At 37.1% G+C, this 102,497-nt stretch overlaps 5 protein-coding genes across 5 annotated transcripts; 1 reads left to right on the top strand and 4 right to left on the bottom strand.

Moving 5' to 3' along the window:
* Positions 1–334: 334 nt before the first annotated feature.
* On the bottom strand, positions 335–11,375 carry LOC126367038 (protein SPT2 homolog). The gene is made up of 8 exons (XM_050010417.1): positions 11,165–11,375; positions 8,553–8,690; positions 6,227–6,408; positions 4,957–5,161; positions 3,627–3,728; positions 2,213–2,388; positions 1,203–1,748; positions 335–792 (listed from the first exon to the last, which is right to left on the bottom strand). The coding sequence occupies exons 1-8, from the start codon at positions 11,290–11,292 to the stop codon at positions 455–457; spliced, it is 1,815 nt and encodes a 604-aa protein (XP_049866374.1). The 5' UTR covers positions 11,293–11,375; the 3' UTR covers positions 335–454.
* Positions 11,376–33,383: 22,008 nt separating this feature from the next.
* On the bottom strand, positions 33,384–75,025 carry LOC126367108 (general odorant-binding protein 70). The gene is made up of 6 exons (XM_050010516.1): positions 74,795–75,025; positions 55,649–55,742; positions 42,110–42,210; positions 39,876–39,911; positions 36,051–36,201; positions 33,384–35,313 (listed from the first exon to the last, which is right to left on the bottom strand). Exons 1-6 carry the CDS (start codon positions 74,876–74,878, stop codon positions 35,225–35,227), a joined length of 555 nt encoding a protein of 184 aa, XP_049866473.1. The 5' UTR covers positions 74,879–75,025; the 3' UTR covers positions 33,384–35,224.
* A 1,829-nt stretch (positions 75,026–76,854) lies between these two features.
* LOC126367057 (aminoacylase-1-like) lies at positions 76,855–90,828 on the top strand. Its single transcript, XM_050010449.1, has 9 exons — positions 76,855–77,077; positions 80,124–80,293; positions 82,782–82,953; positions 83,921–84,070; positions 85,701–85,771; positions 86,534–86,650; positions 87,468–87,563; positions 88,809–88,939; positions 89,417–90,828. Exons 1-9 carry the CDS (start codon positions 76,993–76,995, stop codon positions 89,676–89,678), a joined length of 1,254 nt encoding a protein of 417 aa, XP_049866406.1. The 5' UTR covers positions 76,855–76,992; the 3' UTR covers positions 89,679–90,828.
* Positions 90,829–95,276: 4,448 nt separating this feature from the next.
* Positions 95,277–98,764, bottom strand: LOC126366973 (solute carrier family 2, facilitated glucose transporter member 8-like). The gene is made up of 5 exons (XM_050010317.1): positions 98,566–98,764; positions 98,106–98,264; positions 97,353–97,492; positions 96,601–96,829; positions 95,277–95,407 (listed from the first exon to the last, which is right to left on the bottom strand). The coding sequence occupies exons 1-5, from the start codon at positions 98,762–98,764 to the stop codon at positions 95,277–95,279; spliced, it is 858 nt and encodes a 285-aa protein (XP_049866274.1).
* An 815-nt stretch (positions 98,765–99,579) lies between these two features.
* Positions 99,580–101,741, bottom strand: LOC126367126 (uncharacterized). The gene is made up of 3 exons (XM_050010538.1): positions 101,637–101,741; positions 100,872–100,968; positions 99,580–99,713 (listed from the first exon to the last, which is right to left on the bottom strand). Exons 1-3 carry the CDS (start codon positions 101,719–101,721, stop codon positions 99,587–99,589), a joined length of 309 nt encoding a protein of 102 aa, XP_049866495.1. The 5' UTR covers positions 101,722–101,741; the 3' UTR covers positions 99,580–99,586.
* Positions 101,742–102,497: the final 756 nt, after the last annotated feature.

Below are 102,497 nucleotides of genomic sequence, written 5' to 3' on the forward strand. Positions count from 1 at the left end.
TGTTACTTTGTCAGGCGGTACTTTGCCAAAATTTACCCTTCCATTTAACTTTTCTTGTTAACCTAACTTTGTTACACCCTTTTTCAATATTTATTATTATATAATCGTTATGGGGTGGCTGAGGAGTGAGGCATGGAGCGACGTCACAAGCACACAAAACAACACCCTGACTCCTTTTAAACAGTTACTGTGTATTTTGCATTTTGTTAACAGTCGTGTTGTTCGAATAAAATTTTTCAGAAAATTGTGAATTTCGTGTTTTAATGTCGTCTGTTTCCGTTCGACTTTCCAATGTTAATTATGCAACCAGATATCATTGTAAATTAAACACTAATTAGTTACTTACAATTTTATTCGTTAAATAAGTTAGCTTGTCTATACAGTGTAAAAACTATGTTAATTACAAAATCGTTTATATGTGGAAATAAAACTTCTATAGCGACAAGTTGGGACATTACGTCTTGTCTTTTTCAATCGCTTCGGATGGCGATATGGGTTTGGAATCAAAGGGATATAAATCGATACTTTGTACGTGGGCTCTGACGGATACTCCTGGTGGCACCCCGAAGTAATCCTGCCCTATATTTCTAATTATCGTTGTGCCTGGTTTATATATAGTAGTAACGCCAGGTTTCTTTTGTATATCGAAGCCTATTCCGAACTGTGGTGTGTTTTTATCGTCTGATTCGTCGTATTCATCCTCTTTACTATGCGTGGTCTGGAAAGGTTTTAGTGGTACGTAAGGTTTCTTCGTCGGTCTATAAGGCTTGCTTGGATGTCTCCCGGGCTTGCCTGCAACGTTTAATGATGGCTAAGTATTCTGTGCTTGTGCTGGACGTGTGGTGCCGCAAGGTGTGGTGTAATAAAAACCAGTTTGAATGTGAATATTATTTTATTGCGTTCAAGCAATCTTTGTATAAAAAGTTAAGTTTTGTGCATCTTCAACCGTTAGGTGAGCAAGGGGATTGAGTGTGATCTTGCCTTTTCTGCAATAAAATTGCCTGATAGCTCATAAATACTTCAATATTCATTATCAAAATTGCTTTTTAGTGCCATGTGCTCATTGGTTAGTCTAATATCTTCTACTTTGCACTTTGTACATTGGCATTGCCGTGGAGTTAGTTTGAACCTTTTGAATAGTATATTCCAAGGTAAAGATCACGTGAGTCAATCATCTTGCCTGCCAAGTTACTCATTATCACCTGGTCCTTTTGTTGGTTTGTTGTCTCCGAAACTTGACGCGTCCTCGTCAACATAGCTTGAGTCATCTGCACCTGCGCCTCCCGGTCCGAAACTAGAACTGCCCGACCCAGATCCAAAATTAGACCCCCCAGATCCCGTCGGTCTAGAACCTGCTCCGAAAGGAGGCCTGCTAGCACCGGGCCCACTAGTTCCCGTTCCAAAAGTGGAGCCAGAACCTGAACCGCCAGATCCACTTCCGAAATTGGAACCGCTGGATCCAGACCCGAAATTGGACCCACTAGATCCAGAGCCAGAACCTGGTCTAGATCCAAATTCGGGTCTGGAGCTACCAGATCCACTCCCGAAACCGGAACTGGGTCCAGATCCGAAACTGGGGCTGCCAGAATCGGATTCAAAACTTGAGCCTCCGGGTCCCGAGCCATATCCGTCTCCGGAGTCATCTTCATTGATGCCGGTGGGAGGTGTCGGTTTCTTTCCAGGCCTGTCTTTGTCTGTGGGGAATGGAGGCGGTTTTACGTGGCCGGACGCTGCTGTGGCTTCTGGCCCTGGAAGTAACATATAGTTCTTAAGGCTAAGGTTTTGTGGAAATGTCTTATTAACAGCTCATTCCAAACAACTAAGGCTAAGACCTGTCGTACATGTAATTCTCTAAATACAGGTATTTTACCATGGATTTTCACAAATCAGAGTTTTTTTGTTATGTTTCAAAATACCACCTACACACGTTTATTTAACAAGTTCATTTTGTAACTGAAAATTAGATATCAACCCCTCACGTTCAATGTTATTTTTCGATAAACACATTGGAATTTATGTACATAGACACACTATAGCAAGAAAAAATGTGCTCGAACCATGAGACATGCTCGTTTCAAATTGATTGCCTCATATGTGGTTCATGCATAGTGAATGTGTTAATTATGGATAATTTCGTACAGACTTCCGCTTCTCGGCCGAAATGTTTCCGATACCGGCTCTGTGTGCTGTAAATCATTTACAAATATCTTACGTTTAAAGACGTCGTCACTGCCGCTGTCGTCAGGAGAGAATGCGGTAGACCCTGCACTGACGAAGTCGGGGTCATACTTGCTAGGGATGGTAGGGAAGTAGGCGGGGATGTAGGGGTCCTTGCCGCCCTTCACGATGCGGTAGCCTATGCCCGGGCCCGCGATGTAGTGGACCGTTCTGGAAGAATGGAAGATGACAGGGTATATAATGCTCTAAGAAGACCGAACCCGCCGAACTCATATGTATAGCCGATGAAGAGAGTGATGTAATGGATCCTGTAACTCAAACCGCGGTGGCCCGCTTAAAAAAAACGTCTTGAGAATGGCTTTAGAACCTTTTGAAAGTGTTACAAAGTCAACTTTTATTGTGAATAATTCTAAAGTGGATTATAGTTACATATACCTATAGAAATATCACCTCTTGATCAAGCTCAACGTAGCGTAGAATGATCATGAGGAACTGAGTAGCAGAAAAAGACACGAAACATACATCACATTACATTATTTGTGTCTCGCTTTATATTTGAAATAGGTGCAACTTTAACATCTTAATTAAATAGTTGCGATTGTTCGGTACGAGTGCACTAAACTTGTGCTTATTGTTCTGTGGCACTATAGTGAGCCCACTAATGAACTACTGTAATGACACGCACTGATTTTTAGTGTTAATTTAAATGGAGGAGCACACACGGTCGTTAGTACCTATAGTTCGTAGCAGATAGAGCAAAAAATTGCCATTGTAAAATATTACATAAACTGCCTATATACGTCCCACTGCTGGGCATAGGGCCTCCCCTCAATCAACCGGAGGGGGTATGGAGCATACTCCACCACGCTGCTCCACTGCGGGTTGGTGGAGGTGTTTTTACGGCTAATAGCCGGGACCAACGGCTTAACGTGCCTTCCGAAGCACGGAATCATCTTACTTTTTCGGACAATCAGGTGATTCAAGCCTGAAAAGTCCTTACCAAACAAAGGACAGTCTCACAAAGTGATTTCGACAATATCCCCATCGGGAATCGAACCCGGACCTCCAGATCTTGAGCCTAACGCTCTAACCACTAGACCACGGAGGCTGTTACTAAAATGTAAAATATTACTAAAAATAAATTTGCTGGGTTGCCTACAGCGATTTTTATTATTTGTTGTTTAGAATAGGGTAATTTCCAACTAGTCAAATCAGTACTTTTTACTAAACGTCAAAACACGAAATGACTGTGGAATCTGTATGAAAAAGCACACTGTGCCTCATAGAAAATCTCATGAAATGTCGGACTTATTACCTATTACGTTTTTCTTCATTAAAATTCATAAATTAGTTGAATAGAAAAAAGAAAATATTTTTCCTTGGTTTTGGATCTGTCTTTATTTATTACCTAATCAGAATTAAGAAGTATAAAAATGTAAATGACTTACCTCTGCACACCTTTGTCATCCAAAAACGTGTATGACCCTCTAACATTACCGTGTGAATCGCTGCTTTCTGTTCGCCTTTGGTCAGGGCCGGCTGATATGAATCTGTGTGCAGGATTTTAGAAAACATACATCAATGCAAAGATGATAAATGTTATTTTTTGTGCCTGTTTGTTACTATTTGACGCCAAAAACGCTCGAATATAATCGAAACCACTCTGCATTTTAGGCACACCCCGGTCACTTCATACAAACTACCTCGTTTTACACAGACACTACACATTGACATTATCGTACACGCGCATCTGTGTGTGTGACGTCTTACACCATACGGTTCAAGTCTAAACTATGCTCGAGGGGAGTGAGGTAAACCTAGCTCAGACGCTGGTGCGGAGCGGAGAGTTGCCGTTCTATACGGAGTATTATTCTTTACTTATTCTATTTTTTAGGGAAGGAAGGACTAAAGGCCTGTGCCCACTACACCGTATTATACTAGTACCGTGTCAGGCACGGACCGGCACGTGCCGGACGCTACTATGCCCACTGCAACGGAGAAACCCCGCTTTATCCCCTTATGCACCAGGAATTCAGGCCGGTGCACGGCACGCTATGGTGTTGGTCGCTGACAGAACGGTCTAGTGGGCGTTGCGTCATAGGAATTCATACAAATACATTTTTTTTGCCTATGCTGGTACGGATACGGTCCTGGTATGATACGGTATAGTGAGCACAGACCTTTAGGACCCTATCACACAAGAACAACATTGTGACTCCATGGTGGGGCTGCGGTAACCACAATCGTCACGCGATATGTAAACGCTGGTTTCTTGTTCTTCTATCGTGTGGGTTGTGAGGTGGATTACCAACCTCATCAACCGTGGTGTCAGGGTTACTATTGAGTCGCCAAAGGCCTAGGGGCTTTAGGGGCCACCCCTGGTAGTTACTTGTTGGTAACGTATCTTACTGTTAACCTTGTTAGTGGCTTTACTGTGGTAGCGCTCAAAATATTTCGTATCGCTGTGTACAGTCGTGAATCGTGTACGTGTACCTACCCGCTTTAGAACCATGTCGCATTAACATAAATATTACAATTAGTGTCTTTCTTACACTTAAATTTTTCATAAAAGTTAATGTGACGTGGTACCATATATTAAAGAATAATAAGGTACTACGTATAGAACGACAACTCTCTGCCCCGCAGCAATTTCATCATGTCTCGTTCGCACTTACGCGTTAGGCGGCAGAATTTTAGAGTGAGATAGAATGTTGAGGGTGTGGTGGTACTAAACTGTGGACATATGATAGTTGTGACATAAAATACGATATGGGATACCTGTAGGACCCATCCAGCCCTCTCTGCACGGCGGTACGCCCTCGCGGTCTGGTCTCTCCTCTGACCAGAGGAGCTCTATGGAAGGGGGATCCGATGACGTTGGGGCTGTCGGGGTGGGCAGAGGACACGTGGAAGCCTGTATCCCTTCCAGCAATGTAGGAAACCTCGTGCCGCTCTCCTACATCATCCACGAATGAGTAGTGGCCTGCAAGAATGGTGTATTAGGTAAAAGAACATATTGTACGGTCACGAGCATTAATATGTATACACTTTGGTACCATGTCACATTAACTTTTTTGACAAATTGAACTGTAAGGCTCACTAAATGTCAAATATGTTGGAGCGACAGAGTCCTAAAGTGGGTACATTATATTGCTCATGACTGTACTATACAGGGTATTAGTGACACCGTAACGAATACTGATGGAGATGATTCAGCTCATGATTCTCGAGTTTTTTTTACGATTATCATATCATCATCATAAACAAGAATGCAATAGCTCCCCAATTAAAAGTGGCAGAACAAAGTGTAAGGTATCAAGCGGTCAGATTATTTAATTGCCTCCCAAAAGAATTTGAAACTACTGATGACGCTAATTTATTTAGTAAAAATCTTAAACTCTTTTTGCTGGAGAATTGTTTTTACAGCGTTGAGGAATATAAGCAACATCGACATTGTTTTTAGTGTAAGTTTAAAGTGTAAGTAAGATATTTTTTATTTTTTTTGATATTGTATGTGTTTGTCGTAATAGTTTGTTAGGTATATTGTAAGTAAGTTATAGTCCCACTGTTGTTTTAGATTGTAATGTAGTTTAAGCTTGTTTTTATTTATTTTTTATTTCCAATTTCCAACACAATGTAAAGTTGTTACAAGGAATAAATGAATATGAATATGAACAGCCTATAAGTATACGTCCCATTACTGGGCACATGCCACCGCTCTCTGAGTAGTTAAATAGTTCTTCTATATAAAGCCACTGTGGTCCTATGATACATCGGCTTGCTTCTCAAATGGGGAGCGCCGATTCGATCCCCCCTACCGAATAATTAGAAAGAAGTAATTTATCTTAAGTGCAGTTTTCACAAACACAGTTGCCTCGACTATAATAGACGGCGATACGGCTCCTATTACGTTGGTCTAACAGAAAGCTCGCTTGCACACCTCTGACGACCCCGATTGGGATAATTGGGATTGGGATTGGCGATTGGGGTTTATGGGGTGATTGGGATTGGGAGTCGTAAGCTCATGTTATTACGTCACTTCGCTTACCCTTAACATCCCCTCTGCTGTCAGCGTTTTCGTTCTTGGAGTAGGTTCTGGTGTCGAACTTGAAGGAGTAGCTGGGGTCCTCATTGGGGTCGAAGTAAGGGTCGTCCTTGTTGCCAATGGGCCCCCGAGGCCGCTGGTCCAGGTCCATCTTTCTGTGGACATTTGGGCCCTTCGCGCGGAACCTGGTGGGATAAAAACAGTTTTATTTATTTATTTTATTTACAAGGTTGGAACTTTTTTTGGGCTACTTTTTTACAATGCAGGGAATTTTTAATAGATATAGAAAAATATCTTAATAATAATTTTATCTTTTTTCTTTTTTTATCTTAATTATATCTTTATCTTATTAATATCTTAAATATCTTATCTTTATATCTTCTTCTAGTTTTTTTATTAAATCTGAATTGGGTAGTTTCCATTTAGTCAAATCAATTACTTTTTACTGAACGTCAAATCAAGAAATTACTATGAAACACCGTGACGTCATAGAAAAAAGTGTACATAAAATTTATGAAGTCTGGCAACTTCGTATGATGGGACGTAGGTGGGAAGAAGCTTTACGAAGTAAGTATGTATTATTAAATAAAAGTCTACTTCAGTACAATTAGTGATTATATTTAAATGTAAGTAGATAATGTTTTACTATAACCGAAGCTATTATGCGCAGTACGAGTTAGACCTGTCAAAGTATAGAAGCTGACACTGGCTTCTGTACGGTCACGAGCATTAATATGTAAGTATACACTTTGGTACCATGTCACATTAACTTCTTTGACAAATTGAACTGTAAGTCTCACTAAATGTCAAATATGTTAGTGCGACAGAGTTCTAAAGTTGGTACACTATATTGCTCATGACTGTACTTGGGACGTTCATTAGCATCACTAATACGTAATGAACGACTGATACGAGGGGAGGTCAAAAAGTTCGCGGAATGGAGGGGTTGGAGGGGGTTGGTTTGCTCGTACAGGTAGCCGCTAGTTGCACACCTCATTAACAGTATATGAACCAAGTTTGAAGCAAATCGGGTCATTAACGTTTGAACTATCGACCAGCAAACAAGTGAATCGGGAAGAACTCAGCGAATATGGAGAAAATTGAACACCGCGCCGTCATTAAGTTCCTCACCAAGCAAGGAAAATCCGCTCAGACGATTTTTCAAGAGCTGTTAGCAGTTTACGCGGACTCTGCCCCTGGTAAAACCATGGTTTACAAGTGGCATAGTCTTTTCAAGCAAGGAAGAGAGTCGATTGAAGATGACCCCCGCTCCGGACGGCCCATTGAGGCCACCACACCGGAAATCATTGAAAAAGTAGAGAAACTTGTATTAGAAGATACCCGCTTGAAGAAGAAGCAGCTTGCAGCAATGGTCGGTGTATCCGAAACAAGTATTTTAAATATCCTACATCAACATCTTGGGATGACTAAGGTCAGCGCAAGATGGGTTCCAAGAATGCTCACGCCACTTCAAAAAAGCGAGCGTGTCGAGTGTTCTCGCCAGTTTTTAGAGCTCTGTGGAGAGAATAAGGAAGAAGTTATGGCCCGGATTGTTACTGGAGATGAAACCTGGGTTCACCACTATGAACCTGAGTCGAAGCAAGAGTCGATGCAGTGGCATAAAAAAGGCACACCTCCTCCAAAGAAGTTTAAGGTGTCACAATCGGCCGGAAAGATCATGGCCACTATTTTTTGGGATACAGAACGTATTTTGCTGATTGATTATAAAGATCGTGGTGTGACTATAACGGGACATTACTACGCTTCTTTACAGGATAGATTGAAAGAGGCTATCAAGGAAAAAAGAAGAGGAAAGCTGTCAAGAGGTGTGCTCCTTTTGCACGACAACGCACCCGTCCACACGTGCCATGTTGCGACGGCTGCCATTCACCGATGCGGGTTCGAAAAATTAAACCACCCGCCTTACAGTCCAGACTTGGCCCCCAGCGATTATTATTTGTTCCCAAAAATGAAAAAGGAACTGCGTGGACGAAAATTTGGCGATGATGAAGAAGTCAAGTCTGCAATTTCGGCCTATTTTGACAGCAAAGAGAAATCTTTTTTTTTATGATGGAATAAACAAATTATTTGATAGATCCGGAAAATGTGTTAAGGTTAAGGGAGAATATATTGAAAAGGAAAAATAGTTTCGTGTTTAATTTCGACCCCCTTCCCCCTCATTCCGCGAACTTTTTGACCTCCCCTCGTACATCACTATGTGTCGAGATTAAGCGGATCGGTTTTGTTCTACCTAACAGTACGTTCCCCATTCTCTAATAAATCTAGATATAGGATATTAGTGCGACCCACCTATTGCATCTGTACTCACCCTCTAGGTCCAGCAGTGTAGACTGTCTCCTTGACAGTGTTAGTGGCAGGGTCCTTCGCGCCGAACCTGCCCCCGACCACGCCCGCTGCGTTGCTGTGCGCCAGGTGGTAGCTCTGCCCGTTGTCTTTGTTCGCATATCTGGATGAGTAATTGTATCCATGGTACATATTGAAATCCAGGATTTTAAAAGTTAAAAAAAGAAAATAAACACTGTAAACTGTGTGTGTGCGTGCGTGTGTGTACAGTGTGTATGTGTGTGAAATGTGTGTATGTGTGTGATAAGTGTGTATGTGTGTGTAAAGTGTGAATGTGTGTGAAAAGTGTGTTTGTGTGTGTAAAGTGTGTATGTGTGTGAAAAGTGTGTGCGCGTGTGTGAAAAATGTGTAAGTATGTGTGAAAAAATATGAAGTGTGCTAGTAAATTATCGTGACATATAGTGGGAATTAGACGTATTTTATGAGACAATCTGACCAGTAGGACTCTGATAGAATTCAAAAGATTCATCAGATTAGGGTCTCTATTTGCTTACTAAAAGTATTGAATACTTTTTATATCTAATCTTCCTTACTTTGTTACTTCTTAAAGTCGGGAATAAAGGCTATTTTTATTTATTTATTTTACAAATAGATATTAGCCCCGATTCCTGCAGACACCTTCTAATTTTACTTTAAGTTATACCTGTCATTTTCTTATTCGCCGAAAAGGAAAGGGACGGATGAGTGACAGCTCTTAATTTTAGGAAGAATGAGTAATTGAATGAATAACCCGGGCGAATCAAAAGGTATCTCGCTGGTATGCAAACCGTATGACGTGGGCTGTCAACATAACTCTGTCGGGTTATTGGCCGATGTAAACTTTTTAGACGGTTTAAAATAGACGTGTGTGTGAATTTTATGCCTGTCGATTACCCGTCCCTTTTTTTTTCAACGAAATAAGAAAATGACAGGTATAACTTAAATTAAAATTAGATGGCGTCTGCAGGAATTAGCACCAATACCTACCCCTTCTCCAGCAAAATTATCTGCATATAACGTGTATTGTGTGTTAAAATTATAATTGACATATTAAAAGTGCCGTCAACAGCATTGTCCAGCTTAGCTATCCTGTACCAACACATTGTGAGAAGCATCGCCACCACCTAGATGCCCACATAAATTGAAAATAGGTATAAAATGGAATGTTACCATTCTTCTTCTATTGCGTGGGTTGTGAGGTTACCAACCTCATCAACCCTGGTTATTATTGAGCCGCTACAGGCCCCTGACATGGCGCATGTAACGACTACTTACTTACGTCAGTAAGTACCCGACCAACGGCTTAACACGTGTCTTCAAAAGCACGGATCATCTTACTTTCGGACAATCAGGTGATCAGCCTGTAACGTCCTAACCGAACTAGCGATCACCCGGTGGTCCCCACCGGGATTCGAACCCGGGACCTTCGGATCGTGAGCCCAACGCTCAACCACTGGACCACGGAAGTCGTTAGGTACCATTTATTTTTAAAGTTTAAAAATGTTACAAATGTTCCTTTTTTAATATCAGCGATTATTAATAAAAGAGAATGAAGAATCTATTATCAAGAGTGTTAAAGACTGAAATGAACATAAACCGGTATGCAAAGTATTTAAATTTATTATGTAGTTATAAAAATAAAATATTCAAAAGCTGAAAAGCTTTTTCGTTTTGTATATTATGTCACTTATTGTGGATTTTCGGCGTAAATATATAAATCTTTATACTAGAAATGTAGCTCGAGAGACTAGTTTTTAATTAGCTTGTGATCAATCGAAAATAGGCTACATTTTACGAAACGAAAATTTTCTTTGGACTTTGTATGGAAATACTGTCCTGTGACGTCATCAATAAAAGCGTCAAACGTCGTACCTACTCATTGTTACTTTTAATTCGTAAATAGAATTCGAAAATAACTCGAAAAGTAAAATGAGATTGATTTTTGATCATCTAAGGCTGGCTTCTATTTCTAGATTAGCATTTTATAATTTGTCTTTGACCAGTCAATTATTTATTTATGGATAATCGCTTATTAGGTTTTTTCTTTTTAAGAATTAGCTTAGGAAATCTGATCTGATTGTACGACAATTTTCTTTTATCAAGCTATAAATTCCTCAAAAAGGACAGAATATAAGTAGGTTCTTTTAACAACCACAAATTCCTTAATAAGTAGGTATGTGACTAGAGTTTTTTTTATCTTTTTTATATCAATAAAGAAAAATCTTGATGGTAAAAGGCTCGCCTCCTATAATGTAGGATTTAAATAGAACTGGTGATCGGTACGTGACATTTTTTTGTCTTTTTTAATATTAATTTTTAATGGCAACAGGCTCGCCTCCTTTATCGTGGGATTTAAACACAGCTGACGAGGAGTGGATCTTTTTAGTCGTAAGACCGAAGGTCCTTTGAAAACCTAACCTAACCAAACCTCATTGATTGGTGTCTGAAAATTTCGGTCTTATTTTTCGGTCGATGTATTTTACACCTCTAGTTACCCCTTCGATAATACACGTAAGATGATATTGCTGTTGTATTTTTCTTAAAACAGTTACTACTCAATACTAGTAGTTCGTTTAGAGTCAATACTTGTAAACCTACCCGAAATCGAAGGATCCATCAGTGTTCACGAAGTTGAAGTCCCCATCGTTCGTCCTAGACTTTCCTGGGATGACTTGAGTCCTTACAAACGCACACGCACACAACACTAAGCACACATTCCGGTACATTGTAGCACTATGTTCCCCTTCTCATTTCACTGTGGATCTGCTCCTATCAAGTTTGGGGTACGACTATGGTGTAAAAAACAATGGCTCTCCTTATATATGGCGCTAAAATTGACCGACCACTGGAGGCATAGCGCGTGAAAACGGCCGGACGTCATTGTTATTAAAGTTGCGCAGGAGTTCCACTAAAAGATATAATATCGTATTATAGTATGTACGAAGCTATTTTTATGTTTTTACTGAAATATACCGTTTTTAGTACTGTATTGAAATTGTTAAATCTAATGTATAAATAGAATAAATTTGAGTCATTTGATAATATTCAAGCTTTAAAAGATGGCCGCTTTTTAGTAGGTAGGTAAGTACTCTGAAAAAATATATTTCTTAAATGGTATAAGAAGGCACAGCGATTCATGTAAAACGCAATGTTGCAATTTGACATTTGCGTATATAAAAGGAAATGCGCAATGTCAACAAATGTCATATAATTAGCAATACTTATTGTTTTTTTTTAATTCAATTAATTTTTAATGATGCTTTTCAGTGCATCATAATTTTAGTATAATTTTGGACACTAATACTAAGATAAAAAACCTTTCTTTTCCGACGACTTGCACTAAATGATTCATATCTTCTAGGTAAATACTAGGAAGAACCTTTGTGAGTACTTTTTTTTGACTTGACTTATTGTACCTAGATTTGCCGCAGGTGGCATTAACTACTTGGCTGGATAAATGGGGAGCGCTTAAGGCTCTCACCCGGTTATAGTTAGTGTAGCTAATAATAGCTTGATATAGCTAGCAGTGTGCGCAAGCGCAGCTACCGTCTGAGATGCGAGGGCCGCCACATCCTCTGTTCCGTCTTCACCAGGAACAAATAACACACACTCATCTAATTATACATATTATACATACACCTCTGCTGTATCACACAGCATATAGTGTTGGTATCTAACAGTCAGCACCCTGCTCTTGCGCATGCGATTAGTTGTGACTAAACGTAGCGAGAATGAACTTAAAGGTTGTATGTTAGAAATAAAGAAAGAAAGTGGCTTGAAGAATTTTCTCACACGGTATATAGTTGTAAGACCGAATTTTCTTTTAAAATCCAAACTTCATTAATAATAATAATAATTTATTTATTTCACGAAACATGTCTCATATGTGTTAGTAAACTTATTCTAGATGTTAGTAGCTTTATCTAATATTAGATGCTATGACATGCAAGTCACAGCATCTACGCAGATACGGGCAGTCGAGTCGCGCACCTATCATCGAGAGGAGAGAGAGGAGGAGAGGAGTTCATTGTTTAACTGTTGTGTCTGGAAAACTTGCCTGCAAGAGGATATATTGAAGAGTGGAATTCTCTGCCGTCTTCTGTATTTCCGAATGTATTTAACCCGAGTGCTTTCAAGGCCAGAGTGAACAGGCACATTCTGGACGAGCTCGCTCCATCTTAGGCCTCATCAATGTCTTCGGGCAAGTCTGGGGCCAAGAGCAAACCCATCAAAGGTAAAAAAAAAATACTTATATATGTACTAGTTTGCCATACGAAATAGCGACGCGCAGCCCAAAGTGACGCAAAGGCGCGCATCCTGAAATTTGCTGAAGGAGGATACGGTGTTTATGTTGAGTAGATTTTGTGTAAATATTTTTACAATTATTAATTATTAAGCTTCTTGCTGATATTGTTTTAATACATTCTGATCATGACACTTGCAACAGTGTCGAAATATCGGGAGTCTCATACCCCTGCTTTGAACGCGGTGAGAACCCGTTATTATGTGTTTTAATTGTTTTTAATAATGTTACTATTTAGTAACATTACGTCATATCATATCCTGAGTTGTTATTAGAGTGCACGGGTAGCCAAGTTTCAAACGATTTCGAAAAGCAGGTAAGATTTAGAAAAAATTACGTGACAATCTAATATAGATATTTTTTTATTACTGTCACTGTCATTTTTAGTAATGGTTTGCTACTTGGCCCCAGGACTTCATAACCTTTTCAAAACGATGTTAATTGCGAATTGATTTATCAAATCAATCGAACTATTGTCAATCAATCCAATCCAAAAGGTCAGTCATATAAAATAACGATTTATGAATATTAATAATTAGCAAAATTAAAATTTGATGTCATCGCCAGAATATTGTAGTAATAAATTTAAATGAGACCATTTTAATTGCGAATTAGCTTACTTATTATTTTACATATTAACTTTTTGTACACGAAGGCGGATTCTCAGTTGGACTACCAAAGTCATTTTTTTTTAGCTTCTTTTGGAGCAGTAAGCAGATAATTCTCGTGACTATATAGCAAAAATAATGGACGTACTTCTTGATATTGCACACTTACTTTTATATGCAATAAAAAATGATCTAAAAATAACAATAATAACAATACGAGCTTATTATAAACGTACGTAAACGTGCGTAAACTTATTATGGACGTATTGACTTCTGAAAGAAATTGACGTACGACAATTTCTGTGACATAAGGTCCCTCTTCTCCCATCATTTTTTACACTCCATTTCTATTATAGTCTTACACTTACTTATTAGTCTTATACTTACGCTTTAAAACTTTTTACAAAATCTCATTCTACATGGTAAGAATCGTGCGCGACATTCTACGCGATTTGCCTCTTACTTCTTAACGCTTTACGGCCATTTAAAACTAAAGTAAGACCCAGAGGGGGTGAGATCGACACACGGTGCAAACTAGTGCGGGGCTGAGAGTTACCGGTCTATACGTAGTTTTATTCTTTATTCTATGCCTATGTTCTACGACGAACAATCCATACATACATACATAACCTCACGCCTATTTCCCACCGTGGTAAGCAGAGACTATATAATTCCATTTGCTTCGATCCTGACACATTTCGCTTGCTTCCTTTCACATTTATCAATCGCTTCATATACGCACGCCGGTTCAGAATACATCGTACTAAACCTTTTCTAAGGACGTCACCAATTTGTTCAATGTAAGTCCTTTTAGGTTTTCCTCTACCAGCCCTACCATCAACTTTCGCTTTACCGCTTACGCTCAATCCCCTTCAGATACAACTTCAAGGCAATTTCTCAGAAGAACGGATGATCCATTAGGATACTAACACCACAATTACAAACCTATCAATCAAAACAATACATCGTAAACATCTTACCCCGAAGGATGCAACCGTGAAGGACTACAAGAGCAATATGGCCATTACAAAGTATTCATTAAACGTAATTAATATCTACGTCCGCCGTTTGTTTCGCTTCCTTGTCCGTCTGTCTGTCCGAGCTTCACACAATGCTGTAATAAATGTCTAAATCTGATGAGAGACCTTTGGTGAGCGCGGGCACATTATCTTTTATTGGTGGTTAGGATTAGAGAGAGGTAAAGTTATTTAGATAAATTCTCGAAAATTAAATTTTTAAATTTAAATTTTTAAAGAGTACTTATTTTAAACTAGCTTTTGCCCGCGACTTCGTCCGCGTGGCGTGTTATATAAGAGAGAGATCTTTGTGTGTGTGGGAGTGCATATCAAATTTCAAGCATCTAACTTATGCAGTTTAGATTTTTTCATACAATTTTTTTCCCAATAACTCCCATTTTTCAAAATACAGCCAAAAATAAACTTTATATTTACTAAGGTATGCATGCATGCTAGATTGAATCAATTGATTGAATTGTTTTTTTTTTTTAATTGATTGTTCATTGAGTTTTAATTTTAATACACACTTCCTCTCTTCCCTTCAACGTTGCTGTGCCCTACAGGGTCCATGTTTTAGTTCCTATGCCTATGTAACACCCCATTGTACTACATGGAATGCAATAAATAATTTAATTGAATTGAATTGAAAACATCTATCTTACGCGGTTTCGATTTTTTCATACAAATGTTTTTTTCCCGCTAACTCCCGTTTCCGTGGGAATTTTGCAATATCCTGTTGCAACTAAGGTTTAAGTTAACTAAGGTACCTGCATGCCAAATTTCAAGCGTCTAACTTAAGCGGTTTAGATTTTTCATACAAAAGGATTTTCCCGCTAATTTCCGTTTCCGTGGGAATTCCGGGAATTCCTTTCTTAGTGCACCTCTACGGTACCTAAGCTATGTCCCTTCCAAATTTCAAATGCCTACATTTAGCCGTTCAGGCTATGCGTTGATATGTCAGTCACTGAGTCAGTCAGTTTCTCCTTTTATTTAGATTTGATTTTTTCATACAAATGTTTTTTCCCGCTAACTACCGTTCCCGTGGGAATTTTGTAATATCCTGTTGCAACTAAGCTTTAAGTTTACTAAAGTACCTGCATGCCAAATTTCAAACGTCTAACTTGAGTGGTTTAGATTTTTCATACAAAAGGATTTTCCCGCTAATTCCCGTTCCCGTAGGAATTTCGGGAATTCCTTTCTTAGTACACCTCTACGGTGTCTAAGGTACCTGCGTGCCAAATTTTAAACATCTTACTTGAATGGTTTAGATTTTTCATACAAAAGGATTTTCCCGTTAATTCCCGTTCCCGTGGGAATTTCGGGAATTCCTTTCTTAGTGCACCTCCACGGTACCTAAGGTACCTGCATGACAAATTTCAAACGTCTAACTTGAATGGTTTAGATTTTTCATACAAAAGGATTTTCCCGCTAATTCCCGTTCTCGTGAGAATTTCGGGAATTCCTTTCTTAGTGCACCTCCACGGTACCTAAGGTATCTGCATGCTAAATTTCAAATGTCTAACTTGAGTGGTTTAGATTTTTCATACAAAAGGTATTTCCCGCTAATTCCCGTTCCCGTGAGAATTTTGGGAATTCCTTTCTTAGTGCACCTCTACGGTACCTATGGTACCTGCATGCCAAATTTCAAACGTCTAACTTGAGTGGTTTAGATTTTTCATACAAAAGGATTTTCCCGCTAATTCCCGTTCTCGTGAGAATTTCGGGAATTCCTTTCTTAGTGCACCTCCACGGTACCTAAGGTATCTGCATGCTAAATTTCAAATGTCTAACTTGAGTGGTTTAGATTTTTCATACAAAAGGTATTTCCCGCTAATTCCCGTTCCCGTGGGAATTTCGGAAATTCCTTTCTTAGTGCACCTCTACGTTATCTAAGGTACCTGCATGCCAAATTTCAAAAGTCTAACTTGAGTGGTTTAGATTTTTCATACAAAAGGATTTTCCCGCTAATTCCCGTTCCCGTAGGAATTTCGGGAATTCCTTTCTTAGTGCACCTCTACGGTATCTAAGGTACCTGCATGCCAAATTTCAAACGTCTAACTTGAGTGGTTTGGATTTTTCATACAAAAGGATTTCCCTTCACTACTCTGCTCCTATTGATTGTAGCGTGATGAAAAGTATACTATGACCTGTCCAGGAGTGTGAAGAATAATTGTACCAAGTTTCATTAAAATCCGTCCAGTAGTTTTTGTTTCTATAAGGAACATACAGACAGACAGACAGACAGACAGACAGACAGACAGACAGACAGACAAAAATTTTACTGATTGCATTTTTGGCATCAGTATCGATCACTTATCACCCCCTGATAGTTATTTTGAAAAAATATTTAATGTACAGAATTGACCTCTCTACAGATTTATTATAAGTATAGATTTTTGCACAATAACGCCTCATGCTCGTTGAGTTATACTGGCATACGGGAAACGCATTTTTTTTTCCTTTTTATTTATTTAATTACCATTTTTTTATACAAAGACTCAGTGAGGCTGTTTTTAATTCTTTCGAGATTATATTGGGTTATCGGTATTCAATGTTTTAAAAACATAACCCTCCTCGTTTGACAGTCGGGTAAAAATCATTAAAACACTTTATCAATTTCAAAACTATCAGTAAAACCTTACTCGCACATCCACACAAACGTATGCTTATAATATTTATAACTTCAAAAAAAAAGTTACACCCCGGACACTTCATACAAAAAATCTCATTCCTAACGTTTGCTGCCTAACGCGTAAGTGCGAGCGAACAAACCGCGGCTTACGGTCATTAACACGTTGACAGTCCAGTGATCCATATACGGGTCATAACGGATTAGCTCCATACGTCCGTGACCCATATGTGGGTCACAAAGAAACGACCGGATACACACTAAGGGCGGGTGCTCCATGTGGATACCCAGTAATTTAGCAAAGATTTGTATTACAGTATGTTTGATGGCCGCTGGGACGGAAAGGTTCTAGAATGGCGACCGCATGTCGGACGACGCTCAGTGGGTAGACCGCTACAAGGTGGACCTACGATCTGGTGAAGGTCGCGGGAAGCCGCTGGATGCGGGCAGCGCAGGACCGATCGTCGTGGAGATCCTTGGGGAGGCCTATGCCCAGCAGTGGGCGTCGTATGGCTGATGATGATGATGTTTGGTGAATACTACTTTCCACCTGTTTAAAGCCTGAAGTAACTGAAAGTTTAGTAAAAATATTCAAATAATCAAACATTGAAGTAATATGCGGGACTTACAAGGAAGTCAAAACATTTTGTGTGGGGACTGTCAATGTGTTGAAGGGTAGAGTAAAACCCAGGAGGGGTAAGGTAGGCGCCCGATACGAATTAGTCCGGGGAGGAGAGTTACCGTTCTATAGATAGTATTATTCTTTAGTCCATACGCTGACGTATGTACGTAAAGTAACGTTGTACAATGGACACGCACCTCCGATGCTCGTTCCGGTGCGATCATCTTGAATTAGGTAATGTGTCGAATTTTACACGCTGACTGGCGTTATTGAAGTTATTGAAATACTATGTAGGTATTTCAATATATGAGTAAATATATACATACAAATCAGAAATTAGAATCATTTATTTAACGTAATTATCATGGATAAACTTGTTGAAGGTCAATGTAACATTTTTAAATTTACGTCATTTCGCAAGGTGTTATGGCTGAGGAGAAGAAATGACAAGAAACTGCAACAGCAACACATCTTTTAAAAACCAATGAGAATATACATTACAAGTTATTTAATAACTAGAGGAACACACTCAATACCAGACATTTTTATCATTTAGGTAGTCATTAATCTTATAATAAGCTTTTTACATAAAGTAAGCTTCACATGAGCTTTAAATTTATTTTCTGACAGATTTAAAATATTATCTGGTATTTTATTGTAAAAACGTATACATAACCCCAAAAAAGATGAATTTAATTTACTTAATCTAGAATTTTGAATAGCAATTTTATTTTTATTTCTTGTATTGTAAGTATGCCTTTCACAGTTTCGAAAATTTTGCACAGGCTGTATTCACAACCCCATTTGTCCGGCCAAGTAGTTAATGCCATCTGCGGCAAATCTACAATAAGTCAGGTCAAAAAAAAATGTATTCAAAATGTTTGAAAACCAAACTGTGGTCTCCTGCATCTATCCTACTCTAGATGGGGGTCGGCACAACAGGTATTCCTCTTCCTTTATTTTCTGCCAGTCGTCATCAGTACTCACACCCTTGACATTATCCTACTTCATACAATCCATCCACACTTTCCTGGGTCGTCCCCTACCCCTATATCCATCTACATTCATACTCACAACTTTCTTCGTTATATGCCTTTCATCCCTCTTCATTACATGCCCATAATATGCTAACATGGTGCTCCTCAGCTTCTCACTAACCAGCGGTACCTTCTGACTACAGACTATGGTATTACTGGAACAGTATATTCATGTACAGTCATGAACAATATCATGTAGCCGCTTTAGAACCCTGTCGCACTAGCATATTTGTCATTTAATAAGACTTCCGGTTTAATTTGTCAAAAAATTAAATGTGACATGGTTACAAAGTGTAAACATATTATTACTCGTGACCGTAGAACCTCCTTACTTTTCGTAACAATTCGCCAATGAGCGTGGAAGCATTTTTGTATTTTGCCGAATACCTAGCGGGCAGCAGGACCCAGTACATAACCAATATTTTATATCTTACATACGCCTACGCCTATACGCCCATTTCCTTTTGGGGTAGGCAGAACTACGGAATTTCACTTACTATGAACCTGACACACCATTTCCGAGTCTCATCAAAGACATGCTTGCATTTTTATTATCTGCATACCAAATAAGAATAAAGTACGTTAAAATTAGGTAGAGCTTTTTTTTGGGCGGAAGGCAAGAGGGAAGCCACTACCCTATTTTTCCCTAAAAATGTATCATGGAAAATGCTGCACCGACAAGAGCGTGGCTCTTAAATTGCTGATGATGAGAGCTTTTATACACAGATATATATATTCTTTACTTCATTAATAAGTAAATAATCAGTATTTGCTCGGTGATCGGTGGTGTGAGTACTTAGTTCATCTTGTGATAGATGTATCTCTGTCCACCCCAAATGGGATATAGTTAGAAACTTATATTGTTATGTTAGTATTATGAATTTCTAATATCTTTGGATATATAATACATAATATATTGACGTCACATCTTATTTATTAAGAGGTAGGAATTTCCAAGATTCCTTGATAAACTGTGATAAGTTACATCCTAGACGAGAACATGAGTTTTGCGTGTTGTAAACATAATGTCAGATGTTATTAAGTTGTTAACACGTGAAAAATTAAACACTAAAAAACCCGATGATAAAAATAGTAATTAACAATAATTTAATAATTCATCAATTGAGGAGCTCGGTGGCGCTGCGGTAAACGCGCTCGGTCTGCGATTGTTGAAGTTAAGCAACTTTCGCAAAGGCCGGTCATAGGATGGGTGACCACAAAAAAAAGTTTTCATCTCGAGCTCCTCCGTGCTTCGGAAGGCACGTTAAGTCGTTGGTCCCGGCTGCATTAGCAGTCGTTAATAAACATCAATCCGCACTGGGCCCGCGTGATGGTTTAAGGCCCGATCTCCCTATCCATCCATAGGGAAGGCCCGTGCCCCAGCAGTGGGGACGTTAATGGGCTGATGATGATGATGATAATAATTCATCACTACTTTAAGAGCCACGCTCTTGTCGGTGTAGCATTCTCCATTCTTGTCTATCACGATGTTCACCTTCTCTTTAATTAATCTGTTCCATGCAAAAAAAGAGTTTGCAAGCTCCACCACCATTCACATTCAGAATCAGGTGATACAAGCCTGCAATGCCCTTGCCAAACAAAAGGCCAGTCTCACAAAGTGACTTCGACAATGGAATCGAACCCGGTCCTCCAGATCGTGAGCCCGACGCTCAAACCGAATTTTATTTAAATAAGGCTGGCGGCAATATTTTAACACTCCATAAAAGCCCAAAACGTTACATCCTAAGTATACAAACTCAAGGGTGAAACATCTCACCACATTTGCCCGTGTCCTCGCATCCGACCATTGTTCTAGCCATATAAACTTTTTGTCTAACTCGATATATAAAGTTTTATCTAGATGCATCGATAAAAATTGGATGTACAAGACAATTGGTTCCTCTTGATTGTGAATAGCCTTGCCTGATGGCTTTATGGCTCACAGTTGAAATATAGTTGGGTCTAGACTGAAATATAGGTCAGACAGATCGAATTTATATCTTTATTTTTATGCCTGTATTGCGACTTGTGTTTTAATCGTTGTTTTATAGGTGTGAGAGTGATTGATTTTTAGTACGTTTGCATCATTTATTTCGAAATGTTCGTTATTGAAAAGAAGCTTTATTGGATTTTGAGTTGCTTGTGAGTTTTATCGTTATAAGATAAAGGTTAATTTTGGAACTTACGTACTACATGACTATGTCATTTAGTTAGTACCTAGTATTAATATTTTATGTTATGAATCTGTATAAGTACCTACATATAAAAGCGAAAGTTCACTCACTCACTGACTGACTCACTTATCAATTGCTAGGAGTCTCAAATTTTGCATGGGAGTTCCTTTTAGGGCGTAAGTGCTCACTAAGACCAAAAGGAATCCCTAAAGGGGTTAAAAGGGGTAACAAAGTTTGTATGAAACCATATTTTTAATGGTAGGGTTTCTTGCGATGGTAGTCACGGGTAACAAGATCGTATTAAGTATATCATGAATTACTTATAAAACGAACGTTTTTGTACAGAATGTCTTACATGTCGATGGTAGCTCTTTCCCCATGGATATTGTGCATATAAGTTTAAAATACTTTTTTAATACTTATCAGAAAGCTTTCAATATACCTATATTCTATTATTATTATTGGCAGATGTTTTTGTACCATATACATATAATATATATACATTCAAATTATTCCTGTCCAGTGACGTGCCGTTTCCGCGAAATTTCCACTTTGGGAACGTTCCTGCCAGTAAAAAGGCACAAAACTTATGACAAAAGAGCTTTATTATCTAACCTTTAGGCAGATAAGACCAGAGTACAAGAAAGAACGATTTAAAAAGAAAAGCAGCCAGTGTCCTTACTATTAAAGAGTTTTTACAACGGGAACATTCCCGGAAACGGCACATCACATTCCTGTCATTAATTTTGATGAAGTCTCAAATTCTCAATCCATACACGGTTACGTCCGTACTTCACACATACAAGTACGGTCACGAGTACTAATATGTTACACTTTGAAACCATGTCACATTAACTTTTTTGACAAATCAAACCGTAAGTCTCATTAAATGTCAAATATGATAGTGCGACAGGGTTCTAAAGTGGGTACATGATATTGCTCATGACTGTACATACAAGTTTTGAATGAAGTCATCAAACACAAATTATGTGTTCTCCGCATTGTTTCACGTAACAAAAGGAGGCGGTTTTTCACAAAAATCCTGCTTCGGGCGTAGCAAGAATGAGGTCGATTGAATTGGTTATCTGGTACATATTATAGTGCAGCCGCCGAACCGTGTAGCAGTTAGTTTAACATTCAATGGGGATGCAAGGATATTGCAAAACGGACTGTGTTCAAATATGATAAGTGCGATTGGAAAATGATAAATGGGCGACTGTCTAGAAAGAGATGGGCTTGGGCTGTCCGCGAGGAACTAGGTAGTTATCTGCTGGACCGGGAGTTAATAAAAAAGCTAGCAGGCTTTCAAGTGCTTATTTCGATCTTTCGAGCTCTCATCGATCATTGGCCTTGTATATGTTCATACACTTTTTTAATCAATGGCCTGTAGAGGCAGTAGAAAAGTGCAGCAACTTAAGTACTTAACCTAAAAAGACAACTTAAAAACTGCACATCGGTACCGTCGTCGGCGGCGCAGGCGCATACAATTCGGAAGATATCGGCATTTTACCATAACGAATCCGAAGTAGGGAGTCGCGAGGCCGGAGGGCCAACAATGGACGAAGGGCATCTCAATCTTTACGCTGGATGCGCACGAGTGCTACTTACTTATTGGATATTTGGTACTCGCATATTAACAATATTCAAATTATTGTACGTTTTGAAGAAAGGCCAGGTCAAGAGTAGGTATCTACTCTACACTGGCGAGCAAGTTTGAAGATTTTGATAAGAGTGAAAGGAACGTAGTTAGTGGATATACGTGGCGGTAGTGTTATCTCGTTTTAACCTGAAGATTTGACAGGTCCGGTTTTTTTATAGAAACGACTGCCAGTCTGACCTTTCAACCCGCGAAAGGGAAACCAGTCCAATACAGGTTAGGTCACATACCTCCGAAACGCATTTCTCGGGAATGTGGGTTTCCTCACGATGTTTTCCTTCACCGATGAACACGTGATAAACATTTAAGATCCAGACATGAATGATAGTACCGTGGTGGTACTGGCACACCCCGGACACAGACACTACATATTGGCGTTATTGTACACGCGCATCTGTGTGTGTGTAACGTCTGACGCCATACGATTGAAGACTGAAGTAAGGCCGAGGGGGGTTGAGGTAAACCTATCTCAGCCGCTGGTGGGGAGGGGAGAGTTGCCATTCTATAAGTACGTAGTAATATTCTTTATTCTATGGTAGATGGTTACTTGGAAATAGGCGAATACTTTAATAAGTTGTTTTGCCCTGACCTGTCATTAAAGGTAAATTTAAGATTTTAGGATGGGATGATTAAATTCGTATTAAAAGCTTGGTTTATAGATGATGATCTGAAGGGGAATTTAGCCAGAAAAATAATTGGTAAAGTAGCTGTTTGCATGTTACAGTATTCTTAAGATAACGACAACAATAGACACGTATTTTCGTTAATTGGACTGGGAACATTGGTCTCTGACAAGTTGTTTCATTGTCAGACTGTATTTGGTAAATAAGAATAAAGACATAACATAACATAACTAGCCTATATACGTCCCACTGCCGGGCACAGGCCTCCCCTCAATCAACCGGAGGGGGTATGGAGCATACTCCACCACGCTGCTCCACTGCGGGTTGGTGGAGGTGTTTTTATGGCTAATAGCCGGGACCAACGGCTTAACGTGCTCTCCGAAGCACGGGATCATCTTACTTTTTTCGGACAATCAGGTCAGGACTTTTCAGGCTTGAAGAATAAAGAATCCATTCAAAATAAATTAATTTATATCTTTGACATCACATCACTAAATTAAGAGCCACGCTCTTGTCGGTGTAGCATTCTCCTAACTCTCCATGCTCCTTTTTTAGGGAAAAATAGGGCAGTGGTTTCTCTTGTGGTTTTTGTTTTTTATGTTTCCTTTGACATATTCAAAATAAATACTAATTCAGGCAACCTCACTCAATTCCACAACATAACACAACATAAGCTCACCACTATATCCCAATTGGGGTAGTCAGAGGTACATCCATCTAAGTAAATAACTGAATTAAAAATGAACTTAAATATTCGTAATATAAAGTCTGAGCACTATTTAATAGTTGTTTACTAGGGACATTATAAAGTGAGATTAAAAAATAAAAAAACTAATTCCTTATTTCAAAATGCACAATATGAACTCATAAAACCTACCATAAATTCAGTTAGAAATATTTATAGGTACACATTTTACAGCCATTATGAAACTTAAATATTCGTAATATAAAGTCTGAGCACTATTTAATAGCGGGAAGCCGCTGGATGCGGGCAGCGCAGGACCGATCGTCGTGGAGATCCTTGGGGGAGGCCTATGCCCAGCAGTGGGCGTCGTACGGCTAGTGATGATTATGAAACTTAAAATATACGTACGCAAAAAATGACCTATAAGATAGATTCTGTTGTATTTAGTTTAGGCACCAGTCTCACAGATTATAATATATGATGAAAAAGTTGTTGTTCTCTTCTTAATATGCACTGTTTGTAGGTATATAAGATTTCTTTGTAAATGTCTGTGAGAAATTAATAAATACTTAATTACGTAAAGAACTTCAATGAGATTTAATAACTCAATTAAAACTTGTCATAGTTCAGCCTAATACTACATTTGCTCCCGGATCCAAGGAATTAGGAAAAACCTAGTCAATTAATGATGCAGAGGTGAACCTTATCGCGTCAATTAGTATACACAATTGAATTTAGTAGGTATGTTGTGAGGTCGTGGGACAAGCAGACAATGTAGATAGCATCGTCAATTTTGTTAGCTCCGTGCTTATGAGTTGTAACGAGGAAATAGGTAAATACTTGACGCTTGCGTCCGAATCTGTAGACCAAAGTTATAGAATAAAGAATAATACAACATATAGAACTAACTCCCCGCCTCGCACCAAATCGTATCCGACGCCGACGTCAAGCCCTCTGGGTCTTAAGCGTTTATTACTCCTTCCTGCCCGATATGTGCGCACCTAGCCTGTGTGTCAAGGTCACGGGTGGTTACCATGGTTACTCCCCTCCAATTCGCTCGAGATCACCGTTACCATGGTTACGATATTTGCTATTAGACTACACGATCGGATCGGGAAACGGGAGTTGATGGGGAGTAACCATGGCAACCACGGTGAACTTGACCTACACTTACCTAGGTGTAATAAGTCCTTTAGTCTTAAATCTTCCAAGTTCCAACCAATTTACTTTCGGACAATCGGGGAATCAGGCAAATATAACAAAGTAATGTTTAATTGAAGACCTTCCAAAAGTCATACAATAGATGTCGCTACTCTCAGAATAAGGCTGCTTTTAAATTTCAATAAATCCGTGTCTCAAATAGTTTTTGCGTCAGGTGAGTGAATATTTCTATCACAGCTGTATTCACGGTTATAATTATAAGTATCTATCAATTAGATACCTAGTTAATTCTTATGTGTTTATAAAACTCCCTCTTCATAATGTAATCACAAATATATTCGCAAATCTTTCAAAGTAGTGAATAATTTATAATATTTGACTACCTCATTCCCATCATATCAACAAACAATATACAATAATAAGGCACCGTGTCAACCAGTGTCCGTGCATGCCGCGATGTCGCGTATACGCCGCGATCTCGCCTCGCCGTGAAATCGCTGAAAAATCGCTGGACAAATCGGTGGACAAATCGCTAGTGTGAACAGGCCCACAGTCATTTAATTTTTCTGTAGTTTATTTCGTAATTTTGACGTTTTTGCTTGCATTGGGCACTTACTTTTATATGCGCAAATGTCAAATTATAATATTGCTAATTAGTTGATTTACTACGATGTGGCGTTTTTGACCGTCCTGAGGTGAAATCAACCCAAAAGAAGAACCCACTGATAGCGCACTCTCAGTACTTACGGAAAAAATTGCTTCGATGCGGCGGCGTTTTTAACCCCCCCATGAAGTGAAATCAACCCAAAAGAAGAACCCACTGATAGCGGAACTTACGAAAAATTTAGCACATTTTTTTACAGTGACTAGGGCTGCGTTACGGAATACGTTTTGAATAAAAATAAAACACAATGACAAGTATAAGGCTAAAGTGCTAAAGTCCACTGTAATTGCTTCTCGCTCTCACTTATACAAAAACATAGATTAAAGTATTAAAATCAGTAACTCTCCGCTCCGCATCAATTGATTCGAGCTAGACTTGCCCCCCCACCCTTTGTGGGTCTTACATTAATCTAAATGGCCGTAAGCCGCTAAGGAGTAAGGGAGAACGTGCGCGTTCTGTATGTCTCGCTCGCACTTACGTGGTACTCGGTATGAAAGAGATTTTTGTTTAGACTCTCCGGGGTGTGACGCAACCCTCCTGAACAATATGAACGTATGAATTTGACAGTCGCGACTACGCAAGCGCATGCACGCGAACGATATTCCGTCTAAGATAACACGTTTCCGAAACGAAGCAGGAAATAAAAAACCCGTGGGAGTTCACTTCAAATGAATGAATTATTGTAATTAGTTTGTTGTGAAACGAGTGTCTAGTTTTGATTAAGTATTATTCGAGGATAATGGATAATTGCTTGTTTCTGTTATTGTGTTTCATTGTCAATTAGCTGGTTTCATGGGTCCCATGTTTAATTCCTCGGTTAGTTCTTACTTATTATTCGGACTATGCTTTCTTTGGTCGACTCTAACGGCCACAATGTGTTGAAATGTGACAACGAACGTTTGAGTGTCCCTGCTGTTAACATTCCTGGGGGGGGTTAAAATGGCCACATCGAAGCAATTAATCTAAAAAACCAATATTGCAATTTGATACTTGCGCATATAAAATTAAATGCGCAATGCAAACAAATGTCAAATAGCAATATTGCTTGCTTAGATGAATTGTTTCGATGTGGCCATTTTAACTCCCCTGTTTATCTTCTAAATGTAAAGCATATTGCTTTCTTGTCATGTGTTGAGGTACCTATGTATGGGCATATAAAAAATATATACCTCTATATATTACGTACGTAAAAGTACAGGTGATATGGTAGCACTACCAAAAAGCCGAACATGCAGTAGGATCACATTCCTAAAACTTATTACTAAAATTTTAGAAATTACGTGTCCACATCACGAATGTGTAAAAAGTTTTTAGACAGGACTATGTAGACCCGTAAGACCTGGTTATACAGGGGGTGACTGAAAAGCAGCAGCAATGCTGAGGCTCCTCTTTTTCGGCCACGACTGAATGTGTTACATGTAATTAGGTTTAAGCAATTTTGTAAAATATTTGTGGTTGAATAAACTTCTTTTATTATTATTATTATTTTTCTTTATATATTTATAATTCTCTCCGAAGAGGTTCAAGTCGCACGGGCCGTAGCCAAGTGCTTTTATTGTTTCAGAGATAAAAACTTCCTGACGATGCGGCATGTATTTAGAATTACTGCTTTTTGAAGAAGTGTGAGTGTGGATGGATGCATGTTGAGAGTTTGGAGACTAGTGTGGAGTGTTTTAGGTATGACGCCTGTGGTGGAAACAACGATGGGTACCGTTTTAACAGTTCTTACTTGCCACTGTGTTTGGATTTCTATAGCAAGGTCGGTGTATTTGGCAATTTTTTCAGCATGTGTAGTAAGTAAGTTGTGAGTATTGCATACGGCTATATCTACAAGCAATACGGTCTGATTGATTTTGTCAAATAAAAGTATATCCGGTCTATTGAAATGAACTGTTTTATCAGTGATGATGGTTCTATCCCAGTATATTCTATATCTATCGTTTTCTAATACAGCTTGTGGTTTATATTTGTAATACGGAACTTTTTCTGTAACAAATTTATATTTAAATGCTAGATTTTGGTGTACTATTGCTGCTACTTGGTCGTGTCTATGCTTATAATCTGTTTGGACTATAGATTTGCATGCGCCAGTGATATGCTGTATTGTTTCAGAACTACTTTGGCAGCGTCTACATGTATCTGTCTGTAAGTTGGGTAGCCGGATGATATGTTTCTGATAGTTGCGGGTGTCAATGATCTGATCTTGAATGGCGATCATGAAAGCTTCAGTCTCTGGGAAGAGCTCCCCCTCCGCAACCAAGTGTTCGACGCAGCTTTGTCGACGTGCGGCTGTTGGAGGTCGTGGCGGTGTCTGCCGTGCAGAGACTTCTGCTCCCATGAGGCTATCTTATCTCTGGGTTCAGTGATCTGTTCGCATCTTTGGGGGTTGTGATCTTGGAGATTTAGGGGTGTAGATCGTTTATCTGCATTCGACACTGTATTGTGCAAAGTGGAATGATGCATACGTTGATGGAAATATTGTCTTAATGTTTTTACCTGTTTATTATGTAAATTACAGATATCTATAATTCCTCGCCCCCCTTCATCTCGTGGCAGCGTCTGTCGTTGAGTACATGCTCTAGGGTGATGTTTGCGATGAACTGTCATTGTGGTATTAATAGTGCGCTGTAGATTTATGAGGTCCGTTTTTGACCAGCTGATGACACCAAACGAATATGTAAGTATGGGGATTGCAAAGGTGTTAACTGCTTTTACTAGGTTACGAGAATTCAATTTCGATCGGAGGATTACATTCAGTCTGTGTTTAAATTTCTTTCTTAGCTCATTTTTTATATATTTTTGGTTGATTTGGCGGGCCTGTTGAAATCCCAGGTACTTGTATGTTTCTTCGGAATTTAGGGATTCTATGCAACTTCCTGATTCTAGTATATAGTCATTTCGCTCAATTTTACCATTTTTAACTGAAAATGTTTTACACTTGTCGATACCAAAATCCATGCGTATGTCGTTTGAGAATGTTTGGGTGATGTCTGCTAGGTGATGTAGTGACTGTGTAGTGTTACTGTATAACTTAATGTCATCCATGTACATGAGGTGTGTCAGCGATGTTTCCTTGTAGTTGGTTTCGTCAGTAATAGTAAATCCTTGGTTTGATCGGTTTAGTAAATTAGAGAGTGGATTTAAAGCGAGACAGAACCACAATGGACTAAGCGCATCCCCTTGGAATATTCCACGTTTAATAGGGATATCTCTGGTTTCGATGTCACTGTCCCCCACGAGTTTCAGTTTGGTTTTCCAGTTCTGCATAGAAATTTTTAGAAATTTAACTATTGTTGGATGGATTCTGTAGTGCTCTAGTACATATATGAGCCAGCTATGAGGTACTGAATCATACGCTTTACGGTAATCAATATACATGGTGTTGATGTCTTTTTTATTATAGTAAGCTTGTTTCATAGCAACTGAATCGATAATCAGTTGCTCCTTACATCCATACATATTTTTACGGCATCCTTTCTGTTCTTCTGCAAGAATATTGTTTTGAGCAGCGTGTTGGTGTATGAGTTCTGCTATGCAAGACGTCAGGATTTTATAGATAGTTTGTAAACAAGTGATGGGGCGGTATTTTGCTGGATTTTGGTGATCTGTGTCTTTCGGGATCATGTATGTTATGCCTTGGGTGACATAGATTGGCATTTTATCCGGTGTTCTGATGAAATCGTTAATGTGGTTATGAAGTATTGGATGGACTGCAGTGAATTTCTTGTACCAGTAATTATGTATATGATCGCTACCTGGTGCTTTCCAGTTATGGGTTTTCATTAAAACTTTATCAAATACCTCTATCGGGACGAACTCAAACTCCATTTCATCTATATTATTAGACTCCATTTGAATCCAGTCTGCGTTATCATTGTGTTGTACTGGGTTTGACCAAATGTTCGACCAAAAATGGTGGAAATCGTCCGAAGATGGTGTCATAGAGGTGTGATGTGGGTTCTGAGTGCGTTGGGTAGCTGCTGAAAGTGTTCTATAAAATTGTTTTTCGTTATTTAAAAATTGAGTATTTTGTACCTTCCTCTGCGTGCAATTGGTGTACCTTCGTAATCTGCTTGCTACTGTATTAAGTTTTTGCTTAAGGGTATCTAAAAACTGTTCATCTGTCAAATTGGGTTCTTCATATTGTGAGTGTATTCTGTATGTATTTTTTATTGATTCTATTTGTGCTATCAATCTATTACTCCTATTGCCTTGTATGTATTGAATGAATCTTCCTATGTCCCTTCTGAATGACTCTACCTTTTTCTGTAATCTTCTTTGCCAAGCTGGGATTTTAATTTTTCGTCTATGTTGCACACTGTCCGTGTTATATATTTTTGTCCCATTACAAATAGCTGTTGTATACGCTGCACAATATATTATTGTCTGAGTGGTCTCAAAATCATCATCAACTGACAAGTAGTTTGGTAATATATCTGTGTTCAAGTAAGTGCAAATCTGAGCTAGTTTCTTAGAAGTTTTCTGTTTTGGTATATATGGTCTTGTCGTTGGGGGTGAATTCTTGAACTTATGTAAAATTTCTGCAAACTTCTCTGTTATGTATTGTTGATCTACAGGGGTGTAAGATGATACACGTCTTCCAGCTCTACGAGGGCTGGGTAACGGTGCTGATTCTGTTTGTGAGTCTTCTTCTAGGTTGTGTGTCCGGTCAGTGTCTGTTGTAAGTGTAATGTCTTGTATATTAGTGTTGTGTTGTAGGTTGCTAAGTTGAACTTCTGCGTCTCTTCGGATTTGCTGCATTTGTTCTTCGGTAAAGTAGTTGTTATTTACTATGGCTCTTCTCTGGTCAGATATTCGTTGCTCAGAAAGATGTGTTAGGTGTGGGCAATATTCTATAAACTTCTCTCGGACTTTTTTCCTGTACGCTGTCATATTAGCTTCTAACTCCGTAGCTTCAAAGTAGGATCTTATTAGAATTTTATTTAAATCGTCGGACCATCTCATTCTCCCTGTCTGTGTTGTTTCGTCGGGTCCAATAGTATGAGTTGGTTGTGTGGTATTTATAGATGTATCAGGATGTGTTCTATTAACTTCTATCTCTACTTCTGCTTTAATCTGCGCTAATGTATCAGGTGTTAATAGTTTATTTCTCAGTATAGCCCTACGTTGGTCACCTACTCGTTGTCTGGATGCTTGCATGGATGGGAATGTCTCAATGAATGTTTGATGAAGTGTGCTAAGGTAATTTTTCATATTTGTAGTTTCAATTTTAGTAGTTTCCAGATAAGTGCGCCAGATGAATCTATTCATTTCATCTGTCCATTTTCTTCGCGCGCGTTTGGTGCCTGTAGTGGATGCAGGATTATCGGCTTCTGCCTCCTGCACAACATCTACCGACATTGGGGTTGCAGTGGATGATCGGGATGTGGGTGGATATTCAAATGAATGAGGTGATGAACTGGGTGAATGGAAGAGGCTATGTGTGGATGATATCGGTGATGACGGTTTTGAAGAAGCTGTATCGCTAAATGATACAGTATTGATTTCGGCTGTAGTCAATTGTTCGGGGGGAACCCGCCTGCTCAGTCCCCCACCGCCAACGGTTCGCATGCTGTCACACCCAGCATTGGCTCCAGGTGCGCCCCGGCGCTCGCCCCCGGGCAGCGGCCCTTTACTTAATACTTTTTTAGATCTGAGCTCCATATTGAATGGGTTACCTTTACCTCGTTGGCCGCGTAAGTTTCGATAGTACGCGTGTCCGCCCCCCACGTGGGTCTGGTGTTCGACCCGGACGTAAGGTAGGATTTTGGGGGGGTTATTATTATTATTATTAATTTCTGGGAGGGGCTGAACTATAATAAGTTATGAAAAAGGCAACTTCCCCACCCCACCCCAGTACCCCAGTTGGTATCCCTAATTGTTAGATGGGTGTTGATGAATAATGGTGAACACAAAAGTGACAGATTACCAACCCATCGCTCACATAATTTATCTGGATGTAAGATTGATGTTTGGGTGGATCTTCGAACACCGGAAGTCAATATAATTACGCAAAAATATCCTAGAATTGTATGTATTTTTGCAAATATCCAGTTAAAACTTATTTACTTATATCGCCAACTTATGTAGGTATCTAAACTATAACTGGATATTTGCAAAAACAAAAAATCAAGATATAATTGCGTTTATGGTAATTATATTGACATCCGGTGTTTGATCAAAGTACGCGTTTACATATTATATTATCATAATACGTGGTAGACGTATCTTACCGCCATCTATCAGATTTATAATAAAGCTTTGGCGCATTGTTCTCATCCTCCGTATACTCATCAAACGCCTTATAGACTTACGTTAACAAATGTTTGATTAAAGTTATTTGCTATATAATTTGTTTAGGCGTTTTTTGATTAAATATACCTATAACAGACGCATTAAAAAAGTCTTAATGTGGGTAAAACTGGAATAGATACTTAAATAGAAAAAAGTGAGTGATTATCATCTTGGATATGTTGCGGAAGTTGATAAAGGGTTACTCAGTGATAAAAAATGTATATTTATTGACATAAGGTGACATGTCCATCTCATAAATACTTGCATAAATACTTTATCGCTGTCACTGTTGATTGTCATAATCGTTTGCAAAATGGCTAACCCTGTGACTGTCACTGTACGGTTCATTATCATCATCTTTAACGACCTCCGTGGTCCAGTGGTTGAGCGTTGGGCTCACGACCTGGAGGCCCCGGGTTCGATTCCACAAATATTAAAAAAAGGGACATATCACAAAAATTACTTTGTGGTCCCTAGTTTTTTTAGGACATTACAGGCTGATTACCTGATTGTTCGAAAAGATGATCCGTGCTTCGGAAGGCACGTTAAGCCGTCGGTCGCGGTTACTACTTACTAATGTAAGTATAGTAGTCGTTACATGAGCCATGTCAGGGGCCTTTGGCGGTTTAATAGTAACCCTGACACCAGGGTTGATGAGGTTGGTACTCCACCTCACAACCCACACGATAGAAGAAGATCATAATGGTGAACACATATCACCACATATTATCTTTTAGAAATTGTTTTCTGATAGTTATTAGTCATCAGGGACATGTCATGACCGAGAATGTTTATGTATATACACTACACCACATGTGTGATATTATGTCACATTAACTTTTTGACAAATTGAATTTTAATTCTCACTAAATATCAAATATTATGTTAGTGTGACAGGATTTAAAAGTGGATAGACACATGTTATTGTTCATGACCGTTTGCAAGGATAACCTTCAACAGGGAAGACGGGTTCAAATTATCGAGCAGTGAAATCCAGTAGTAGGTGTTGTAAAAAGCTTGAAACGGCCTAATATGGTGAAAAAACGTGAGGACACAGTGAGTGCGGTTTGTCGTAGTGAGTTTCGTGCGAGTTCAGATGGTTCCGAACATTCCGATATCAAAAACATAAACAAGCGGCAAAGAAAGAAGGTAGACAGATATGTCTGCCCGTAGAAAATTATGGATCTACCTACTCCACTCCAATCTCATCCCGTGATCATGGCACTTGCAACAGTGTCGAAATATCGGGAGTCTCATATCCCCATTTAAACGCGGTAAGAACCCGTTATTATGTGCTTTAATTAAGGATAACCTGTTTGGAAAAATATAAGAGAAACAACCAAAAACAGGAAGTTATTTACAGAGATTTATTAGAGAAAACTTAAAGCTAATATTATTCTATCAGTTCGTTATAAAGCTTTATTTTCCGCTATTTTTTTAATGACAATATGCCGTGTCTCACAACCAACTATAATTTAATTCGAAAGTGTATTAAGATTGTAACGAGACTCCATAATACCTACCACACTGTACAATTTTATATAGGTGCAAGGGGTCTAAAAAAAGGCCTTATTAAGAATAAGAATAAAATAAATTCATCTTAAAAAGCAATATTGCTATTTGACATTAGTTGACTTCCGCACTTACTTTTATATGCGCAAATGTCAGATTTCAATATTTATTGCTTTTAGGTGAATTGCTTCAATGTAGCCTTTTTAACCCCTAGTTGCACTGGGGAAAATCGTAGGTAGGTACCTACATAATAATTTTGAAGATAAGTACGGAGCATTAATATGTATACACTTTGGTACCATGTCACTTTAACTTTTTTGACAAATTGAACTGTAAGTCTCACTAAATGTCAAATATGTTAGTGCGACAGAGTCCTAAAGTGGATACATTATATTGCTCATGACTGTACCTAGTGAATGTTTACGTGTCACTGACTGAATATTATACAGGCTGTTAGTGACATCGTAACGAATACTAAGGGGGATGATTCACACTATAATTCTGAGTTAATATCAAGTGGAATTTTTCGTCGCAAAAGTATAGAACTGAGGGCAAAGTTATCGTTACAATGTCACTAACACCCTGTCAAAGAACAAATGTCATATGCGCTTATTTTGAATTGAAAATTTGGAAACGTGAAGCAATACGCTTGGGTAAAATCAAAGAGGTGTGACATCTGTCATGTATCGTATCCTTGTATGTCGAGTCAACTGACAATAGGATTGGGTGGTTTTACGATTAAAAAATGGCAACACAAAGTGTCAGTTGAAGGAGAGTTGAATGAAAATTATTGTTTTGAAAAAGAGTCACATGTCTTTGGGATTACCGCGTTTCCATCGGTGTGAATCTTAATGACCATTATTCTTTTCCAAATCACTTTGTTAACAACGAATACACAGCGATTGTATCTGCACGGATCGATGTTTATTTTGAAATCACCGAACCATGAGTGACGATTAAATTATGACGGTAAAATTATTAAAAAAATATGACAGATACAAAATCCACAAGTTTTAGAAAAATAAACTCTTTACATATTGAACACATTTTAGCATTTTAAATTTAACACGTCAAAAATGATTTTTGAATTTACTTTTTTAATCACAGTGCTTTATGAGCTAAAAGTTATTGAGCATCACAATTTAGTAAATTATTTTTTATTTATAACTATATATACATATTTTATTGCTTTTATAAGCATTTATGAGTACTTAGAACTAAATGATTTTATCGGTAAAAGAATTGGTAACTATTTGTCGATAAAACTACATACTAAGTGGTATTTAGCCATAATGATAGGTACTTACTTTTCGTTTCTTAAATTTGAAAAAATAATTCTCTTTTAAACGGTAAATTAGCGTATTTTGAAACAGTAACCAGATGATTATGGTTATCTACATCATTGATAGCTTTACAATCTGACAATTATATCACAAAAAAATGTGATTATAAGTTTTTGGAAAACTGTACAATATAGCAAAAAAATCTGTTTTTGATTTATGATGTTGGCATTAACAGATCGCAAAATACATTTAAGATTTTCATCATTGACGTTTTTCAAAGATTTTTGTTACAAGATCGCATTTTTTGTGTTACATTTCAGTTCCAAAACCTCGGAACCGGGTGAAGAGGCGGATGTGATGACGGAGTGAAGTGAAGAATGGAGTGAAGACTCAAAGGCCGGAGTTGCCACAGTACTCGCCGATGCGGTCCGATATGCACTCGAATATGTCGAACGACACATCGCAGTTGCGTCCGTTGTCTGGAAAAAAAATAATTTAATTATTTTTTATTTATTTATTTTTTCATTATTTTTTTAGGTTTTTTTTTGACGTGATTTATTGTAGATTTGCCGCAGATGGCATTAACTATTTGGCCGGATTTAACTACTTGGCCGGACGTTGTATATGGTAAGGTTACAATTTATTATGATTCGGTATGCAACATAAGGACTGTATCCCCGAAGGGGTAGGCAGAGGTGTATAGAGGTGAAATGAAGTCACACTCATAAACTAGAATACTGTGGTTTGGAGCGTGAGCGGGGATTTGAACCCGCGACACTAATCGCAGTAACTTACATCGGTAGGTAAGTCACGCCCTCTTCGAACAAGCCACGATTTTTTCTGTCTTCTACCTTATAACAAGATTGCGACGGGGTGTTGCATTTTCTATAACTTTAAATAAATTAAAGTAATAAAGTCCACATTAAACTCAAGCATTATTTTCCATTTATATTATCACCACGATGCACAAATAGTAATTGTTGTTTAATCTCGATTATTTTCGGATTTTTACTATTACATTATTTTATTTTTAAAAAAAGGGAAAATAAATAATCAAAATTCATGTAATGTTGCCAAAAAGAGCAAAGTTATCAGATCCCACTCAAAGCTAAGGTTCTAACTCTACACGCCCTAAGTTTACAAACTCTACACGTTAGTTAAAATATGGGGCTTGTCCGTATGTGCTTCGGAGAGGCCACATAATCACAGTACTGACCCATGGGTACGGTCCTGGAGAATTGGTCATGGTTGCGCATGAGACACTCGCGCGACGCCTCGAGCACGGCCATGAAGTATCCTCGCTCGTTGACGCCGTCGGAGTACAAGCCCACCAGACCTTCCAGGGTCGGGAACCCGTAGCCGTCCACCTGGAATACCAACATTAAATAACATGTAGATGACAGGCTGACTGACATAACACTTGGATAGTATCCTAGGTCTAATATACATTGGCCCCGATTCCTGCAGACACCTCCCGTTATACCCGTCCGTTCTTATTCGTCGAAAAGGAAAGGGACGGATGATTGTCAACAAGTTAATTTTAAAACGAATGAATAACCCGGGCGAATAAAATAGGCATCTCGCTGATATGCAATCAGTTTGACGTGCTGTCTTAAACAGTTGTTTTAGATTTTTGCTTAAAATTGACGTGTGTTCCATAAATTTTATGCCTGTCGATTACACGTTCTTTTCTTTTTCAGCGGATAATAGAATGACAGGTATAACTTAAAATAAAATTATATGGCGTCTGCAGGAATTAGCACCATTATTAAACTCTTATTACTAAATAAAGACAGATATAAAACGGACAAATAACATTTTCTTTTTCTAAATAGAAAATTCTTCAATACGAATCTTATTTATGAAAACGTAATAATTAGTCCGACATTTTATCACGGTTTTCTTTGACGTCCCAGTGTGGTTTTTCATACAAGTAAATGTAATACAAATTTCATGTTTTGACTTAGTAGAAAGTAAAGTAACTGTTTTGACTAGTTGGAACTAGCTTATTTAAATGGTTGATTGTTTGAATGGTTGATTGAAATAGAGATTGGGATTGATATAAAGTGACATGTCAGTCCCAATATATTTTTATAACTGGTTTTAAATCAGTATCTACTATATATAGGCAGATTGGCAGACTTACTGGAAACCCTATAAAGACAATACGATCGTAAACTGGAGTTGACTTTTATAAATTATAGTGAAATAAAACACTAACAAAGCTCCAATTTTATGGTAGTTATTATTTATGTCGATTTTTTTCAACTGTAAAATTACATGCGATCATTTTTTCCTTATGTTTTATTATCGTACCTACTCTAAAAAACAGACCCGTATTTAGATCACAGATTTACACAGAATTTAGTTTACAAATTAATAAATATTTTTAATTTCCATCTTATTTTGACGAAGCATGTGGTGGAACACTAGTCTTTATGTTTTTACCTTTATTATTCATTAAATAATATATAATATAATTAATTAGCTAAACAACTGTAACCTTTAACCCGACAGAATTAAGTTGACAGCGCACGTCAAACGATTTGCATACCAGCAAGATACCTATTTGATTTGCCCGGGTTATTCATATATTTACTCATTCTTCCTAAAATTAACAGCTGTCAATCACCCGTCCCTTTCCTTTTCGGCGGATAAGAAAATGACAGGTATAACTTAAAGTAAAATTAGGAGGTGTCTGCAGGAATCGGGGCCAATATCTTACTATGTCAATCGAATGCTAATTCAAGTGCAGAGTATGATATTTCTTAAATAAAGAAACTATTGCGGCTCCTGATTCCCTGTCTGGTGTCTATATTTTTTTAAGCTTCAGCTCTGTAACATGCAGTTTAAGAGCCTACACAGCAATAAACCATAAAAACAGGATTTAAAAATAAATTCGGTGCGTTTTACAGCCATAGCCAGGTAACCTTGATACTAGTGGGTCTAAGGGGCAGTCGTTCTTTAGGTATTTAGGTCTTGTTATGCTCATAAAGTTTATGGCACCATGCTTGTAAATAATTCAAAGTTTTTACTGGATTTGCATCGACTTGCTGCTGTATTTCTTATGAGTTGTTATTAATAAAACAGTGGTTCGCGGTTGGTGATTTGTGCGAAGCTGTAAAGTGTTATAATGGGCATTTGCATTGCATTTGCAATAGGCTAGTTTCCAACTAGTCAAATCAGTTACTTTTTACTAAACGTCAAAACACGAAATTACTATGGAATTTGTATGAAAAAACACACTGTGACGTTATGAAAAAAAGTGCCAAAATGTCGGATTTATTATTACGTTTTTGCATTTTCATGCGGATAAGAAAATGTCAGGTATAACTTAAAATAAAATTAGGATGTGTCTGCAGGAATCGGGGCCACTGGCTCTAAGTTATACTTAAGTAGGTTATATATATACCTGTTATATAGATACTTATCAGCCGAAAAGGAAAGGGCCGGTCACGGAAATTTCATTTTATTCGCGAATTGACTGTTACTATTCCGCACTAGATCTGGAGGTCCGGGTTCGATTCCCGATGGGGACATGGTCGAAATCACTTTGTGAGACTGTCCTTTGTTTGGTAAGGGCTTTTCAGGCTTGAATCACCTGATTGTCCGAAAAAGTAAGATGATTCCGTGCTTCGGAAGGCACGTTAAGCCGTTGGTCCCGGCTATTAGCCGTAAAAACACCTCCACCAACCCGCAGTGGAGCAGCTCCTTACCCCCTCCGGTTGATTGAGGGGAGGCCTGTGCCCAGCAGTGGGACGTATATAGGCAGTTTATGTATGTTTATGTATTCCGCACTAGTTTCGCGACTGCTCTTCATAATTACTACTGTAAAATTGTTTGCCCAAGTAGTGTCACTTGAGACAAAGCTAAAATAAGCCACGTAAAAAAACTACTGTAGAATGTGAGTATAACTAGTCATTACAAAAACTTTCCATCGTAAACCTGATATAATATGCGTTTAATTACTCTATTTTCTAACAAAGGCATTGTTGGGAATCAGTCGACATGGTTCACAATAACGAGAAAATAGTAAACCGGGGCGTTTCTGCTAATTTAGTATAGTAAGCTGCTCTTATGACGTTTTAATACTAGAAAATAATATTATACTTAAAATATTGATTGTTGATACTTATCAAAACCAAACCGGTAAAGAATTAGGTAAGTACTTAAATAAATAGTAAATGGTAAGATTGTATCATAGAACTAAATTTGATTGGCCAAGTACTTAATGCCAGTTGTGACAAATCGGTTTTCCAAAAAAGAAAATGGTAGAACTAAAATATGCTTAAAATTAGTCAAGTTTCAATAAATAGTAATAATGTTTGAAATCATGCACTTAAAAAAAGCGATTAAACTGAAGCAGTGTTATTACAAGAAACGACAATTAAAAGAAAAACTAAGTACTTATGTATAAAATACAGTTTATGTCACGAAAGAAGTCCCTCGGTCTCGGCGCTACTGTCGCAGATTTTTTTTTAATTTGCCCATTCGGGTAGGCAAAGGGAACTTAGCTCATACAGCCTAGTCTTTGGTCATCTTAATCTTTTTTGGACAAGCACCCAGTAAATGCCTTCAGTCTTACTTTTCAAAATTATAGCTCATGTATATTCCGATAAATAATATTGTCTTTATGTCGCAGATTCTGCATATTACGATTTGTCAATTAGTTTCGATAAAATCTGTCGACTATTTTCGTGGCGCGAATGATTATTTTAAACAGTGAGTGCAGTAATTAGCACAGTGTCGTGTTTTATTGTGCAAATTGTTTTTGATAAAGTTTTAAACATAGTTTATCATTAGCCTTAGTTTTTTTCTTTGGATTTGAATTCAGAAACCATGAAGGTCTAAAAACTCATCGGTTTCAAATTTAGTATCGATCGCAATCGAGTCGCAAAGAAGAAGAACTCATCGGTTGGTAAACGAGGATCAAAACCGTGACCTTTGCAAGCGAGTCGGCACTTGTAACAAAGCTGCCATTGTATTACTAATCTAGATTAAGTAAAGTGGCTAGTGTAAAGTGAAGTAAAAGTATACTCACCGCTTTCACTTTCCGGTACACGCATTGCAGTAGACACTGGAATCAGAATTAGAAAGACTATTAGTTTCTGTTTAGTAAAACACATGAGATAAAAAACGTATTTAGGGTGGTATTAATAGAATAATCTCAGCTTCGAGACTGCCCTCAAGATCATGTTAATGTGACAGTTCTCATATAAAAACAGGGACTTGAGCATGATCTTGAGGGCAGTCTCAGCTGAGAATAGATTATTAATACCAACCTTAGTTTTATAATCGCGTCGCAATAGACAAGCTAGTAAAAGGTAAACAAATGTTGTCTAAATTTTACCCGAAATGAAAATTATTTGAATGAAATCGAGGTTTTGTTGAATAAAATCACATCTCAATGTAATTTATGTGTTTTTTATTGGTCAATAAACTTATTTAAGTAGCAAAACTTACAAATATTTTCTTTGTCAAATATCGTGTACTAGAACTAATTAGTGCCTTCTTAACATTCGTGAGGACGGGTCTTTTATTTTCAACACTTGAGGAATGTCATTCAGCGTGTTAAAGCGCATTTTAAGTTGAATGGCAGAAGTGTGAAATGGGATGTTTTAGACATGTTAAAAAATGCATACGTAGAAAGGTATATAGTAATCTCTATAAAGATAGGTAGAGTATTCTGCAAAGGGTGAGATACCTACCTATAAAAACAAGTTGGTATCGGAAGTGTCCCAGGGGCAGGGATTTTTGTAATGTTCATATAGGTTTCAAATTTAGCAGCCTACAAAACTCCCCGCTTCGCGCCGCGGACCATTACCGCCTTTGTGGGTCGAATGTTTAATAGTTCCCATTCGAAATCTATTTTGAAAATTCCGAATCTAAAGTCCTACTTATTTTCTCGGTCACATAAAGAAAAATAAGTACTTATTTTGCGGAAAATCAATAATGCACGTAATCATGATTATGATGCGTGATTGACCGTAATTATAACCCATTACCGATTACGGAAATATTTAGGACATTGCATTTTACATTCATGCATACTTACCGTTCGCTGCGGTAATGTAAGATTTGATTTAGTTTTGTTTGTATGTAGATTTGATTTAGTTTGTAGAATACATTCATCATCATCATCAATTTAAGAGCCACGCTCTTGTCGGTGCAGTATTTTCCATGCTACTTTTTTAGGGAAAAAAGGGCAGTGGTTTCCCTTTTGCCTTCCGCCCCAATACATTAAAAAAATGTTATTAAAAGTGTTAATATGCAATAGTTGTGTACATAGGTAGTTGTACAAAAAGTTGCTAAAGCTGGAGGTCTTCATACAATACAATACAAATACACTTTATTGCACCAAAATAAAAAGAAATAATTACAAAAAGTCTCTTAACTAAGTACATGGCAAATGGCGGCCTTATCGCTTAAAGCGATTTCTCCCAGACAACCATAAGGTGAGGCTAAGGCTAAGGTGGGTAAGGTGTGGCATCATTCGGTAAATGAAGGTCATGCGGACGAACTTCTGCTCAAAGCGTTATCTATATGGAATACGTCAAAAGATGTCGATTAATCGCTGAAAAACGCGACATATTGTAATTTTTTATTTGACGCGTTTGCACTATTTCTGACAAGTGTGCTACGTCAATTCGTACGTAACTCTCATAATGTAATTTCTGCCCTTTTTCTTAAAAATATTAAGTACTTAATTGTAAAGAATTATAAATGTACACGCTTATCTGCCCTCTCCTAATTTGAGTTTGTTTTTTCCCGGTATTTTGGAAGAGATCTCAGAAATAAGCTGAACTATACATTGTTTATGTTTACGCGGTTATTATAATAAAGAAAATACATAATACCGGGTTCTTGCCGCGTTATATTTAGGGAAGGTAATAAGCTGAAATGTTTGTCTGTCTTGTGTGTAATAGATTGACTTTGTCTTTTTCCCGGTCTGCAAAATTGCAATATTGCTTTCTTAGATGAATTGCTTCGATGTGGCCATTTTAACCCCCCTGTTTGTCTGTCTTGTGTGTAAAAATAAATAAGTATTGAGTATACTAACTCCTCTGGACCAAAAAGCTACAGAGTGGGTTTCTGAAAATGCTGTCAGACGTCGGGGAAGGCCACGGAAAAGATGGCGCGACGAGTTAGACCGCTTCTCGAAACGGTGGCGCGAGCAAGCTGGGGTCAGGGAAGAGTGGAAGAAGGGAAGAGAGGCCTTTGCCCTGCAGTGGGACACTGAGGGCTATTAATAATAATAATAATAATAATACTAACTCCAGCGATCCTCTTCTCGTCGTGTGTGAAGGGCACCTCTCTCTTGTTGCGCCGCCTCTCAGCCGGCATGGTGTGCTCCTCTTTGATCACGTCCAACGCCTCTGTAATATACAAATAAAAAAAAATTAAATAAACAAAGTAAACATTAGGAATTGTTTATGGACAGACCGCCTCCGTGGTCTAGTGGTTAGAGCGTTAGGCTCATGATCTGGAGGTCCGGGCTCGATTCCCGATGGGGACATTGTCGAAATGACTTTGTGAGACTATCCTTTGTTTGGTAAGGACTTTTCAGGCTTGAATCACCTGATTGTCCGAAAAAGTAAGATGATTCCGTGCTTCGGAGTGGAGCAGCGTGGTGGAGAATGCTCCATACCCCCTCCGGTTGAAATGATTATGACGTGCTCAGCGGTGAAGGAAACAATCGTGAGGAAACCCACATTCCCGGGAAATCCATTTTCGGAGGTATGTGACGTAACTTGTATTGTATAGGGCTGGTTTTCTGTAAAAAATCGGTGCTGTCAAATCATTAGGTTAGGTAAGCGGACCCTGTCAAAAACGGGATAATGCTAGGGAGATGATGTATTCGAATCTGTTTGAATGAATCGCACGTGTCTTCTTAAATGAGAACTTAGAGACATGTTGCCACCTGTCTGTTAAATATTTCACCTGTCTGAAAAAATTAGATGATTTTGTGCTTCGAAAGGCACGTTAACTTCACCTACCCGCACTCCAGCAGCATGGTGGAACATGCTCCATACTCCATATCCTGTCCGGTTTACAGAGGGGCGATCTGTGCCTAGCAGAGGGACTATTAAGTTATGTAAATATCTGTTCATAATGTGATTCGTGCGACTTTTACGATTTATCGACATGATAAAAATATACTTTATTGCACGGAACTAAATTTTAACAATCAGACATAAAACATGAATACAGTACAATTTGGGCGGCCTTATTGCTCTAGAGCAATTTCTTCCAAGCAACCACCAAAAAGAAACATTTACAAACAACTTCAAAACCGAATCGGAATCGTATATATTGTACAATGTTCCCGCCATTAATTTTTAACTATACTTGGTTTTATAATTTAAGCCAGATTTAAGTAAGAACTAACCGCTGCATTTGCCGCCGTTAAGTAGGCCGCGCTAGTCACGACTCGAGTTTGATTCCAGTTTGCCCAACTAAGTTTACTTTCGATTTCCGATAGTCTCGGCTGTGACTAGTTTTAAGTATAAGTACTTATTGTGCTTTTTGGAAACTGATAAGTCGTTTTGTTTTGGACTACTTAGTAAAAATTTTTGATGAAAGATTTTTGTTACCTTTAGAAAAATGTAGAGTTGTTTTTTAATAAAAAGGTTGTACGGAATTTAGTTAGAAAGTTCTAAAACTAGCTTATTTTTTCTTGCATTTGTATATCGCAAGCGATCATAAGTGAGAGAATGTGAATCTCATTCCATGTTTCCAATTTAAAAATAACCTTAAGTACCTAACCTGAAGGTTTGCCAGTCCGGTGTTTGGTCAAGTTTCCCAAGTAAATGACCATCTTATGTGTATGATACATATTAATTGCAAAATGTAATACATATAAGAAAAATATATATGAAACAGAAAAAGATAAAGGAAAGGAAGAATCCTAACCACTTGCGCTGTCCCCATATATCTGAAAATACCCCAGCTTAAAGAAAAAAGGGAAACACTCAAAGTATATAATTTTATTTTGGGGTCTCACATTGCACTTACAACTTTGTTTTCATAATAAAAGCTTATAAAATATAGTGTTTATGGCGCTCTAAAAAATACGCTGATAGCTTATGAGTATTTTTATATAGGCATATATTTGTAACAATGTTGTTGGCAAATGACACACTCCTGAGTCACTCAATGGGTCATGGAAGTTATATATTAAGTCGAAGGCTTTAAAATAGGTCGATTTATTGATGGCATTACGCAACTATGAATGCGTATACAATGATCCATTGTGGTTAGACCTGGACTAGTAACTAACCCAATTCAGTAGCAAATTTTTTTATAACATAATATAACGCAAGATCACGACTATAATCCGAATTGAGCTAATCAGAGATATATCCATCGAAAATGAACTAGCGAGGTAACGGCCTCCGTGGTCCCGGAGGTCCCGGGTTCGAATCCCGGTGGGGGCATATCACAAAAATCACTTTGTGATCCCTAGTTTGGTTAGGCCATTACAGGCTGATCACCTGATTAATCGAAAGTAAGATCATCTGAGCTTCAGAAGGCATGTTAAGCCGTTGGTCCCGGTTACTACTTACTGATGTACGTTAGTGGTTACATGAGCCATGTCAGAGGTCTTTAGTGGCTGAATAGTAACCCTGACACCAAGGTTGATGGGGTCATACACTTCACTACTAAGTAGATTGTGCCCCACCCAAGATTAATTAACTTTGTTAATTGGATTCAATGAAATCATCATTTGTAACATTATTTATTAATTTCAGGTAAAATATACCCATAGAAATATATACCTTAACCTAAAATACACACAAACAACAATCAAACAATCACACAAAATCGGCACTTTATATACTTACACACGTCTTTATATAACACATCCTTTTTTTAGCCAAATATATCAGTCAGTCTGGAATATTCTGTTCTCAATAATTAAATCAAAAATGTTCAGTTAATTAACCATACGTAATAATTACTAATTAATCAATATCCTGCAATTTAGGGCGAAGGCGAAGGAAGTGTTAGATGTTGCAAGATTCCTTTTCAAGTCGACACTTGCCTCAATGCGCTCTTTAGTCGAGTTACTAAACAGTAATGAATCAGTCTTTCTAGGAATTACTATGATGTATTGTTTCTGTATAAGTAAAAAGGCTTATTACACCTACCTGTCCGACAAGCTAGATGCGTCAAGGTCACTGGTGGTTACCATGGTTACATACATACATAAACAGTCTATATACGTCCCACTGTCGGGCACGGCCTCCCCTCAATCAACCGGAGGGGGTATGGAGCACACTCCACCACGCTGCTCCAATGCGGGTTGGTGCTCCAAACGGCTTACTTTTTCGGACAATCAGGTGATTCAAGCCTGAAAAGTCCTTACCAAACAAAGGACAGTATCACAAAGTGATTTCGACAATGCCCCCATCGGGAATTGAATCCGGACCTCCAGATCGTGAGCCTATCGTTCTAGCCACTAGACCACGGAGGCTGTTACCATGGTTATTTCCCACCAATTCGCTCGAGATCGTGGTTACCATGGTTACGACCCGCCGATTTGCTATTAGACTACACGATCTGATCGGCAAACGGGAGTTGGTAGAGAGTAACCTTGGCAACCACCGTGACCTTGACGCATCTAGCCTGACGGACAGGTAGGTGTAATAAACCCTAAAGTCAGGATTCAACTGAACTAAATAGTTTTGTTTACTTGACGGAGAGAGATGCCTACTGAAAGATAGGAAAAAAATAATAATAAAAGAAAAACAAAATAGAAAGAAAAACTAGTTGTAAGAATTTTGAAGGATAGTATACCAATATACCTGGTAAAATTCTTAAATTGACTTGCTTTTTTGTTATCTAATGATAATTTGTCATTTCGTTACGTATCGTAACGGATAGGGTAATGTCTGATTTCTATTTCATAAGAGCTAGGTATCATGCTCCGTATTAGAACTCACTTATCATGAGTCGTGCGCACTCAATTGGCACTCAATCGGTTTCTTGTTTATGTTCTATATTGAAACCTGTCGTCTGATTTATAAACACCTGTGTTTGAACATCTATTTCCCAAGCCAGGCATCGATGGCAAGACCTTTTGCTCAACAGTCGGGCGAACTGTCTGAGCTTATCAGTAGTATATTATCCTGCAGTGAAAGGAGCACAGGTTGATTTTATAAGGTGCAAGAGTTCAGAAGTTGCTCAATAAAACAGGACTGTTAAAGCACGTCGCATGTTTCATGTCACTGGTAGGCTGTGGTAATGCGGTGTGCTGTTTGGTAGCACACTCGGATCAAAAGATCAAGATTTGTTCCCAGGCTCATAAGTAGGTACCTACTTTTACTTTTCAGACGTGTAGTTCTACACTGCGCTCCAAAACAGGTATTGCTGATGTAGGGAAAAAGTCCGCCAAATTGAAGTGGCACTGGGCCGGACACGTTTGTCGGATGCATCCAGAGCGATTGGCACGGGTAATTACTCACTGGTCGAGGAAGACCGCGTAGAAGATGGTGTGACGACCGTAATGCTTATCGGAGGGATTGGTCTTCCCTCAAACAACCGGAAGGGGAATGGAGTATAACCTACCACGCTGCTCCATTGTGGGTTGGTGGAGGTGTTTTTACAGCTAATAGCCGGGACCAACGGCTTAACATGCCCTCCGTAGCACGGAATCATCTTACTTTTTCGGACACACAGGTGACTCAAGCCTGCAACTCATTACGGGAATCGAACCCGGACCTCCAGTTCGTGAGCCTAGCGCTGTAACCACTAGTCTACAGAGGCTGTTTTACATATTATTAAACTATATTATCGTTAGAATCGACGTTTTCCGATTTCCCTCGGATAGAATTATCTATTCGGCTGGAAACGGTAAAATTAGTCTCAGACATCGAACAGAACATTCAACAAATAAGCGTACATATAATGCAAAATAAAGACGAACACACAAATTTCGCAAAGGCAAGTAACAGTCGAGCGAGCATCGCATGTCCCGACAACTTATGCAAGTGTTACACAACCTGCAGTGTTATATGGGTCACTGGCTATTGCACTAAGCTGCTTAGATTTTACGATAAGTAACTAACTAACGAGACAATTTTTGTTTTTAATTTGGCTTTATTTATTATTATTTATTTAGGTACACATGTAATACTTTTACAGGCAGAAAAAGAATGACTGGCTGAAAAAGAATGACTTTGTATACAGGCTGTTAGTGACATCGTAACAAATACTGAGGGGGATGATTCAGACCATGATTCTGAGTTAATATGAAGTGGAATTTTCCTTCGCAAAAGTGTGGATCGGAAAATAATTAAAAAAAGAACACAAAAATTTTCATTAACTTTTTCACAGAAAATTCCATTTGATATCAACTCAGAATCATGGTCTGAATCATCACCCTCAGTATTCGTTACGGTGTCACTAACACCTATACCTACTTGTATGGCTACCGTATGTACTTGTACGGGGTGTAAGTGACATCGCAACGAATACTGAGAGGGATGATTCAGCTGATTATTCTGAGTTAATATCAAGTGGAATTTTCCATCGCAAAAAGTATAGTATTGAAAATTATTAAAAATAAAAAAAAATATATGTTTTTTTTTTTATTTTATATATACCGACTAACACACACTAACACGGACTTTTGTTGAGCAATAGTTTTACAGGTACAGTTTAATAATTGTTACGCGAGCCGAAAAACAATATAGTTGGCGCTGTAAATATTTTCCTTCGTTTAACCTTTAATTTCATGGATAACATGTATAATTGTATATAGTACATCTTTTATCTTTGTTTTTGGGTGTAAGTGTGTAAATGATGACCCTTTTTATTACACCCTGGCACAATTACATCTTCCGCCCATTATTCTGATCAAAACAAAGCGAAGCATATAGGTAGTAACATAATAATTCTATATAAACTGTGATCCAAATATTATTTTTATATTATGCTACTGCCATTATATATTGTATTTTTGAATAATTATGTACTCGAGTAATGAGAAAATAGGTAATTATCACGTTAAATCTCCACAACGCCATCTACTTATATTATTTTTGGGGAACGTAACCTGGAAAGTAACTCATTGTTGTCACAACTATGTGAATCTTAGTAATTATAAAAAACGTGGGTGCGAAACTGTCTTCGTTGCAGAAGCGTACTGACAAACAATTTTCTATGTTACTTTTGTGAACAAATAAATAAATAAATAATGAAAATGTGACAACCATTATTATTAATTACCAATAATTATAATTTAGTATCATGTTTAATTCCCATCATTTATAAGTATCACTAACAAATTTGGATGTAATAATATTAGAATAAATGACATTTATTATTACTACTTATTATCAGTAAGTAGTTATGTTTAAAATGGTTGTTACATTTTATTTTTTATAATTTAATTAGTACATGGCCTACTTCACCTACTGGTATACAATGTCATAAAAAGCTATGTATGCATTTTACTACCGAATATATTAAATATTTATTATTCATAATTATCATTGGTCATGAATAAGCAATATTTTATAATAAATATCTAATGAAATAATTCATAAATTATTAATAGCTATAACATTTTATAAATATAATCTCAAATGTAACATTAAATTAGAGGTTACCGACTTTATTGATCAATGCATGCAATTATGCATTTAGGTGACCTACCGTAGTTGCGCAAGTCATTCCGAATGAGAAAAAATATCGACACATAGGTACAAACATTCAAACAAACATATTATTTTTATTTACAGCACAAATATATTAGAGCAAAATGAAAAATATTGATCGTATTACGGTATTAGTTACTTCTTTAATATCAAGTAGAGTCCTAGAACTAATCTGCGTCTACCTTTTTAATAGCTTTTTGACCTTAATCTCTCTCTTTGAAAATTCCTAATCGGATTTTCATGAAATTTACAGTAGGTATTCCCTAAGTTAAATGACAGATACTTAACATAACATAACATAACAAATACTTTATTGCACAAACAGGAAAAAACAATATACAAAACAAAAGAGAAATAGAATAAGTACATTAGGCGGCCTTATAAAAAAAAATCAATAAAATATAATTATTTCAATCCTATTTCTAGTTTCTCACAAATACGAGGGTAAACCTACGAATAAAGGGTAAACAAATATTATACACATATAGACGAAAGGCACATTTGTTTAGAAGCCTACATTGACTAACATATACGAATATCGTGTGAAATTATTGCTTCAATATTACATAATACGGGTAAAATTGATAACCTCCTCCTTTTAAAGTTGGTTAACACTTCCAAGGATAGAACATCTACGGACGTTCCGATACCAAGGTGTCATACTACCTATTATGAACCATCGATGACCCATGGTCTACTAACACTGATAAGGTTTTTCTTCATACAAAAGACATTAACGAGATCATTGTTTTTCTTAATCATAACACTTAATAGTTTGTTGAGCATAACTACTAAGCCGATTTTGTTGAAACTTCTGTTCCATAATTAACAAAGAATACGACAAACATACATACACATACCTATGAAATTCGGCGCACGTGTTTAGAAGCCCACGTAAACTAACATGCTTAATACATACGTGTGAAATGGATAACCTCCTTATCCATGCAGTCGGTTAAAATAATAAAAGTAGTACGGCTAACTATCTCTACTACATAACCCATTAGGGATTAAGGGTGAAAGTTTATGTAAATATGTGAACCATACGTAGAAAACAATACACAAGAGAATTATGTTGTGAAAGGCAAAGGTATTTCTAAAATACTTTTTTTAATATTTGTGTTTGGCGACGATTTCACATGAACGATAAGTGAAGACGAGGCATCAAATCAATTTATTTGCGAGAACACATATAACGAAAAGGTGGTATAATAATTCAAATATCAATGTTGCGAATACTGAGGGGGATGATTCAGATCATTACTCTGAGTAAATATCAAGTACTAAATTTTTCATTATAATTTTCACAAGTACTTTGCTGTGTGATAATTATATTTTTAAAGCAACAAAACTAGAAATAGGTCCTTTTCTCTTTACACTTATGGAATTAGTTTGCTCAATTTCACATAAGCTAAGCGGTTGAATGCCGTAAGAGGCAAGTGGCCTCATGCCTTATTGGGTGCAAACCCGAGGGCGTATTCTTGAGTTTGACCTCACGTTCTAAAGAATCGGTTGCTAAAGATGATTAAACATTCAGGCAGTAAATATTATTAGATGTCATCATCATGCTTTTGACATTAATTCTACCTCAAATAGTTTAATTTATTCGCTTTGAAATGTGAAAATTAAACTGTAAATTTATTATAGCAAAGAAAAAACACCTCATGTCGCTTTGAGGTATTAATATTATTGAACTTTTTGACTTTTAATTTCTTTCCAAATGGACTTTAGGTACCTATTTGAAATAGATTAAGACACGCGATGCTACATAGGCGGTTCTGACGTTCAGATTTTCATCTGTACCTATTAAAAATCAACTTTATTTTGATTTCTGCTTAACCCAATTTTTTTATTTATTTATTCAAAAATATACACTGCAGTTTTACAAAAACTATTATTCGCCAAACTGCAAAACAGTTTGATGACGAGCTTAAGCACCCAATACAAATTAAGCAACTCATCTATACTTCTATACCTGGTCTATTTTAATATTTTGACGAAGTAATTTAGATATCCTCAAGCCTATACGAATCGGCAGAATTTTCAGACAAAGCCACTCAACCACGTGTTGTTTTTATGAGTCAGAAGTGATCTCAACGAATACAGTTAAGGACAAGCTTCCATAAGAGTTTGTGTCTAGAACAGGCAATAGTATTGAGGGTGTGACGTAGGTTACTTAAACTGCAAGGAGTTTTTAAGGCGCGTCCTCATTGCTTGTTTTAAAACTGTACCGAAATTGTAAGGGATCAGGTCAGAATTTTGAGGTTCGCGTGCACCAGGAGCTAGTATATTTTTGTAAAAGACACTCAAAAGTGAGTTTAAGGTGGGGTCTCAATTGAGCATGGTAGACGACCACATCTCATAATCCAACTCAAAGGTCTGTCATGGTCATTCAGTGGGCACGCATATTACTTGAGGTGGCTTTGAACTGTTTGAACTGAAACACAAAACTATCTTAGTTACCCATTAAGATATTTTTGTGTTGCCAACTGTCAATTTTTAACTAAGTATATCTTTTGTCGAACGTCTCATCTGCCTAAAACTACTGCAGTTTCCCACAATCTGTATAGCCGGGGAAAAGAAGCTGCAAGAAAACCTCGGTAATTTTGGAAAGGTTTAAAGTCGCGTTCTAGGTAGATCAAGTATTGTGTAAACAAAATCAATTAAGGTATATGCTAAATTGCTTAGCCGTTAAGTGGGTATTCCTATATACATTTGTAACTGATGCGATGAAGCTATGAGGAACTGGTGGCTATATATGTGTTGTTAAAAGCGTTATTATTAGCATGATATGTTGGTAATTAGGCTTTGAAGGACCTTACGTTCACTGTTAAACAATTTGGCATCAAACAAAGATCTATTATTTAAAACGTAATAACGTAATTCATTTGGTCACTTCGAATATGACGGTAGTCGGTAAGTTGGTTATATTACGATTACGAATGAGTTTTGTTTTGCGATCTTTGAGTATTTTTTTAAGCTAGTTTTTCTAACTCTTAAGAAAAAGAAGTAGTTTTACTTACTGTTGAAATCATTTATTAAAATGAGTAGTTACATCATCTATGTAATATATTCCAATTAAATATTGAAAACTGAAGACAACGCTTAGGCCTATTTTGATCGTGAATTCCGAATATTAAATTACTAAAGTCAAGGCTGTATGGTCCTCAGATCTTTGCCTGCCTTATATAAGGCGAAATTAAACAACAACAACATAAAACAAATCTATAAAAAAACACCAGTTGCATTCCGTGACATTTTTTGTTTACTGATACAAAAATAAGCCGCGGTTTGGTATTAATGTTGACCTTAGAGACCTGATAATTTGAAGCAAGGTAATAGTTTGTTCACGCTATACTAAGTTTGAGTAGATACAGCTAGTAAGATCATTGCCGGATCGTGTACAAGATTGCCCATTTCAAAAACTAGTATTCAATATTCCTTACTTGCATACTATTATGGTGTACTATTATGTTGCATACTATTATGGTGTCCTCAGCCATAACACCTTGCGAAATGACGTAAATTCAAAAATGTTACATTGACTTTCAACAAGTTTATCCATGATAATTACGTTGAATAAATGATTCTGATTTCTGATTTCTGATTACAAGTTGGTAAGTTACATATGAGTTTCCTATGACAGACCCTTTCGGGCACAACAAAATAGAAGTTTAAAAGAGAGAAGGAAGCTTTTCAAATAGTAATATCAGTATCATTATGGTATTCACTAGTGCTGTAGTAACATTTATTAAGTAAGAGTATATAACTATATGAGACCGATTGTGTGCTTTTATGTACTTAAACGATCTACTTAGTAGATTTTACTGTAATCACATTTTACAATAATGGTGCAATGAATACTTGTGAATGTGTGTGTTATGTAGTAGAATCCTTCATCACATAACACGTAAACTCGATCAGTCGGACTCAGCTGGCGACATAAATACGTACATATTTATACGTAGTCAAGGTCGTGAAGTGAAAGTTGCTCTACGCGAGTTTTATTGTCTTTGCTACTATTTACTATTACTCTTTGGCAACGCGATAAACTTCAAGATGCAGGTATACGAATCGCTAGGCTTAAATGGAGATGGCCAGGTCACTTGGCAAGATGGGAAGACTACAGATGGACTAAGGCTGTTACTGAATGGTCGCATCGAGGCAGACCACCAGCCCGGTGACCGGATGACATTGTGAGGTATGCCGGAAAGCAATGGATGAGACTTACACAGGGCCGGAAAGGATGACGTGAAAGAAAGGAGGCCTATACCCAGCAGTGGGTGGACACAGGCTGAGTAGATAGATATATAAGGAGATACTTGACATCTATAGTAAAAGGCAGGAACAATACGTAAGTTGCGCGAGTAGAGTTACTTTCACTGGTCGACCTTGACTGCGCACGTCTTAAGTTGTCGCCTGTGATGGATTGTGTTTTGTGTGTGTGTTTCCATTGTTTTGTCTTTTAAATGTCTTTCTCAGTTTTTTTTTTAAAAAAACAACAACTCGTAATGTTTTTCGCTTTCGATATTCTGTATGCACTCTCAACATGTGTTTTTTTTTGCGTTGTGAAAATTTTATTTAATATTTTACTCAGAATGTCATCATCCCCCTTATTATTCGTTACGATGTCACTGTTTCGTTACGACGTTACGATGTAAGTACGTAAAAAAATATTAGTACTTATAGATTATAACACAATCCATCACAGGCGACAACGTAAGACGTGCGCAGTCAAGGTCGACCAGTGAAAGTAACTCTACTCGCGCAACATACGTAATGTTTCTGCCTTTTACTATCTGTTAAGTATACTATTTCCGTTAAATGCATGGTGCGATGACAGCTGTGACAAAAGATTCTGGATACGACTCTTTCACACTTCGTCACGAGTATAGATAATATGTACTTTAAAGTTACTTATAGGTACATATAATGTATTTTTATTAGAAAATTGAACTGTAACTCTTAATAAATGTCAAATATGCCAGAGCGACAGGGTTGTAAAGTGGATAGGTGCATGATATTGTGTCATGATCACACATGCTTTAAAAGAAGTTAAATTATCTGCAAGTAGATATCTCAATATCTAAATAATGAATATTAACTAGGTTACAGTTAAAAGTTGCGAAACGATGGAATTTATATGGACTATTAATTTACCTGCACTTTTATCGTCCAAGCAAATGGGCCTATAAATTAATATTATTTTAATGATTTAAATTTAAAATATGAATAAATAGAATTAATATAAATTATTTATAATTGAAAATGTTATAGAAATAATTAATTAATTCAAAAAGTAAGTTTACAGAAAAGGCGGGAACGGAAGTGAGAATTACGTGGTGAACGAAACAAATGAAGAACGGAGTTGGACTTGTTCCCCTACTTTTCTAGGAGACATTGGTTGTGGAAAGAATTATGATGGAAATTAATAAATACTTAGTCGATAAAGTTACCCAATGACAGTGTTTTTATGAAAATTGCTCATGACTGTCCAACAGGACAGTCATGAGCAATTCAATTAATTATTAATTTGATTAACAAATTACAACAGGACATAAATCATTGATGTATAATAAATTGGCTACTTGACAACCTAGTCAAATGAGATACTTTTTAAGAAACGTCAAAACGAAAGGTTTCTTTGGAGCTTGTATGGAAATACTGTCCTGTGACGTCATCAATAAAGGCGGTCAAATGTCGTATTCATTGTTATTTAATTTATAACTAAAATACGAAAAAACGTCGAAAAGTAAAAGGAGATTGATTTTTGATCATCTTCGACTGGCTTCTATTTCTAGATTAGCATTATATAATTTATATTTGACCAAGTCGAATAAACTATTACTATAGTCAAAAAATAGAGAATAGTCACAACAGAAATTATGACGCAAATCGTGACGCATCATGCTAACAAACACTATAGTACTTAGGTACTTAGTATGTATAAACAAAGTGTCATTACATGATGGTCATTGTTAATGGAGATACTGTAACAGGCGAATTATATAATAAAATAAAAAACAACTAAAAATATACAATTAAATGACACAGTCTAATTGTTACACCGACACGGCTATTTAACGCGCGATTTGTTGTTCTATCTACTTATTGAACCGTACCACAATTCATCTTTAAACCATGAATGCTTGTCTGGTCTATATTAATAAGTATAGAGGGTGTTAGTGACATCGTAACGAACACTCTGAATCATGAGACTTCTATTCTGATTAGTTATTAAGTGGAATTTTCCCTCGCAAAAGTCTGAACCTGAAAATAATAAAAAAAATAAACACTAAAATTGTTATGACTTTTCCGACGGGAAAATCCACTTGATATCAACTCAGAATCATAGTCTGAATCATCCCCCTCAGTATTTGCTACGGTGTCACTAACACTCATACGCACTTGTATGACTACCTGTACATACTTGTACGGGGTGGAAGTGACATCGTAACAAATAAAAAAACACGGAAAATTTCACTTGATATCAACTCAGAATCATGGTCTGAGTCATCTCCCTCAGTATTTCTTACGATGTCACTAACACCCTGTATACCTATTTATAACGCGGTTTAATATAGGGCATATAATTATAAGTTAACGCACGATCACACTATTATTTTAGAATCATGTCGTATTAACCTATTTGACAAATTGAAACAAAAGTCAAACTAAATCTCAATTATGTTTATGTGATAGGGTTCTAAAGTACCTAACACTAATAAAATCAAGTCCCGTCAGATATCAAGCTACTGCCGACTTTTTGGTAAAAATTGACGATTCAAAGTGTACTAGTGTTTTGTAAGTGTACTATTGAATAAAAGATTTTTTGAATTGGCCCTATCTACACTTGACTCTATCGACAGCAAGTGCTGTTTTATAAAATAAAAGACTTATATAGCCGAACAAAGCTCGCGATACTATGACTAACAAATATAACATAGCAATACGTTTGTATCCCCAAAGGGGTAAGCAGAGGTGTATAGTATACAGACCCCTCCTCGCCAGCTATGTTTAAGTTCCATAGAGGGAGAGCCTTTAACCGTGCATAAATCCTGGAAACCTCGATACCGCACCGTCCATAATAATATGAAAGTTTGCATTTATTTAGTTCAGAATTCTGTTAATAAAGTGAATGTAAACTCACCTCTAAGTATTGAGAGTTTGATCTCATCCTGACACAATGTGATCACTCTTTCGATTTTCTGCGGCGCAGTCGGCGGGTTCCGACATCTTTTTTCCTGTAACAATACAAATATAAATATAAGTGTTAAAGTAAAAAACATTCATTTTATAATAAAAGTTTTACTTACAGAAAAAAATATATTATTGAAGTAATGTGAAAATAACCTACTTATACCTATAATGACTGACAATGATGAATGATGACATAGAAATTGTAAACTATTGAATTTAGCAAAACCTTAATTAGAAAAAAAGAAACCACTCAAGAGACAAGAGGGAAACCACTGCCCTATTTTTCCCTAGCATGAAAAAAAAAGTAGCATGGAAAATGCTGCACCGACAAGAGCGTGGCTCTTAAATTGATGATGATGATGATGTTCATTAGAAAAAAAGTGAAGCTTCTAACTTCTTGTATAGGTACAAGGGGTAACCAGAAGTAAAGCATGGATCGCTTCCCACTACGTTCCTAGGTTCAAAGTATTTAAAAAAATATTAGCATCTATATTTTCGGTGTAATCGTCTGATATACTTCCACCTAGAGTTAAGTATAAAATCCCTCAGTCTAGTGCAAATGGGCTATAAAAAATAATTTCCACATCGCATAATGCCGTATTAGGTAAACAAATACTATATTACCTATGTAGGTATATTATATATTTGTCTTTGCCATTATCTAGACAGTTGTGCAATAAAATGTTATACTTTAATTTGCCAAGTCTGTTGTCTAGGCTTACTAACCGACATTAATATACTAGAGGCCCATATTATTTAAATAGTAATTGGTTATTACTTGCAGGATTTTATTTTAAATGCAACAATCAGGAAAACATCTCGCGTTTGCCTTGCAAATAGATGTATATCTACTTACACGACTTAGTATGGAAAACATACTTAAGTCAAATCAGATGCACTGAATAAACGAACAATTTCCCAAATGTGTAATCGACTTAACTAAATACTTACAATACAATGTAATCAGCAGGCTAATTTCCATCTAGTCAAATTACTTAGTTACTTTTTACTAAACGTCAAAACACGAAATGACTATGGCGTTTCGTGACAAACCTTCGCACTTATTACTACATTTTTCTTTATTCAAATTCATAAATAAGTTAAATAGAAAAAAGAAAAGTTTTTTGTCACATTTAGATCTGTGTTTACTTAGTAATCAGAATATCATAATTTATCTTTGATCTAGGAAACTACCCAATTGCTAAACAATGACGTAAGTAGATTAAAAAATGGAAAATTGACCTTTATGTTCACTCCGGCGTGTATGATACGATTGATGAATATGGAGGAAGCTAGAGAAGTGTATCAGGATCGAAGCAAATAGAATTCCATAGTATCTGCTTACTCCGGTGGGAAAAAGGCGTGAATATATGTATATAACAAGTTTATCCATGATAATTACATACATACATACATAAACTCACTTATTTCCCACCGGGGTAAGCATGATAATTATGTTGAACAAATGTTTCTGATTCTAATTAAGACCAAAAAAGCCTTTATGACAAACAAAAATAGTGCCAAATGGCGACACGAAGTCATGGGAGATTGGGCACAGCTCAATGAAACTTAGATAAAAATAGTTAAGGTGGCAACACATCTGTGAATTGCAGCGACGCAACGCAGCGCAGCGTGGGTAACTGCCTGTCATTCTTGCTGCCAATCTAAGGGTCTGTTTCACCGCTTGCTGATAAATTGTCTGGTAAGTTTATCTGTCACTTAAGTGTCTGATGGCCATACTATTTGCCGGATATGTTAGACACTTATCAATAAATAGTGACACATTCCCAGAATGTGACTTTATGCGGTGTAACTTTTTCAACACTTGCGTTGCGTTGCCGCAATGCAAGTGTAATACACAACTGCCTCTGTGGTCCAATGGTTGAGCGTTAGGCTCACGATCCGGAGGTCCTGGGTTCGAATCCCGGTGGGGAAATATCACAAAAATTACTTTGTGATCCTTAGTTTGGTTAGGACATTACAGGCTGATCATTTGATCGTCCGAAAGTAACATGATCCGTGCTTCGAAAGGCACGTTAAGCCGTTGGTCCCTATTACTACTTACTGATGTAAGTAAGCAATAATTACATGAGTCATATCAGGGACTTTTGGCGGCTCTTTAGTAACCCTGACACCAGGATTGATAAGGTTGGTAAATCACCTCTTAACCCACACGAGAGAAGTAGAAGAATACAGTGTATGACCGCCTTAAGACTACACAAAAGATAAAGTGTAGTATTGTTTGGTGGAGGCGATTCGTAATTCTATTCAAAGGCGTTAAGTGTACTGATTAAATCGCATTATTTCGTTTTAGAAATCTTTTCCCGGTTGTATTGTTACTTTAAAATTGTATTCATTTTAAACCATAGGTACATTTTGTATTCCTACTGTTTTGTTTGTTCATGGCGATTGTCTATGTAGGGAGAAGATAACCTACGCTTTGTCAACATCCGTCTACTTCTTTACCAAGATTAACTACAATTTTGTTGGCCTTACGCCCTGGGGAGTTAAAAAGGCCACATCGAAGCAATTCATCTAAAAAGCAATATTGCTATTTTACATTTGTTTGCATTGCGCAATTACTTTTATATGCGCTTTCAAATTTCAATATTGCTTCTTTAGATGAATTGCTTCGATGTGGCCTTGTTAACCCCCCAGTTGACGTATGTAAGTAATATTGTACTTATATTATAATATGTAGCTTTATATAAAATATTCCTTCTATAATGTTTGTTATAAATGAATCGTGTCGTATCAGGTGGCCAATCATATTTCCTCTCCGGTTCTCTATAGTCTTCAATATGGTTCTCTTTTCTTCAACTCTTTCTAGCACTTTTTCATTTGACACCATTTCAGTCCAGCTTATACCCTCCATCCTTCGCCAACACCACATCTCAAACGCTTCCAATCTCTCTCTGTCTATTATAATATTGTACTTGCACGGTCAATATTTAATAATTAGGCACCTTTACACCATATACGGTTAATGGCAAAAGTCTCGTCCACTATTACGTGGGACTTAAACATAGCTGACGAGGAGTGAGTGTATATACTATAAACCTCCTCCTTCTTGAGATGTTATTTACCGATCGGGTAGTAGGCAGAGACCACGGCACCGATCCGATCACCAAATACTATACGCTACAGTGAGACATTAGATGTGGAGCCAGCTTTAGTATCTATACTATGTATGCGCATGGCAGAAGATAGATGACAATCAATGTCACAGTTTCAAGCCCAAAGTACCCGTATCAAGGTCGACTGATAGAATTTATAAACTTGACTAATGTAGTGTTGCTCTCCGTTGAAATGTCAGATAAGTATGAAAATAATATAATTTATGTATGGCAACATGAAACGAGGTGATCTTCTTAATTTAATTTTATGCAATAGGTCAAAACAAGACTGTGAACTATAAAAGTGGAACGAACAGGTTTTTTTATTAAATTGTTTGACCTGAGAAATGATTTTTTAATACAATTTAAATTATGTTCTGTGTCCTCGGCAGGCTTCTTGTCCGGGCAGAATATCATTCGAGATTCATCGCCATACTTTTATTCCAGGTTCGCGGCCGGTTGGGCGTAAGAGGCGTAGGTACAAAAATTAATACAACAGGCCTGAGGGCAAAATAAAAATAAAATAAAATAAATTTTGCATCGGGTGAGAGCCCCCAGCGCTCCCCATTTATTCGGCCAAGTAGTTAATGCCATTTGCGGCAAACCTACAATAAGTCACGTCAAAAAAAAAGAAATAAATCACCCCTATAAGGCAATTGAACTGAAACGATCTAAACACACCCAAAGCAGTTACCTTCTAGGAAACCAGTCTATTCACTGCATTGCATTGGATTATTGCCTGTTATGAAGCGCAATCAACGGTGAAATTTCGGACTACGTATGGAATTGCAAATTGTTATTGGCCAACGAGTCTGGCATGTCGCAAGAGTAAATCAAATAATCGTGGCCTAGACCTCAAGCGGCATTGCTATATGTGATGAAAGGTGGCCAAAGATGGGTTATGGTAGCAGTTTGTAAAGGTTGCGTGGTTGTTCGAACGAGTTTGAATTCGGAATGATAATTTGAATTTTATTTTTTAAATTCATTATCTGAAAAAGAAACTCGACATTTAGTAGTAGGGACTTCTTTTTTCTAGTCATATCTATCCATTTCCCTAGCATTATCCCGTTTTTCCGATTCAGGGTCCGCTTACCTAAACTGAAGATTCGACAGGTCCGGTTTTTTACAAAGGCGACTGCCTGTCTGTTTGTCTGTTTCTCTAGTCATATGCGGTTATTATTATTAAGTATTTGTGTCTGAATGAAATAGGGCAGAACACCTTGATTCTTATTTACATAGTTATACAGCTATGTTACGAAAACCTTATTTTTTATTACTTATATAATTATATCTATTACCAACAACTCTAAAAATAATGATAATACGTATATTATCATTAGTAAAAAATACTTTATCACCCTTGCAAAACGTTGGTTTTATTTTGTTGGTTGGTAACTTTGAACTACTCTCAATGTGAGCAACTTTTTACATATTCAAGTATACGGCTGTTAACAAATATACTTCACTATGTAATAATTAAGTACGTTATGAAATACGAGTATCAGTTTCAAAATGTTGTTTTGTATTAGTTTACATTTTAACAGTTTGTTCTCGTTATTAACCGTCGAGTTTGTGGAGCATACTCTCCCATACTGCGTCATTGAAACAGATATTTTATAATAATATAAAAAAAGAAATAATATATTATATTATTTCTTCATTTCCCTACCGTTATCCTGTTTTCACACAATAAGGGTCCGCTTATTTAAAGTGTCTTCTGAAGCACGGATCGTCTTACTTTCGGACAATCAGGTGAGGTGTGCTCTTAATTTAGTGTGACTTTCCAAAGGTGGACTACTGCGCGATATAACTGAAGTCCACGTAGACATGGCGCTCATGGAACTCACTAAATCGTTTTTGAATCAGTATACCTACGTCAAATATTTCACTTTTATTTGTATATATGAATTTTGTTATGACATATATAATTTCAGCTAATCACAGACGAAAGCTACTTTCACATACAATATTATATGGATATTAAATTCACCTAGGTCGATTATTGATGACATGATTCAAAATAAATTGCCTCTATGTTAGATACAGCATCAAATTGGTGAAAGCGTTGTTAGATTGATGTGTGGATATATTATTTAGTTTGCACTGCAGTGTACTATTTATTTTAAAGCATATTTATTATATTACTTATATAAGCTATATAAAACGCGTCTGATGTTAAAATACATTATCATGTATACAGGGTGTTAGTGACATCGTAACGAAAACTTTGAGGGGTGGTTCAGGCCATGATTCTGAGTTGATATCAAGTAGAAATTTCCGTCGCAAAAGTATGGATTGGAAAATAATTAAAAAGAAAAGAAAAAATTTCATGAATTTTTTGACACGAAATTCCACTTGATATCAACTCAGAATCATGGTCTGAACCATCCCCCTCAGTATTCGTTACGGTGTCACTAACACCCATACCTACTTATATGGCTACCGTATATACTTTTACGGGGTGTAAGTGTCATCGTAACGAATACTGAGAGGGATGATTCATCTGATTATTCTGAGTTAATATCAAGTGGAATTTCCCATCGCAAAAGTATAGAATTGAAAATAATTAAAAAAAACTAAAAAAAAAACATGAATTTTGCGATGGAAAATTCCACTTGATTTTAATTCAGAATCATGGTCTGAATCAACCCCCTCAGTATTCGTTACGATGTCACTAACACCCAGTATACTTATATGGATACATAATATTGATGTACCTATTATTTACAATGTGTTTTAACACTGGATATGTTTTATAAAACAATTCAAGGGATAGTCACTGTCTTAAATGTCGAACGAAGGTATTAAAGGATTAATGAATACTTACGTCATTGCTTTAAAATTAATAAAGATAGGAATAGAGTTGTGTATAATTATGGATTAAATAACAATTATTTAAGTAACAGCATAGGAACTACCTCTATATACGCAACACTAAAGTACGTGCCTAACATTTTTATTTTGGCTAGTCATGGATTTATTATAACTTGTTTATGATAGATTCCATGGTTTCTGCCTACCCTATTGGTTAGATTCAATTTTTATAGTAGTGCAATAGATATATAGATAAGATAAAATAATAAGAAAATTTGTTTTAATATGTATATAATTTTAATATACAAAAGATAAAAAAATATATAAAAATTAACTGTCTAAGAGTAGATAAGTCAAACTTGCAACCGAACAGGACGTTGCAAAAGTTTGGAGGTGGCTTAAATTTTACGTAGACATATCGTTGGCATCGTCAATGGGATTACCTATGGCCTACCATGTATGATAACCTATCCACATGGGCGATGAACTGGTAACGCGATGTTTGAACCTAGTATTAGTGACTCATTGAATGCATGGAACATATTGGCTCGCGGAAGCAATATCTGTACTTCACGATTTGACACTTTGAACTCTTCAAAAGCTTACGAAGGTTGTTTGTTGTCTTACTCGATAATTCAACACTCAAATTGCCGTTCAATGCTTATAAATATGCATACTAATAAACATACCTAATCTCGCGCTGGTAATCACTACAGTTAGAAAGCTAGGACACAAGACAGATTGAATACGTTAGATAGACCCTTTAGACAAAGAAACATAGGTACTGCGTACTTAACATAAACAGCACTATATACGTCCCACTGCTGGGCACAGGCCTCCCCTCAATCAACCGGAGGGGGTATGGAGCATACTCCATCACGCTGCTCCAATGCGGGTTGGTGGAGACTGCTTACTTAAATATACACAAATCAAATCATTTATTCGCATAGGATTCATGGTTTTGTAAACAGTTGGTAGGTTTTATGTTCTAATATGGGAAGTTACACAGTCCAATACAGGCTTAAAAAACCTAGGGATGGCTCTAGTTGTTTGTTGTCTTACTCCAATGACTCTCTCCACTCCGTTAATGTTGTTAATAATTAATTTGTTAGCTGTGGTAAGTTACTTGCTGATAAAATTAAAGCCCATCAACCAAATTGTACAGTACCGTCAGACTCGGCCAATAGCTCCAATTGTCAATCTTTTGGTCTACTGGATACGGATGAGGAGGAAATTGATAGACTTATCACAGCCTTAAAAACTAGCAATACCTAGGTTAGGCTAGGTTGGGACGGTATTTCGTCTGCTTTTTTGAAAACTTACAAAGGTATCTTGATTGAGCGTATAACGCACTTATGTAAACTAAGCTTACAAGCTGGCATCTTTCCAAATGTCTTTAAAATTACTATTGTCTTACCTATTTATGAGGCTGGTGAGTTATTGCTCCATTGGCCATCTGCATCAGATAACTCAAGAATTAGTAAGTATATTCGGTCCCAACCCAGCATAGACGATACGACTTATAAATGAATATTTATGTCCGGCATTGAAGCAATATTTATTAAATAATGCCGGTCAATAACCCAATGAAGTAGAACCCAATTTCTCAATACTGCCAACTCTGTAGATTGTCAACCGGTGCGTTATGTAAGGGCCCTCGCCAACGGATGCCTTTTGCAATTGACTGGCTGCAGTCTGGCAATACTTGGACCCGACTGTCTAGCCAGTACTGGGCTATTGGACACTAAGTAAAATAGGCTAGTTTCCGACTAGTGAAATCAATTACTGTTTACTTAACGTCTTGTTTTTCCTTTTTTTTTGAAGTGACTTATTATTATAGATTTGCCGCAGATGGCATTAACTACTTGGCCGGACAAATGGGGAGCGCTGAGGGCTCTCATCCGGTACAAAATTTAAGACAAGAGGCCTGAGAGGCTCAGGGCGTCGTCGTCTGAGAAATTACTAAAGTCAAAACACTGTATTCATGTGTTATGTTTGATTGTTGAAATTTAGTTCTGTGCAATAAAGTATATTTGATTTGATTTTTGATTTGAAATTACTATGGAATTTGTAAGAAAAAGCACGTTATGACGTCATAGAAAACGGTTATTTTACGGGATTATTGATTAAAATTCACAAATAAGTAAAATAGACAAAACAAAATGTTTTTCGTTAGTTTTAGATCTGTCTTTATTTAGTAATCGGAATTTCATAATTTATTTTGAATTTAGTACACGACTCAATTATATTCAGTGTGGCTGCAGCGTGTTAGATGCTGATTCCAGCAGACATCTAGTATTACGTTATACCTGTCTCTTTCTTATCCGCCGAAAAGGAAAGGGACGAGTAATCGAAATTTAAAACATTTATGGAACACACTTCTATTTTAATAATTCAAAATTTACCCGACATAATTTAGTTGACAGCACATGTCAAATGGGTTGCATATCAGCGAGGTAATTCGAATATTAGGTACATATTTTCTGTTAATAATTGTGATTTTGAGTAAGTTTTTTTCCCCTACTTTGTTTGTATTGTTACTATGGCGTCCTCTAATAATAAATAAGTACTTTCTTCCTTTAAAATTCTAAAAATTCTATAAAATAAATTCTAATTCTAAAAAATCCAAAAAATATCTTAAAAATTCATATTTCTTTCTTTAAAATCCCGTTTCCGTAATGCTCCCGGTACCTGTCGCCTGTATTATTAGATACAACATAATCGATCGGTCTAATCTCGACTGATACATCACTATGCTAATGAACGTCACATCACTGTTTTTTTGACTTTTGACAGATCTAATTCATATAACGCAAATTAAAGCTGTTGTAAAACTTTAATCTGTATTGAACTTGTCTCTACTCTATGACGACCGGTTGCCATACAACCATAAAATTGAAGTTATCAGCGGGCTTAGCACCGTAAGTACGCGGCTCTTTCTCGCCGCGACAGAGATCATCTGTCTCTTTCTGTGCAGTACTGTGAGAGAGTAACGTATTTCGGCGCGAGAAAGAGTCGCGCGCTTACGATGCTAAACAAAGCCCATTGATGCTAAATATTATCGCTAATTGTACTGATGTAAGTGCGTAGTCGTTACATGAGTTATTTCAAGGGCCGTTGGCGGCTCAATAATAACCCTGGTGGGTTGGTGAGGTTGGTAATCCACCTCGATAGAAAAAGAAAACTAATAGTACTGAACTAGAAGTAGTAGGTATGGTTCGTGTTTTAATGTGTTATGTAAAGGCCAGTGGATGCCTTTTGCAATGGACTGGCTTCAGTCAAGCAATACTTGGACCCACCTGTGTGGCTATTACTGTGCTATTGGGTAGTAAATGTTTATGTTTAATTTACGCTAAACATGTGTGGCAGGTATCTGGGTCGATTGTGGGTGGGGATTTGTTTGAGTAATCATATTATGTGGAAGATACATTACTTAACAGATATGAAGGGGCATTCTCTTCTCTTCTATCGTGTGGGTTGTAAGGTGGATTACCAACCCCATGAACCCTGGTGTCAGGATTATTATTGAGCTAGGTTTACCTCACACCCCTCGAACATAGTTTAGTCTTCGTTAGACGTCTGACGTCACACACACACAGATACGCGTGTATGTATGTACGGTCACGAGTACTAATATTAGTACTCGTGACCGTACATACATATATACATATGTATACACTTTTAAACCATGTCACATTAACTTTTTTAACAAATTAAACCGTAAGTCTCATTACATGTCAAATATGATAGTGCGACAGGGTTCTAAAGTGGGTACATGATATTGCTCATGTCATGACTGTACAATAACGTCAATGTATGTGTGTAAAGCGAGGTGTTTTGTATGAAGTGTCCGGGGTGTGACGTAACTTAAGATTACGCCTATTTTGTTAGCCAAAGTTCACGGAATTTCACTTACTACGATCCTAACACACCAATCTCGCTTCTTCCATTCTCATCAAAGTCTTCATGCATACTCGCCGGAAGAGTAAGGCGGTGGAATAAGTAGTTGCTAATTTTTTTTTTGAAATAATTATATCTATGTTATTTAGTGCATTACATATGTCAAGAACGTTATCAGTAGGTACAACATAAGCATTAACAATGCATCATTGAGCACTCGAAGCCTTGAGTTCACACAACATAAGGTAATCTTAACCAATGTCAATTGCATAACAATTCGACCCAACTTATCTCGTGTGAATTTGTTTAAAATTTAACAGTCTCTTTCATAAATAACTCCGTTGAGCAAAACATTACAAAATAAAATCTTTTTGACAGTAAACGTGTTGGCAGTTTTGCCGAGAAAAAATATAATAAAATGCCTTTAAAAAAGAAAGAAAAGATTTTCATTTTAATAACTATACGGCATCCTCTCTAGTTTTTAATGGAATATTGGCCAGTAAGTATTTTATTACTACGATCACATAAAAGTCTCCTTTTTGTGCAATATATTTTTTAAATTGCGCCTCTTTACTTATAGTAATAATTTGATTTCAGACTTTTGAATTCTACTGTTCCATATTTTTTTTAAAAAACAATTAATATACTTACTTACATAAGTTTTTGTTTTTAAAATTTTTAAATTTAAATAATTCCCATAGGTAATAAAATGACAGGCAAAGAAACAAACAGCCATACGGCCTATTTTTCAGTGCATTATTTCTTAATTCGACCATCTTACGAGTATTTTTTAAACGGGAAGCGTCGGTCTTTGCACGTCTAAGATCCGAGTCATCGCGAGTGGGTGAGGCCTTGCTAAAAGACTTGTATGGTCACACAGAGCTTATAAGGAAATGTGTAGGTAGACCCGAATAGCGGCTTAGAGCCTTTTATAATACATTCTTAAATTTTGATGAAAGAAGCCCGTTAAACATCTGCAGTTGAGTTTTTGAAGGTATTTCGTGACGGGCTGTTTGTTCGTTACGCTTGTAGAAGGGATAGAAAGGGGAATCAGAGAGCGGATTGAAATTCGGCCACCGTAGGTACCTCACCATCGTAATTACACTTCTTAAGACTTTAATACCACTTGCATCGTCAGCATTACCATAGTCATCCTAGAGTTATCCCGCTATTCACAGGGCCAGGGTCCGCTTACCTAACCTGAAAATGTAACAGGTCCGGTTCTTACTGAACCGACTGCCTGTCTGACCTTTCAACCCAGAGGGAAAACCAGCCCAATTACAGATTAGATCACATACTTTCGAAATCAAATTTCTCAGATACGATTCCTCACGATGTTTTCTTTCGTCGCTGAGCACACGTTAATCACGATTTAAATAAATAATTTATTGCCAAAAAAGTGGGTACAATGCTTTCCTTAACCATAGCTTAGTTTTAAGCTGCATTTCCATTGACACGGAGCTGTGCGAAGATGAGCGGAGATGTGCAGGAATCGACCAATCACCGTGAGGGAGAGAGTGACAGAGCGCAGCGTCTTCGTTTTTCGCTCTCTCGAACGCTGTGATTGGTCAAATCCGCACATCTCCGCTCTTCTCCGCCCATCTCCGCGTCAGTGCAAACCCGGCCTTAGACACCATAGCTGACTAAGTATAAAAATACTTGTATACTTACAGCTAATAATGCCTCTCTCTTGTATACATACTTATGTTATCGAAAAAAGAAATGCAGAAGTTTTTGATTAATAAAATAACCAAAATGTCTGATCATAACATATCAAAAATGATAATAAGGCCTTTCTAATAAACGTATTACCTAATAATAAAGTACCAGGAGTGCATATAATTGAGGAACTGTACGCAACTTTCCTCGTTGCGTCAGGAGAGTCGACATATTTGTCGCCAAGCTAACTCTTCCTTTATTACAAGTTACGTCTGAAACTAAATAATCATTTGCTTAGTTTGAATGGTACACCGCAAATGTGGTGCGTAACATAACAGGCTACAGTATTGGTACATAGACATTGCTTGTGTAATTCGTCAATTATATCAGTGTTCTTAAAGGTTCATTTTCTTCTTATCGTGTGGATTGTGAGGTGGAATAACAACCTCATCAACCCTGGTGTCAGGGTTATTACTGAGCGTTCAAAAGTCCCTTACATCTGTAAGTAGTAACCGGGACCGACGACATGATAGACACCGCAATCGTGTGTTCTTCTATCGAGTAATCGAGTCTACTTACATCAGTAAGTATTAACCGGGACCAACGGCTTAACGTGCCTTCCGAAGCACGGATCATCTTACTTTTGCACAATCAGGTGCTCAGCCTGTAATGTCGTAACCAAACTAGGGATCACAAAGTGATTTTTTGTGATTTGTCCCCACCGGGATTCGAACCCGGTGCCTCCGGATCGTGAGCACAACGCTCAACCACTGGACCATGGAGGCCGGTTCATTGTATGTACTGATTTGTTATGATTAAGGTATAGATCTTGACCTCTTTTTGTATCATGTCCGAAATGAGTCTAAGTATATAAAACAAAGTAGAAAAGTAGAATGAAATCTTCTAGATAGAAAGAACGAAATAAAACGAAGGGGTTAAAATGGCCACATCGAAGCAATTCATCTAAGAAAGCAATATTGCAATATTTTGACATTTGCGCATATACCTAAAAGTAAATGCGCAATGCACACAAATGTCAAATAGTAATATTGCTTTCTTAGATAAATTGCTTCGAAGTGGCCATTTTACCCCCCAGGGCGGGTACCCTAACCGCTAAAAGGAAAGGGGGATAACTTTTTGTTTTTAAACTAATTTTATTCGTGTTTATATTAAGTACTCTGTCTTTATTTTCTCCTAAAGGTTGTGGTATTTCCCGAACTTCATTATTTATATAAAAAGATTAAGAAATACACATTTACTTGTAGCACATTCAGAATGTTTTCATTCTTTTTTGGAACTTTTCAACTGCGGTACAAATCTACAATAAGTCACGTCATAGAAATCTATTGTATTGTTTAAGTACTAACTTACCTATAACATTTGCATGGTAATAATAATATTGTTGCATAACTTACGCATTGTGTACGATAGGTACGTCGTACAACATCCAAATAAATTAGTTACGGAGACAGAACTGTATCATTTCCTTCAAACAACCTTTTGTTCATTGTCTGTCGAGATGAACTGTGACAGGTAAGCATAACTCTCTTTTACAGTTCGTTTAAGTTACAAAAGGGTTGAGAACGTAAGTTATGCAGAATGACACGAAAATGTAACATTGTGTAATTTTGTTAGTTACTAACAATCAAGGTGTATTGTGAAGAACGAAAAATGCTCAAATGCTGACTCATGTCAGAAATACATTGAGGTACTACTTTAAAAAAATACTGGTAATATTTTAGTACTAGTTTATTTACGTGTGGGACGTTATGCAACTTTGTAATCTTTAAGAGCGGCTCCGCACCGCATTCGAACCGAATCCGATCTCAGTCCGTAAATGAATGAGTTCGAAATCGAATGACGAATATCCGATGTAGTGCGTTTATCCAGGTTTTTTACTACCATACAAATAGTTAGGTATATATCCGACCACTTCGGACGGAACTTTCACGGCCTTGGATCATAATTCGGATGTAGTAGTATACCTATGAAACCACTCTTAGTCTATTATCAATTTTTGAACTATACGTAGAAGTTATCAAGATACGAATATTGAAGATACAGACACTATATTATGATTAAAAGAGAAACCATATTAGTTCATATACATTTATATTGACATCCAACATTCACTATAATGTTTCAGTATTTATTCTTTTTTTTTTTGTTATCTTGTCCGTAGGACAGGCAAATACAACCAACAGTATTTATTCAATACGACTAATTTTTATAATCAAATATCTGTCATTCGACCATGACCAACCTTTTTCGCTCCCGATCGTCAACTGTCTTCTTTTCTTCTTAAAAATGTCCGCCAGTATGTTTCTTTTTAAAGGACTGGAGCATAGAGTTTTGGCTAAAGGAGTATTTACTTCTTTCGGCGACAACATCATAACTTTTTACGTCCATAATTCTATTAAAACGGGTAAATAAATAATTCGGCTTTCCGTTCTTATTAGTAGCGACTGATGGCTATCGGCTCACAATTATTAATCTATCATCAGCTAACATGACTTTTAGAATTCCGTACTTTGTAGTATTTTAAAAAAAACTTCACCACATTTGTCTGGTTGGTTCGGCACTAAAATGAGGCCTCATTATGTCATTACAAAGTTAGTTGTTCCCGTCGTGAAATGTCAGTGGAACAGGTAAATCTTTCAAGTTTTGGATGATCGCCGATAATTTAAAACTTCTTTGAGAAACGCCGCAAGAAACAGTTCAATTGCTTTTTAATTAGCATTTATGTTACATTATGTAATGTACTGTATTATGATAAGAACAAGTCGCCAACGTCATAATGCGCCTAACATTTTATTAGGACTTATAATTACATGATAAACCTTAACCCGTTAGTTACACCCTTGCAAACGGCGATACAGCTATATATCAGTAGTAAGGTAAAAACCAATTGGGATATACATTATGTTGTTAACCGATTTTAGTTTGAGATATTATTTTTGCGAGGGAAGTATGTCAGGACCGTAGCAAATGGAATTCCACAGTTTTTGCTTACCCCGATGGGAAATATGCGTGAAATTCTGTTTGTATTATTTTTGCCTCAGTCCTATCTAGTTTTTATCTGTATACGCGTAGATACACATACGTCTATGCCAATTTGAATAGTAAATAATTCTACTAACGATGGTGTATTAAAGTGAAATTAACGTCTACCCACCATAGCATCACGGGTTCAGTGCGTTGGAACGCATAACTTTCCCCGACTGACAGCTAACTACCATACTGTAGAAATTAGAAACCAAACCCATTGCTTTCATCAACGTACTCGAAATATAAAACAATGTAAGTAGTGTAAGTAAGTAAATATTGGCCCCGATTCCTACTGACACCATCGAATAATTTAATTGTAAGTTATATCTACTTATCATTTTCTTATCCGCCGCAAAAGGGGAGGGATGGACGATTGACAACTGTTAATTTTAAAATGAATGAATGAAATGAAGGGTAATCGACAGGATTAAGTCTTTACTTACAGAAATAAATTTATTTTAATTTTATTTTATTCATCATCTACCTAGCATTATCCCTTTTTTCACAGGGTCCGCTTACCTAACCTGAAGGTTTGACAGGTCCGGTTTTTTACAGAAGCGACTGCCTGTCTGACCCTCCAACCCGGCGAAGGGAAAACCAGCCCAATACAGGTTAGGTCACATACCTTCGAAAATGCATTTCTCGCGAAAGTGGGTTTCCTCACGATGTTTTCTTTCACCGTTGAGCACGTGATAATCTTTTTTTTTATTTTATTTTTGTTATTAAAACTAAAAAGTTAGGAAGAGGGACTCTATTTATGTTTACTGTAGGTTAAACAATTCTAAACTTACCCACTATAGGTACATTTTACACAATTACATAAATATTACGTAATTTACATAATAACTTTGAATGTCAACGAATCAATTTAGCCTCGTCGTCTGGGGCTTACTATAAAAGGTCGCACAGTTTGATCAACTAGAAAAGCTTGAGAGATAAATGAAAGACGTAGAATGATATGTGATATGTGTGTGAAGAGATTGCTACGTTAGCAATAAGGCCGCCTGTTGTAACTACCTATCTAGTTATAATACCTTATGTATTTTCAATATGATTTAAGTGCATTAAAGAGTGTTTGTATTGTTGGTAACGTACTTCGATTAAAGTACTTAATTTATTTATTTCTTCTTTACATAATAGTTTTATAGATCTGCACCTATTTACGTGCGTTACTTCTTTTTTCGTGTTGGTTGTAAAGGAGAAAAAGCTATTCATTGTTAAATATATCGGGAGTCAAACCAAGAACCACCGGATCGTGAGCCCAGCGCTCAATAACTGAACCACAGAGGCCTTGTAATTAATTAGGCGGCTGTACCTACTACTGTAGCTTCAAGTAACATACCATAACATAATAAAGTAAGTTCCATGGTTGTGCCTTTAAACTACAAAGCATTTTACACACTGCCGTATTTACGCCCTTTCCCTTTCTGATAACATGATAATTAATAATTATCATAATCCATACACAGTTGGTTCGCTTCGTAACGTGTTACTTTCTCTGTGTAAAACGCGCCAATTGTTAATCCCATAGTCACACCTGCGCTCAAATACAGATGAATGATGTGAACGTTGCTTTATACATACTTTAGTTTGTATATTCTGTTCAAAAAGTACCCCGTCAGTTGTCTCGATTGATCATTAATTTCCCTACAAGTTAGTGAGAAGGAATCTGACAAAAATGTGTGCTATGGTCACTGCTACAAGGTGGACCGACGATCTGGTGAAGGTCGCGGGAAGCCGCTGGATGCGGGCAGCGCAGGACCGATCGTCGTGGAGATCTTTGGGGGAGGCCTATGCTCAGCAGTGGGCGTCATACGGCTGATGATGATGATGATGATGGTCACTGCTTATGGGACGTCATATATTTGTATACAATACCCATGAATATATAAATATACTTTCTACTTTAACTAGAGACAAAATTACAATGAGCGACTTTCCAGGCAAAAAAAGAACAATAGGTATAGATAGCGCTGTAAATATTTTCCTTCGTTTAACCTTCCAATTTCATGGATAACAAACATAATTATGCATTTTTTACCTATACAGTGTGTTAGTGACATCGTAACGAAAACTTTGAGGGATGATTCAGGTCATGATTCTGAGTTGACATCAAGTGGAATTTTCCGTCGCAAAAGTATGGAACGGAAAATAATTTAAATAAGCTCTAAAATTTTCATGACTTCTCCGACAGGAAATTCCACTTGATATCGACTCAGAATCATGGTCTGAATCATCCCCTTCAGTATTCGTTACAGTGTCACTAACACCCATACCTACTTGTATGGCTACTGTATGTACTAGTATGGGGTGTAAGTGACATCGTAACGAATACTGAGAGGGATGATTCAGCTGATTATTCTGAGTTAATATAAAGTGGAATTTTTTTTTTTTTTTTTTTCAAGTGGTGATTTAATTATGTACCCGAGTAATGAGAAAGTAGGTAATTATCATGTTAAATCTCGACAGCGAAAAGTCCCTAATTGTTAGAGCACAGATTCCCAAATCTTGCTCGAGACAAATTGACAATTTGGCAAAATCAAAAATGTATTGAATGTTCGCACGAGTGTATGGTCAGGGCCTAGCCACTTGACTTCGAATTGCGTTTATTGTGTAAGTAAACTGTGGCTTAACATACATCTTCAACGAGCGATTAATTGAGGCTTTTTATCCTCAAATTGAACCAACAAAAACTTGATTGCGTTTTTGTGTCAATTAGCCATAAAGAAAGTAAATCGTGCCGATGGCTTAAAAAGGCTTACACAAATAAACGTGTTAACTTGTTGTTGATTATTTTATTGCTTTCAATAGTTTCAATGCGACCAGGCGACGTTCCTCAAAAACATTATACTCTTAAATGGCGTTATTATCATTGTTCGGGTACAGTCATGAGCAATAATATCGTCACTGGAAAGGTAAAATTACGTAAACGCCAAAATATCCTAAAATAGAAGTCAATGTTATAATTAGGTATTGGTAGGCATTGAAAATGAAAAAATAGCGTACTATTCCGTTGATGTCGTTTAAATTAGATAAATGGATAAAAAATTATGATAAAAAGACGAAAAAGACTTTAAATGGATTTTCTGAAAATGGCCTTTTGGTGCTTACGTAATTTTGCCTTTCCAGTGACGATATAATGTACCCACTTTAGGCCTCTGTCGCACTAATATATTTGACATTTAGTGAGACTTATAGTTCAATTTGTCAAAAAAGTTAATGTGACATGGTACCAAAGTGTATACATATTAATGCTCGTGACCGTACATAATTATTAAGTACTTACCTATTCTTTACTTTTCATTGGTCGTTGTGAATAGTTATGAAAACTATAAAATAGGTGATTTAATTATACATATTTCTTGAATTCGGTTTCTTAGGTACCATTAAAATCCTCAGTTTCATTTGTAATAGAAAAATTGAGACTTAAGTGGATTGAAAATACGTAGCTTGATTATTGCGAGGTTTTGCTGAAAAAAAAATCACTTGGAAATGTGATATTTCAAACATTTTGTGATTTTTTTTTTACGATAGTTTTATTATTCATAACATAAACTCACGCTTATTTCCCACCGGGGTAAGCAGAGACTATAGAATTCCATTTGCTTCGATCCTGACACACTTCTTTTGCTTCCTCACATTCATCAATCGCTTCATACACACACGACGGTTCAGAGTAGATCGTAATAAACCTTTTCTAAGGACATCTCCAATCTGGTCAATGTAAGGTCTTTCTGCCAGCCCTACCATCAACTTTCGCTTTTATACCGCTTCCCTCTAGTTTTATTATAATGCGACTTACTTATTGTTTTATTTTTGACGTGACTTATTGAAAATTTGCCGCAAATAGACTAAATTATTTAGAATATTAGTTACATATTGCCTTTTAAAGCCTTCACGTAGCTGGTTGAATGTAGGTGTACAATATCTAGTATGACAAGTCACACTCTCAAGGTTGCGGCTAGAAACTGGAGCAGAGTTATGTGAGCTAATCACAGTTGTTGGCATTTACATGTTTATAGGTATAGCTTACATTATAATTTACGTAAGTAATTATTATGATTTAAAGTAGTCAAAAATTTTAAGCATTCAATTAATGATTTGTTGCGTGCTTTCTGTACCTAATAAGGGATTTTCCAGACTATGTTCCTCAAAAACAATATAGATAGCGCTGTACAGATTTTCCTGCATCTTTTACCTTTGTTTTTGGGTATAAATGAAGACCCTTTTTATTACACCCAGGCACAATTATAATAAGAAGCAAAATTTTGTACCCGAGTAACGGGAAAATAGGTAATTCTCGCATTAAAGCAACGCCATATATATATTTTTGGTGAACGTAGACTGGAAAGTTCGTCACTGACGAAGAATTGGATCAGATTTTACAAAATGAATTTTCCAAATACTAGAAGTGTTATTTTTTATCTGTAAGACGTGGGCACCTTACTTTATTTTAATTCCTGTTATATATTATAAGTACGTATTTATATTTTTTTATTACTATATTTTACATAATCTACCAATACAGTAAATTGCATTTATAAAAGAATTAAACTTACGCTTTCAGCCGAAATAGCGCTGTCACTCAGGGAAATGCCGAAAACGCAGAGGCAGCACAAGAGCGCACTTAGTTTACGAACCATTTTCACACCGGCACAACAAGATCCGATTTTAAAAACAAAAAGTTTTTATATTTTGTCACTTTTATTTTTCAATTTATATTTTTAAGCGACGTGCGGCGAAAGGCGTGCGACCGCTGGCTGTATGGAACTCAGCTGGCGAATGTGCGGATTTTTGAAAGGCCCGCGTAGGTGGGTTTCGCGCCAATTACTTCGCGCGTTCCGTTCCACGCAGTTAGCATTTCGTTGTCGCAACATGAAATGTGTCGTTTGTCACAATAATTATTAAGTGCCGTGCGTTGTAGTAACAAATTAATTAACTTAACGATGTGGATGTTTGTAATTAAGTAGTTATAAAATAATGAGAAAAAAATAGGTGGTTAACACTAGGTTTCGATTTCATCAGACTAATGTAAATTATGTTAGCAAGTGGCATAGTCATATTGTAATCATAGTACTTGTCTGTCTATAGAGCAGGGTATATAATTCATATTTGTACGCAGAAAAATATATAGCAATACTTTAGTCATTGTTTATAAAACAGAGTAACTTACGACATAACTGTGTATTACTTATATGTAAGTAAGTACTTAGTATATTTATTAGTTATTTTATTGTATTACTAAGTAACATAACTGTTTACTTACAAATGATAAAGTTTGATAAAATATTACAAAACAGTTACATTACTAAGTAAACAATGTTTAAACAATAACCCTATTTTTGTTCAGTGTTACCTTCGAAAGTATACAGGGTGTTAGTGACATCGTAAGGAAAACTTTGAGGAATTATTCAGACCATGATTTTTAGTTGATATCAAGTGGAATTTCCCGTCGCAAAAGTATGGAACGTGAAATAATTTTAAAAAACACTTCAATTTTCAAGAATTTTCTGACAGGAAAATCTACTTGATATCAACTCAGAAATGGTCTGAATCATCCCCCTCAGTATTTGTTATGCTGTCACTAACACCCTATCTACTTGTATGGCTACTTGTATGTACTTGTACAGGGTGTAAGTGACATCCTAACAAATACTGAGTGGGATAATCATCCCACTTGATATTAACTGATGAGCTGGATTCAGCTCATTATTTTGAGTTAATATCAAGTGGAATTTTCCATCGCAAAAGTACAGACGGAAAATTCCACTTGATAATAACTCAGAATCATGGTCTGAATCATCCCCCTCAGTATACGATGTCACTATTATGACTTTGTCTTTCCAGTGCAGTGATCTATGTGGTATGTGACATATACCTACATAAACAAATGTCACTGAATATTGTGACTGAAACAAAACCTTAGAGTTTTCAGTCAACAATTACAATCTTATCTTGTTTCCATAATGTATATGGCTTTTCATAATTTAATATATATCTTGGAATCATCTACATACTTTAAGAATATAATGGGCGCGTAACGTTCTATCAGATATCTAAACTCGCTTAATTAATGTAAAAAGCAAGTATGTTTTCCTTTTGTTATGCTTTATTGTTTTTAGTTTAAAAGTTTGTATAAGTTGAAAAAAAAAAGTAGCATGGAAAACCACGCGGAAGGAAAGGATGACCATCCCTCTGTTTTACAGAAGGGAATTGTGCCTAGAACTAGAACGTACTTACCTATATTACATTTTTTTAAAGTATCTACTTACACGGATAATTTAAAAGTGGGGTGGGGGGAGTGACGAGAGAAATACAACTCCAAGTTACCACACTTTTTGCTATTGAAGATAATAAATAGAAAGTTACAAAGAGTATGTAGGTACTTACCTAACGATGATAAGGAATCGTTTATCAGATAAAAATAAATCCCCCAAGAATTATGAGTAGCGTAACTATTAGACGGATCTTTTGGGAACTTTTACTAAATGTAACAAATTAACTGTTTCGTTTTACGCAGTATAATAATCACTATGTTCTCTAGTAATTAGAACATGCCCTAAATAAAACAAGGTAAAATACATTTTAAATCAAATTGTAAGTAAGCATGTTATTCGTTGTCATGGAATTACAATTTATGATACCTATATTTGATGACAAATTGTGTGTTTAATTTGATGTTCAAATGCAAGTAATCGTTTAGTCTTACTGTGGCGGTTGTCTCTCGCAGTCTTGCAGTGCCTATTTGTTGTTCAATATGAGTAAATGGGAAAACGACGATGAGGTACAAAGATTTAGAGAGTACTTGAAGATACCGAGTGTGCATCCCGATATTGATTATGGTTCGTGTTTCATCTGTTTTTATTTTTTATTGTTCCGGCATTATTTATTTATTTCCACCATTCTGATTTCCACAATTGACACAATGAGAAAACAGTAAGTTCGAAATTAAAATTTCATTTTTTTTTATTTTTTTTTGTTCGAATTTTTTGTTGTATGCCAATGACACACTAACATTAGTTTTTAAGTAATTTGTAACTAACATATTACGGTCCTTAGACTGAAATAAATGCTTTTATTAATTTTAAATCTTTTTTGTCTACACTTTTTAGCAGGCATTAAAAAGTTAAAAAAATATATACATGGTTGGTTAATACGTAGATCAAAATCATTTCTAATAATTTCAGCTTTGCGTTTTCATTTTGAATGTTATTTGAAAATAACATAAAAACTAGAAATAGAGGGAGGCCTTTGCCCATTAGTGGGACACTTTAGGCCAGATAAGATAAGAACATAAAAACTACTAAACCGATTTTGATATAATTTGCAATATTCCCTAAGTTGAATTGTACTTATCCAATAAAAAAAGGAATTATTGCAATACCATGTTATTTGCTATTAAATAACCTGTAACGGCTTCCTGTTATTGTCTATTAACATTGATAAGGTTTTCGTTCATACAAAAGACATCAGCGAAACCATTTATTTTTAAATTGTAATAATATTTTTTTATAACTTTAAAACTACTAGTATGGCAGGATCGAAGCAAATGGAATTCGTTTATTTATTCGTTTTATTTTAAGTTTTATCAAGATCGACTTAGTAGTTTTAACACATACATACATACATAAACTCACGCCTATTTCCCACCAGGGCAGGCCATGGAATTCCATTTGCTTCGATCCTGACACACTTCTCTTGCACATACACGCACGCCGGTTCAGAGTAGATCGTACTAAACCTTTTCTAAGGACATCTCCAATTTGGTCAATGTACGATAAGGTGCAAAAGTCCAATCAGTTTCTTGCAATGTAATAAATTAACTGGTTGCACTTAAGGGCTCCTGGTTACATGTTGTTTCTGTAATAGACCAAAAACACCTACAAAAACATAAATTTTATAATTACGACAACTAATGGTTCATAATTTCACTACTGTTTACAAATAATCCGCTGGGCTCAGTGACTGAACTTTTGCTCTTTGATTGTACGTCCTTCTAGGTCTTCTTCTACCAGCCCTACCACCAACCTTGGCTTTATACAGGGTATGAATGACACCGTAACGAATACCGAGAGGGATGATTCAATTGATTTCAAGTGGAATTTTTTGTCGGAAAATTCATGAAAAAATTATTAAATATTTCTTATTTTAAGCAACATAAAGTTATGAGGCAACCCCAAAAAATGAAAATTTTAGTGTTATTTTTTTTTAATTATTTTCAGTTCAATACTTCTGCGACAGAAAATTCCACCTGATATCAACTCAGAAGCATGGTCTGAATCATCCCTTAAAGTTTTCGTTACGATGACACTAACATCGTATATACGTATATCGTATATACTGCTTTCGTAATTTATTATCCTGCTATTATTTATTTATTATGCTGTTTATCAAATTAACAATTTGTGCATAACAAAAGGAGTGGGTTGTAGATCAATACATATTACGAAAGTTATCTTATCTCCAATAATCAGATACCTGTCTTCATAGATAATAAGTTGAATTATTGGAAGGATTTATCGTGAGATAAAAGTATTGCCTTTTGGTCCCGTAATAATTGTTGTTATTCTTGTACAAACAAATATATTTGCCTACAATTATTGAATTAACGGTACAAACAAAATTTTGAAATCACAATGAGAATAAAGTATGGGATCCAAAGACACTTACCTAACATACAGGATGTTAGTGACATCGTAACGAATACTGAGGGAAATGATTCAGACTATGATTCTAAGTTCATTATCATTTTAGTGTGCACTAAAATTTTCATGAATTTTCCGACAGGAAAATCCACTTGATATGAACTTAGCATCATGGTCTGAATCATCCCCCTCAGTAAAAAAAAAAATCAAAAAAATTCAATAATATTTATTTTTCAAAATTGGCTTACAAAGTTAGCGCTTTTTGAACGTCAAAAAATTAAATTACATATTATGTAACTAGCTGTAAAACTACTACCACATCGGAATCTGTAACGCTGAGGGAAAGACGTGGCCAGAAAACCTCCCAGCACAGGGCCCTAGTCCTACTGTTTCATGTTTTCCTTTCTTTTTTTTTCTTTTTTAAATCCAGTTTGTATTACATAATTTATAGACTTAAATACAAGTATTCGTTACAGTGTCACTAACACCCATATGTACTTATGGCTATCTGTATGTACTTGTACGGGGTGTCAGTTACACCCAAACGAATACTGAGGAGGATGATTCAGTTCATCATTCCGAGTTAATATCAAATGGAATAATCCATCGCAAACTTATATACTTAATTGAAAAAAAAAAAAACACAAAAAACACTTGATATTAACTCAGAATTATTGTCTTCCCTCAGTATTCGGTACGATGTCACTAACACCCTATATAAGTGTCTATAGACATTTTATAACTTATTTGGAATCAGAGGGCATTGGGTCTGACCCAATTATTATCTTTATCGAAGCGTCGACGTAGGTACTATTCGTAATCTAAACATTATAACATAACAACTCCCCCATTTAAGTCATTTGCGTACCAATCAAAGACGCGCTTCAAACTCTCGTTGATACTCAAAGACTCTCTTATGCCATTATTCTTTAAAGTGCTGATTCCAGTACGGTCACGAGCATTAATATGTTAACACTTTGGTACCATGTCACATTAACTTATTTGACAAATTGAACTGTAAGTCTCACTAAATGTCAAATATGTTAGTGCGACAAAGTTCTAAAGTGGGAACATTATATTGCTCGTGACTGTACACACCATCTAATTTTATTTTAAGTTATACCTGTCATTTTCTTATCCGCCGAAAAAGAAAGGGGCGGCTAATTGACAGGCATAAAATATATGAAACACGTCAGTTTTAGACAGAAAAAAAACCCTTCCAATTTTTTGTTTCCAATTACAGACGACTGTGTGAAGTTCCTTCGTAAGCAGGCTGAGGAGTTGGGTCTTCCGGTGGTGGTGTATGAGTTTGCCCCAAGGAAGCCGGTGGTGGTCATAACATGGCAGGGTCTGGAGCCAGATCTGCCCAGCATACTGCTCAACTCTCACATGGATGTGGTGCCAGTACACGAGGTATGTCCTGTAGTATATCTACTCAATCTTTATTTAATCCTGTTTTTAACCGACTTCAAAAAGGAGGGGTTCTCAGTTCGTCGGGATCTCTCTTTTTTATTTTTTTTATGTATATTTCCCGATTACTTACTCGAAGACGCCTTGACCGATTTGGGATTTTTTTTTTAATTCTAAATGGTATGGTTCCCAGGTGGTCTCATTGCCAGCATGTTATCTATGTTATACATATACTGCGCCGTCCAACACCTTCATGCGGGATGATTTCTGGGTCTACCTTCAATCAATCATCATCATCATCATCAACAGCCTAAATACGTCCCACTGCTGGGCACAGGCCTCCCCTCAATCAACTGGAGGGGGTATGGAGCATACTCCACCACGCAATCAATCAACCAGTCCTAAAAATAATGCCGTCCTTGACTTATGACGAGTGCAAGACAGAGACGAAGCTAGGGTTAGGTTAGGTTAGGTTAGTAAATTGAAACCATATTAATGGACAGGTATTAATGTGACATTCTTAGCAACCCCGCTTTCTGCGACGTTTAGTAATTTCCCTTATAACAATCACGCGTGTGGTAAAAGCTGAATCACAACTATGATGATGGTTAAGTCAAGTACCTACTATTTTATTTTTGTGGTAGATTATTTTCTACTGTTTATTTTTCCTTAACTCGTTAGTGCCGATTCCAGTACACATTATCTAATTTTATTTTAAGTTATACCTGTCATTTTCTTGTCCGTCGAAAAGGGACGCGTAATCGACAGGCATCAAATTTATGTACTTAACACGCGTCAAGTATAGGGAGAAATTTAAAGAACACTCTTAATTACATTGGCCAGTAACCCTACAGAAAACGTTATTACCACTAGGCGGTATTTTAACCCGCATCAATCAATCCGCACTGGGCCCGCGTGATGATTTAAGGCCCGATCTCCCTATCCATTCATAAGGAAGGCCCGTGCCCCAGCAGTGGGGACGTTAATGGGCTGATGATGATGATGGTATTTTAGCCCAGACGGTCTTCCCCACATTGACTCTAATTCTCTTCGTTATCCTCTTTTACTAATAAGGGGAAACTTATTAGGAAAATAACTATTATAATTATTTAGTATTCCCGATCTAAAAATAGAAATGTAACTGAACTATCTTTCCTACTTTGGTAGCTATAACAACTTTTCCCTATGACGACAAAATAAATAGTTAGAACTAAAGAAAAATTGTTTAAATTAATCCGACAATTATTTAAGAGTCCTGTCCATTGGCTCGATGTGTTAAGGTCGTGGGTTCGAGCATCGGGATATGGCTGTGTAATAGCACAACCCGGACACTTCATAAAAAAAACCTCTTTTCACACAGACACTACACATTGACGTTATCGTACACGTGCATCTGTGTGTAACGTCTTGACGCTCATATTATGATTGAAGATTAAAGTAAGACCGGAGCCACCACCACCTTATGATAATTTCGACAAACATCCGTCTTGCTTTTTTTGTAATTGTTTAGTGGAAATTTGATCATAATATGATGTTATTGTCTTTTTTTTTGTGTGAGGCGCCCTTTTATAATAAACTATTTCTATTCTATTCTATTCTATTCGAAGAGGGGTGAGGTAAACCTAGCTCAGCCGCTGGTGGGGAGCGGAGAGTTGCCGTTCTATACGTAGTATTATTCCTACCTTACCATGAGAAGAAGTAGTCGCTGTAGCCGAAATCGACTAGGAGAGATATATTATATTATTCCTCATTGTGACTGGGCCACGACTTCCCCATACATTTTATACCTACACCCGATGCCCAAGCCCTTATCCCTGACGCATCGGGCTTATTTTTACTTGGCCGGACAAATGGGCAGCGCTCGATGGATTGATAAACATACATAACATAAACATAGCATCACGCCTGTATCCTCTAAGGGGTAGGCAGAGGAGTACAGTGTAAACACTCACTCCTCACGAGCTATGTTTTTAAGTGTCATGCACTAGGGGGTAAGTCTATACCAGTAAGGGCACAAATCCTGAGAATTACATGATATCAATTCAAGCTCATAGAGTTGAATTCAGTTTAGAATTCGAGCCGGGATTCGATCTCGTGACACGAAGATGTAAGTCATAGCCCCGTCCAGAGTGACTGTATGCACGTTGCGCTGACGTGGATCAATCATACATGTACATAAACAGCCTATATACGTCCCACTGCTGGGCACAGGCCTCCCCTCAATCAACCGGACTCCACCACGCTGCTCCAATACGGGCTGGTGGAGGTGTTTTTACGGCTAATAGCCGGGACCAACGGCTCCGCAACAGCCCGGCAACAGCCTCCGTGGTCTAGTGGTTAGAGCGTTAGGCTCACGATCTGGAGGTCTGGGTTCGATTCCCGATGGGGACATTGTCGAAACCACTTTGTGAGACTGTCCTTTGTTTGGTAAGGACTTTTCAGACGGATCAATCAGATAGTTTAGAAAATAAGCGACTTATAATGTTTTCAGGAGCACTGGACGTATCCACCGTTCGCAGCTCACGTCACGGAGGACGGGTGGATATACGCCCGAGGCACTCAGGACATGAAGTCTGTGGGTATGATCCACCTTGAGGCTGTGCGGAGACTGAAGCAAGCCGGGGCGAAGATAAAGAGGACTGTCCATATCAGTTATGTACCCGGTAAGTGACAGAAAGCTCGGTGAGCTGTGGATACTCTTAAACAAAACAATCTTGGGTTAAAAGACCACATCGCAGCAATTCATAAAAAAAACAATATTGCTATTTGACATTTGTGTGCATTGTGCACTTACTTTTATCTGCGCAAATGTCAAATTGCAATATTGTTTTTTTTTTTAGATGAATTGGTACGATGTGGCCTTTTTAACCCCCCTGGAGAAATCACCCCTTCATATGCTCACCTCTAATTGAGTCAGCTAATAGTTGGGATTTCGATACGACATAAACTTGTCTGTCAAATTGCAATATTGCTTTTTTAGATGAATTACTGCGATGTGGCCTTTTTAACAACCCCCCCCATTTCAGTACAATTAATGATTATTTGTCAACAAAAATATCATTTTACAATAGCTTCAATGCGCGGCAATAATTAGATCTGTCAAAGTACGTAAACTAGTGTTGTTACCTTCATTAGCATGGTGATGTATCAGTGAAGATTAGGCCGATCGATTATTTTCTATCTAACAGTACTTACTTAGTTCATCTTACCTTGACGTTTGATGTACCTTTAAATAGTTTTAAGACAGTCATTAAAAATAAACTTTGCATAAAAGGTTAGGTTAGGTTAGGATAGTGATTATTATTATAAATGCATGGTATTAACTGTTTGGGAATTGATATTATGCAGCCAAATTCCTAAACTGTATAAGTAACAATATTGTAATTTTTTTTTAAAGAACGTCATGGGTCCTGTGCCGAAGTTTTTCTTGCAGCTTCTTTTCCCCGGCTGTACAGGTTGTGGGAAGCTGCAATAGTTTTAGGCGGATGAGACGTCCGTTATGTAAAGAAAGTGTAACTAAGTATGTTGCCTGCTAAATAAAGATATTTTTGAATGTTTAATTTGAATTTTGACTGATACAGAGATAACAGGATCAGAAGAAGATAATCAACGGAGTATACGTCGTTTCAGATGAGGAGATAGGCAGTCAAGAAGGCATGAAGCTTTTTGCAGCGTCTGAGGAGTTTAAACGATTGAATATCGGCTTCGAGTTGGACGAGAGCGGGCCTCATCACAAGCCTGATGAGTTCTTCGCGTTTCACGGCGAGAGGACTTCTAGACGTAAGTATAACATACCTATATATGTATAGTAATAGTTGCTATAGTATATTACGCCCAAATTCAAAGCCATATGTCAACAGATAACAATTTGCATTCTTCTTATTTTTTCTTTCTTTCTTGCTTGTTAATAATAATAATAATATATTCAGAAAAACTGTTTCCTGAGATACAGGTCTCCTAGTTCAGGTTATACTTTTGTAGCATTTGTGTGTCCTAGTTGAGTACCCAATGTTGTGTCGATCTTTTTCTATGACAATAAACAATTATGTTTATAAAATATACAAAAACTTTACATAATTAGAATCTATTAAATTTTTTTTAGTTCTGTTTATAATGTTATACTGTTAAACGTTTTTTTAAGAAAATATCAATGTCTCTTACACCAGGCGAGGACTGTATCGTAAGAATCGTGTTCAGTGGTGGCATCTATTACATTTCTCTCACTTTGAGGTAGCAGGTTCGAATGCAGTACAGGCTTAAGCCAATTATTGTGGAATTTGTTTTCGAATTCATGTTTGGATTACAAATGATTATTACGTGCTCAGCGATGAAGGAAAACATCGTGAGGAAACCACATTTCCGAGAAATGCATTTTCGCGGTATGTGAGCTAAACTGTATTGGGCTGGATTTCCCTTCGCGGGTTTGAAGGTCAGACAGGCAGTCGCTTCTGTAAAAAACTGGACCTGTTAAATTAGGTAAGCGGACCCCGTGAAAAACGGGATAATGCTAGGGAGATGATGATGTATAAAGTGCGTGAATCTTCAAAAAAGACAACCTTCATATTCAGTATTTAATTTCAGATAAGATTTCACTTGTTAGTCAGCCATGTTGTTTCAAAACAACCAGCCTTACTGTTTGTAAATAATGATAACAATCATTGTGTAGCGTTGCATGTGTAGTGTTAAACTAGTTGAACAAAATAATTATCTTTATGACGAGAATTACGTTTAGAAATATTTAACTAGGTTTTAACACGTTAACACACGGATCAGATACGAGTAGCATAGCATTTTGTAACGAATTATTTACAGTTATCTAGTTTGCTTATTCGGGGTTTTTGATACGGGTGTTAGTGGTAAGTAGGGTTGGAAAAGAAAGGCCTAGGTGTACATACCGCGATCAGATCCAGGATGTTTTAAAGAACCAGCGAGCATGAAGTCTTTGATGAGAGTGGATGAAGCAAAAGTGGTATGTCAAGAACGTAGTAATTTGTATTCCGTGGTTTCTGCCTACCTCAACGGGAAATAGGCGTGATCTTATGTGTATGTATGAGGTTTGAATGTTGAAAAGAGTCGGGATAGGAATGATATTGCCAACATGATCTTCTTTTATATGTGGTTCGAAGACCGAGTTCACCAACCCTGCGGCCTTAACACCGTAAGCGCGCGACTCTTTCTCGCCTCGACATACGTCACCCGTCACTCTCTCACAGTACTGCACAGAAAGAGACAGATGATCTCTCTCGCGGCGAGCAAGAGTCGCGTGCTTACGATGCTAAGCCCGCTGGTATGAAATTAATTGAATAAAATCGAGATTTTGTTAAACAAAATCACATCGGAATTGGATTTTTCAAAAAGGCGCTTAAGAGTTTTCACTATAAGTAAGGCTACGTTCTTTTCTTGTTAATAGAAATAAAAGTGACCTGCGTTGGTGACCCTGGCCACGGTTCCTTCCTGTCATCAGGTACTGCGGGAGAAAAAGTAAGTATCATCATGGTTTGTTCAGAATACTTTGACTAACTCCTTACTCCCTTTCTCCTACTTTTGCTGTGCCTTCTAAGGTCCATAAAGATTCTTATTTTATAAAATGGCCACATCATTTTCAATTTATCTAAGAAAGCAATATTGCAATTTGACATTTGCGCTTATAAAAGTAAGTGCGCAATGCAAACAAATGTCAAATAGCAAAATTGCTTTCTTAGATGAATTGCTTCGATGTGGCCATTTTAATCCCCCTGTACTTACTTACATTGTGGAATAGCAATAAAGTTATTAATTTATTAAATCTTAATACTAATTATACAATATATCAATGCCCTGCAAAACTGTTTAAACAGTTTGTCAGCAGGAAGGAGGCTCTAGTAGTGACATGTACTCATACATACATTAATCGGGGCCACTGTCCAGCTAAAATTCGTGATAAATTGCTATAAAATATCGAGGAACGTGGAGTGTATCAAGTCTGAAGGATATTACGAAAAAGAGAAGCAGCTAATTGGAAATAAGTTTTTCTAAGTTTTCTTTTTTCCGATCTTTAGGGAATAAATTATGACACTATTGCAGTTATAGCAACAGTAGCGACACCTGGTGGGAAAAATAGGCAGTTTTGTACCCCATTTACATGCTCATAATTGTTATTTAAAATTCTAATATACTTAAATATTTTTTAATTCTTCGTTTTTTATATTTTTATATATATAAATAGTCATTAATTTAATGCCCAGGCTTTTCTATACTTTTCAGATAGCGTACATAATAGACAAGTTTATGTCGTATCGGGCTGAGCAGACGAAGCAAATAAAAAGCCGAACTATAAGGGGATTCGGCGAAATCACAACTATTAACCTGACTCAATTAGAGGTGAGCACATATAGAGGTGTTTCCCCGTACACCAGGGGGGTTAAAAAGGCCACATCGTAGCAATTCATCTAAAAAAGCAATACTTATTGCTATTTGACATTTGTTTGCATTCCAGAATCTTTTGTCTTTTTGGAAATATCCAGTTAGAACTCAAGTAAGTTGGCGACATACATAAATTCTAACTGGATATTTGCAAAAACATAAAGACAAAATATTGTAGGATATTTTGATATATCCACCGATGTTCAAATAACCACTCAGAGAAGCTTCGTAAGCGAAAAAAATCGCACGAGAGAATGCTGAGGGCATACGACCTGTAATGATTTGGCCCTCTTAGGTTGCAAAAAAAGATGCCTAGCCCAAACAAACAAAAAAAATGTAACACGCAGGATAACACAAATTTCCTCAAGGTGTAATCAAATCTTAGAAACAAACCGCTTACTACAAATACTTCCTTTGCCTAAATTACTTTTTATCTTCAAATGTTTCCTCGTTTTGTCTGTGGCAAATACGCAAACCGCATCTTATATAAGATTAATGACTACCTAAATGATAAAAATGTTTAATATTGAATGTGTTCCTCTAGTTATTAAATAACTTGTAATGTATACCCTCATTAGTTTTTAAAAGATGTATTGCTGTTGCAGTTTCCTGTCATTTCTTCTCTTCAGCCTTGCGAAATGACGTAAATTCAAATATGTTACATTGACCTTCAACAAGTTTATCCATGATAATTACGTTGAATAAATGATTCTGATTTCTGATTTCTGCCACTTGGTTTCTTGCTTTACGATTTCGATGTACGATTTTTTTGCAGGGTGGTGTTCAAATAAACGTATTACCCAAAAGTCTATCGGCATCCTTCGATATTCGAATTGCACCTCACGTGGATCACGACAAATTCGAAGAAATGGTAAGTAGTGGATGTACTTAACAGTTAGAAGAAGAAATGGTAAGTAGTGGATGTTTATGTACTTAACAGTACATTTGAATGTGTTAGAAGCACGCAAAATATAATCGACGTCACCAAGAGAGATAATAGTCGTTATTGTCAAAATCGTCATCATCTCCCTACCTAACCTGAAGATTTGACAGGTCCGGTTTTTTACAGAAGCGACTGCCTGTCTGACCTTCCAACCTGCGAAGGGAAAACCAGCCCAATACAGGTTAGGTCACATACCTCTGAAAATGCATTTCTCGGGAATATGGGTTTCCTCACGTGATTTATAACTCAAAAATGAATTCGAAACAATTTCGACAAACATTGGGTTAGGCCTGTGCTGGATTCGAACCTGAGATCTCTAAATGAGAGGCAAGCGTTTTAATATCTGTGCTACCACGGCTTTTGTTATAGTCAAAAGCATACAAGATTTTTTTTGACGTGACTTATTGTAGGTTTGTAGGCTAGAAAAGGATGGAAATAGTCGTCGTTATGTTTCTTTGATATTGAAACTACCAAAAACATGGTGTTCTGATTCTGTTTTGTTTTGATTGCTGGGTCTATTTTCCAAATTTAGACTCATAGATGGTCCATCATGCGTGAAATGGATGTACTAGTTTATACCTAAGTATATTAAAATATTTTTGAAACTTGCAATGTGGGACTTCATGTGGGATTTCCTTCGTTTTGTAATTTCATGGATAACAGACATATGCATCTTTCTCTTTGTTTTTGGGTATAAATGTTGACCCTTGTTATTACGCAGGCACAATTACATCTTCCACCCATTATTATTCTGATCAAAACAAATAAGAATAAGTAGCAACATAATTCTATACATAATGTGATCCAAATATCAAGTGACAATTATTGTTATATATGCTTCTGCTATTACTTTGTATTTTTGAATAATTATACCCAAGAAATGAGAAAATAGGTGACTATCACGTTAACACGTTGACAGTCCAGTGACCCGTATACGGGTCATGACTGGCTCCATACGTCCGTGACCCATATATGGGTCACTAAGGAACGACCAACGCACTAAGGGCGGGTACTCCACTTGGATCCCGTGTAACTTAGCAATGCTTGAAGTAATATTCGGAACTTACAAGGAAGTCAAAACATTTTGTATGGGGACTGTCAACGTGTTAAACCACGACAGCGCCATTTATATTATTTTTCTGGAAAGTCCCTTATTGTGTTTATCATTTCCAGATAGACACGTGGTGCAAAGAAGCTGGAAAAGGTGTAACTTACGAGTATTTCGTTAAAAACCCTCAAGTGCCAAACTCACAAATAGAAGGTAACCCCTTCTACACTGCTCTTGCTGACACTGTAAAGGACTTGTAAGTATTTACACCTACATACATAATTACACACACACACAAAACACACGATTTACTTACGCCCTACTAATGAATAAATTATTTCTCATCACTTCATACATATATAACATACATAAACTGACGGCTATGGATTTCCATTTCCTTCGATCCTGACACACTTCTCTTGCTTCCTGCGCTTTCATCAATCGTTTCATACACGCACGCGAGTTCAGAGTAGATCGTATTTCTCCAATGATTTATTAACTGAAATGAATATTATTAACAGCACTTCAATGAGTCTTCATTAACACAGTTGGCTCGACTATTATAGACATGGGTATTCAGGTCATCTTGCGATTGGGATTTAGTCTATGTTATGTTATCACTTTATAAATTTATTTGTTAAATGATTCATTTCTCTTATAATAGAAATTAGAATAGGATATAATTGTCAAGTTACCAGATTTTTATTCCTTTCTGTTTTTTTTTTATTTCCAGGGGCATAACAATGAAATCCAGTATTTGCCCAGGCGCAACCGACGCGCGTTTCGTAAGACTGCAAGGTATTCCGGCTATAAACATAACACCTATTCGGAACACCCCTCTGTTAATCCACAATCACGATGAAAGACTCAATATTGAGGAGTATAAGAGAGGCATTGACGTTATGGAGAAGATTGTCCTAGCTGTGGCTAACGTGGGTATAAGACATACAAACCATAAAGGTGACTCACCAATGAGAGAGTCGGCAAAGTTGTAAATCCTCAGAAATTACTTGAATTGGTTGCTTTCAAGTAGCAGTCGTTGTAACCGAAAGCTTCAACATATATTTTTTTATTTTAATTAAAAGCTTTGAGTGCTTTGATCGCGATCCAGCCTGGTTTTAAGCAGCGACGTGGTCTAAGGTGGAGCACACAAACTCAAATAGTGCCTATTCATTCATGCCTTGAAAATCCTCAAATTACAATGACACAGAAAGAGAATTCCATTCTTTAGCAGTTCAAAAAAAAAAACAAAAAAAAATAAAAAAGAATTAAAAAAAAATTATATTCTATTCTATTCCCATAAATAAATGAGGAAGCGAATGTAACGGTTCTAAGAGGAGGAATCGACTACATATGGATAGAATCCATCCCCGCGTCACGTCGTCCGATGGTGGGAAGGTGCAGGTGGAATAATTATGGTATCAATGATAAATTTTAAAAGCATACGTTACCTGGGTGTAAACAGACCACAGATGAAATGCTTCAATTTCATCTTAAAAAGTAATGTTGCACAAGTCAATGCGGGGCAGAAAGTGTCCCTTCTACGCGTAGTATTATTGTTTACTCTATGCCCCGGACTACAAACCTTAGTCACACCGCGGACACTTCATATAAAATACCTCATTTTACACAGACATTATATATTGACGATATCGTACAACTTGTGTGTGATGTCTGTCCATACGATTGAAGACTAAAACAAGAAGTAAGGGGGTGAGGTACAGCCGCTGGTGGGGAGCGGAGAGTTTTTTAAACAATTAATAATGATTTATTTAAAAAAGAGCGCTGTCACTAAAGAGTTTATATGTAAGTACATTAGTCATTTACATAAGTACAGATAAATGCATTTCCGCGTTCCACACCGCAACACTACAACACTACGGTCATTTCGAACAGGGGTATCGTTTAATTTTAAAAGACCCACGATACCACCAGGGTTATAGTCAGGGGTATCGTGGATCCGAAATGTTCTATACGTAGAATTATTGTTCCTTATTCTATGCTTGTGGTCTTTGTTTTACTTACAAATTATATTTGTTCCAATAAAAAGTCTAAATCATTAATTTCTCATATTTGTTATTTGTATATCAAATGTATTTATAACACATACAAACTTATTGTAGTAAATAAATTATTTTAAAGTATTTATAACTTTGTATACTGTTACTTCTACCTGCTATTGATAGAATCTTTGGAGATTGAATATAACTGGTAATAATTATGTCATTTTAAATGCATTATCCACCTTTATCCGGCTTATACGGTTTATCCGGTTCTATTTCGTTGTCATCTTTTGATTTTGTGTCATCTGGTTTTTCTTCATCAGATTTTTTATCACTTTCTTTTACATCGTCTTGTTTATTACCGTCAATTTCTTTCTGATCTGGTTTTAATCCACTTGTGCTAATATCGTCTTTTGTGTCCTTTGCGTCGTGTTTCGTATTATCTACTGATTTCCCATCGTCTTGGTTCTCTGGTTTATCTTTGTCTGATTTAAGGCTGCTGTCTCTTGAATCATCACTTGAATCGAAGGTGTGTTTTTTATGTTTATCTATTAAAAAGGTGACGGATGATTTGTGTCGTACCATTTCTGCATATTGAGATCTCTTATCGCTCGCGTCGGTTGGATCATCAGCATGTGATATTGACACTTGGCTGATTGACGCGATTGTTAGCCTGCAATTATATTACACTAGCTGTTACTCGCGACTTCGTTCGCGTGAAACGCTATTGTTAAAAATAGAAGTATATACCAAGCAGACCAAGATTCTGAGTTGGTATCAAGTGGAATTTCCCGTCGCAAAAGTATGGAACTGAAAATAATATCAACTCAGAACCATGGTCTGAATCACCCCCCTGAGTATTTGTTACGGCGCCATCTATATTACTTTTAGGGAACGTAGCGTGGAAAGTTCCTCATTGACTCAAAATAAGGCCCTAACATACTTATTTATACTATAAATCAATTGTTAACCTGTGTCTACTATGTGAGCTACTTCGATGCAGCTTCCGCCTCTTCTTGTTGAAGTATTCTTCTATCTCCGGAAGAGACAACCCCTTCGTTTCTGGCAGAAATAAGAACAGATAAAGCCATCCTGCAATTACACATAGTGCATTTTAATATAACATTACGGCAAATATTCTTGTGAATCAAACTAACTACCTTTTCCTGCAGCTTCGCTCGCGCCAAATTCGGGGGGTTAAAGAATATTAAATATTGAGGACGGTTTCCCTTTCCTTATGTACCAATTTTTAGCTTCCTACCTGCCTCCTAAAACTGCGAAGAGTTCCTTACAAAATTCACCCCCTCTTTAAAGAGGTTGGGAATAGATTACCAAAAAAATTCATGCACGATTGTTTTGTTAGTCATAAATAGTCCACATACTAATTTTTAGCTTTCTATCTTGAAAATTGCGGAATGCTCCATGCGAATTTCCATCCTACATTTCGAGGAAGTAGGCGGTTGGAAAGAGACAAAAAATAGCCTACGTCACTCTCCATCTCGTTAACTCTCTCCAATAAAAAATCACGTAAATTCCGTCACCTCTTTGGGGGATACAGGCGTGGTGCAATGTTATGTGAAGTTATACATATACTGGGTGTTAGTGACATCGTAACGAATACTGAGGGGGTTGATTCAGACCATGATTCTGAGTTAAAATCAAGTGGAATTTTCCGTCGCAAAATTCATGTTTTTTTTTTAATTTTTTAAAATTATTTTCAATTCTATACTTTTGCGATGGAAAATTCCACTTGATATTAACTCAGAATAATCAGATGAATCATCCCTCTCAGTATTCGTTACGATGACACTTACACCCCGTACAAGTACATACGGTAGCCATATAAGTAGGTATGGGTGTTAGTGACACCGTAACGAATACTGAGGGGGATGGTTCAGACCATGATTCTGAGTTGATATCAAGTGGAATTTCGTGTCAAAAAATTCATGAAATTTTTTGTTTTCTTTTTAATTATTTTCCAATCCATACTTTTGCGACGGAAATTTCTACTTGATATCAACTCAGAATCATGGCCTGAACCACCCCTCAAAGTTTTCGTTGCGATGTCACTAACACCCTGTATACACGTAAGATCACGCTTATTTCCCATTGAGGTAGGCAGAGACTACGGAATTCCATTCACTACGATCTTGACATGCCACTTTCGGTTTTTCCACTCATAAGTTATACATACAGGGTGTTAGTGACATCGTAACGAATACCGAGGGGGGTGATTCAGATCATGATTCTAAGTTAATATCAAGTGGATTTTTCCGACGCATAATTCATTTTTTGTTTTTTTTTTTTTTTTATTATTATTATTGATTCTATACTCTTGCGATGGAAAATTCCACTTAATATTAACTCAGAATAATCAACTGAATCATCCCTCTCAGTATTCATTACGATTTCACTAACACTGCATACAAGTACATATCTACAGATAGCTATGTAGATATGGGTGTTAGTGACACCGTAACGAATACTGAGCGGGGTGGTTCAGACCATGATTCTGAGTTGATATCAAGTGGGGTGGAGTGGTATCGAGTGGTGAAGTGGAGTGTGGAAGTGGAGTGTGGAAGTGGAGTGGTGAGTGGCGTGGAGTGGGAGTGGAAGTGGAGTGCGGAGTGGTGGTGAAGTGGAGTGTAGTGGAGTGGTGGTTGTGAAGTGGTGGTGGTGGAGTGTGGATCTCAGAATCATGGTCTGAATCATCCCTCAAAATTTTCGTTACGGTGTCACTAACACCCTGTATATTATAAATACTAGCCTAACAAGGAGGATATCCCCATAAGTACTATTGTCGCTGGAAAACCTAAAGCTCTTCGTACGAATGGGAAGGATGTGGTGGATGCCCACACCATCAGGCTCGCCAAAGAAGCGCTGATCCCTCCCAATAGACCGCGAATCTGAAAACATTACATTCCCTTCCGTTTCTCAGATAACATTAACCACTTAGCTGGACGAATTTCCTTTAATCTAAGTATGAAAACAAGCAATTTAAAAAGAAAACCAACATTCTTCTTTTTATCGTGTGAGTTGGAACGTTAGGCTAAGCTATTACTGAGCCTCCAAAGGCCCCTGACATGGCTCATGTAACGACTACTTACTTACATCAGTAACTAGTAACTGGGACCAAAGGCTTAACGTGCCTTCCGAAGCACGGATCATCTTACTTTCGGACAATCAGGTGATCAGCCTGTAATGTCCTAACCAAACACCAACACGCCAACCAACCAGCATTAAATTTGTCTAATAAAAAGTAAGAAATAACTTTTTTTTCCAAATCCCCTGGGGCCTGTTTAATAAAACTTACAATTGTAAATTACAATGACAATTTGATGTACATTGCGGAGTGTGTGATCACGAATATTTTGCAGTTTCATATTAGCTACGTAATAAAAACCAAATTGTCGTTGTAATTTACAATTGTAAGTTTTATTAAACAGGCCCCTGGTAGTTGCCTGGTAGATAATAACTTCCTATATGGATTAAATAAAGGAAAGTGAGTATTTGTATTTGCGAGTGAACGGACTTCCCCCTATGAAGGTGTTTCCCACATTGACTTAATAATAAAATAAACGACAATCAATATTATGATTCGATTCGTTCTTAATATGATTTGAAACTCAAGTAAGTAATATCACTAACTTGTAACGGAATCATTTCAAAAAGCATCAAAAATGGCAGAGTGTAGTAGCCCAAGGTTCCGGCCAAAATATAGAACATGTACAAAATTTGTGGAGCCACCGATGTTCCATTGTGTGCTGTGATATAGATGCCGATTATAAGGCATACTAAACCTATGCCGAAGGCTGAAAACAAACGAATTAATATATAAAAAAAAAACTATAATATCACATGCATAAAATGCGAAGGAAAGTATCATGAGGAAACCCATAGCAGAGACCGGATATACCGTACAAAAATCTCGTTTTTACCGAGAAAAGAGAATGAGACAGACGCGCACACTCTGGCTTCAACTTCGTACTGGTGCAGGACGGAGGGTGTTCCTTCTATACGCAGTCATCTCCCTAGCATTATCCCGTTTTTCACAGGGTCCGCTTACCTAACCTGTTGTTACAGAAGCATGTCTGACCTTTCAACCCGCGAAGGGAAAACCAGCCCATTACAGGTTAGGTCACATACCTCCGAAAAGGTATACGGGAATGTGGGTTTCATCACTATGTTTTTCCTTCACCGCTGAGCACGTGATAATCATTTATGACCCAAACATGAATTTGAAAACAAATTCGACAATCATTGGTTTAGGCCTGTGCTGGATTCGAACATGCGACCTCAAAGTGAGGCAAAATCAACCAAGACAACCCTGGCAACCCTGGATCTACAGTATTGGGCACACCTGCCCTGTGAATTAAACCTCTTAGTGGACACATAAAACTCATAATAAAATGGGTGGCCGTAAACGAAATTTTTAAAAGATTAAATTAGGTATATTTCGGTAGCGGTAAACTAATCGAAAAAACTGTCTTTTGAGGGGCGCGACTGTGAGGTGTCGCACGACCTAAATATTTTGCTAGGGCTGCCACTGCTTGTTAAAGTGGCAACAAAGAAGCGGATCAATTTGTACACTCACCAGAAACCAGAGCTAGAGTTCTTCTCCGTAATTTGTATATAACAATTGACACTAGGATAGCGGAACAAAATCTGGTTGCAGCGAGCAATACATTGCCAATGTAGGGGTTTACAGACGATTTGGAAGCCTGAAGGATGTGAAATTAAAGATTATTTTGGTATTTCTTACCTCATAATTCTAGAGTTATCTAAAATTATTTATTTTTTAAACGTCATCATCTCCCTAAGGATCTCTTATCCCCCCGTTTTTCACAGGATCCGCTTACCTAACCTGAAGATTTGACAGGTTCGGTTTTAAGCGCAAAAATAATAATCACACAGTATTAAGTATATTTATTAACTCAGCTTGACTCCCTTAATTTTAATTTAGGTACCCAAGTTATAACGATATTTGGCCTGTTAAGTATAAATAATCTAGCAAATGTTCGAATCATCCCCTTCAGCATTCGTTACTATGTCACTAACACCCTGTATACTGGTGCCTTGTGGCTGTAGCCACCCTATATAAAATACAGGCGTGTTTTGTGTCTGTCTAAATTAAAACAATTTGCAATAGTACCTTTTACCTGTAATATTTCAACATCATAAAATATCATGATTGTTACTCCTGCCAGTTGGCCCATCATACTGTATATCATTACTATGGTGAATGGTTTGCAGGCAGCCGGCTTAAATAGTAACACAAATGATTCCTTTGGAGAGAGGCTGAAATTATACATACGATGATAAAATGAAAGAAGAAAAGAGGAGGCGAACGTCGTGTCTTATAAGGAAGTCTAAGAATAGGGTAGTTTCCAACTAGTCAAATCAGTTACTTTTTAGTAAACGTCAAAACACGAAATTACTATAGAATTTGTATGAAAAAACAACCTGTGACGTCATAGTAAACGTGATAAAATGTCGCACTTACATTTTTCTTTATCAAAATTCATAAACAAGTTGAATAGAAAAAAAGAAAACTTTTTTGTCACCTTCAGATCTGTCTTTATTTAGTAATCAGAATTTCATAAATTATCTTTGACCTAGGAAACTACCCAATTGACTGTGAAATAAAAACGATAAAAGGTTAGGTTAGATGATGATGATTTCGTAGAACAAACACAAATATGCCTGTACGTTGCCCCAAGTCACCAGAGCAACATGCAACCCTTTTTTTTTCTCCGTTCATTCGAATTTGTATCACATCACACATGAATCAATGCCGTTATTTACAAACTGCCGTCTCCCGCATGCTCACGGCGAAAGGCCCTATAGTTACTGACAGGTGAACCGGTATTTTTCTACAAATCTACAATATACGTATACAAGTCTTTATACCCACGAATGCCGTTAACACTCTTAAACTCCTTCATCTCCGCTACCTCGTAGTCAGTTCTATAGTCTTTCGCTCGAAACCTCTTCAGACACGCCTTAGCTTTATCTATGGTGCCGTGCATGAGGACATAGTATGGTGTCTCGGGCAGCATCCAGTTGAGAACCATCAAAAGCAAGGAGTAGCACCCGCAAATGTAACATAGTTTGTCCCACTCTAGCCACGTGCCTAGACTGGCCTAAAAATGCATAAAAATAATAGTGTCATCGTAAGCCCATTTGTGCAAAATCACGTTCAGATGTTACCAAAACCTCGCAACAGATGCTAGTTTCAATCCAAGTAATAAATTTATAATCTAAATTTTTACCCGAAATGAAACTAACGTGTGTGTTTGGTTGAAGAAAATCAGAAGGTGATTTAGCAAAAATACGCTTTAATGGGTTTTGCTATAAGGCGTCGAAATGTTCCATAAATCGGAGACATCATTTTGTTTAAAACAAGCACGATGTATAATCTCACGCCTGTAATCCCTAACTGTGTGGGCAAAGTGGGAAATAATCGGAAAATAACATGCAGCCAAGTCCTAGAAAGCATATAATGAACCGTGCCACAGAAAGGATCTAGTCCTCGAGTCAGTTTTTACAACATGTCCGAAAAGATAAACAGTAAAAGCGTTTTATTCCCTACATGGGAATCACTACTCATTACCATGGTAAGATACCACAGAAGGTACTTTGCTTCTGTAAATTCGAGTTTATGACCTGTATAAGGATTCCTGCTGCCATGGCAAGACTAGGAAGGACTCCGATGACTCCTCGCATGCTGGGCAGGCAGATCTCAGTGCCGTAAGCCCGCGGTGGAGCCGACGCCATCCCGCACCCGATACCAGTTACTATTCTGCCTGTAAACAGAACAGAGGCATCTACTATGTATAGAACAGTAACTCCCAAATGTTCGAATCCCGAGATTCACCTCACCCCTATAGGTCTGACTTTAGTCACAGGATATGTGCAATACGCTATCCTTAGTCTCAGGCGCTAAGGAGTAAGGGGAAGCGCGAGCAGATTGTCTGTCTCGCTGCACTTATGCGGTAAAGCAGCACATGGTAAGAATAAGTAATTTGTGGGACAGAGGTTTAGAGTAATATCTCAAGAGTGGTTGCAGTGTTCGGCTCATAATCTGAATGTTTAGATACGATTACATGTGGGGCGTTGTTAGAAAATCGCCTTGTGACACTGCCCATATTTGGTTAGGAAATTACATACTGAATCATCTGATTGTCCGAAAAGTAAGTTATTAAAGTAAATACTTACTTACTAGTCATTTTTAATCTAACCTGGTAATTGGTATGGTTTTTGTTTTGAGTCGGATGATCAGATCACTCGCACCTGTAAATTTGTCTGTAAAAAGGTCCGGTTTTTTTATTGAAACGACTGCCAATTTGACTTTCCAATCCTAAGGGACTAGCATCCCAAATATTATTTGTAAAATATTATCAGAACGCAAAGAGTTACCAAGGATTATATCGTGGGCGGTGCTAGCAAATCCAGTGTAAAGCCAGCCAAAGGTCATGGGTATCATGCAGAGGATCATCATCATCCGACGACCGAATCGATCCATCATGAACCCGCAGATTAGGCAACCGATCGGTTGCATCAAAGTCAATGCTCCGGCTGAAAAGTTGATAGATTAAGATAGCTGCACGAATTATATCGAGGATCTCGACCAATAAACGCAGCGAATGCTATCTATATGGATAGAACTCGTACGGTTATTGGTCTTTGCCCTCGATATAATGAGTAAGGCGCGCGGCGCGATTGTCAAGTTAAAATACAAATGTTCATATAAAACCTCACCTCAACAACAACTAGGCTGCGCCCGCGCGAAATGAACCATTCCATCGCTGGCGTCGATCCTGCTCCCTAACAACTACTTAGTTTGTAACAAAAACAAAACGTATTTTAAAGAACTAACCAATCCAAGCATTGTTTCTAATTGTAGAATGTATTTTAGAGTATGGTGAGTCCAATTGAGGCAGTGCGACGGCAGAGAATCCAAAGGCGAGTCCCACCGTCACTAGAACCTGGTTCACCCAGATTCCGTATCCTATCTGGATCCAAGAAGTCTTTGTCCAAATCCCTGGCTCTGTTAGCTGCAACTTAGCATCAGACATAAGGCTGGATGTAAAGCAACGGCCTCCTCATGTTTTCATGCTATTATTCCATTCCGCGTATAGTTCACGAGAAATTCTGGAAATATAAATTCCAGTTGTAAATATTTGTTTTACATGTGTTGCAATTTGGCATCAACGCCGAAAGTAAACGTCAAATTATGACAACATACAACTGAAGTCATAGACGAGGTCCATGTCATAGATTTTATGAATTCTACCTTCTCTACTACTACACTACTTACTTTTATTATAATTTGATAATTTTGGTTTGTTTTTCTTTTTGTTTTGGATTTTTTTTCTGTGTATTGATTTCCGTGTGGTTTCTGTCCTGTGTTGAATGTAATGTACCTGTCTGTCTGTGGTGTCCGGAAGTAATAAATGTTTCTTTCTTTCTTTCTTTTCTCTGGATGACATAAAATAAAAATTCAGGGATTTATAGAGGGTAGTGAAAGGGTTGACGTTATCGTAACATTGAATGATACCTATCCTAGCATTCTTTTGTCGAACGATCATTACGATGAACATAGCAACTTGTTATTCTTTATGTGAGGTTAGTTTGACTTCTTTAGATAATAAAACTTACTGATGTTTGTGAGACGAACGAACTGAGGAGACTGGTACCGAGACAAACCGTATTGTGGTTTAACGGTATCAGTGGTTTACCTAATTATGTAATATTGTAATGATATAAATAAATTAAAAAAAAAAAGTAGCTAAGGTGTAAGGGGTACAGCGTGCGGGTACGTATGTGTTACAAAAAAACACGTAATAGGAATAAAATTTTCTGTGGAATGTCCAGGGTAAAAAATGTTTATTGATGTTCTATTTTGTTGGTGACCCTAGGCGCGGACATCCCTGGTCACACAGGAAGGGGTATATGTGTGGCTTGCTGTGTCGTATGTTGAGGAACTGAGCTTGGAACAGCGGCTTCACCGGACGGTACTTCAACCTGGAAAAAAACAATGATAAGAGAGTCTTATCCATAGACTATAACATTCGTATTCTAGAATGGTAACTGGAAACATCTTCCACTCAACTCGGCCACAGCTGGGCATTTTAGTATTTAAAGTTGACAATTATGTCCTCAGCTGGAGGACTTTACTCACTGGAGAAAATAATGACGTCAAGCCTCCACTCAACCTCATTGGATGCGCCATCTAAGTGCCTGAGAATATAGATTTTGAGCTGAGTTTGAGGTCATTCTTACTGTCGTCTCAACTGAGGTCGGGTCGAGGAAAATTGAGTTACCATCTTAATACGACTGTTAGATTTTTTCTATATACTTACAGGGTGTTAGTGACGTCGTAACGAAAACTTTGAGATGATTCAGGCCATGATTCTGAGTTGGAACAGAAAATAATTAAGAAAACACTAAAATTTTCATGAATTTTCCGACAGGAAAATCCACTTGATATCAATTCACAATCATGGTCTCGGAACAAATACTGAGGGGCATGATTCAGTTCACTATTCTGAGTTAATATCAAGTGAAATTTTCCATCGCAAAAGTAAAAAAAAAATACATCAATTTTGCGACGGAGAACTTCACTTGATATTAACTTAGAATCATAGTCTGAATCATCCCCCACAGTATTCGTTATGATGTCACTAACTGCCTGTATAATGTTAAGACTTATTGGGTTTCATTGTCATTTCATAATATACCTATCGATAATATACCTACTTACATCGAAACTTAACAATGTGTGTAGGTAATGCAGATAACGCTGCTCTACACACACATGAAAATTTACCCAAAGTACCACGTATATTGCCCATTTACCTGAAAAATTCAAAAATTCAAACATTGTTTTTCAAAATTGGCTTATATAGTCAGCGCTTTTTGAACGTCAAAAATTAAATTACATATTATGTAACTAGCTGTAAAACTACTAACTACCACATCGGAATCTATAACGCCGAGGGAAAGACGTGGCCAGGAAACCTCCCAGCACAGGGCCCTAGTCCTACTGTTTCATGTTTTCCTTTCTTTTCTTTTTTTAAATCCAGTTTGTATTACACAATTTATAAACTTAAATACAATGGTATTCCAATTGCAGTCGGTGGAAGGTAAGTGTAAAATAAAGAGTTTATGTGACTTTATCACCTAACGTTGATGTCCTCTTCAAACGCTGACAGCACCTTCAGCAGTGTCCCTCGACTGATGCCTGTGAGCTCCACTCCTCCCCCGATGTTATTCAACGCTAAACCAACACAAAATAAAGATTATATTTCATGCTCGATGAGAAGGGATAACAACAGCTTAACATTAGCTCACGACTATCACCAATTTGGTGCTTCACCGAGCGAGGAGGGATAAAAGGCATTTTATGCATAAAGTCTTAGTAGTTACACATAAAAAGGTAACAAAAACAATGAAAAAAGAATGAAACGTTTATTATAAAGGGATACCACATTACAAATATACTTATTTTTGTAGCCTACTCGCGCAGTTTGTTAGTAATTTAGCATGTTAGTCAATCATACTAAGTTCTCTATGGACTCGGTCTGACAATAAATGTATTTTATTTATATATATATATATGACTTTTAGTTAATTTTCCGTTTTTTCACAATTTCGATCGAATAACCAAACTAGTGAGAGGATTGGATTATATATTCATGATAATCAAAGATTACCACTGTGAATTAGTGTAGTTATGTATTTGGACACGTTCAGGGAGAGCTCGTAACGCATTTTAGGCTTTTTTGTCCGACCAAACAAATACCTATATTTATTTGTTTTTGTATTGCCAATGGAAAGAGTCGTGTAAAATTTCTTTATTTAAATGTATTTAACTAACTTATGTTATATATTACCATAGATATTTTAGAAATCGAACAATACGTTATGTAAAATAAAATAACTTACATTTTCCTATGCTTTTCTTGGTAGATTTGGCAAATATAGCCGCGGTCCACGTTAGAATTAAAACCAGCGCTTGAGTGAAATGCATAGTTCTATTAAAGGCCCTACGTTCACTATCAAACGAACAATGGTCGAAACAAGTTTTAGCTGATAAGTGATATCGATTTCTCTACGCGTATAGGCAAGACTCGGTTTATGAATGAAACGTTGTGGCGCGCCATAACACCATGGAGTTGAGTACCATCTTATAACAAGGTAACGTATCCTATGTTCCATCCAAGGCTCTATATTTAGTGATTTGCCGTTCCTGGGAATGTTCCGATTTTGGCTTCTACAGTTTTTTTTTTTGACGTGAATTATTGTAGATTTGCCGCAGATGGCATTAACTACTTGGCCGGACAAATGGGGAGTGCTGAAGGCTCTCACCCGGTACAACGTTTAAGACAACAGGCCTGAGGGTGCCAATTTGGGCGCGAACCTCGGCTCAGGGCGTCGTCTGAAAGGAAAAATATTCGAAAGAATTAATCGACCCTAGTGGGTCGATAACGATAAGCGTTGATTGAGGGAAGTCGTCGACCACGCCGCGTGCGTAAACCTTTATTTTATGCTTTTAGATCTTTATGCGTATTTACCTAAGTTATTAATATTAAAGATATACTTTTTCAATTTATTACATTTTAATATTATAGATTTCAATGCTTATAATCAATTTCGCTATTTTCAATTATGGATTCTAATATAGACCCAAGAAAGCGACTAAAAAGTTTAGTTCTCCGTATATTATATTTTTAGTGTTTAAGACCTGGTTGCAAACTCTTCTTCTAATCATGTGGATTGAGAGGTGGAATACCAACCTCATCAACC

Source organism: Pectinophora gossypiella, chromosome 5, assembly GCF_024362695.1.
Source record: "Pectinophora gossypiella chromosome 5, ilPecGoss1.1, whole genome shotgun sequence".
Taxonomy (NCBI): domain Eukaryota; kingdom Metazoa; phylum Arthropoda; class Insecta; order Lepidoptera; family Gelechiidae; genus Pectinophora; species Pectinophora gossypiella.

Coding starts and splice junctions, on each gene's coding strand:
- LOC126367108 (XM_050010516.1), bottom strand. CDS start 74,878: ATGGTTCGTAAACTAAGTGCGCTCTTGTGCTGCCTCTGCGTTTTCGGC. Junction 55,743..74,794: donor GCGCTATTTCGGCTGAAAGC/GTAAGTTTAATT, acceptor GTATTGTTACAG/GAAAAAAGATGTCGGAACCC. Junction 35,314..36,050: donor CTCCAGGACCGTACCCATGG/GTCAGTACTGTG, acceptor TTTTTTTTCCAG/ACAACGGACGCAACTGCGAT.
- LOC126366973 (XM_050010317.1), bottom strand. CDS start 98,764: ATGTCTGATGCTAAGTTGCAGCTAACAGAGCCAGGGATTTGGACAAAG. Junction 98,265..98,565: donor TAGAAACAATGCTTGGATTG/GTTAGTTCTTTA, acceptor TCAACTTTTCAG/CCGGAGCATTGACTTTGATG. Junction 97,493..98,105: donor CGCCCACGATATAATCCTTG/GTAACTCTTTGC, acceptor TTCTGTTTACAG/GCAGAATAGTAACTGGTATC.
- LOC126367038 (XM_050010417.1), bottom strand. CDS start 11,292: ATGTACCGGAATGTGTGCTTAGTGTTGTGTGCGTGTGCGTTTGTAAGG. Junction 5,162..6,226: donor CAGCAGAGGGGATGTTAAGG/GTAAGCGAAGTG, acceptor CCATTCTTGCAG/GCCACTACTCATTCGTGGAT. Junction 793..1,202: donor CAAACCAACAAAAGGACCAG/GTGATAATGAGT, acceptor TAAACGTTGCAG/GCAAGCCCGGGAGACATCCA.
- LOC126367057 (XM_050010449.1), top strand. CDS start 76,993: ATGAGTAAATGGGAAAACGACGATGAGGTACAAAGATTTAGAGAGTAC. Junction 80,294..82,781: donor ATGTGGTGCCAGTACACGAG/GTATGTCCTGTA, acceptor TAATGTTTTCAG/GAGCACTGGACGTATCCACC. Junction 85,772..86,533: donor CAGGTACTGCGGGAGAAAAA/GTAAGTATCATC, acceptor TATACTTTTCAG/ATAGCGTACATAATAGACAA.
- LOC126367126 (XM_050010538.1), bottom strand. CDS start 101,721: ATGCATTTCACTCAAGCGCTGGTTTTAATTCTAACGTGGACCGCGGCT. Junction 100,969..101,636: donor CAAGAAAAGCATAGGAAAAT/GTAAGTTATTTT, acceptor GTGTTGGTTTAG/CGTTGAATAACATCGGGGGA. Junction 99,714..100,871: donor GAAGAGGACATCAACGTTAG/GTGATAAAGTCA, acceptor GTTTTTTTCCAG/GTTGAAGTACCGTCCGGTGA.